At 36.4% G+C, this 144,179-nt stretch overlaps 1 protein-coding gene across 2 annotated transcripts; it reads right to left on the minus strand.

Moving 5' to 3' along the window:
• Nucleotides 1-17,067: 17,067 nt before the first annotated feature.
• Nucleotides 17,068-94,796, minus strand: LOC116738251 (teneurin-2-like). 2 transcript variants are annotated; one of them, XM_032594239.1, is made up of 3 exons: nt 94,497-94,796; nt 20,848-20,922; nt 17,068-17,406 (listed from the first exon to the last, which is right to left on the minus strand). In XM_032594239.1, the coding sequence occupies exons 1-3, from the start codon at nt 94,720-94,722 to the stop codon at nt 17,114-17,116; spliced, it is 594 nt and encodes a 197-aa protein (XP_032450130.1). In that variant the 5' UTR covers nt 94,723-94,796; the 3' UTR covers nt 17,068-17,113. The 2 variants fall into 2 exon arrangements, with proteins under 2 accessions (XP_032450130.1, XP_032450131.1); XM_032594240.1 differs by lacking the exon at nt 20,848-20,922.
• Nucleotides 94,797-144,179: the final 49,383 nt, after the last annotated feature.

The following is a 144,179-nucleotide window of genomic DNA, read 5'->3' on the forward strand; positions in this document are numbered from 1 at the left end:
TCTGTAATCACCACTGCCTATCTTCCTAGCTCAGGGGTATGAGAGACATGCCCTAACCCCATTAGTCTTTTGAGGCCAACGAGCACCTTCAATCAATTTATTTTATGACCTACTTATTCTATCATTTTTCCTCTAATCTTTAGCTTAACTTGGTGAATTGTAATCATTCTAATTACTCCTTTTACTCACTTCCCCTCTATTGCTTTATGATATTTGGTATTGGCTTGGTAAAAACTACAGCCTTAGTCAAATCATACTCTACCTACTTTGTGTCTGCACTTAATAAAGCGTTGAACAAAATACACACACACACACAGACACTGACCATGAAGAGTAGTGAAGAATAGTATCCTCACCCTGTTAGTAACTTCTTCACACTTCTCTCTTTAACACCTCCCCCTCTATCCTCTGTCTCAGCTGATGACCATCACTGAAAAGACAGAAGCAACTACTGGAGAAATTCCACAGAATCCATCATGTATATACCCATCTACCATAATCTGCCCTCTCCCTTTACAACAGATGAACTTCCCATGCTCTTGCATTTATGAAAAAAAGATCTTATCCTTTCATCTTTTATGAACAGATCTTTCATTCCCTAGTGGATCATTCTCACCACCACACCAATATATAGTTATCTCTTACTTAAGAAAAAATAAACAAAAGAACTCTTCTGACTCCTTCCAGCAGTTGCAGCAAAACATACGGAAATTGTTGTCTTTATTTGTATCTTTAGTTCTTGTCATCCTATTCTCTATTAATGCCACCACATTCAGTCTTTCACCATTTTCCACTGCAAAATTTGTTTCACGTCAGTTTCAGTTAATAGAACTTACCATTTCAGTTGGCAGAAAATCCATACCTCCAGTTGCTCAGGCCAAAGCCTTAGGCATCATCTTCTATTTTTTTTTTTATTTGTTTGTTTATGGTAGTAAGAGCAGAAAGCTTGAGCTCTGCCTTCTTAACAAATTCTTAAGTGTACAGAACAGTATCATTAACTATAAAAACAATGAACTTATTTGTCTTGCATAACTGAAACTTAATACCCATGGAACAACAAATCCTCCCCTCCCCTTTTTTTCCTCCTCTCATCCCCTGGCAAGCACCATTCTATTTTCTGATTCTATACCTGATTAGATACCTCATATAAATGAAATCATGCAGTGTTTGTCCTGTGATTGGCTTATTTCACATATCATGTTTGTCATCCACGTTGTCACGTATGTCAGGATTTCCTTATTTTTTATGGCTGAATAATATTTCACTGTATGTATATGCCACTTTTTCTTTATTCATTCATTCATCAGTGGACATTTAGATTGTTTCTACATGTTGACTGCAGTGACTAACATGCCATAAATATGGGATACACATATCTCCTTAGGATCCTGATTTTCATTCTTTTGGGCAATAGCCAAAAGTATGATTGCCAGATCATATGGCAACACTATTTTTAATTATTTGAGGAAATGTCATACTGTTTTCTACAGAGGTTACAGCATTTTCTATTCCTACCAATAGTGTATAACAGTTCAAATTTCTTCACATTCTTGCCAACACTTTTTTTTTTTTTTTTTTTTGCTAATGGCCTTTCTAACAAGTGTGAGATGATATCCCATGGTGACTTTTATCTCTATTTCCTTGATCATTAGTAAAGTTGACCATATTTTCATATACTTTTTGTCTTGTATATCTTCTTTGGCAAAACTGAAATCTTTCTTCTAAGAACAGAAATAAGGCAAGAATACCCACTCTTAACACTTCTATTTAACATAGTACTGGAAATCTTAGCCAGAGCAATTAGGCATGAAAAAGAAATTAAAGGCACCCAAATTGGTAAGGAAGAAATTAAATTATCTATTTGCAGATGACATATTCTTATATGCAGAAAACTCTAAAGACTTTACAAAAATCCTGCATCAAACAAATGAATGTGGCAACGCTGAAGGACACAAAATCAACATGGAATAATCAGTTGTGTTTCTACACACTAACAATAAACTAACTGAAAGGGAAATTATGAAAATAATTACATTTATAATAGCATCAAAAATAATAAAATACTTAGGAATTAACCTAATCAATTAGGTAAAAGATGTATATGCTGAAAACTACAAAATTTTGATAAAAGAAATTAAAGAAGACAGAAATAAATGGCAAGACACCCCTTATTCATGGACTGAAAACAATATTGTAAAATTGTCCTTACTACCCAAAACAGTCTACAGATTCAATGCAATTCCTCTCAAAATCCCAATGATAATTTTACAGTAATAGAAAAAAATCCTAAAATTCATATGAACCACAAAGAACACCAAAATAGCCAAAGCAATCTTGAGAACAAAGCTGGGGCCATCACATTTCCTGATACCAAAATATAAACTACAGTAATTAAAACATTACAGTATTGGTGTAAAGACAGACATATAGACAAATGAGGCAGAACAGAAATAAACCCACACAAAAATGGTTAACTGATTTTTAGCAAGGATGCCAAGAATATACAATGGGGAGAGGCCAGTTTCTGTAAGAAACAGTGTTGGGTAAACTGGATATCCATATACAAAAGAATGAAACTGAAAACTTATGCTACACACAAAATCAACTAAAATGGATTAAAGATTTAAAAATAAGATCTGAAACTGTAAAACGCCTAGAAGAAAAGAACAAAAAAAATCATGGCATTAGTCTTGGCAATATTTCTTGAATATGATACAAAAATCACAGGCAACAAAAGCAAAACTAGACAAACTGGTGGAGAGGGGGCACATGTAGTGGCTCAGGAGGTTGAGCATCTGAATTCAGTTCAGGTCATGATCATGTGGTTCATTAGGTTGAGCCCCACATTGGGTTTGCTGCTGTCAGTGCAGAGTCTTCTTCGGATAATCTGTCCTCCTTTCTCTGCCCCTCATCTACTTGTGTGCTCTCTCTCTCTCAAAAATAGATAAACATTAAAATAATAATAAAAAAAACCTAGACAAATGGGACTATATCAAGCTAAAAAGCTTCTACATAGCAAAGGAAATATCAACAGAATGAAAAGGCAGTCTATGTAGTGGGAGGAAATATCTGCAAGTCATATATTTGATAAGGGATAATATTAAAAAAAGAAACAAGTCCTACAACTCAGTAGGAAAACAATAACAACTAAAAACCAATAAACCAACGAACCAACCAACCAACCAATAAAAAAAACCAGATAATTACAAAACAAGCAGAGGATTTGGGAGTCATTTTTTTACTTCTCTTTTTCACACACTTCCCAGCTAATATATCTGAAAAAACTACCACCTCAACCTTCAAAATATATTGAGAATCAATTTATCATCACATCCATTGGTCCTAGATACTGTCATCTCTTGTCTTGGTTACCACAATAGCCCCTTAACTGGTCTCACCCTTGCCCCTTTCGCTCCATTCTAAACATAATAGCCAGCGTGATATTTAATAGGATATTTAAATAGGAAATCAGATCATGTCACTCTTATGCTCAAAACTCTGCGTGGATATCCATTTTCCTCAGAATAAAACCACAAATGAACATTATCTATGATGCTTTACATGACCTAGCTCTGCCTCTGTCCTCACGTCCTACTATTCTTCCCAGTTTGCTTTCTGATGCAATCCCTTCGATTTCCTTAAATGCACCACGAATATTCCTGAATTAAACTTTTTGAATTAGCTCTTCCATTTGCCTGGGATGCCACATCCCCAGAAATCTGCATAGTCTTTCACAACTTAATTCTTTGACTCCTTTAAGTTTTGGTTTGTTCAAATGTCGCCTTTTCAAAGAAGCCTTCTCCGACATTCCCCAGTCTATTTAATACTGCAAAAGTACAACCACATACTCCTATTTTAATTCTTATAGCATTTATCAGTTTTTAGTATAGTGTTTTATTTACTTCTTTCTTTCCCCTTCCTTCTTTGTCTCCTCTCTCCCTCCTTTTCCTTTCCTCCCTTGCTTTCTTTCTCTCTCTCTCTCTCCATTTTTATGGTCTATATCTCCAAGTAAAATTTAAGTTTCAAGAGGATCATAATCTTTCTAGTTTGTTACTGATACATCCCAAGCACAATACATAATAGGTACACAATAAATATTTTGAATGTAGCAAATGTTTATACTTGTTGTTAATCATTACTTAATATATTTAAATTGCCCTAGAGATCAGTTTACCAGTCATATGGGGAAGCCATTCTCATTTATGTTCCTGACCTACTCTCTGTTTTTAAATTAATTTATTTCTCCCTGAAATGGATAAGTTCTTCCCGTTTTTCCCCCTTTAATTAAAACAGCAGTAATGGAGAGGGAAAAAAAAAAGATTTTGGATTGAGAGAATATGCAGACACACCAAAATTAGAAACCATTAGGAACCCCTAATGAAAATTATATAAGCAAAAATGGATACAGAACTACCAGATGCAAACCAGTATGCCTTCAGTCTCTTTTCTTTGTCTTCTATCCAACTATTAAGAGCTATTCAGAGGTTGCTCCTGGCCGTCTACTCTTATTTCTCTGTCTTTCTCCTTATAAGCTCAAATTCCAGAGATAATCTATAAACCACTATTCTGATGTTCATTCTCAAAGTGATGTCTCCAGTTCAGAGCTCTCCTCTAGGTCCCATTCTTAACAATTACATAATTATTGACATTACCTTTCTACTTGAATGTATTGTGTTACATAGCAACATCCAAAATGGAACCCTTGGTCAGCCCCTCAATTCTATCCTTTCCAAGGATTCCCATTTTCGTACATAAGTATCCATCCATTTGCTAAAGACAAAAATCCTTGATATCTCTTGTTCATCATTTCCTACATTCAAACCATCATCAAGTTCTGTATATTTTATCTTTCAAATGAATTTCAAATCATTTGCTTCTCTACCTTGGTAAAGACTATACCATTTGCCCAAAGGCTACACAATTTCTCCCAAGTTCCAAAAGAAATGGATAAATGAAATGCTACAGAATTCAGAGGTGTGGGAATTCACATATAGTTAAAGAGACTAGAAGGGTCTTGATTCCAAGTCTAAGAGGACTTGGCATCTTAGATAATTCTTTGATGATAATGGGAATATTATTGATGTGTAGATTTGGGATAGCAGTCAAAGCAAAAGCAACAGTACAAAGACTCAGAGGAGGAAAGAGTATGCTCTAGAAAAAATACACAGCCCAGTTGGACTAGATCCGAAAATATATTTAGAGGAGAAGTGGGAGCAAGGGCTAAAAACATAAAATTGGACTATTTTGTGGAGGGCGTGAAATACCACAGAGGGACAGATTAAGTTGATTTGTATACTTCCTGCCTTCCCAATGTGCCTTTTTGTTCATAGCCATAAATGTGTATCAGTGGAAGTGGAAGACAGCTTGTATTCTCTTAATTATTCTACATTTCACTAGGGTCTTTTCCATTCTGCATGTACAAAGGGATGCTCCAGAATATAGAACTTTTTCTACTCTTTTATTTCTATAACATCAATTATTAAGCAACACTCTATATTAGTAGAGCCATATGCTTATTATAATAGTAATTGTTTCCACATGATTATTTTCAGAGATTTTTCTTAATGTACTGAGATATTTATCTTTCATGCAAAACTACCTATTTTGTAAAAATACCAATAGCTGGGATACCACTGTGTTTATGATTACTATCCTCATTGAATCAAAGGCACCATATAGATGGAGAAAGTTTTAAGAATATTTAATACATCATTTACTCGATTCTATCTCCTCAAGGTGCCTTGCAGATTGTCTTAGCAGATGTGAATTTCCTTTTATCATGTGGAATGCAATTCTGTCCTTGGCTTGTTATAAATTAACAATCTGAAATAAAGTTCCACATTCTGAACAACAGCTAAAATATTTAATATGTCTTATCCTACAAAGAGCTAGTTGTTTTTTCCCCCCTTTGGTCGATGCAACCATTTTAAATAGTTTTCTAGCTTTAGACTGACGAATTAAATGGATTTCTGAGATCTCCAGGTCAAACCTATGTATGTATATATGTATGTGTATGTGTGTACGTGTGTATACACATATATGATGTTCCACCCTATAGGAAATAAGTTGCATAATTTTGAGAATGTAACCCAGTGATTTTCACACCTGTAAATGAACATTTTCAACTATATTATCAAGAACAAAGTACAATAGGACTTATTCTGGGATTACTGTAGGCATCATAAAAAAAACTAAAAAAAAAAAAAAGTGAGCATAATCCAACATCTTCTCATCTGGAGAAGAAATACAAAACATAAAATAAGACATATAAACATTCAATAAACACATGGAAAGTCACTCAGCCTCACTCATATTCAAGTAAATGAAAAACAGAATAAATATATTTTCATCAAGAAATAGAAAAAATATTGGGAGAGTTTCCAGTGACTCCTGACCAATACTGTGTGTGCCCACATGATGCTAACACAGTGCCGGAGCAAGGGGCAACTTTCCTGTTGGGAAACTAGTGGAAGAGAATTACAATTTTGGATAACCATGTATGTCTAAGTTTTTCATGAATATATTATAGGATGATAATTAGGAATGTGCACTGGAACTTAGCTATAAGGATTTTATTCATCACATTGTTCTTTACAGCTTCCAAAAATAAATAAATAAATAAGTGAAAGAAATTTGAAAAAAGGTATTATGCTAAAGGAGCACTATGTACCCCTTAATTATTATGGAAAATACTGAATGCAATGGGAAAATGATTATATTTACTAAAAAAATTAAGGCTACATAGGGCATGCAAGTTGTGATGCCAACTCTGTAAAAATATTAATATCATACATATATTTTCATATATTTTACAAGCTTATGTTATATGTTTTACACATATGTATATTCCTATATCTATGTATTATATATTAATATGTATTAATATGTATTAATATTAATATATGTAACCATATAATATATATACTTACTATAGACATCATAAATATTAACAATAAAAATTTGGCCTTCAATAATTGTTAGTACTAAAATGAAAGGTTGGTAATGTTGGGATTTATTTCAAGAGTCCAGATTGCTAGGACTCTTTAGAGAGCAAGGAAAAGGACATTACTTTGTATCACATCCTATGGGACTTGGCTAATCTATTTATTCTTATTAAATAAGGAAGACTGAAAGTACCAAAACTTAGTACTTATCTTAAAACGTTAGACAAAAATGAGGCACCATCTGAGCATCCATTTGTTCATTTTGACTCAGGTCATGATCACAGGATTGTGGGATGGAGCCCTGAAGAGGGCTCTGCATTGAACATGAGCCTGCTAAGATTCTCTCTCTCTCTCTCTCCCACTGCCCCTTCTTTTCAGCTCACACACTCTCAAAGTTAGATAAAGTTAACAAAATATACTCTAAATTTTAAACATGAGAGAATTAAAATTAAAGGATGAACTTGATGAAAAAGAAAGCGTGAGAGTAATACAGACAGGTAGAAAGCTTGAAAGAAAAATAAATATATTCACATCAAATCTGGTTTTTAAAAGATCTGAGAGATAAAAATACAAGTATAGGGATGAGAAGAGAGACCCAAATGAAGTTACAGAGATTATAATAAAGTATATGAATACAGGACTCCAGAAGCAATAAGGATACAGAAACAGAAAGAATCTTTAAGAAACTGTTAATCAACTACAACACACTGAATGTTCCTATAAAAATAATGTTATGACCTATCTTCCTTGTACATAGCACTATTTGATGCTATTATTTAATCATTTGATTAAGTAGTATAAATGCTGGGTTATGGCTGTTGTAACACGGTATTGTATGCATAAGCATAACAGATAAATGTCAAGAATATTTCCTATACTCCAAGAGCTTCAAATTAGATGCTTTTCAAATTTTAGTATTTTAATTATATCCAACATTCATATGCTAGTTAGGGGTTAATTTCTCCACTTGAAATACCAAGAAGCAGGAATCAAAATCTCTGTAATCCAGGGATTGATTTTTTAAGACCTTCTACCTGGATTACTGTTTCCTTCTCTGATATCGCCACTTCTAATTTTGTTACCTTTCTGTCCAAACACCTGTGTGTGTGTGTGTGTGTGTGTGTGTGTGTGTGTGTGTGAGTGTATGTGTGTGTATGTGTGTGTATGTGTGTGTGCTTTAATTAGATACTTTCTAAAACAGAAAAGTCTCTGCTGAAAGAAACTTTCAGTAATTTTCTCATGACTTCTTGGTCAGACCTTATTTCCTTAGGGTGAAAGTCAGCATTCTTGATCATCTGATCCCTACATATCTACTGATATATTTCTACTGCTGTCTAATAAAAGTCACTATGTTCCCATTAGTCTGACTAGAGTCGGAATTTTATGGAAAAAATATTCCTGAAAAATCATCATCATTTTTACATATCTTCCCTTATTCTCCAGCTAACATACCAATTGTTTTTAATTCATTTGGAATATCCATCATCTCATTTCCACTCGTATAAACTCTCTCATTTATAACCTAATTAAAACTCCACTCTTCAAAGCTGCCCCTATTATAACAGTCTGCTGACACAAGCAATATTTATTTTCTTATTTCCCTACCGAGAGTAGATGGAAATTTCTCTATAAATGTACAGAGGTGCTTGCTTTCTTCAATAAACAGTAAAGTACATATTTTTATCTATCCATATAAGAAGTGAAAGTTGACACAAGGAATTGAGAGAAGAAAATAGAAATTAAAAAAAATAATAAGGTATGATCAGTACAGATAGCTATGAACAACAAGAAAGACAATCTAACAGGTTGCCACAAGATAATGGATTATCTACATATTCCAAGGGGAGTCTGGCTCCTTAGACTTCATCTCCTGGGAAATAAAATGTCTAAAACAATATTCACTTAACATTTTGTCACAAGCCCATATCAATATAAAACTTTTGGCTACAAATCCAATGTATATAGTTTTGCATTTATATAATCTATCATATATGTGTGTTTGTATATATACTAATATATGCATGATAAAACATACTCAAAAATAGAAATTTTAAAGGAGAAATGAACAGAAAAGCAAATACAAACAGAACTTTTCATATCTTTCTGTACCCCAATGAGCCTTGATGCTCAAATCAGATTTTGAAAACCTAATCCCACTAATTTTAACAAGAGGGCAGAATGAAATAATAAAGAAATGAGCTCACTGATGCTGTGACTGATCCTAAAGTCCTGAGGGCAGAGGTCAGGGCTGGGAATGGAAGAAGGACATAGAAGAATATATTTTATGTTTTGCAAATAAATCAGCCTTCCCACCAAATCAAACACCATATCTCTGACAGACCCAGGAGAACTGGGTCTGAGAACTCCCAGGAGGCAAGAATTCTTATGAGGGAACAGAGAGAAAGTGGGTACTTTTAGGTGCATTCTGACTTGAGTGGATAGGAAAGCATAACTGGAACAGTGGCCTTGAGTCTTTAAGGGGAAGGCACATTGGTCCTAGAGGGCCAACAGAGGTCAAGTCAAAAGAGGGTCAGCGTAGGCCTCCCTTCTCTCTCACCTCTAAAACTGTACACTACCAAAAGTTGACAGTACTCAATTGGGCATTTTCGTATGGCCTTATGTTGCCATCTCCCTGGACTCTGATCAATTTGTATTTCTTGATGTCTGTCCTTCTCAATAATAACCCTCATCCCAACTGAACTCCTCCCGCCATGAACTTAAGCAGACACAGACATACAAAGACACACGCTATGGTCTTGTGTAATGCTGACTATCTAGCAGCCCTTCCTTAAATCTTTTCAGAAATAAAATAGGAATTCTCCAAATTAAAGTGTCTTCTCATCTGAGATTACTTAGCTACTTTTCATCAATTCTAAATAAAAACAAGAACATAGTTTTATCAGCATCATGTATGTGTGTATTTTAAAATATACATATTTCACCAATATGCATAACTTTCTAAATACCAATTTTCTTTCTTTTTAAAATTCATTTCAAAGATCTTTTAGGATCAGTGAATGTGTGGTAGCATATTTCATGCATAGAATAAAGAAATACATTCCAATCCTCTTCCTGTGTCTAGATGCTCTATGTAAGTCCATGACCCTCTTTTTTATGTTTAAGCCAAGGAGAGATATCGCTGTGGTGTCAGTCTTTTCCTATTCCCCTCAGGCCAGGGTAGATGTCCATGAATGGAATTCTCAAAGAACGTCAACTTGGATATTTCAGCCCCTTCCATTAGTAAACATGCTTGAATTTCAATTACTTTTTCTCCTTCACAAATACCCTTGGGATGCTAAGAGAACTGGCAGTATACTACATTGTGTGTGAGCAAAAGCCACCTCTGAATAACACTCAGGAATCCTGCTGATACACTTGTAGAAGAGCATTTCTTAGTTTGTGGAGCACTGTTCCCAGTTCTTGTTCCCAACTCAGCATTATCCAACATCGCTCCAAGTCCTTCTCTTTTGAGGCACTGGAGGTCTTTGTATATCACTGCATTTTTCTCTTCTAGCCTTTGCTTTATTGTCTTTCACTTCATTGTAACAGACTCCATAAACCATTTGCCTGATCAAAACTGAGCATAATTAGAACAAAGTCATTTTCCTCCTCTTTAAATGGCTTCCTCCTATAAAGCCCTGGGGTTTTCCTCAATCAGCTGAAATAGCTAAAGTTTTTAAAGTAGGTTCTCCCTCCATCTATTTCCTAAAAGTCCACCCAGATACTTTTACATTAAAATAGCTTTCAGTATATGTGTTGAAATCAAAAGTTCTGACTTTAATTTTTTTAGCACTGCAGAAGATAGGGATGGCGAATCATCCACTCCCCCTCCCTTCCCACATGCATATAATTATTTTCTTAATTTTGAAATGAAATTTATTTTCAGTTGTATAATCTCATCAGAATACCTTAAAATTACTTCAGAAATACGGTAAAGCAAAATTAAGCCCATTTTACAGGTGAGTCAAACTTATAAAAAAAACAAGCAACATCAATATTTTAAACACATGTTAAATTAAGCTAACGTTGTTTCTAGCTTTCTTTCTACCATTTTCATCACCTCTGGCTGCCCGGAATTTTGTATAGAAGTCAAGGTTGGTAACTTGAGTGCTCCAAAGGCTAAGCATACTTTAAATAAGTGGAGTACATTAAAGGGAGCTCAGGTAAATCAGATGACATGGGCCCATCTAGAGCCACTATGGTTAGTATTTCTAACCCAATTCATCCTGAAGGAAAGCTGGACAAGCATTACTGGACCTTGTACATTTCAAGAGAAGCCAACAATAAAAACTTCTACTTAAAATTGTTGGTTAGTAATGTCAAATTTTTTAAACATTGGAATGACCAAATAAAACAACTCATGAACTACAGTTCATAACCTCTAGGTTAATGACTGTTCTGTGAATCTCTTCCCTCGACCTTTGATGCCTTTAACATTCCTCAAACTGAGTTTAGGGAAACTGGGAAGGACAATCTTCAAGGTAGTTCTTTTGGCTAGTGCTGAATAATACTAAACATTAAATCACAAGTAACATTTTTAGCTTCAGGTATAAGCATTTGTACATAATACCTACATATCTGCAATTTCTATCCTGCTTACAAATCTATTACTTGAAATTTTCTCCTTCCCCTCACTGTGTCCTAGTTTCAGAATGGGTAAATGAAATGTCTCCTTACTTGGCATACACCTTTGCGAATGCTTTTTGCTTCACATTTTATTTTGCACAGGTTCATCCGGATACAGTTGTCTGTAGAAAATTTATACTATCAACTTCCTTGGCTTTAACCCATTTTATTTACAGCTTTAATACGTGATTGCATCTCTCTCCCAAATTTAAATTTAATTTGAACCTTGACAAACAACAACTAAACTAAAAAGTGACTGAACAATAAGCAAAAAAAGTGAAGAGTTTTCTGAGTGAAGAGGCTTCTGGGGGTGAAGTGACAAGAACAGTTTGCCTCTCACCCAGTGACTGCCTTTGCTGCATAACTGAAGTGAAAGTACAGATATCAGGAACTCAGCAGCTTAAAACCAAATGATTATCCACCAAGCCCAATATCTCCCCGAAGGCCTAGAGATTACACGTGTAATAATCAGGCTGCCCTTGCCAAAAGTAAGGCTTAGTGCTTCATTTTATTTATTGTATTTATTGAATGGAGCCATTCCTTGATAGCCCCCGGGAGCATTAACAAACATGAAAGCAACCACCAAAGGAAAGAAAGAAATATATAAATAACTAAAAACCATGCCACTAAAGTTTATAATCTGGAACATGCAGTATTGACACTCTTTCAAGTCCTCTGTTCTACTTTCAAGTAACGTAAGCATTGCTTCCATTTGCCAAAAACCTAAATCTTTAAAGTCTTGGACAGGTCCCTCTGCAAAACTTATCAGTCCCTCTTTTTAACGTACCAAGCGATGTGACAACGTGATATTCCTAAATTCTGCATCTGGTTCTACATTATTATCAGTTGTATTTTAGCATTGTGATAACCATATATTTAAGACTCTCATTAACAAACTTTTTGCAAAATAAGGTGCCTCTAATATCTGAACTTTTAGGGAATTGAGCAGTTATTAAAATCATAGCATCCTTTCATATAGGAGTAGACCGAGAATCTTTTGACAGGTGATATTTTTTTCTCCTGTCTTTTATTTTTCAATTCATGGACGATTCATTTCACATTCCTTACAAATATTACTCTTTCAAATTTGCAAGCATAAAAAAAGAAAGCTTAAAAACACAATTTGGAATAATTGTCATCAAAATGGATTTAAAGTTTGTTTTGTTTTCTTCCATGTTTTTTGTTTTCCTTTGTTTTGTTTCTAAGGAATCGAGACAGTATTTTTTTCCATGGAAGGTTTTTTCTATAAAGTTTGGCTGGAAAAGAAATCATCCCTGTATCAACATCGAAAGCACAGTCAAGTATTACTATATTTCTGTAGCTCATTTACTATTCTTATTCCCAACTTTAAGAGCAAAATATGAGCCTTTGGCTATAATTATCTGGTGCTTATAGTAAGTTTTTACATCTGTTCCAAGCATTCTCTGTAAATTTTATATGTGCAATGATAAGGAAGAAGAAAGGAGTACAGTGGATTATAAAACACAAAATAAATTCAAGAGTATGCAAGCATAATAGAGTGGGGCAGAAAGAGAAACCTGGTAGCAGGTCTTACATGTGCATACATATAGGCTACTCTAACGAATTTATCTAGGGGCTGCTTTGTGAAGAGAAAAGAAGACTTGAGAAACTCACCTCACATGATGAATGAACGCACTGCGGTTGGTGGCAATAACCTATAGATACTCTTCCTGGTTTTAAGGAAAAATCCTTCCTCCCCTCAGAGTTCTGTCTTCCAGACTCAATTAACATGCAGAGAGTACCTGGGTGTGTTCAAGCCCTCAGGAAGAGACAGGAACACTGCAGACCTCTGCCAACAGGACTCACAATCTAATACAACCTATGTTCCCCAAACACACTTTACACAAATCCATTATGTGCCAAGAGCCAGCTTGTTTTATAAATGCATTTTGCAAAATACAATGAAATTAACCCAACATTTGTATTTTCAACCTCAAAGTACATTATGAGAATTATAAATTTCCCAATTGACAAGAAATGAAAATGAACATTGTCTTTATTTACTTTGGGTGGAAACAGAGAAGGTAAAGGGAAGGCTAATTTTCTTCTTTATCCAAGGCCAGATTTAGTTTTCTCTAATTTCTGGCTCTCTGTTCCACAGACAAGCTTCTTTCCTTTGAGTTTTCTTTTTCTTTATGGATTTCTAATAAAATAACTAAAACTAGAATTATGTTGGAAAAAAAACCCACTCAAGGATATTTTTAAGTCCCCAAGGTGAAGATATTGCCTAAGGGAGTCAAGAGTACACAGACCGAATTTTTTACAGTGTGTGCTATTCTGCATTTTTAAAAAGGCAATTAGTTATTCTTGTGTATTAGTGACTGCCCCATTTTCTCCATAACTCAGGTGATACAAAGGGCCTAAGAGAGGACATACTTTAAATGGGACATTTATTACCCCAAAAAAGGGATGATTCTAATTTAAAGTCACTGAGAAAGCTATTTCTATAGATGCAGTCAAATTACACAGCAGCAAAAACTTGGCCTTGCTGTTCTGAACTCTCACTGCCATTTCTAACTATGCCATCTTTAACTTAAAGACAGAGTCAAAGAACCTGATAAAACCACATGGGCCTGAGAGCTGTATTTATTTAAAGCAAGTAAAGCCAACACAATGTTAACTTGGTGGCCAAACTGAGTATAAGATGCAAGGCTGTGAAGAAAAAGGAAAAAAAAAGGAAAAAAAAAAGAATAAATTTATCATGTGTTCAGCGTGATGGGACTTTCAAGTTACCAGGTTACTAGATCATTTTTGTCACAGTAGCATGCAGGAAGAACTCTTGGCAGGAAAGGCTTTTATTACACGAGTCTGAAGGTTATTTACCTGTGTCACACTACAGAAAGAGAATTTGGTTTTAGAGATCTGCTTTTGCATTCTAACTCTGCTTAGCAAAACCACAATTGGAATTTTTAAGTGCAATGTTTAAATAAGCACTGTGAACATCGAGTTACCCCCAAGATCCCACCTTGAAAATGAAATGAAAATATATGGGATACAAAGAAAAAATTCATTTTGTGAGCACCTATCTTTAAAATCTAAAATTGAATCCGAGAGCTTCTTTCTCAAAGTATAGATTCTTTAACTTCCTCTTCAGGAGAGGCATACCTAAAAGGTTATTGATTTGGTTCTGAAGGACAGCGTGTTTATTATGGAGGAAGCCATTGCAGGGTACAAGTGTGAGAAATTAATGATGGCTTTGTAAGTGTCCACGCTGTGGTGTGGAACCAGTGGGGCAACTGTCAATCTATATGATAATACATTCCCAAACTTCATAAAATCAGTCATGTGAAAATGCATTGATTTCTTTGTGAGCTAAACAGAATTTGTCAAAGAGAAAGAACGAGAAGTTTACTGAAGTTAACACCTCAGCCTGCAGAGTGGCTCACAACTCACTTTTTATTTGCTTAATGAGTTTATGATGGGACGTGCAAAATCTCTTATTTTTATTTTTGGCCCCAAATGAGAACAGAACATGCATTATGTACATCTTGGGAATATGTGGAATGCTGAAAATTTTTAAAAAAGAGAGAAAAGGACATATATTTTATCTGTACATTTTTAAAATAACCCTCTAACGCCTAAGCTTGAACTCTGGCTTCCTTACCTCTTTTGTGCTCTGCCAGATGCAGGCACAAAAGAGTCTCTCAGTACTTTCAAGTACAGATTTCTTTATGCAATTCTGACTGCGTTATAACTAGCATTACAGGAAAATCTCGAGACACTAGACTCAAGGGTTTATTTTTCACCCAAATATAGGGATTTATATAGACTCCCGAAAGGTGGAAATTGTTCATATATGATGCCTTAAAGAATACTGGAAAAAAGAGACTACTTTTGGTCTACCAAATACATTATTAATTATAAAGTTCTCCTACCCATAACAGTTCTAGGTAAATTCAAGGCAAGCGTTTTTTGCTCTCTTTGTTTCACTAGAAAACTCTCTTTATTAAGTTTTTAACATGTATATAGATTTTAAAAGAGAGGGTGCAGATTCTACCAACATGTTTAAATTTTGTAGAGATGGTTCCCACGAGACCAGTGAGAATACCACCGTGGAAGATTTGCCAAAAGACCTTGTTAAAATGTGCCATATATGCTTGGATAACAAGTGATTTTATTTATTAAGCAATCAAACTACTTCCATTTAAATAGTATTGGACACACACAGACTTGAAAAAGTACATCAGTAAATGGATTCAATGTATGCCTTTATGAAAACTTCCAAAAGTTAATTTCCTATCAGATAAGTGCCTTAGAGTGTTGAATGTGCCAAGTGTCAAAAATTTTGTTAAAATTCAAAATGAGTCAAGTACAGATTTTTCCTTGAGTGTGCACCTTGATTAGCTACACGAACGGAGGCATAAGTAAGACACATCTCCTTGTCCCCACTATAGAATAAATTATTTCCGAATTAAACACAAATTAAAATGCAACAGAGTGACATCTTTTTGGATATATGAGACTTACCCAGGAAATGATGTATTTTCAACACAGTTTTGAGATTAAACGATATTTAGCCATGCTTTTGCATTCACAACAAGCTGTCCGCCTGTGAATTTCTTTTTCTTCTTTTAAATGCAAGAAAATACTTAAAGCTGCTCTAGTAGAAGTTTGTAATATTTTACATAAACATTCTTAACTGATCTGTTTGTAAACAGTTTAATGGTAATTCTTTCCGCAAACACACAATATATTCATAACAAATCGCATAGCATTTGATGTTTTCTTCATAAATCAACTGTACCTAATGCAATTTATCTTTTAAGAGATGTTTTTGACTAAACACAGTTCTGAGTCACTAAGAAATCCAGAAATAAGCACCTTATCTCTTTAATGACTTGCCGAGGCTTCCCTATATTTACTGCTTAATGATCGGAAGCATTTAATTTTCAAAGTTTCATTAAAACCCATCTACAAAGCTGATGGATAAGCAATAGTGATTTGTGACAGAAGATGTGGGAAGCCATTAACCTACATAGGTACCAAGGAGGAAAGTGAACACAGAAGAGAATACTTTTTTGAAGACAAGTCTCTTCCTATTTGTCATTATTAAACTCCAGAGCATCTGTTCCAGGTTTGATCTTCAATACGGATATGAGGCATTGCCGCCTGGAAATGAAAGTCTAAGATAAGGTAGGATTCTTAAGATCTTCATGAAAAAAAATAACCCGGGTTGCCATTTACTGGGAAGGGGAAATCAATACGAAGACCTAGAAACTTGTGGCAAGAGGACATTTTCTAGGTATAGGTCATAGTTTATCAAGTTGCCTCTTTTGCAATGTAATTTACTTGCTAATAAGACCAACTGACTATAGCTGAATACTGTGTTATCATCGAAATGTGATTTTAAAATTCTCTCCTCATTTCTTGTGTGCTTGAGGTTTGCCGGTTTATTTTTCCCGAGCTCAGAGTGGGTAGACAAGGTCGATTTCAAAGAAAATGAATGGTTTTGTACTCCTCTTTATTAAAACACAGACATCCCAAACGCCACATTGCGCCATACCCAGAACATTAAAAGGTATTTAAGAAGCAGGCCTACCGTTCTCATCATCTGACTTATTTTCGTTGTCAGAATCGGTCAAAGTAAGGGCTGAGTTCTCACGACTGGACAGGCCGGAACTGCGTCTGGATTTTATCCCTCTCCCCCACAGTCTGATGGCGTGTTCTGGAGACATCCCTCCCTCTGTGTCGGAGTCGGCGTCAGACCCTGTGCTCAGAGAGTAGCCCTGATGAAGGATCCCCATGTCAGAACAGTAGCCACTTCGGTGTGGGGAGGGCTCACACATTCCCAATTCCGCAAGGGTGAAGTTAGTTCCTAAGGTGACAGCAACAGAGAGACCGATTATAAATTGTGAAATGCTTTACAAAGTTAAAATGTATTCTTACAAAAAACAGATGGATGCTTTTCCCATCCAAAAAACATATCAGATTCCCATGTTATACAGGAATATATGAGCATGAGTATTTAGGATATTGGGATACATTTGAGAACAAAAAAGTCAACATCTAAGATTAACTTTAATCCTAGGCCAGAATGCTCAGCTTTTGCTTCAAAAATGTTACAGCATTTACTGTTGTCTAGGTAGCACATGTAGCTGGAAAAACTACTGGATTTAGAATAATAGCTAATATATACCAAGTGCTTTCTTAGCTCTGGGCATCTTTTGGTTTGCAACTTTTATTTTACATTTTTATAGGTGACAATAACTTAATGAAGAAGATAATATTATGTAATCATTTTGTAAGGAAACTGAGGAACAGAGGAACAGAGAATTTAAGTGACTTACCCAAGGTCACACATCTAGATTGTAGCAAAACATGGATCTGATCCTTGAGCAGTCTGTCTTCGTGTCAAAGAACCTTAATCCTCCAATAAATGTGAGTGGTGGCCAGGAGACCTGGGTACCAGTCCCAGCTTCCCACTGGTAAGTCTCATTGTGGCAAGTCTCTTACTCCTTGAGCCCCAGTTTTCTCATCTGTAAAATCTGGGTATTAATCTCTTAAATTCCTCTCAGGATCACTGTGTATCTTCTATGTGATAATACCCACCGAACTCTTTTTTTTTTTTTTTTTAAATAAACTATGTAATGTATTATTTAATTCAGCGTCTGAGGGATGAAAAGTCAGTCCTCATGTTTTTAAATGATATTAAACAATGTCTGTTTGCTCACACAACTTAGAACCACAAGTAGGTTTCAACTATGGAGCATGAATGTGTGCACAAATGGGAAGCAGAAGCAAAGAGGCATTTATTGAACGTTTATATGTTACCAGTGTTGGGCATGTGGCCAGGCAGTTGATAGGCTTTCAATCTCATTTAAATCTCATAATAGCCCAACAGTTTAGGTGTTGAGCATTTTACAGAGAGGTTAAATACTGTGTCCAAGGTCATGCTTAGGCAAGTGGCTGATCCAAGATACAGCGCTAATCTGCCAATTCCTAGCCTTTGCTCATTCTACAAGGTGAAATGATCTCAATCAAAAACCAGCCTGTAACATTCTGGCACAGTGAATGCTCTATCTATGTGTGTGCTTAGTATTACAGCTTCTTAAAAGACATTTTAAGGTTTCAATGAAAATTAGATGGAGTCATGCGGTACATTCTATTTACTGACATATGAAGCTGATTTTTTTTTTTTTTGTCTTTACTCAAGCTATGGACAATGGGGGAAAATGCACTGAAGAAATGCACTTCAATGCTATAAGTGAAGAAAACCTTATAAATAACACCAAAGCCATGGTTTATGTTATGTACATTGATTATATTAGGGCCAGTCCCTATCAATCATATCCCCAAACTTATGATATAACTTAACTCCTCTATGATACTCCAAATACATGATGTTATTTCTTAGCTTTCATTTTTAAAAAGCCTTAAACAGCTGTTTGTATTAACCTAGTGTGACTTTACTTTGTAATAGACATATATTTTTATTCTGAGGTTTTACTTTCCATTCTTTACTATATGTTGATGTTCCACAGCCTTCTTTAGCTGTGTAAATGGGACCAAACCCAATTTTATACATAAATGTCTCTGAAGAGTGAAACCTATTCATTGGAGAGCTAACCCAAGCAAAATTTCCTGTGGGAATGGGGTAACTTCCTGCTACCTGGGTAGGAAAGAGGGACATCCTTACTGCCACCAGCATGGTCCCAAATGCTGTTCTGCCCAGTGTACTCTGTTCCAGTTTACATCTCGGTAATTAGGTATTGTCTCATAATTGTACAGTAAACTGTATATTTCCATTTTGGTAGTCTATAAAACAAAAGTTAAGTTCATGTATGTCTGATATTAAGATACTTTTCTATTTTTATCATCTCATTCTTAAGTAAACTAAATATTAACATTCTCCCATCTTGTTTTTAGAGCTCATGTTGGCTCTGGACAGGCATGAAATATAAGGCTTCCTTTACCTTCAATAAAAGAAAACACGTCAAACTAAAACATACATGTTTTTATTCCACATGTGGGAATTTTAAGCTATATGATTCCATTTGAAATGGAGTGTGTATGCATTAAGGCAACTTTCCTGATGGTTTTCCCACACCTCATTATCTGGAACAAGCTTCAAAGACCTCCTCAGGAAAAGAGAAACATCTGTGAGAGGAAAAGAAGCCTCAGTTTTCAGAGCATCCCATGTGCTTTTCAATCTTGAAGTAATAGGCAATAAGCCTAGGGCATGGAAATACATGGAATAAATATAGTCTCCCTTCTTTGGTTATCAAATTTACTTGATGATAAGAAATTAAAATATTATTTTTCTGTTAAAACAAACTTGAGATCATCATAAATTAGTTAAAATTTGCATAATTTTTTAAAGTAATCACAAATGTTAGAAAAAAGTAGAGTTCAAGAGTTTCAGCTTTAAGCATACAGCCCCAAAGCCACAAACAAACAACACTGTAAAGAAAATTGGAGGTATTGTACTCAATTCACCAGGAAAAAGTAACCAAGTTCACACTGGCTTACAGGAAGCCAGATTTTCCTCTAAATTCAGAAAAATTTTCCTCTAGACTCCTCAAAAATATTACCTTCTAAACGCCTCATCTTCATCTTCCAGTAGGACAACAGTCCGCCAATGTTACCCATTTCTCACAATTCCTAGTTAGGTGCCTTTTGTCCTCAACTAACTCAAAGAATAGGAATCCTATTCTAAGTATCTGGGACAGATTCTGGACCAAGCCTTTCCCAAGTGTGCTGGCTTAACATATGAAGCCGGTGAGCCACATACACATTGGAAAGGAAAAGCTGATCTATCATTTATTAAATCATTCAGCAAATATTTATCGTTCCTGGTGCTGTGATAGGCATTGGGGATATAACAGGGAGCCTTATAAAAATGGAGCCCATGACATTTACAGTATAATCGGGAAAGAGACATTAATCAAAGAATCACATAAACAATGTACAATTTATAGAGTGATAAATACTATATAGGAAAAGGACAAGGAGCCATGAAAGGTCATCCTGTGGTCCAACTGTTCATTCTTTCACAGCTTGCCCAACAAATGTTCAGCTAGTGGTGGACTCACTAGTTGGAGGGACCATGAATTTGCTCCATGAAGTTATCAGGCCCCCTTCAGTTTGCTCTTACCATACCATTCCCAAACATTCCTCTATATACATTGATTTCAGACAAACATTTGTCATGTAGTTCGTCTTACAGTACAAAACCTTCGTGTCATACCCTTCAGCTCAGAATGTAAATAGTATAGGGGAATTTTAACACCATGCCAACTTATTGTTTTGCACTTACTTTGCTCATTGATGGAAGGTTGATTTTGCTTTAATTCATCTTGTATAATTATGTCTTTATTAAGCTCCATGGCAGCTTTGAATGGAAGAGAGAAACTAGTCATTGTGTGATTCTCCAAGCTAAGATTTCTAGTGGAAAACAGTCAACATTTCTTTCCTTCTTTACTTTCTTGCAGAAAGATAGAAAGAGTCATAATATTTCAGTATTCATGAAATACCTTCCATCTGCCTCTAATCTCTCTGGTATCACATTAAAGTGGGAATGTAGATAATGTTTCAAACTCATTTCATTTCAGGTATATGTTTTATGGTTGCTACTAATAAACTTCCCAGTGTGGCCTCATACTACATTGTCAAGGCCAAAGTCACTATTTCTATAGATGAATGATTGCACAAAATCTGTATTTACATAATGGAATTTTAGTATAATTTAAGGTGTTGGGAGAGAACCCCAATGTCTAAAAAATTGTTAGGTGGATCAAGAGAGCAGAACACAAGTGTTTAAAAATAACTTTCTTGAGAAGTCTCTTCTACTTTAAGTTGTCTTTTTCTTGATCATAGTCTCAATGTGTAACCCAGATCCTCTCCAAAACTTTTTTAGAGATAAATTTGGCAATAGATATCAAGAGTCATCCATTGACCAACTAGTTGTTGTTGGGGACACAATTCAAAGGAAAGATATGCCAGCACATTGTGATCATGGCTTTATTTTCTAAGTTTTTACCAACTTCTCACACTTTGAAATAACCTTTAACTAGGAGAAGCACATATGTCGCTAAGTCAGAATTATCATGTCATGGTAATACCAGGGAATACAAATAGCACTGGAAATGTCAGCATTTGAACAGATTTTCTACTATGAGGGCAGGAAGATAAAAGTTAACTGTAGTAATAGAGGAGTACAATATAGAAAACTTTTATTATCTAAATATTCACTATGCAATATGCAAATATTCACTATTCACATCCCCTGAATTTAAGAGATGAAATTCTACACACAGAAGAGTTACTATGAAAACATGAAAGCAGTCACTAATGATCACTTATAAAATTAATCCCCCCCATCCCCATCCACTTACTGCTAGCATCTCTTCTCATATCAACCACCATATCAACGTCTATGTCATCAGGTAGTTAGTGATAACAGAAAGTAATATGGTGCCAATGTGAGATTAAGTTGTAAAGCTTGTGAAGATGCAGATTTCCATGAAGTCAATAAAAGTGATGCTAAAAAACACTAGGATCATAAGCAAGGCCACATAATTACCATTATCTAACAGAATTAACCTGTTAACAAGAAAAACTAGAAACACATGTTGGCATGGTGGATTCTTCAAAAGACGACTTGACATACTTCCAGTTCTGGATCAAGGTAAAATTCCTCACTTCTCTCTACTTCTCCCACTAGGTGCAGCTAAAAACCTCTGAACAGTACATATAAAAAACACATAAAAAGAGTTTAAAAAGGGTTGAGAAGAAGATAGACCTATTAGGATCCTGAGACCTGAGGAAGGATATGGTTGTGAGTTCCCTGGAGTTTCTTTTTGCCTTATATATCCCAGACCTGGTGTTGGAGAAATCTGCAGATTAAAAACACCAGTGCAAGCAGACAAAGCCCAGAGTAAAGCCTACTGTACTTAAGGGTCCTTCCTTACCTCCACAAACATCTCAGGATGGAATTGAGTGGTAAGCCAGAATTTCATCCTTAACCAGTAGGAATAAACCTTCCCAGACACCCCACACAAAGGTGTTATTGGTGGCTATAAGGGGATCCTGGACTTCTATCTCCACCCAGTGGGGTGGTCATGAAGCACCCCTTCCTCTCCCTGCTGGTGTCAGAGAAGAATTAATGTTAAATTTCCTTTCACCACCACTGAAGGATTTGTGGGGGAACTGTAGTAAAGAGTTGCCCTTCTCCCTCTAAGCCAAGTTGGTAACTTCAGAATCGTAGTGAAAAGTCTGAAAACCCCACTCAGCTCAGGGGCAAGAGAGCATCACTTCTCAATCCATACCCCCTGCCTTGTCAAAGTAGGCCAAGTGAGGGACTTGGACCTTCCCCTCCACCTGGCAGGCAAGCCTCAGTGTCTCATTTTTCCCACTGGCTTGGTAGCAGAAGAGGCCTGCTGAAACAGAAGATTTAAATGAGATCCAGAGTTTCAAAACATAATAGCCAGGATACAATAAAAAAATCACTCATCATACCAAGAATCAGGAAAATCTCAACTTGAATGAGGAATGCTAATTATTTAAGTAAAAGGTTAATGAGCAGTCCTTAGGAAAATTAATGAATTCATCAATTTTTTTTTTGCAAAATTCAACTCTGTGATTATGATGCAAAATTCAGTGTAAAGTGAAAGATGTATAATATAGTCATGCAATTTTGCCATAAAATGTGTATATTATGCCTCCCACAAAAATTGTTATTCTATATCCTTTTGAATAATTATAGCATAGTTCGAATAATAAATTGTATTAAACATAAAATCAAATATACTTTTGATAATCAATTTTATTTTCTGAAGACAAAGTTACAATAAATTATCTTTACTATTTAATATGAAATATTGATTCTTTTTAAAAATTGAATCCATTTTTAAGTGGCCTTTTTCTAGCATCATTTATCCTAAGACAAAGAAAATCTCTTGTAAATAAACATGGGTCACTTTTCCTGAGCAAATGTTAGAGTCTACATTTTCAAGTCAGAAATGAGTATAAACTCCAAATTTTCTAACAAGTGTTTAAGAAAAGGATATAAATTGCAATGTTGTAGTTCTTTTTTATCACAGGAAATGAAGTAATTTTATCTGATGCCTTAAGCTTTTTCAGCAAAAAGTTATCAAATAAAATATAGCAATTATAAGTGATAAAACATAACTTTTAATTTTGATCAATCAAAATGTATCAGCAGATTACTACCTTATATGTAATATCGATACCTTACATTGAAATTTGAGCAATGATTGATATGCACAAGCTAAAAAGAATAATCACTTACCAAAAATTTGCCAATACTATCTAAAATATTATTTTCAAAGTCTAAAATCTACATATCTGTATATGCATTGATAAAAATTTTGAAAACTAGTGAAGAAACTACTTATGAATTTTAATGTTTTATACCTGTGTATACTAAAATTCTTCACATAAACTCCTTCTTAATGCCCTTCTAAAGTTCATCTGATTTTACATATTCAGATATTTTCCCAAATGTTGACAAAACTATTCATGAAAAGTCCTGTGGCTTAAAATTACAGAGTAGGTATACATGCATTATTATTCATAAAAAAAATTAAGTCAACTATTTAGATTTCAAAAATGCACTTTAAGAATAATTTTTTTTTTACATATAGCACTAAAATGTTAATATTTTGAGATTTCTAAACTTTCAGATGAATTATGGGCTAGATGGGTGATGGGTACTAAAGAGAGTACTTGTGATGCACACTAGGTATTGTATGTAATGAATCATTGTATTCTACCTCGGAAGCCAATACTGCACTGTATGTTAACAAACTAAAATTTAAATAAATAAAAAAAGGGGAAAAAATCTCCATCTAAATGCATGATGTGTCACAACTTTCACAATTTTTAACTAGAATCATCCCCATGTCAATAAACTCATTCTAAATCAAGGAAACATCAAAATGGTTAGTGACGACAGGAGAGTTTCCAATATCCTCCATTTGTCTGTAAGCTTTGTGACTTCAAAGTGAAAGGTGAATGTGGCATTCTCCTCTGGTATGGTGGCATTTTCAGTGTTCCAAACTGAACAAAGCCCAAATTGGAAAACCCAAAGCAGCTACAACAAAAGGTTCTGCAGAGCAACTGCCAGTTCATAAATAGAAATGAAATACCCAGTAACCTAGCTAGTTGGAGACTCCTTTCTGCTGATGAAAATTTCAACAAAACAAAACAGAAAACCCAATTCCGGTATTAAAAACTATGCAAATCAATTGTCTTACGTAACAGCATTACAAAGGTGTATAGTCATCTGACCTCATGAGACTCTGCCTCTTCAAACAAATTGCTTTTAGAGAGAGAAAATAAATAAATAAATAAATAAATAAATAAATAAATAAATAAATAAATAAATAAATACAAGTCAATAGTGAGTGAGCAGTAACGGTCTGGCTGTCCTATGTTTGAGAACAACTACTAGATTAGCTTACATTTACTGAGGACCTCATGGTGTGGCAGGCACTGTTCTAAATGCGTTCACAAGCAATTTTCAAATTTATTAGGACAGCAGCCCTATAAAATTGACACTAAGGTAGGCTAGGGTTAAAGTGGAAATTCCTGAATTTGTTTAAAAAAAAGTGCTTGTTGAACATAAATTCTTAGAATTATTTCTTCAGATGAGTCCCCATTTTATGCATTTATAAAATAAACATAAAAATAGCACCCATCTTCATAGGGTTGTTGTGAGCACTGAATTAGACAACGCAGTTATAAAAATACTTCTTAAAACATTGCCTGCCACAGAGTAACCTTACAACAAATATAGCTATCATGATGATCATCAGCTTACAGAAGCAGAAACTTTATTTTTTTTAAGGGTTAACATTTTCTATTTTCTGAGTTGATTTTACAAGTTTTGGAACAATCAATATTTCTAGGAATCTGCTCATTTCATCTATATTTTCAAATGGATTGATACAAAGTTATCAAGTATTTTTGAATCCTTTTAAATTTCTGTTATACTTGTAGAATATTGTCTTTATTTTCATTTTTGACATTACTTATTTGTGCTTTCTTTTTTTAAAAATAAAAAATGAGTATAGTTGCCACATTAATTTCAAATGTATAGTATAGTGATTCAACATGTCTAGTGTTATGCTCTGCATACCAAAAATGTAGCTACCATCTTTCACCATACACTATAATTATATCATTGACACTATTCCCTTTTTGTACCATTTATTCCCATGATTTATTCGTTCCATAATGGGAAGGCTGTATCTCCCTATCCCCTTTCCTCATTTTGATCATCCCCTCTACCCCTTACCCTATAGGAATTATAAGTTTATTCTCTGTATTTATAGGTCTGATTCTGCTTTTTGTTTGCTTATCTTTTATGGGGGGCTTTTAATTCACACGAGTGATATCATATGTCATTTGTTTATCTCAGTCTGATTTATTCATGTCTTCTAGACTGATATATGTTGTCACAAATGGCCAAAAAAAAACCCCAACTCATCCTTTTTAATGGCTGTATAATATTCCTGTGTGTGTGTGTGTGTGTGTGTGTGTGTGTGTGTGTGTGTGTGTACACACCACATGTTCCTTAGTAGAAATACCATATGATCCAATAATTCTACTACTGGGAATTTACCCAAAGAAAATGTAATCATGAATTTTAAAAAATATATGCACCCCTATGTTTATTGCAGCAGTATTTATAGTAGCCACGACATGGAAACTACCTAAATATCCACCAATAGATTGGTGTATTTTCTTTATTTTAACTGGATTTTCACCAATGACTGCTTTTGTCTTTCAAAAAACACATTTTTGCTTTTCTGATTCTATATGTTTTTTAGTTTATTACCTTCTACCCTTATATATACAAATTATTCTTTTCTCCTCCTTTGAGTTTATTCAATGATTCTTTTCCATATCTTTAAAATTTGAATCTTTACATCATCAGTATTCAGCCATGCTACTTTTTTATTATGAATATTTCACACTATAAATTTTTTTAACCACCACTTTTACTATATTTGTCAACTTTTGATTCATAGCATTTTCACTGTTGTTTAGATATAAACATTTTACATATCTATTGCACCTATTTATTAAGTTTCCAAATGTGATATGTCGTATATATTTCTGTTTTTGACTTCTAATTTAATTCTGTTTGCCTAGAGAGCAAAATTTTTATGTTACTAAACCTTTGAATAATTTTGAAACTTGTTCTATAAGCTGATAAACTTTTTACAAGTATTTTCTATGTATCTAAGAAGAACACATGTTCTCTAATTACTGAGTGCAAGGTTCTATATCTGTCAATTCAACTAAATTATTAATCATGTGTTCAATTCTTCTATACGGTAGTAATTCTTCTCTATGATTTGCTGTTTGCTTGTCTTATCAATAAATGAAAGATGTATGATAAAATTTCATACAATAATTGGTGTTTCTTCCCATAGTTGTATCACTATCTGCTATTTGTCTATTTAAGGCTCCATTATGCTAAGTGTATATAGGTTTAGAATTATTACAGATTTCTGATAGATTGAATATTTTATCATTAATATACAGTGACTATCTCTAATAAACATTCTTGAAATAATATCTGATTTTAATATCAATTATATTTTAAAATGAATTTGTCCATTTCATCCAAATTACTATAGTTTATGACAATACCTATGAATATGTGTAGGATCCATAACAATATCCCTTATTTAATTCTTGATTTGGAGTATTTGTGTATTTTCTCTTTTATCTTGATCATTCTTGCTAGGGATTTATCAATTTTATCAGTTTTTCAAAGGACCAGCTTTTGTATTCAGTATTTTCTTTTATTGTTTATTTTCTGTTTCTTTGATTTTTGCCCTTGATTATTTTTCTTTACTTAAGTTCAGGTTTTATTTGCCCATTCTTTTCTAGATTCTTGAGGTAGAAAGATAGATCACTGACTTAAAAACAATATTTCTTAAATAAACAAGCAAGCCTATATACTTTCCCTATTCACCTGTATCTCACAAATTTGAATATGTTGTACATTATCATTAAATTCCAAATATTTTTTAGTTTCTCTTGTACGTCTTTGACACATGGGTTACTTAGAAGTGTGTAATTTTATTTCCACATATCTGGATTTGTCGAGATTTCTTTTATTGATTTCTCACTTAAGTACTTGATGGACAGAGAACAGATTCTCCAAAATTTCCTCTTGAAAGTCATTGAAACTTACTTCGTAGCTCAGAATATAGTATATGTTGCTGAATGTTTCACTGTAAGATAAAGTATATTTACAGTTTTATGTAGTGTTCTATAAACGTCTATTTGGTTGAGAGGAATAACAGTGTTGTTCTATAGACCTTTACTAATAATTTTGGTATAGTTCTTCAATTAGTTACTGAGGAAAAGATTGAATCTGTAAGGAAGTATGTTTTTTTCTTTCTCTTTATACTTCTGTCAATTTTCCCTCCATTGCTTCCTCCCCCTCCTGTACCTCTCCCTCTTGTCTTTTTGAAACTGTTATTAGACACACATATTTTTACCTCTCCAGGGTGAATTAACACTTTTATCAATTTCAAATATCCATCTTTTTCTTTTGTAATACTTCTTGTATTAAAGCCTATTTTCCTGATATAAAATAGTCAAGCCAGCTTTCTTAAGTTTACTGTATGCAGTAAACATATCATACATCTATTTCTGTTCCTTTACTTTCAACTTCTCTGTGTCTGTATTTAAAGATATGTTTTTGTGGACAGCATGTATTTGGGACTTGGTATTTATCTGAGAATCTTTTCCTTTTAATTGGTGGTACAGCCCATTTATATTCATGTAATTATTGATATGGCTGGATGTAGTTTCATCATTCTGCTGTGTTTTTCCTATCTGTCCCTTTTTTGGTCATTCCTTTCTACTTTCTGTCATTTTCTTTCCTAGCTTCACTTGAGTTAATATTTTTTTGAAAAATTCATTTTAGTTTTTCTATTGATTTTTAAGCTATCTCCTCACATTATTATTTAGTGGTTACTTTAGGGATTACAATATGTATGCTAGGCCAGTCTATTCTGAATTCTGATCTTATATGCTGTTCCTTCAATTTCTGTGAATTCATAATTCCTTTATTCTAAAAATTTCTCAGCCATGGCCTCTTAAATATTTACTCACTTGTATACTCTTCATTCTCTTCACTAATTAAACTAAGTATTATCCTCCTTCTCTCTACATGTCTCTATTATATTTTTTAATCTCTCTTCTTTCTGTGCTGTTTGTTGCTAATTTCTTCTCGCTATTTTTTCCAGTTGACTAATTCTCTCTTTAATTGTGCCTGATCTCATATTTGCTGTATGAACTCAACTATTATTTCAAAAATTATGTATTTCATTTATAAAACTTATATAGCTTTTTAAGTATTTCTGTTCAGTTTTTCTATTATCTTCTTACTTGCTAATTTGCATATTATACATAGTTAAAAGTATGGATCTAACAAATCATGTTTTAGAACTTCAAAGATCAAAACTGGTTGTTAATTGATTTGCTTGCTCTTAATTATGAAGGTCTGTTTTCATATGAAATTAAGTATATTTATTTTAACTGACATTGGTTTAATTTTCAGAACTCATAAGGGCCTCAAATGAAGATTTTTTCCTTCCTGAAAAATTTGCATTTGCTTCTCTCTAAGACATGTGGTACTATTGTCACATATCTCTTTCAGGATTTGGTTAATGCAGGAATCTTAGTTTCATGTCCTCCTTCTTGTTCTAAGTCCAAGGTCCAATCTCCTAAATGCAGGTCTGATATCAGTGCTTGCTCTCAGTGAAGACCCACCATGAGCATGCAGTTCAATCTTCAGATTTCTGGTTTTAGCTCATTTTTGATTTTTATTTTGTTTTCATTTAGCTGCTTAGAGATTTATCTTATTTACTGTGAGGACTATATTATTGTTGTTTGGATCAGGCTACTTAATATTCTTATGTTTCAATTATCTCCGTTATAAAATGGAGGAAATTATAGCACTGCTTGCCTCATATGGTCATTGTGTCAACGACACAATGGAATATTTAGAATATTCCAGAATAAAATCAAAAGTCAATAAATATTACCTATTATTATTATTACTATTATTACATTACTAGTAAGTATAAAAATATGAAATGATGGGCATGATTCCTTTTAAAAATTTTTTCTACCTCTATACAAACAGAATACTCTCCCAGCAAACGGCATATATTTATATATTTAATGTTTATTCCATTAAGTAATATAACATTCTGCTTTCGTAAAGGAAAACAGAGAATACTTGCTATGTCAGTAGAGAAGCTACCAACATTAATTGAAATTTTGACAAAGACATGACATTTGCATTCTCAGCACTCATGAAGGTCCCTGTCTCCATCATGCACTTTGTTTTGAAAACATTTTGACTTTCCTATCACTGAAGGATTATTCTAGATCTCAAGAGTTAATTAACTCATCTACAGTCTGACATCTAATGAGATAGATAGATTGCAGACTACCATCAGGTGAATATATGTATAGCAGACATTTTGCTTCAGTAACTAATCAGAGTCTACTCTGTAACCACAAATATTGGGGAGAAATGTTAATGATATACTCTTGTTTGTAAATCAATTCCTTTAAATCAACTGCTTCATTACCAATTACGATTTCGATACTTGTCTAAAACCATGTTAAGCATCCCACCACAGAGCTTGTAGAGAATGGCAAGACCATAGTTTCCTAGTGCCTGTTAGCATCATTAAACAGGGAGAGGATAATTGAAACTGAATCAAGAGTATTCTTTTTCTTCCTTTCCCACCTTGCTTCCTGTGTTCCAAACACATGTTGTAGGTTACAAGTACATGTAAAGCCTTAATTACATTTAGCATCTGGCAGCTGTTGACTTACAGAGAGTTGTTGAGTCACATAAACTCAAAGTCAAAAGGAAATTCAGGAATAGAAGGCAGAAGCTTCCTCAGTGGAGTAAAAAAAATCTTATGTTCTCACAGCTGAAATACTCTAACCATCAGCACTATTATGTTCATGGTGTGAGTGGGTGACGCTGTAACTAATCAGTTTCAGCAATACCAGAGACTAACTTGCCACTAAAATACATCATTCCCAATGTAGTTAGAGCCATCAACCAAAGGACCTTATAAGCATTGCTTTTAATACGAGATGGATTCACGCAATGGAGACAACAGCTTTACAAGGATTTCAGCATATCTAGAGGCATCAACTGATGACTTTCTTTAAAAAAAAGATCTTCCAACCACTCAAAAGTGTCACCAAAGTTAGATGTGCCAAGTAATTTCGTTCATATACTGTTTATTTTGGGAAGAAATAAGTCTCTTGAGAACTAGCAATAAGAGATAGAAACCTTTAATACTGGACACCATTTGCCACACATTGGCAATTGTATGAGTAGAGAATTATCAGAAATAACAGGTGTGGTCTTAAGAGAGATAGTCCTCAAAATGTAAATGTCAAGTAACAAAAGCATAATAAGAAAAATATAATGAGTGCTATATATTGTTTTTAGACACATATATACTAACAAGATAAATTTGGACTAAAAAAACATACACCAAATTCTTCATAGCAATTATTTCAGAGAAGAATGCAATGGGGGGGGGGTGAATAGAGGGATGAAGAGGATTTGAAACAAATTTCACAAAATATTAACACTTGTTAATTGTAAGGGATGAGTGTTTATTGTCTGTACTTTTCTGTGATTTAAAGGCTTTTCTCCCCCCTAAAAATTAAAAGAATCTAAACATATAAGTCTTGGACCAGTCTACTTATATCCCATTATTAAACATATTTACAAATCATATTTTTTTCTATTAAGTCATGTCATTCAAAATTTTCATGGTTACATTTTGAAATAAACTACAAAGAAAAGCCTCTACTTGCATGCCAGGAATAAAGTTATGAAGCAAAAGTAAATGCAACCAATGGATAAGTAAACTGTGGTACATCCATACAATGGAACGGTGATAAAGATGTATCATTGTAGGTTCATCAATTGCAACAGATGTTTATTACTCTAGTGGGGAATGTTAATAATGGAGGATGCTATGCGTGCTGGGGGGGTGGAGGGAGAAGGTATATGGTAAGTCTGTTCCTTCCAGTCAATTTTGCTGTAAACCTAGAATTGCTCTAACAAAATAGTCTTAATTTTTTTTAAAGAAGTAAATGCAACCAAATCATTATATGACAGATATATAAACTCATGTACTTTTCTCCCTAGGAGAAAGACTCCAGATCTGTGTGTTTTAAAAATACGTCAGAAACACATAATCTAGAACTTGAATCCCTATTCCACCTACTTATGGTTTAATGATGTCCAAGTTAATTCCCTGATCCCTGATCTTCAGTCTCCACATCTATAAAATAGGTTTAATAATATCTATATTCATAAGGCTATGGAGACAGCTAACTACGTGGGAGCAAACACAGGAATACATGAGAGGGGACATAAACATAAAAGAAGAAAATCTAGCAAGTAGAACAAAGATAAAGAGCCTCATTCATTCATTCATTCATTCATTCATTCGATCACTATATATAAAGTGCTTACTAGCTGCTAAATCTTGTTCTAAAGCCTTGGGATATATCGGCAAACAGAAGAGATATGTATCTCTGTCCTTATGAAGCTTATATTTTAGCTGGGACAAATAGAAAATAAACAGTTGACATTATGAATAAGTTAAGTGGGGGCCCCTGGGTGGCTCAGTTGGTTAAGCAACCGACTTGGGCTCAGGTCATGCTCTCGCTACCTGTGGGTTTGAGCCCCGCATCGGGCTCTGTGCTGACAGCTCAGAGCCTGGAGCCTGCTTCAGATTCTGTGTCACCCTCTCTCTCTCTCTCTGCCACTCCCCCACTCATGCTTTAAAGATAAAACATTAAAAAAAAAAAAGAATATGTCAAGTGTGTAGTGTCTTCAAAGGTGTTAAGTGCTATGAAAAGAAAACACAGAAAGTAGAGTGGTGAAAGTCTTTTGTATTTTGAATAATTTGATCTGGTAAGGCCTCATTGAGAAGACGACATTTACACAAAGACTTGAAGAACTTGAGAGAGTCAGTCTTTCCAATACCTGGGGCAAAAAGGAAACCATCAGTGTAAAGGGCCCAGGCAGGAATGTGCTGGTAAGTCCCAGGAGTAGCAAGAGGAACTCTGTGGCTGGAAGGCAGTGAGCAAAGGCGCCATCTTATAAGAAGGGGTCAGAGGGTTAAGGACAGCTGAGCCCCAAAGGGTTTGGGAAGTGATATTAAGGACATTTATTTTTACTAAGGACATTTATCATTTGGGGGGAGAGAGGTGATTTGTCCAATTTTCATTGTTAAAGAATTGCTCTACTAGGTTAGAATCCTTAAGGAGGGGAACAAGAACAGAATCAAAGGGACCACCAGAATGCATTTGTGAGAGACGATCACAGCTCATTCCAGGTTCAAGAAGCAGAACGGTGGGCAGGGCGGGATTTCCTAATGGACTGCATGTAGGATATGGTAGAGAGAAGTTGAAAGTGACAATATTTTTGAACGGAAAATCAGAAGGATGGAGTTGCCATTAATTGTGATGAGGAAGACACACACAGAGAACAAGTTTTAATCCTGAGTATCTGAGTTTGAAATGTGTATAGTGCATACAAATTGAGATGCTGGGTAGGTAGCTGAATATGTAAAATATATAGATATTTGAATGATACAGATTTGGGAGTCATTGGCTTCTAGATGCTGTTTAGTGCCATGGAGCTGGACAATAATATCACAGTGTGAAATAACTATACTTGGAAATAAAAAAGAATAAAGGACTGAACACTGAGTCAGTTTTACATTCAGAGTCTGGAGCAAAGAGGGGGAAGCAATAAAGGATTATGAAAATGAACAACCAGTGCTGTAGGAGGAAAGCCACAAGCATATGCCAGAATAGAATCTAAGTAATGAAAGCGTATCAAAGAGGAAGAGGTAATTAACTGTTTCAAGCACTACTGATAGATCGTTATGAGAACTGAGAATGTGGCATGATGATAGAGAAACATGGTAATCATTGGTGACATTGTCAAAATAAAAGCAAAAAAACAACAAAAAAACAACCAAACAAAAACAACCAAAAAAAAAAAAAAAAGAAAAAGAAAAAAAAAACACAAATAAAACCAAAACCAAAAAAGAAAAAAAAAAGTTATGTGGAGGGGTACATGTGATAATCTTATTGGATTGTGTTTATAAGAAAATAGGGGAGAAGAATCAGTGGCAATAAGATAGACACATCTTCTGAGATGTGCTACAATAAGGAGTGAAGGAATATGGTAGTAGCTGCTGGGAAAAGTGGGTGAATAGAAGCTGGGGAAAGTCTCAGCATGTTTGTGTGCTGGTGGGAGTGGAAGGATAGTTCATTTAGGAAAGAGAGGTGGGAGAATTCTTGAAGCAACATTCTTGAGTAGACCAGTGGGAATCCGATCTTCCACAGAAGTGGGGGTTTCACCTGGGATAAGAGTAGAGATTGTTCATTTATAGTGACAGGCAGAAAGCCAGAGCATGTGCACACAGATGGTGGGAGTGGGTGGATGGTTGATATGGATTTGACAGTTTTCCTTTGAGGATGGGGAGGAGGTGCTCGGGGTTAAGGAGAGAGGAGAGGAGATGAAGCTGCCATCTAAGAAGCAAGAGACAAGGCACAGATCAGACAGTATGTACAACTGCAGAGCAGAATTAAGGTACCACTTGAAATTTAATAAACTTCAAAAACTTCGGGAGCAAATTTATTACAGTGCACATGTAACAATGAACTCATCATTCACTAGGGCTGCTTTGATTCATATAAAAAATTAAATTATGGTGACTATATTCAGTCCTTAAAAATGAGAAAATATTAAATGCAATGTAAAAACACTGTTCTTAAAATGAATGGTTCTTACGTGAGGGGGAAAAGTAAAGCAATTAGGGTGATGTGTTATATGCGGCCCATATTATCCCTTAAAGGGTAAGTGGTAACTATAAATTCTGAATCCACAGAAATTAATTCATATTATATTGCAAACTTCTACTTTTCATCAGATGGTTGTACCTTTTTTTCTGACAAGAAATCTTTCTCTCAAAACATTGAAATTCACTTTTTTAGATCCATGAATGAATATAACAAAAAGGCATGTTAATTTCAAACGACCCAGGGCCAGCTTATACAGTAGGCACAGTAGACACAGTCACTAGAGGCCATAATACCTTTAGGGGCCCACAAAAATTGTTTAATTTCTTTCAAAATCAGGAAAAAACAACCTTTAGCTTGCAGAAAATGTTCTTGTCTTTAACAGTAATATGTTGGTCTTTATATTACGTAGTTGTAAACTACAATATTAAATATTTTTCAGGGAGGAAGAGGCCAACAAAGGCAGAAATACACAAGGCCCAAGAAAGCCATGGTGCAGCCCTGCCCCCTCCATGAAATCCTTACACACAGGGAAGGCCAATATCACAATGAACCAAAACACCAACCTCCTCAAAGGATTTTAAAAAGAAATGTGGATTGTGCTCTAATAGCGTTATCATCCTGAAACTCACAAAGAACATCTTCCCGTGCACAGACATCAAATGCTCTGGCCACTTGGCTGTTTTAGAGGCACAGAAAAAGTGCCTGGTCTTCATTTTCAGGTGTTCTGGCAAAGATACACCCAGAGTTAATATCATCCTGCCTCTTGTAATTAGTGGAACAACTGTTTAGCCATTACTGACAATTTCCTTGGCGATCCTCATTTTCCCAAGATGTGTCCCAGAATCCAGTGACTATACCACGTCTCTCTTCTATTTGGTATTCAGAGAGCACGTTTATTGAAGATTTTCAAAGCTAACTGCCTTAGGATTGCACATCATCCGTGGTAAGTTTGCAAGAATTACCTCCCCTGAGCAGCAGAAAAGCAGGGAGGTTCCTGAGCTTTCCAGAAATCACAAAGTGTGTCTCTGACAGAGCCGAAAACTGAGATGCATCTGTCTTGCCTCTCCCTGCCTTTTTGTTTTTTGTTTTTTAAATCAGGGGTCACTCTTGGTAGACTGCTTCCTTTTTAGAAAGTCAACTTTTCCCAGCAAAACTGCTACTTCTCTGGAATGATGGGCAATGAAATCCAAAGGGACACTTAATTGTCCTCTATTGAGATGTTTCTCTTTGCTGAGGTTTTTCCAGGTGCTTTATGAAAAACATTTGCGCTACCTGGCACTTTGTGAGCCTTCATCTGAAAAAGAACCTTTCCCTTATTAAGACAGCTTCACTTTCAAAGGGGACATCCGTTTTGTTTGCTTGCTCACAGGCCGTGAACAGGCCACCAGGGAAACTGCCGCTTCTCTGGTGGAAGTCCCACATGCCTATGTCACAAGGGGTTAGGAGCCTCATTAATTCCTGGGCTCTCATTTCAGGTTGTTTAGGGATCAGCAGCAGATTATTATTTCAAACACTTATTTCTTGCTTCAATTTCCTCTCTCTTAGAATTGGCTCCAAATCATTTTCTCTTGTGTACAGTGTGCTCAATCTCCATTCGGATAAGAAAATCAAAATAGTCCTTTCAGAAAACCTATCCATCAGCATTATCAGGAACACACCCCGCAAAGGCTTTGGTTGACGTGCCTGCATATCTGGCAGGTTTTATGCTTCTTGGTACTTCAGTCTCCCTCAGAATCATTGTCATTATGTGGCTCACACAGACCCAAGGGCACCCAGCGTTTGTGTTTCAAACTGATTAGTTCAATTCAGTTCCACAAAGAGACAAAAGGGTATGCTAGGGACCAACCAAGGATAGAGAGACAGAAAAGCTGTGTCCCTGCTTTTGGGGGATCTCTAATAGGCTAACAAGTAAGACACACACACAATCACAGTATCCTGTTGTGTTCCTGGTAAATTTATTTTTTACTCTACCTACATTGGTGGGTGTGGGAAGGCAGATGCAGCGGGGGAAGTAACTATTACTTTTTTCTTCAGAAAACCTGATTCTGAGTGGCAAACATATAATCTTGGGTAAGCCCCTTAATCCCTTGACTCCTCAGGTTTTCTTTGAAAATAAAAGGATGGGATCAGAAGGGTTGGCATCCTTCATTCAGTCACTCAACAAACATTTAAGGCTTAATATTTACCAAGTGTGTAGTTGGTATTAAGACTGGTTATAAACACATTACATATAAAATCTCATATAATCCTCAGAACAAAGCTAGGAGGAAGGCATTAGGCTCAAAAGAAAGAAATAACATTTCTAACTAAGGCCATGTGGTGATGAGGTAGAAAAGCCCTGATTTATGCATTTCTATTTTTGGCTCCAAAGCCTGGGTGCTCTCTCACATGCCATGCTTTCTAGTTGAATCTAAAGACTTTCAGCCTTAAATTTCTTTGACGAGGGGCACCTGGGTGGCTCAGTCGGTTGAGCATCTGACTTCAGCTCAGTTCATGATCTCATGGTTCATGTTCCTGAGCTCACTGCTGTCAGTGTGGAGCCTGCTTCATATCCTCTGCACCTCTCTCTCTCTCTGCCTCTACCCTGCTCACTCTCTCTCTCAAAAATAAATAAGCCTTTAAAGAATTTCTTTGATTATGTAGTATTTCTAGTGAAAGTCTAGTCATCAGTCAGTTTTCCAAATTAGGATACTAAGAGGTGGGGAGTGGGAGATGGGGCTCTTGGAAGAATCTGTAGAAAAAAGGCAAAACAGGAAAGTAATTATTTTATAAGAGAATGACTTATGAATTCCTATAGTTTATGTTCACCCAAATGTTCAGATCAATGAAATACTATATAGATTATAAAAGTGAATTATTTCTTTTAACACCCATTTTGTTGGAAATACATGAGACAGAAGCACAGACATAAGGGATCCAGTGTAAGGAAGTAGAGAATTGAGCATCCCTTGGTCATAGTGAGTGACTGATATGTGACAATAACATTGGCTTGTTGACTTGTCAGCCTCGCTCAACACACCAGATCCTCCTCAGCAACATTGGCTGATGCTTACTACCACAAAGCCAGGATGTAGTGTATTAGCTGCTCAGCGAACATTTGTTGAGTTAATGAATTAAATGAAGTTAGAGAGATAAAAGAGAAAATGTACCAGTGTCATTCATTAAGAATGTATATTTTATCTGCAAAAAGTGAAAGCTTGACCTCATCTTTGCCAATTTTGATGCCTTTGATTTCCTTTTTTGTCTGATTGCTGATGCTGGAACTTCCAACACCATGATGAACAACAGTGGTGAGAGTGGACATCCCTGTCATGTTCCTGATCTCTGGGGGAAAGCTCTCAGTTTTTCCCCACTGAGGATGATATTAGCTGTGGGATTTTTATAAATGGCTTTTATGATGTTTAAGTATGTTCCTTCTATCCCGACTTTCTTGAGGGTTTTTATTAAGAAAGGATGCTGAATTTTGTCAAATACTTTTTCTGCATCAATTGATAGGATCATATGGTTCTTTTCTTTTCTTTCATTAATGTGATGTATCACATTGATTGGTTTGTAAATGTTGAACCAGCCCTGCAGCCCAGGAATGAATCCCACTTGATCATGGTGATCTTGTACCCCAATGTTTATAGCAGCACTTTCAACAATAGCCAAATTATGGAAAGAGCCTAAATGTCCATCAACTGATGAAAAGATAAAGAAATTGTGGTTTATATACACAATGGAATACTACATGGCAATGAGAAAGAATGAAATATGGCCTTTTGTAGCAACGTGGATGGAACTGGAGAGTGTTAGCTAAGTGAAATAAGTCATACAGAGAAAGACAGATACCATGTGTTTTCACTTACGTGGATCCTGAGAATCTTAACAGAAGACCATGGGGGAGGGGAAGGAAAAAAAAAAGATAGGGAGGGAGCAAAACCATAAGAAACTCTTAAAAACTGAGAATAAACTGAGGGTTGATGGGGGGTGGGAAGGAGAGGAGGGTGGGTGATGGTCACTGAGGAGGGCATCTGTTAGTATGAGAACTGGGTGTTGTATAGAAACCAATTTGACAATAAATTTCATATTTAAAAAAATGTATATTTTATCTTATTCTCTGCACCCCTTTCTTCACTGTCCCTGACATTTCTACCTATTTTATAAATCTTAAAATACATATGGAGCACTAACACAGATAAAATATGTAAAACAGCTTTCTGTTTAGTGCTTTCAACATCTTGGCAGTGCTATGTTTATAATCGTTCTGAGAATTATATCTTTATATATATATATATAATTATATCTTTATATAAATAAATATATATATACATATATATATATTTACATATATAAACAAAACAACCTAGTCACTGCCATCATGTGGTCACTTAGCCCCAAAGCCTTAGACCTTCTGAGACGTCTATGTAAATATTTGTGTATTTTTATTTCTCTGCATTCTACCAGGTTTTATTTCAAGCAAGAAATTACCCACCCCTCCCTTCTTTTTGCACATCACAGAGCCAAGTTTCCTGTGTTACACCGATTTCAAAATGTTCAGCACCATTTATCCCTTTTTTATAGTTCATATAAAGACATGGCTCCAAGACCTCAAATAACAAAAAGTTTATTTATGTATTTATTTTTGCATGGCATGCGCTGATGAGCTAGTCTGCTCAGCAAGCATTTCACAGATTAGACGCATGAGTATGGTTTCAGGCAAGGCTCCCTCATGTTTCTGCGCATTGGCTGATAAACACTTCAAAGTAAACCGCTCATAAATATGAAATGAAAAGCCGAGGAGTCGTTATGCACAGCTTTGAGATACAAATCTCTTTATTCCCTTCTGAAGTGGGGTTTGATTGACATAATGAGTCATAGATCCTGTCCAGGGACACACTGCCTTTTCCCCTTTTCTCTGGAGACAGGGAGACTTTAAAGAAATCCACTTTAGAACTTGGTGATAGACAGCTTACTTGAAAAAATAATAAAGTTGAATCCTATATTAAATAACTTATTATTTTGTGTTAATGCTGACTTTGACAACCATGACATATGTCAAAGTTTCACTACACATCAGAAAGACATTATTAGCTACAACTCTTAAGATTGCCAAATTTGAAAAAAAAAAAAAAAAAGAAGGAGTGCCATTATGTCTTTTGTCATATATATTGTTGCTATACAGACTCTTTCTCTGGTAAGAGAAAATCACTACTTAAATTAATTCAGAGAAGAAATCTAAAATCCTGTAAGCCGAAAGGCTATGGGGAGTAATGAAGGGGGATAATTATTGTGGAAAATTCATTTTATAAATAAATATCTTCCAAAAAGGAAAGGATCACACAGTGTAACTTGCTATGAAAAATAGGCTGAAGAACAATTGGAAGTGGAGATTCAATTTAATCTTGCCCACAAGTTCTTAATAATTATCTGTTTGCCTGAAAAAGATAAAAATTTCAACAAGGTCATACAATTTTCAACTAGATCGTATTTTGTAAATTCAAATGACTTACAGAAGCTAGGTAGTTAACATAAAGGAGCTAAGTCAGCTTATTGGTAAAGGCCAATAAGGAGCAGTGGGGGCCTGCAGAAAAAGAAAGAGGGTTTTGATAAGGTAGCTGTTACTCAGCTCCAGTAGATATCTGCCATTCAAAAAGATAGAATTAATGTTGCCCAATTTTGCATTGTTTTTAGAAAAGCCTGAAATCTAGATTCTATATGTTTTTTATTTTATTTATTTATTTATTTATTTATTTTTTATTTTTTTATTTATAAATAATGGCCAAAACATGTAATTAAAAAAAAAAAAGGACAATTCAAATAAAGTAGGTCTTTGGGCTGCTAGACTTTAGTTTCTGCTCTAGACTTTCTATACTGATTAAAGAAGATTTTATTAAGAAATAAAAGAGGAGGGAAAGAGAATAAAAACCTTAAATCAGAGAATGTTGACACAGGAAGGGATTCTGAACTAATCTACACCAGTGGTTTTCATCTACCTGTCTAGGATCCCTAGGGATTCTGTTGAGAGCCTGCAGTGAGTGAGAAGGACCTGTTTAGAGCTGTCCCTTCCCCCAAACCCCTTTGAACAGAGCAGTTGAGCTTTTTTATTTAAACCATGATGTGGGCCAGAAAATTTTTGAAAACAGCTAATGGGACCATGCCCTCATTTGAGAGTTACCAAGTTACCTACTATCATTCCCCTACCAACACCTAATTGGCCCAGGGTTCAAGATTCCATTAAGTTTCAGGGTCAGATCTCCTTTAATTATTTGCCTAGAGATTTAGTTTGAGAGTCACAGATTTAGTTTGAGAGTCTACTAAAATTAGGAGACAGTTTTCTTTTTATGGTATAGAACCAGATTCTAGAAGGCGGTCGTCCAGCCAGGAACTATCACTGGGCTCCAATGGCATCTAGGTCAGACCATATCTAGTTCTTGTCAACCAAGTGAAGCAGAAGTGATGTGTGTCATTTAAACCCTGGAGTTTAAAAAGCAAATGATCCTCCTCCATGTCTTCTTTCCCATATGATGCAGAAGATCTAGCAATTATAGATTCAAGATGGTAGTGTCACTGGTGAAAGACACCTTGTCCCCACAGTCATCACCTGGAGGAGATGAGCCCAGTCATCAGCATTACTGATTTCTGGCTTCACAGGAATGAAAAATAAATTTTGATTGTGGCTAATCCTTTATATACATTTGAATTTCCTTGTCCAAAAATCTATAGCTTTAACCAAAATAATGCAGTCAATATTGAATTGTTTGATGTTGTGTTTTATGGGAAACATCCACAACTATGAGATCCAAAAGATAAAATAGCCACTTTCTCATGGGAACTTGTTAATGACAATAAACTACTATTTAGTCAGACCTATTTTGTAGGAGCAGGAAAATGATATGACCTGCTAAAGGACATGGATTTGGGCAGTAGAAAAGCAGGAACTCAGATTCAGATTTTGGCAGTTCACAAAGCTCTCACAGCCCTACCTATGGTAATTTCTGTTGCAATGTCATGAGTTGGTGACTAAGATTTTATTAAAATCCTTACCAGTCCAACATAATAAAATTTAGCATCATTCTTACATGTCAGATGTTAAATCTCTAATTATCTGTATTATAAATTTAAAAATAAAACAACTTTGACTAATGTACCTCCAAGTAAACATTTGGACATAAAGAAATACCTCATCAATATGTAACATTATACTGTATTTCAATACCAGCAATTTATCTTTCAATAACAGCAAAATGTTTTATGAGATGTTTTCATACATACGAGAAAAGGGATAATAGCATAACTTTTTAATAGAAAGAAAACAACAATTACATAAGTTAGCATCTTAAAACTGTCAGATATTCAACCCTAATATAAGCCAAAATAAAAAAGGAGATATGCTATACCTATATGTGTACAGGTACATATACAGTATATATAGTCATACAAATAATAAGGCAGTTGAGAAATTGGAAACGTTAATATACACATCCACAAGAATAACAAGAATCCTCTTTGATTCATCTCCAACTTCTATTAAGACCCACAACCAGCTCATTCTCAAACTAAGAGTGATCATGCAACACAGTGCAAAGGGGCTTTGGAGTCCGACTAAATGAAGTTCAAATCCTCCAGCTTTGTAGCTCTGGGACCCTGGGTCAATTTCCTGGCTTCCCTAAATCTATATTTCCTCATTCATAAAATGAGGATGATAATATCTATCTGTCTTCAAAAATACAGACTAATGCCCACATCTAAGGAAACTAAACCTAGACCTTCAGATGATGAACATAAACCATTATAAAGTTAGATGAAAACTAAACCATTGCTTCCTGGGACTGGAGTGGAGAACAAAAATCCTTTGGAGTTGACAGAAATATTCTAAAGTTGTATTGTGGTGATGGGAGTACAACTCTGTTAATTTACTGAAATTCATGCAACTGTACACTTGAAATGGGAGCATTTGTGATTTGTAAGTTATACCTCAATAAAGCTGTTAAAAAATTAAACAAGTTGCATGCAAGTATTTCTATGTGTGTAGCTGAAGGTTGCACCTGTCAGACCCAGAAAATAACAATAGAGTCAACACTTGAGATTTACAGAATGTGGAAAGAACTATTTGAAGCTAATCTACTACTCTCATGTGAATTGAAAGGAGGTAGGATCTCTGGCTATGCAAAGAAAGCAAAATTATTGTAATAGGGTGACTTCTATTTTGATTCCATCACAAATTTTAGTGGCTAAAATATTCCTAGAATAATAGTTTACTCATTAACTTTGCTTTGAAAATCATGAAGGCACAGGTCTCCTGAGAGTCAAACACTATGCTAACCGTGAGGGGAAAAAGAATAGCCTTCCCAAGAATAAATCTATACCAGAATACTTTTCCATCTTGAGGTGTTTTAATCCTCTAGACTGAAAATAGTTTGATTAAAACAGGCTGCACTGGGATCATGCATTCTGTCTCAGTCCAGGAAGAAACAGCTGTCAGTCACATCTCTGTCCTCCTCCTCTAGTCCCTGGAGGACAACGTAAGCAAGCTGTCTCCAGGATAAGCGCTCCTCTGAGAATTGCCAGCTCCTCATGGCCTGCAGCTGAAAAGCAGCCATTCTGCTCATTCGTTCTATTAGCCCTTTGACTTCCTTCCTTCATGCACAAATATAAATATAATGCTTAAGTGAATGATTACTACTGTCCCCAAAGAAATTTCAATTAAACACTTGGAATCCCTAGGAATGGTACCTAGGGAGATTCCCCAAAAGAGCTGCAATTTGTTATGTATTATTAAGTCTGGCTTCGGATTATAAATCTTCTATTTTTTCTTTTCATGTTAGCTGGGGCTTCCAAAGAACCACCTCCCATATGATTTGAACAATTTTCCCCAAACTCTAAGCAGGACAAGCATAATGGAGTTATCCCTGAATAATAAACTCCTGGTCTGTTAAAAAGTTTAAAAGGTGGATGGGAGGATTTCTTTGTCTGCTACCAGAGTGTGGGATGAGATAATCTTTCTTCTCTTCTCAAAAGGAGTGGAGGACATTAGGAAATGTGTGGTGAATATTGGGGTGGACTCTTTCATGGAGTGTTCAGTGTTTCAACCCACTACAATCCTACAGTATTGTATGCATGGGAGCTGATTACTAGAATTTAAGCTCCATGAAGGGAGTATTTTGTCTAAATGACTTTGGTGTTCTCAGTACCTACAACAGTGCTGGCTATATAGACAGGTTTTCTATACATAAATCTAAGCGGAAGGAAGGGAGGAGTGGAGGAGGGGAGGAAGGGCAGACTTGAATAGAAGTCCTTTGATAACTAGGACAGATGTTTCTGTTCCACGTCTGGCAAAATTTCATAAAACATTCCCTTGGGCCACATTTACTATTGTATTATTTTGGAAGAAATTACCTAAGAACCAGATACTTGATAAAACTTATGTTATGCTATCCTTTTTCTGATTGTTTGTTGTGTTTTATTTACTGTGTTTTGTTCAGCTGAATTAAATGATCAGAGCTAATTAGACTATACTCAGAAGAAAAAATTCGTTTTCCAAAAACAAAAAACAAAAACAAAAACAAACAAAACAAAACTCAACAGAGTCAGTGGATTGTCAAATAACATTCTCTCCTATGATGACATTCTATGATTCATCTTCTTTTGGTGTGTCCAAATATAGTTTCTAAAGAAATCAAGAATATTAGTTCCTTTCCAGTACTGTAGCTTATATCAATTTTTTAAAGTATTATTAAAAAAAATTGAGAGGCCACTGAAAAACCTTATTTCTACCAAAGGCAATGTCTGTATTAATATCTCTCTTCAAGTATTCATTCTCCTACTAAAGAAGCAGTTTCAAATCTTCAGCAAATAATGATTAAAAAAAAACTTTAATTGAGACACAATGTAAATAAATTTTCTCATTTTAATTCCAATTTTCTGTTATCTGCAATTGTTCCTGGTCTCCAAACTCAACATAATGAATACATAAATGATAAATGATTGAAGGTGAGCTTTTTGACATTGTGACTACACTTTTGTCCCCTAACAATGAAAGCTATGTGCTCCCAGCACTTGGTCATGGGCTAACTGATATGTGCAGCCACCAAAGCTGGAAGGGAGGGAGGGTCTGTGAACATTGGTTTCTCACCTAGTAGTGATATCAACACTTGCTACCCTGCAAGCGGACTCTTTGCTCAACTCATGGAACCCTTAGTGATGCCTGCTTTTGAACAACTGACTCTAAAGCTAAGAGAAACATCTCTTAGGAATCAAGTCTCTGTGTCCTCTGTAAAATACTCATCAGTAATGTAGCAAGAAAATGCTTAAGATAGCTGAAATTCTCTTTTTACCATCAAAGGAGGCAGCATTTCTAGCCGTTCTGTCTCATGGCCTGGGACACCAGGAGGACAAAGGAGACGTGTGACAGGCTGATTTTAGTTCAAAATGGGCATTGTTTACCTACCTCGCACCCTGATATAAAGGCTGCAATGTTCCTTTTTTTTCTTCTAGCTCAGGATTGAGGATTATTACTCCAAGAAATTAGAAAGCAGACATGACATCTTAATCCCCTCCAAGTTTCTGCTGTGCCCTACCTTCCAGGATGTTTTTCCTTGTCACCAATCCCAAAAATCAGCAAGAGGGAAGAGGAAGGAATGAGACACTGAGTTATGAGAGCCAAAGTTCCTGGGCAATTGCCAGGAAGGTTAAGGCAACACAATCATATTAATGACTTTCTTTGGGAAACCTATATTTTCATTTTTAGTATCACTTGAATGGATATATTCTTGGTGATTCATCCAAAGCTGTGGATTTTATTTTCCTCTAAATAAAGGAATAATCAATCAATAATAATTTCCCTTTGTACACTTGAGTTCCAAGCAGAGACGAATTTCTTTTCAAAATTTCTTGATTCTACCCAGTGAGTCTTAGATTAAAAATAGCAAATGTGGGGCGCCTGGTTGGCTCAGTCAGTTGAGCGACCGACTTGGGGTCAGGTCACGATCTCACAGTCCATGAGTTCGAGCCCCGTGTCAGGCTCTGTGCTGACAGCTCAGAGCCTGGAACCTCCTTCAGATTCTGTCTCTCTCTCTCTCTCTGCCCATTCCCTGCTCATGCTCTGTCTCTCTGTCTGTCTCAAAAATAAATAATAAAACATTATTTTTTTTTAAATAGCAAATGTAATTTGGATGGCTATGCCCTCAGCCACCAAAATGCTTTACTAAATCAAAGTTTCTTCTCTCTGCAGTTGTATATATACATACATGTATGGTGCATATATTCTTGAAGTAGTTGAATTCTGGTTCTAGTTTTGCAGCTACATAAATAAATAAGGTCAGATAAGTCACTTTACTCAATATTAAGATGATGAACTTAAATAATAGTTTTTAAGATTCCTTTCAGGCCTAAAATTAATATATTTTATGATGAATGTAATTATTACAATAAATATTTGCCTCAGTGATACTGCCATCCCATGCACTCTGCAATATGACATTTCTTACAAAGATCTGCCAAAAGGCAGATCACTGTGACACAAAGTTTAAGAAAAATGAAACCAAAATACAATTATCTCAGACAATTTAATTAATAATGATCTTATTAAGGAACAAATTCCTTTATTAATTCATTTTCTAATTCAACAAATGCATTTAGTTATCAATTCTAGTTTGATTTCTATTTTCCTTACACCCGAGTAAACTGAAAAAGAAAGATACCTTCTCCTGAACTACAACAGAAGCGCAGATTTGTCATAGTTAAATAACTCCAATTCTAGAGGTCCTAGTAGGTAAAGCCAAACATCTGGAAGCAACATATAAAATTCATATAGTTAATAAATGAGAATGAAACAAAGTATGGCATTTCCATATTGTGTGGAAGAAACATCAAGTTCTCAATGGCCACCCAATTCTGTAGCTAAATTACAACACAGAATGGAGGACATCAAATCATATCTAGATTTTGCTTTCTAATACTGTTCTCAAACAAACAAAACTAACAATTCCCTTTGCAGAAATGGCTGATTCCAAGGCTGGAGCAGAAAATATACAAAAGCCTGGAGTATCCTGTAATATCAGAAAGTGAGAAAATGCTGAAAACAAAATAAAAACCCACAATGGTGGGTGTATGTCCCAGGGACTCAAGAGCCAACTAAGAACTCTCAGGGGCCAAACTGGAACACTATGGTCGACAGAGTAAATCAAGTAGTACTGACTTATAACCTAAAGTATAAAGTAAGTACCCAGGAGTCTGTATTGACATAAATGAAAAATGAATAAATACATAAATATAGAGGGAAACAACTCTCTCAAAACAGAAGGATTCCAAGTCATTTATGTGGACACTCTGCACTCAATGAAGTGGAATAGAACTTCTCACTCCCTAAGTGTAAGGTACTTTCTTTGAAACACTTCAAAAGAAATTCGTGTGTAGTACCCTTCTTTTAAAATGTACATTATAGAAAGGAAGACAAAAACAATAATTTTATAGTGAAGTACTTTTAAAAACACTAACTCGGTCAAATAATGATCAGGGTTAATACTAACAGCGATAAGTCATGTTGAAAGAATATGCTCTTGGGGCACCTTGGTGGCTCAGTCTGTTGAGTGTCTGACTTTGGCTCAGCCCATGATCTCACGGTCCATGGGTTCAAGGCCCGCTTCAGTGCTGACAGCCCAGAGCCTGCTTTAGATTCTGTGCCTCCCTCTCTCTCTGCTCCTCCCCTGCTCGTGCTCTCTCTTTCTCTCTCTCAAAAATAAATAAACATGAAAAAAAAGAAAGAATGTGCTTTTGAAATGAGATGATGAGAAAGGCACTTTTACCTCTATATCCCTCCTACTAAAATACATTACCACACTCTAATGAGGAGAAAAATATCGGACAAATCTCAACCAGGGCTGTTCTATAAAATACCTGACCAAAACTCCTTAGAACTGCCAAGGTCATCAAGCATAAGGAAAGTCTGGAAACTGTCACAACCAAAAGAAGCTAAAGAAGATAGGACTACTAAATATGATGTGGCATTTTGCATAGGATCCTGGACCAGAAAAAGGACATTAGGGGAGAATGGAGAAAATCTGAATTAAGTATGAACTTTAGTTAAAAATAATGTATCAGTATTGGTCCGTTAATTGTAACATTGTGCCATACTACTGCAAGATTTTAATAATAGGAAAAATTAAGTGTGGGGTATACAGGAACTCTCTGTACTATCTTTGCAATAATTCTATAAAATAAAACATTTTAAAAGTTTAAATCCTTTCAAAATAGAAAAGTTTATTTAAACATTTTGGTCCAAACGTGTTCTACTATGTCATCCTATCCAGAAAAAAAAAAAAGAGAGAGAGAGAGAGAGAGAGACAAATAAAAGTGATAGAAAAGTGGGAAATTATCAGTATTTAGGGAGATGAAGTGGAGATACTATTTGGTTAAACATAAATTTTACTTTGTTTCTTTCTTTCATTCTTTCTTTCTTTTTTTAAACCACAGGTAAATTAGCCAAATAATGTCTCAACTGTAACTTAGCCCCCAATCACAGGTGCCACTCTTTGGTTAAGAATAAGAGATCTATAGGTTATCTTAAACAATTACATGATTACTCCTTCATGAAATTTAGGACAGAAGGTTCCTTCAATCATCTGAAATGTGAAATACTTCATAAAAGTTCATATACTACCTTCATATGAATCATTTAACAGGGTAGTAGTAACCAGATGACTGAAATGTTCACAGAAAATTCAAGAAACAACAAAAAAAGCAGTTAAATTTATTCTTTGCTGAAAGAGGTACATGGTTCAGTTTAAAAATATCAAATAAATAAATCTAGTGATATCCTGACATTTTGGGGGAAAAAAAGAAAAAAATACTTCAGCAGGAGCAAGAAAGGAAATATAATTTACTCTTCGGACAAACCAACAGACTAATTGTTTGACCAATAGATACTGAGCTAAAATGAAATAAAATCCTATTTCTAATTTTAAAACATAAAAATGGAAGGAAAAAAAAACAAACCATGCAATTAAATTAGAACAACTCAAGGAGGAGCTTGCCATGACCTGTTCAAGAAGAAATGGCACACACCTATCACTTATCTAAAGTTAGACCCAAACAAGAATAGCAGAGACCCGGGAAGCTCACTGACAATATCTTCAGGGATGGCCTCATACTGAATAAGAATCTGTAGTGTGTCAGCAGAACTGCCTCCATTTTGCAAACGGAGAGGGAACAGAGGAAAGATGAGGAGTGACAGATGAGCAGGTTCCCATTTCTACATCCTTCTTACTTGCTTTTTTTAGAACCTTGTTGAAATAATCTTTTTTTTTTCTTAAAAAAGCCTATTCAGGAATATTTTAGGTTATAAATCTTGACAGTATTTACTAACAATTTTTAGAGCACATAAATTTAATAATTTGCCAATATAATTAATATGGCTTATGCCACTGTAGCACCAATCCACCAACATGCACTACATTATTTCGACAGTGTCATTCTCAAAGTCTATATTCAGTCAAACTTTATCAAAAATATACTATGTGCTATGGACTGAATTGTGTCCTCCCTCTCAAATTCATATGTTTAAACCTGGATCCTCCATGGGCTTAAATTAGACACAGGGCATTGAAAGGGATGGTTAAGTTAACATGAGGTCATAAAGGTATGGTCCTGATGCAATAGAACTGGTACCCTTAGAATAAGATGAGACACCAGTGGTCTCTGTCTGCTATGTAAGTACACAGCAAGAAGGTAGCTATCAGAAAGCTGGAAAAAAAAGCTCTGAACCAGAACCCGACTCTGCTGGAACCCTTATCTTAGCTTCTGGCCTCCAAAGTCCAAGAAAATAAATAAGTTCCTGCTGTTTAAGCTACCCAATCTATGGCATTTTGTTATGACCATTTAAGGTAACTAATATTATATAGGCAACTTAGAGTGGTCTCTATTCAATTGGGGTTTTCTTCCTTCTTTTCTGGGGGGAGGTGGGTTCTCTTCCTTCAAGGTATATGGTAAAATTATACTTCCTAAACCTCTCTTACAAATAGGAAAAAACACCTGGTATATTTCAACCAGTGAAATGTCATCATGAGTGACATTTGTTAATTTCAGTGAGCATCTTTAGTAAGAAATCAAGCATGATTCTCCATGTTTTTTTTTTTTTTTTTTGCCTCTGCAAATGCAGTGTTCCAGATGTTCAAGTCTTTATCAGCTATATGTCTGAGTGAGGACCATGAGAAGCAAAGTCCCTAGTCAACCCACAATGGACACAGTGTGATTTAGAAATAAACTTGTGGGTTTGTTTTTACGTTTATTTATTTTGAGAGAGTGACAGAGAGTGTGCAAGTGGGGGAGAGGCATGAAGAGGGAGAGAGACAGGGAGAGGGCGAGGGAGAGGGAGAGGAAATCCCAAGAGGCTCTGCACTGTCAGTACAGAGCCTGATGTGGGGCTTGAACTCACTAACCATGAGCTCATGACCTGAGCCAAAATCAAGAGTCAGATGCTTAACTGACTGAGCCACCCAGACGCCCTTAAACATGTGTTGTTTTAAGTCACTGACACGTTCCATTACTAACTGAGAGCAAACTTAGTTCTGCAGGGGAAAAAAAGTAAAGCAAACAAGCAAGCAAACAAAAAAACTTAGCCCTATAGGAGGGAAAAAAGAAAAGCAAACAAGAAGGAACTTTGTAATGCTCTCTTGTAGCTCGCAGAATAACCACTGCAAGCATATATATTACAGATACAATACTAAATACAAATGATTAACCTTTCTAACAACCTAAAGTGTTTCTAACTATCAACTGATATGATAACCTACTGGGAAAGCACAAAATGTTATTTTTGCATTAACATTTTATTAAAAATATCTATCCAGACCCAAGATAATTTTGGAATAGCATTTCAATTTCATCTCATCTTGTTGAACATTATTTGCAAAGTCTTTATTATTTATAAAGGTAAACAGAAGATTAATCTTACTTGATTTATGATAAAACATCCTGACACGTATTGAGATTGACATTCAAACTGGTCATATTTGGGGGCGCCTGGGTGGTTCAGTTGGGTTAAGCATCCAACTCTTGGTTTGGGCTCAAGTCATGATCTCACGGTTTGTGGGTCTGAGCCCTTCATCAAATTTTGCACTGACAGTGGGGAACCTGCTTGGGATTCTATCTCCCTCTCTCTTTATGCCCCTCTCCTGCTTGCACTCTTTCTCTCTCTCTCTCTCAAAATAAATAAATAAACTTACAAGAAAAATAAATTGGTCGTATTTTGGTGTGAACCTTTTATATTCCCAAGGCTAACTTAGTCTCCTTCCTCATTGCCACTTTCTGACATCACCTCACCATTGTGAACAACCTACGTCGCCCTCAGTGGCCACATTATTTTGTGACATCAATTCTTTACACAATGAGCTTCCTCTGCCTTGAAGTTTTTGTATCCCCCCATTCACAACTGGATGATGACTATTCATTCTATAAGATTCACCCTGCATGTCAACTGCTCTGAAAAATCTTGATCAAAATCTCCAGCAAAAATTAGCTCCTTCTTTAGATTCCCAAATCACTTTGTGGCTACCTTTATTATAGCACGTATTCCCCTTAATTATAATTTACCTGTTAATGTGTCTGTTCATTTTATTTTTAAATTCTAAGTGAGCTGAAAACATCTCTCACTTACTGAATTAATGTAGCTACAATATACTTGTGGAATGATTGGGTGAAAGTGTAAAATTAGAAATTGTTTCTGCCTGAAAATGTTGGATACTGAATAAAGTATACTCATGTTCATAATGTTTAGTTTAGTTTTTTTTTTTTTTTTTCCTTAATCGTCAAAGGGAAACAGGTTGCAAGCTCACCTGCTTTTATTTTTCTTGTTTCTGTTCTGTTATACATGCTTTTATAACACAGGAAGTTTAGGTATACTAGCATTTTAATTTGCTGGACTATGCTTTGTAATCACTGATTAGAAAGAATACAAGGAGCCTTAGAAGTCTCTACGGTTCTGTCCAAATTCCCCTTTGCAAACTTCTGATATGATTTATATTCCTCAGGTAATAAAGGAGCTTTCCTCAACTTTCTTCACAGCCAGCCTACTGAACCTCTTCATTCTCCATCTCTATCACTCCTGTGGGCAAGAACAAAAGAAGAAAAAAAAAAAAGCTAGGGAACAGAGATGCCTTTTCATGCTCTTAATCAAAGGTCTGTAGCTGCCTGAACTTGGCCTACACTCCAAGCAGCTCTCCCAAGTAGGGACAGTCCAGATCAGCTGGCTACAGTGGCCAGCAAAAACAGAGGAACTACAAATTACTGCACCCACTCTATATCCTAGTTCTCCACTCTGACAAAACAACAAAACAACAACAACAACAACAAAACAACAACAACAAACAAAAACACACACAGAAATCAAAAAGACTGACATCAGATGACAGGGTGGAGAGATTATTGTGGGTGCAAGTACAAGTTTACATCTGTTGCAGTTTGGGAGTGGGGAGAAATGTATTGAAAACTCTTTAGGGGGCAGCACTGCACAGGTGTTGGCATTGATAAGATGGGGGTTAAAATTAAACTCCATCACTTGTGAATGTCAAGAAGTTACTTCACCTGATAAGCCTTCATTTCTTCATTTCTGAAGGTGAAGGGATCGTGATAGCTCCCCAGTTATGCTTGAGTTGACTCAGAGAGGTGTTGAACACAGCATGTGGCATACGGATCACACCTCACTCCCATTGAGGCGTATATGTGTTATTTGGCCCCTTAGATGAATATACAGGATCAGAGCCTTTGTTATTAATAACCATTGGCATTAAACTAGCAACTAATAATAGTTTTATTGGTTTGATTTGTAGGGATAATATAGGAAAATAGCTGGGATAGAATTTGGAAGAGGAGAATTTGAGGCATGGCTTAACCTCTAAGTAGCTGTATTATGATTCACAAGTCTGTCTTCTAGTTTCAATTTCCTCATCTTTACACCAAAGGGGTTAAAGCAATTGGTCTCACGTATAGCACTAATGTTTGACTCTCTTGGATAAGCCAGATTCTCTTACGTTGCATGCAAAATGAAATAGTGAGAATAATGGAGGTGGAAGGGAGAGGGCATGTTCACAAACAGGTGTCACACAGCAGAAGGTTGCTGGTCAACCAAGTTAAAATAGGCAAGCAGTGTTCACAATAATTTGAGAGGCTCTAATTTGGCAACACACAAGTTGAATTTCTATTCAACAATGGATTTTGTCACCTTTCTCTTCTGTTACATTTTTAACCTCTAAGCCCTCCACAAATTCTGATTTCAAAAGACAAAGAGGGCTTTGGTGACAACTGCAAAACGCTTGCAAATCAGAGCCTCAATTCAGTGCCTTTTTTAAGATATCAGCAGAGATTGCCACTACAAATAACATGCCCATGTATCATAAGAGGAGCCATTACTATGAAAATGAAATGTACCGACAGCATGTTAACACAGAGTTACAGGGCTAAAAGAGATTATAAGCACAACGGAAGAAAGGAATCAAAAAAAAAAAAAAAAAAAAAAAAAGGGAAGGGAAGAGGAAAAGGAAAGAAAAAGGAGAGAAGGAAAAGAAAGGAGAGGACAAGCCATTACTGAATGGGAATTCCTAGAACAGTAAATGAATTGTCTGTTTGGCCAAGTCTAAAAAGTGTCACTTAACTCCAACTTTCAGAGAGAGATGGGGCTCATGCATATGCTACTTATTAATTTTATACCATGAAATGTATGTGAAAATAAATTGATTTTATTTTCAAAAGACAAACTTTTAATATTAACATTGAAGGCATATTTTAAAGTTCCTCAAGTACCTTTAAGGAATTTTAAGAAAGTTTCACTGTTCTTAAATAATTCAAATGGTGGCTATTGGTATGTTTAAGGTTAGTTGATGTTTTTAAGTTTGGTTAAGATCATGGGGCCAGAATTTAACTTCTTGGGCTATAATGCAACTCCATTATTTTGTTTGTTTAATTCCAGTAAAGTTAAAATATAGTGCTATATTAGTTTCAGGTGTACAATAAAGTGAGTCAACAATTCCATACAACACGCAGTGCTCATCACTTAAAATGTTCTTAATCCCCTTCACCCATCTCTCCTATTCCCCTACTTGCCTCTTCTCTGATAACCACCAGTTTGCTCTCTATAATTAATAGTCTGTTTTATTGGTCTCTTTTATTTTTTCATTTGTTTGTTAAATTTGACACGAGTAGAATCATATGGTATTTGTCTTTCTCTGACTTATTTCATTTAGCATTTTACCCTCTAGATTCAACCATGCTGTTACAAATGGCAAGATTTAATTCTTTTTTATTATTGAGTAATATTCCAAGGTGTGTATGCGTGTCTGTGTGTACACACACACAGACACACACACACACACACACACACACACACACACACACTACATGTTTTTATCCACTCATCTGTCGATGGACACTTGGGTTACTTCCATATTTTGGCTATTGTAAATAAAGCTGCAATATACATAGGGGTCCATGTATCTTTTCAAGTTAGTGTTTTCATATTCTTTGGGTAAATACCCAGTAGTGGAATTACCGGACCATATGGTAATTCTATTTTTAATTTTTGAGAAAAATCTATACTGTTTTCCATAGCCAACTCTGCTCTTTTCTGACTGTGTGAACTTCAGCAAGCTTCATCTTAGCTTTCTCATTGTCAAATGGAGATAATCAAAGTATTCCATTCACAGGTTTTGGTGAAGTAATAAATAAAACAATTCATAAAAGCACTGGACATAGTAGGCACATAGTACGTAGTCAATAAATATAAGCTGTAATTATTACTAGAGCTCAAAACACTTTAAAATGCTATATATTTTGTGATAAAATATGTATGCACATCAACTCATAATCAGATACAGAAAAGATAAAGTATATCGCTGACTTAATAACTTTATTATAACTCCATTGAAACTATTTACTCCAACACAGCCATCATATAGAGTGAAGCCAAAGTAACCATTGGATTACTAAGTCTAGAAGGTGAACTGTTACACAGATTTTCTAAAGCTCCTTGATTTTTGAAGGGACCAAGCTTATTCCAGCCTTGCTCTTCTGAGTCTTACCTTTTTAAAAAAGTTTATTTATCTGAGTGATACAGTGAGCATGCCCATGTGTGAGCTGGTAGGGGCAGAAGAGGGAAAAAGAGAATCCCAAGCAGGCTCAGCACTATCAGCACAGAGCCTGATATGGGGCTCCAACTCACAAACCTTGAGATCATGACCTGAGCCAAAATCAAGAGTCAGACACTTAACCAAGTGACATCCCCAGGTGCCCCTAGAGTCTAACTTTTAAAGACATTATCTTCCCCACCATGCAAGTGTATGTACATCCCCCACCTTGGAGCAAAGGGGCAATAATATCAAATATATCCACACAACCACAAACTAGAAACTAACAGTCTCCCATCTCTCTCCAACCCCCCTGGAAGTAGTCTATCCAGTGCTAGCACCACGAAGCAGCCCTGAAAGAATGTGCCTTATATTACCTGGTCCAAGGACACAGAAAATAGTGATAACTCCCAAACTCTTTGCAGTTATTTTTTAGTTAAAAAATCAAAGAGGTTGGGAGAAAGGATCTCTGGTAAAAATGTCTAAAATATTTATTTTTCTAATAAAAATAATGATCTTTATATTAATAATAACAACAACAGCTACCACTTAATATATATACTAGGTATGGGGTGCTTGGGTGGCTCAGTCCATTAAGCTTCTGACTTGGCTCAGGTCATGATCTCACCACTCGTGAGTTTGAGCCTCACGTTGGGCTCTGTGCTGATAGCTTAGAGCCTAGAACCTGCTTCAGATTCTGTGTCTTCCTCTGTCTCTGCCCCCAGCTTGCTGTCTCTCTGTCTCTCAAAAATAAATCAACATTAAAAAAAATTTGGGGAGGCGCCTGGGTGGCTCAGTTGGTTAAGCGACTGACTTAGGCTCAGGTCACGATCTCATGGTTCGTGAGTTCGAGCCCCACGTCAGGCTCTGTGCTGACAGCTCAGAACCTGGAGCCTGCTTTGATTCTGTGTCTCCTCTCTCTGCCCCTCTGCCTCTGGAGCTCTGTCTCTGTCTGTCTGTCTGTCTGTCTCTCTCTCAAAAATAAACATTAAAAAATTTTTTTCAAGTTAAAAAAAAAACTAGGTGTTTCTTTAACAAATTTATCTAAAGGTTACATCATTAAACAACCTTACAGTGCTTGTAGGGGTCCCACAGCTAGAAATTGATGATACCATAGCCCTGAAGCCACTAGGATGTTCCCTGTCCCATTTTCTTTTATTTGCCCTAATAATCCATTAGTAATTCAGCCTAGTTTTCTTGTTCCTCAGTAAAGCCTTTATCCAATTACTTTTCATCTCCTCGTCCATTTTACTTACTGCCTCTATCACTGATACAAGAACTGCCTCTATCACTGATACAAGATTTCTTTTATCTTTGTTAATGACCTATTGCTTCATTTTGGAGTTTCTATTGCATGCACAATTATTTCTGGAGTTTAAATTCACATCCATTTCTTCCAGAGTGTCACACTACCTTAAAAAAAATCCTCACCTGTTTTTACACTTGTATTTGCACATAATTCAGAAGATGAGTTTGTCTCTTCAATTTGGGACTCAGCCATGCCTATATGCAGTACCTTCTATTCCTGGCTTCCTTGATAAGTGTGTCTCTATAGAATATTATTATTTTACTGCAATGTGTAGGACATGAAATATACAAGATAACTAACTGAATCAACAACGCTGAAAGACTATTCATAACTACTCAGATGTTCAGTGCTTCCATTTTCACTGTTGAGCTAATTAGTTTTTTTTTTTTTTTTTGTGATTAGTGTTTATGAACTCAACCCAGTACAAGCAAATAAAATACTGCACAGGATATTTCTGAAGTGATAGGTCACATTAAGAATCCTATGGAATGAATGCAAGCTACTCATGGGGATGGAACTGGGGCAAAGCCAAACGTCCCGTGCCAGATAAAATGAATTCTCCTCTCCCGACCATCTCCCCTGCAATACTGAAGCCTCTGGTTCAGTTGTCACAAAGCTGTTCTCCAGGGAACAAAGCCTGTTTCTGTTGAGGTGGGTGCAGCTACCAGCAACGGAGCCCTCACCATGATTCAAGTGCAGTTTAGACGTGCTAGAGGCAAAGGAAGCAATTTTCACAAAGAATAGCAGGAGCTATCTATACAAATGTAGAACAACATAAAAAAGCATAAAAGGTATTGATAATTAATTTAAAATACCATAAGGAAACCATAGCTAGAGTGAGGGGAAAAATAGAGCCTGAACAAAGACAAACAGAACTGCTGAAGCCATGAAAGAAAGTGCCCCAACACTCTGGACTGCAATTGCAACGCCCAAATTTTTTCCTGTAATTATGGTTCTACTTATCCCATCTTAGATTCATAGAAAAACTTGAGTGGATAGGGAATTATGTCATGCTGGGAATATAGAAATAAGTTTGAACAAATGGCCCATTTGTGATTATTTAAATAAAACATCATAATTGGAATATGTTGGTCGATAAAGGCAATTTTTTTCCTTCTTTCTCTTTTGTATAAGAACAATACACTAAATGCTATCTTGATTTTTTTTAACTGCATTTCTGTAAATACAGTATTTAATGCCAGGTGCCCCCTCAATTTTACATTGTGATAGGCTACATAAAAGGAGGAGTAAATGCACTCCAAGTTGTTTTCCACACCACTTGGGCTCTGACAAGTCATTAAGAACATTCTCTACTTGGGTATTGTCTTCCATGACAATTATATGCAGCTTGACTCAGTGGTACTCACATATAATGGGTCTCACTTTTACCACTTTTATTTCAACTGTGGTTCACTTGTTACTTATGTTTATATTCGTTGCTTTCACAGACTCTTTAAAAATATATCTCCCAAATGGAAGAGGTTCCCCTTCTCTTTTACCCCAAAACAAATTATACTCCCTTTTGCTCCCAACAAAGAAAAGATAGTTTTTGGTTATCGAATAATGATAGAACTTTCTGTACTGAGTTTTTCTCAGATGTGGCTAAAGAGGTGTAGATGCCCTGCATCATCACTTCTGCAGGCACACACATGCATCCAGGAAGGTTAAAAGGGCTTGGTCTTATATCCTTAGGCACCATCTGTCTTTCAATCCTGAAAAAGTCCCTAGTTGACAGGATTTTGCAGCTTTTAGATAGATATTTTTGAAATAATTTCTTATTTCAACTAGCATTTGGTAGAATCAAATGAGTTATTTTCTTTTCATAATATGCTTCAACAGATAATAAATGGAAAGTATGATGTAAATGCCCACTGTGAGCAAAGTTTGGGTCTACACACTGGAGGAGACCTGAAGAAGAATGCAGTTGAAACCCTGCTGTCAAAATTAAGGTGAAGACATAAATAAAAACATATGAATGTTAAAAGTGCCAGAAAGATGCTGTGGAGCCTAAATGTTATAGGAACGGTGAGAAAGCAGAAATGATTGTGGGTAGGGGAAACACACACCACGGCTGACCCTTTGTTCTCAGATTTAGACAGGAGCATGAAGGAATTAAACCACCTAAGCCAGTTACTATTTTAGGTCTTAGATCTTGTTGGCTAATGCTTGGTGAGTGGAAGCAATAGATGTCCATAGATGCCCAGCTTCTGCTTGAATCTCTCTTGTGACAGGGAGATCACTCTGTCACAAACTCTACTTCTCTGCATTTTGAAAGCTATTTCCTATGTGGAATTGGAACTATGTGAATATTCTACTTCTACCCCAGAGGTTACACAGTTTATACCTATGTGGCCAAGAGCATGAGATCTGCAGTAAGAGATAATGGGTTCAAATGCAGACCTTGAAGACAACTCTCTGGTGTCCTCTTTCCATGATGTTCTTGTATACCATAAGGTAATAATAATGTTTAGAGAAGTGACATGCTCAAGATCTCATATCTCATTAATGACAGAAATACAGTAAGAACTGAGATATCTGAAAAATCCAGTGACTTTGTCATTATGAAACAATTCAGGAAAATTCCAAGCTTTTAGCAAGGAAAATAACATGTGTTGTTCCCCCCTCCGCCATAACAAGTAGTACCACAGGATTTAAGGTAGATTTTAATATTCCTAATGATTAACTGACTCAAATTCTTGGTGAGAAATTAGGGATATGAAAAACTAAACAAATTGTCTTAATGAGAAAGCAGCTCATTCAAACCAACAGTGATCACTACTCCAAGTAAGAACCCATGATTTCCATTCTCCATATTTCTTTTTCTTCTTTCCATTTCCATTTTCAAAACTGAAGTTTGGCCATTGGATATACACCTTCTAGATGGTTTAATTCAGTAATTTCCTGATAGATTCTTCCTAATTCCAAAGTCTACTCACTTCTACTTCCTCCTTCACACCATTCATCAAACCGCTAACATAAAACACAGAATAGAGTATGATACCTCCCTTCTCATGAACCTCAATTATCTATAGGACCATGTCTAAACCTGTTGGCAAGCTACTCAAGATTTTTTCGAGTAGGCCCAGATCTGCTTACCCAAATCCTGCCTCACCTCACACTGAGAGGGGCTATTGTTGCACAAAGTCAATGAACACTTACTCCTTATATTCCAAATGGTCAATAAAGTTTAGCTATCATAACATTTATCCTGGAAGGCAAAAGTTCTTCCACAACAATTGTCATTTATTTATTTAGTCAACCAATGTGCATTGATCATTATTATAGACACTAGGGATATGCTAACAAAAAATAAAAATAAAAACAGACCTAGTTCTCAATGAATTTCTCTTTCAATGGGGAAACAAACAAATAATAAATAAATAAATAAATAAATAAATAAATAAATAAATAAAATATATACTTTGTTAGTTACTGAGAGATACTAAGAAGAAAAATAAAGCAGAAAGAGAAGATACAGTATACTGGAAAGGAGGGTTTGAATATTTAGGTTGACAACTTATCGGATAATCAACCAGGGAAGATTTCAGTGTGAAGGTGATATATGAGCCAAAAGCCAAGGAAGGTGAAAGACTGCTTCAATTGTTTTTCGAGGGAATTCCAGGGATAGGAAGGGATAGCAAAGGCAAATGCATTGCTGTGTTTTGTATTGTGGAAAGCCAGTATAACTAGTTCAGATTAAGAGGGGAAGACACTAGTAAGAAAATGAGTCCCAGATTCACATCTCTGTGAAGAGCATTTAGGGGTTTGTAGATCAAATTGAGGATTTTATGCTTTTCATTGAATGATGTGGAGGACTATTGGGAGGTTTTGAGCAGAAGAATATGTCTGATTTATTAAAAAAAACAGGGTTATACTTGATACTGAGACAAGAACAACTCCGTTTTTACTTTGAACCTTGGCAGAAAGAAAATATTTCATCCCACTACATCTAGAGACTGTATCTGGAAAACCTTCAGATGCATCCATTTTTATCTATCTACACCCTCACTAGCTTAGCCTAAGCCACCATCATTTTTTATCTAATTTCAAACAGTATCATCATAAATGGTTTTCCATCATTAGCTCTTGTCCCCACTTAATCAATTCATTTTGCAGAAATTAAGATGATCAGTTTAATATATGAGACCCTGCAATGGCTTACCTATTGATTTAGAATATAACTTAATTCCTCATGGCCTGAAATGGCATATTGAATTGCTCTATTTCACCATGTTCTCCCTCTCTAATATCATCTCTGTGGCATTCTGAGGTATTCTAGAATTCTTTCCCATCTCTAGACCTTCACACAGTTGTCCCTCAACCTAGAGACTCCCCTTCCCCCCAGTCTTTTGAAATGATAATGCCTTCACTTTGTCCTAATGAAGTTGAAATGATAGTGTGTCAGGGAGGCTTTTTCTGAACATGCTATCTAAACTATGTCACTCTGAGGATGCCTGGGTGGCTTAGTCAGTTAAACGTCTGACTCGTGATTTCAGCTCAGGTCATGATCTCAGTGTTCTTGGGATCGAACCCCATGGTGAGCTGTGTGCTGACAGCATGGAGCCTGCTTGGGATTCTTTCTCTCCCCCTCTCTTCGTCTCTCCTTTCTCAAATAAACTTAAAAAAAATTAAAGTATGTCACTCCCTACGGTTCTGTTATAAACCATTCATTCATTCATTCATTCATTCGATATTTATTAAGTGCCTATGTACCAAATACTATCTTATGTACCATTCTTTTCTCTTCATTGCTTTATTCTAATCTGTGACTATATTTCATATTCAATTCCTGCCTTCCCAACTGGACCCCAAACTCCATAAATGTAGGAGCCATGTGTGTTTTGTTCACCATGGCATTTTTTTATGATATGTGACAAGTAATCAAAAATATTTGTAGAATACATGAATAATGTTATTCAGAATTTGTTGGTTTCTCCTTTAGGCTTCCACAGTAGAAATTAATTCATTAAAATTTCATATCTCAAGTAATTATCAATAGCTCTTTCTTCAGTAGGATGTAGCTAATCTGAGATATAAACGATTTCTTTATCATTACTGTTTCTTTCAAAAAGCCTAGCTTAGTAGTTTCATAAGTATAAACACTTCTTGAATTGAAATGATGACTGAGTAGAGCTTTGAGGTTTTCCCCAGTATCTCAACTGAATGTGTCTTGGGAGACTTGACTTTATTCTGTTTTAAAAGGGTATGTATAAAATTACTAAGATTATTGGTCAGTTCCAGAAGTATAACAACAAAGCAGATGCACTTTCCATGCTTCAAGTCTAAGGGCTTCCCATTATAATTTCAAAAAGTACTGAACTATGGCCTCCAAAAGCCTATAAAATATATCCTGCTTTCTTCACCAAATTCATCTCGTGGGATAATTTTCCTCCCTCATTCACAAAGGTCCAGCCACATTGGTCTTTCTCTAATTATGAACTACGCTGAACACCTTCCCTCCTCAGGCTGGTCCACTGACCATTCCTCTACCCAGAATGCTCTTCACCCCGATCTCCACTGCACAGGCTTCTGCTTCTCCTCCAAGTTTCAGTTCAAATGTTACCTTTTCAGACAGGTCTTTGCAGAAAGCTCAGTCCTTTACTTACTCCTCACCATAGTGCTGTTTAAGTTCTCTATTATTTTTTTTCCTTAATACCACTGAGATTATCTTATTTATTTATAAATTCATGGTTGAGGTCTCCACCATAGAATATAATGTTCAATGCAGCACAAATCTTGGTTTGTTCACTGTTACTTACCATCCTCTCTGTCTAGAACAATGACTGGCACATAGTTGAATGTACACAACAAGTATTTGTGGAATGAATGAATTCGTGCATGCATAATGAGCATATTCCATTAGCATATATTATAAATAGTTGGCCAATGTATAGCTCTTGAACTGTGTGTAAGCCAAAATCCACAAGACATAATTAAGAACAGGGGTAGAACAATTCTCAACTCTAATCTGGAAGTCATATAAGTGTCCCTGGATGAGATGTTACTTAAGGAAGAGGAAGAGTGGAGATTTCCTGAAGTAAAGGATGATGGACTCTAATCTGGGCAATTAGTTACTAGATTTGAAGAATTGGGCTTTTCTCCTAAGTCTCTAGGAACTAGCACACTTCCTGGCTCAAAGAAAATCTACAATAGATGCTTGTTGAATTGATCTGAAATTAGAACAAAAACCTGCACTAGGACATTTGCTGCTATAAACTCCGGCATCACTCAAACTATATTTAAACCATGTTTACTTATTTATAAGTATCATTTAAATAGATGAATATAAATTCTTGTCAGCTAATTTCCAGTGATTTACTGAAATGCTCTATTTCAAAATGTCAAGTGGCCATTAGCAGTAAACCTCCAAGAATTTATCTGCCATAATATTCCTACTTAAACATTGTCATTGCGTTACTTCATTTTATCGGTTTATTTTTAAAAATCTTTCTGAAATCATTGAAAGTTTCTAACAGTAATTCATTTTCAATTTAAGGTGATTAAAATACATAGAGCAGAAATGGAAGGGAAACCCTCTACAGGGATACTAAACATCATTATACCTAATTGCCAGTAGGGGCTGCTAAAGCCAGGCATGTACTTGAATTCATAAGAGTGAAAGGCACAATTTTTGAAATTTGATATCTTATACCAAATTAGGTAAATTCAGCCCATCTCAACCCTTCTGGAGAGTTAGAGAGAAGTTATTTGGCACCTCACTAAATTCATCTTGTTTCCTTTACTCAGTAACTTATTTCAATCATCTTCCTTAAGATATATTTACCTTGTCATTCCAATATGATTAATATCTCAAGGCATTACATATAAAACTAAAAACACAGTCATATTTATTATCTTTCTCTTTTATGTTTATTCATATAATTTTCTTTGGTTCTATCCAAACACAGCGTGAGCCAAATAACTGTTAATTCTCCTATTTAGGTCTTTCTAAATGAGCAGATAAAGAAGGATGGAATCCTATACACTCCCATATCTGCAGTTCACACTTTTATGATTAAATTAGAGTTCTTCTGGGAGAATCTCATGTCCGTGATTATGAGCTCAAAATGTATAGGTTAGAGTATTGACAGAAAATACCTATCCTTCTTTAAGTAGAGACTTAATTGGCAAGAAGAATCACTGCTTCTGAGGAGTACAGATTGTGAGATAGAAAGTAATCACATATGTGTGTCTGTACTGCTATTTGTAAATTTTAAACCTTAACAACAGTGTGCTTCTCTCCTAGAATGCATACAGCTCTATCACTCAAAACTAAGTTGTACAATTGAAAGGTGAATGAAAGCTACAAAGGACTCATACAATGGCTAACATTGACTGAGTTCCTACCATGGACCAATCACTGTTTTCAGTACTTTCCATAATCTATGTCTAATCTCCACAACAACACTTCAAGGTAAATATTATCTTCACTTCACCATGAAAACCTGGACTTACAGTTGGGTGACCAACTTACTCAAGGTCACAATCTAATAGTATCACAGCTAAGAAGAATTCAAACTTAAATCTCTCAGACCATTATACAAAATGTTCTCTAACTTGATCTTGCATCAGAATAGTCAAGTGGGCCTGTTAAGACCCAAAACACTGGATCTCATCTCCATAGTTTCTGATCAGTTGGCCTTGGGTGGGGCCTGATGATGTGTACTTCTTTCAAGTTCAAAGGTAATGATGTTGCTGATCCCAGACCACATTTGGGGAATTATTGTCCCACATCATGCTCTTGGTTAGAATGTCAAGTCCTGGTAGTAAGATTAACTGAATACTGGTCTTATTCCAGAGTTTTGTATATATTTAATATGAAATTTAAAATATATCAACATAACATTTATCAAAATATTTATAGATGTTATTTCTGGAATTTCAGTGAGTTTTAGCTTTCATTATACTCTTGTAAATTATTTGACTTTTAAAAATTGAGCACATATAATTTTCATTATTGGCAAATAGAAATCTGATTGCATTTTGGAAAAAAAAATAAAACAAACAAAACCCTCAAAAGTGTGACAGTTACAGAGGTGGCAGGATCTCAGCACCTTTCCTAGGGAGAATATACATACACACAGACACACATAATATATACATACACACAATACATACACAAGTAGGAGCGTGCACATGCGCGCGCGCACGCACACACACACACACCCTAATCTACAAAAAAAAAAAAAAAGATAAAAACTTCAGTTTCCAGCCCAACCTGCTTAGTTGTCCCCAATAAATTCACTGTTTCAAATCTTACTTTCCTTATCTGTAGATTCAGAAGATTGGGCTAGAATCATAGTTAAAGGACTTTTAAAAGACTGGATAGTCTCAAAAGTTTAGTCCAGCTCTATATGCTATACTAATGTAAATCCTCCTTTCAGAATGTGAAGGAGAAAAAGGCCAAATATAAGTCACTTTTCTATGTGAGGGTCATTTAGATGAGACCAGAACAAACTGAAGGGTGTTGGACAAGGTGCTTAAAGTTGTGGGGCCACTTGGTCAAAATGCCTCCGCTACAGTTTTACATTTTTAAATGATATCATATTACATAATGATAGCACATGGCCATTTCTATTCTGCAAATTATGCCAGCTAAAGGAAATACCCTGGTATTTATGAGATGCTTAGTGCATCTGTCACCATGACCTTATGGCCCAAATCAAAGTGATCGGAGCTATTAAAATGATTTCCCTATTTGGCTGAATTTTAAAGACTATAGTTTTGAAGTCAGTGGCAGATGACCTACTAATGGTATTTAATGGTTCTCTCAACAAATTGTGAAGTACCTTGAATGACCCACTAGTTAAGTACATAAAAGGAAAATTCCAGCTTGAAACATCAAATCTTTCATTCCCTCCTGTTTTTCTTTTGGACAACAGCATTTTATTTTCCACCTTCAAGGAGGAATGGGGAGAGTAACAAAGGGAGTAAAAAGGGAATTAAAATTTCTTGAGCACTGATCTAAACATGTGATATGAACCATGGTATCTGATCTTCACAAAACCACAAAAGAAGAAAATTTTATCTTCATTTTGCAAATGAGGAAAAGGTGAAGAGAATTTGCATAACTGAGGTCACATAGCCAGAGAGTACTGCTGTGAAATTTGAATGGCATCTATCTGAATCTAGAGTCCAAGTGTTTTCATGATGCTTCCCAGAAAGAGAAAAATGCTGACATTATGCCTCCTTGATGTAGGTGGGTAAAAGGGACAAGATGGGACCCGGAATCTGCTAAAGCTGGGATGTAACACGTGGTGAGCCCTTTAGACATGCTCTTCGGGTTTCATGTCTGTGTTAGTTTATTTGTTTTTTACAAATGTTTTTCAGCACTTAAATAAATGAGCTCATGAACAAGTAAATCAAAGAGAATCGAGAAGTTATAAAAGCCAAGGCAAGAGATTCAATGTCCAGGCAGACTTTAAGGGGAAATAAACAAATAAAGGGTTAAACAGGAAATGCCACCTTGAGCTGAAATACAAGAAAACCATAACACAAAGAAGGCACAGATAACAGAATAAATTGCCCAAACTAGCCTTAGCTGCCTTTATTTCCTCTACCTTAGCAAACAACCTAATCATGGGCCTGGAAACAAGGAACAAGCAGTTGTCTGAGGAACCAAAGTCAAGGAAAGTTAGAGCACACAAATTCCTGCCAAATAATTTTGTCACCCTGGGAGTTGTGATAAGTCCTACAAGGCTCATGTCTGCAGGAGGGGAAAAAAATGTCCCCATTCTACATAATATTAACTTCAATATAACTTCTGGGTGATCCCTGCCTATCAGCCTCCACATAGAAAACAGGAAAAAGGCAAGAGAGAGAGAGACAGAGAGAGACAGAGACAGAGAGACAGAGAAGCTTGAAGAATAACTCCCATTTCTTTTCCCATCCTGGTGTGAATGTCCCTAAAATGCCCTATTATTTTTTTTCTTTTCCTGTTTTGATACATTGACCAAATAAATGAGCTTCCATTTTATTGTTGGATTAAATATTTTTCATTTTGTGAATATGGATCACAGCTAGAACTGTAATATAATTTCTGGTGAAGAGCATCAATTTTTTAAAATACAAGTCTTTTTGACTTACATAGCAATTTTCTAGTCTCTTCTCACTTGCAACAAAGTTCCTTTGAAAATGGAGAATTTATTTCAGGGGACCTAAATAATCAGGAAGTAGGAACTGTTTATCCTAAGGAGGAGAGTTTAAAGAACAAAACAGGGAATCAGCATTGCAGATGGGTTTCAGATGTGTTTTTGTCATTATAGGAAGAGGTCCCTCTGAATATAAAAGGGATACTTGAAAATGAAGGTCTGAACAAACCCCAAAAGAAGTTCTTCTATAGCGCTACACCCTGAGTGATCTGCCTCTGAGTCCACCCAAAGACAAGGCAAGAACTGGGATGTGTTTTAAGACAGGATTCATCTTCATATTTAAGAATCTGTTGATCCAGGTTTTTTTCCTGAATGAAGTCCGTTTCCTTTTTTGAGTCCTAACTATATTTTGATGTTTTGGTTTTTGTACTGCCTAGAGCAGTTTTAATGCATCAATTTTTTCATACATATTTTAGTTCCATTTGACTATAAGCCTATCCATTCAACAAATACTTTATTGAGTATCACCTATGTGCCAGAAGACAAACATTATTAAGATAGACTGAAGACTTGTATCTTACTTGATTTTGATTTTTCTTCATATGATTTATCTTCACATGATAAAAAGAAAATAACTTCTATTTCCTAGAGCTGCTGTTCGAATCAAATTAGATAATACAAGCTTATGGCCTGAAATATAGTAGTGTACAACACATTTTAACTATCATTTTTGCTAGCGGAGAGCCTGCCTATAATTCTAAATTATTTTCATAGTAAGATTCTGTAAGGCCTTTAAAACATGCAGATGGGTAAGTTGAGTCTGCTTTCGGTTTTCCCTCCATGGCTTTCCTAGGCTGTATGGGTAAATGTAAATAACATAATTACATTTATGTAATGATCAATAATGATCATTGCTAACATGGCCTGAGGACTCCTAAATGCCAGGCAACAAGTGCCTCTGCATGTGGTTTTTTCATTTGACACTAACAACAGGCCAATGTAAAGTACAGATGGTCCCTGACTTACAAGGGCTTGACTTAATAATTTTTCCACTTTCTGATGGTGAGAAAGCATTCAGTAGAAACCATACTTGAAATTTTGAATTTGGATCTTCTCCAGAGACAGTGACCACGAGGGGTAAACTGCCAACACACTTATAACCATTCTGTACCCACACAACCACTCTGGTTTTCACTTTCAGTACAGCATTTGAAAAACTGAATGAGAAAGTCAACATTTTATTATACAATGGGCTTTGTGCTAGATGATAGTGCCCCAAACTTTGGGCTAATGTAAGTATTCTGAGCATGTTTAAGGTAGGTTAGGTTAGGCAACGATGGTCAGTGTATTAAGTACATTAAATGTATTTTCAACTTAGTGATATTTTCAACCTAATACGGGTTTATCAGGATGCACCCCCATGGCATCTCCATCCCGTGAGGGAGATCTGTATTATTAACATCTCCATAAAAACAAAAATAAACTGTAACTTATGGAAATTTTCTAACTTGCCTATAGTCTTACAGCTAAAAAGCAAAACTAGGAGACGTGACCTCATGGTAAATACACTTAACTACATCATCTTTTACAACAGTGAAACAAAATTCTGCCTGTCCCACAGAAATACTCTTGGTCTAAATCTCCTTTCACTGATTGCTCCTTAATGAAGTGAAGTCACCACTCTAAATTCACCAACTGTATACAAATTGATAAATACCTATTTTTAAATGTCTAAACGTGTATGGGTTGGCTAGTATGCATGAGTGCACATATGTGTTCCCCACAGGGAGCTGCAGTGTGGGAACTGACATGGATGTGGGAACTGACCTTAATGGACAAGATGACTTTACAAGGCATAGCTAATCATTCTCCTGAGAAAATACTTTTTCATTCATTCTCCAGTTGCTCTTTTCTGTTTCAACTTCATGGGAGACAACTGTAAGTAGTCTCAAAAATGCAATTTACAATTTAAAAAAAAAACTCACTTTCTAAATAAGTCTCACATGTACAGGTCTCACTTGTTAGATTTCAGTCACTTGTTAGAAAGCAGTTGATAAGTTGAGGACACACAGAAGAACACGGGATATCACAAATAGCCAAGGACCTAATTTTCTCAACTGGCGAGTGAGGCTGTGTGGGGAGAGAAGGCGAATGTTCCTTGAAATGAGAAGCCTGTAAACATGATTTCTAAATAGAAATTATTCTTTTAGGTTCAGCTGCCATTGGAAAAATAGTTAGGCCCTATTCTAACAATACATCCGCAGAGGCCTTAAAGTTAATTACAGCCTTATATTTACTCTGGCTCTATTATACAGATGAAAAGAAGATGGTTTAATCACTGAGGAGGTTTTAATGTGCATTTATCTCATTTTCTTCATGCTGTGGGGAAAAAACATACATTTGTATTTTATAAAAATAATGAACTATTTCATCTACTCTTCAATTATATGACATACATTGAATGAATCCAAGTTATTACAGTCACCTAATATATGCAGTAAAGCAGTTTTTTGTTTCTCTAATGTGTAACATATCTAAGACTTCTCCATTCTGAAATGGTTAATTTCAAAGTTTCCCAAGGTACTCTCCTCTGAGCCCCATTACCAACATATGATTGTCACTGCAACATGGCTTTACTGACACATTGGTGTTAAAAGGCAGTGACAGAGCCAACAGGAGAGAACCGAAGCCATTTATATATACTGTAGAACTACTCTGACAATCCAAAGGAACACGCCATCTGCATTCTGTGTTGCTGCAACCTACCGAACTGTGGGTTTGCAATTTCAGAATTCAGAATGTCATGCCTGGCTCCACTTTAGGGAGCTCCCACAGCTGCTACTTTTGCTTCCCTGCCTTCAGAATTCTGATGCTGAAGTTAATATGTGAGGACATCCTTGTGTAGTGATGGAGACATGGCAGTAGGGCATGCTAGAGTACCATATATTTTTATGTATTTATTTATTCAAGCTGTGTGGCCTTTTCATCCCCCCTTTCCCTTTGCAACTTATCAACCTGAGCCCTCAGACACTCACACCCACACAATGATCTCAGCAGGCAAGAAGCAAAAGCAAAAGCAAATGCACTTTAGGAAAGAACAGGAAACCGACACTGAAATGGCCATTACTGGGCATTTCAATTTTACCTGTGGTTTCAGCTTCTGCTCAAAGTGCATGCAATGAATGTGGCCTGATTACCTTAATTCAGTGATATCGGCAATAATCACAATGACAGGCAGTGCCTAAGAGATTGCCCTTGACAGCAGAGTCACAGAAATGGAGATATGGAAAATTTCCGTTGAGCACAACACACAAAAGGAATAATGGAGAGATGCTCAGGGATCCATTTCCTGGTAGAAGGGTAGATGGTGACAGAGCTGAATTCACTTTGTGATTAACAGTAGGGTTGATGAGTGGATCTTTCACTGGTATCTTCTAGCATTTTCACTCTCAATTCTATGGGAGGATAAAGGAAGAGCTGAGATATAAAACGACCACAGAGACAGTTTACTGCTGATTTGGCTTAGCATGGGAAAAAGAAACTTCTAAAAAATGAGTAAGAATCAAATACGAAAATAAAATCAACTGATTTTAAAGGCAAAATACCAAGGACTGTTCCTGGAATAAGAATCATGAGCCAAGGGAAAGGATCCTTTCAGGTTACATTGTTGACCACTAAGAGGAAGTAGATTTTCTGCCCTTGATGACCATGCCATTTTAAATTAGGGAAGCCTAGGGATGACTGGGTGCCTCAGTCGGTTAAACCTCTGACTTCCACTCAGGTCATGATTTCAAGGTTTGTGGGTTCGAGGCCCACATCAGGCTCTGTGCTGACAATTCAGAGCCTGGAGCCTGCTTTGGATTCTGTGTCCCCATCTCTCTCTGCTCCTCCCCCACTTGCACTCTCTCTCTCTTTCTCTCTCAAAAATAATAAACACTATTTTTTTAATTAGGGAAATCTACTGAGCTAAGGGGTTTATAGATGAGATAAAAGTCAAGGGTTAAGGATATCCCAAGTCACTGATGTAATGGGAAGAATAGCCTAAAAAAATCACCAATGGATGATGAGAAGACAGATATAAGAAGACATTGATAGTAAGGAGTGTGAAGAAGAAAGAGGGTGGGGGGATGCATCACCAGATGGCACTCTTTGTTTTAAATGATTAATTTACTGTGGCATTCTCAGAAAGGCATCATTTGCCACAATAAAGCACAACAATTTATAGGCTGCTTTACCTCTGGCCTACACAGGTATGACACATCAGAATTCAGAGTGCGATTAGCACATCAGAATTCAGAGTGGATGAAATCCATTTGTTCCAGGCTTTGCTTCATTGCAATATCTCAAAAAATTCTTAAAAAAACTTTTAAAAGATAGGAAACTATTAGCTGAGATTAACTAACTCCACTTAACCTGATACCCCTACAGAATTGACTAGAGTTAACTTAAATAATACACGCAGGAGTGTACATGTGTGTGAGTAGGTGTAAATGTGGAGATACACTTGTAGCTATGTGTATTCATAGACATATACATAAATATATGTGAAGGTGTGTGTATATCCATCCCTAACAGAAAATAATACACAGTGAGAGGTTCTCCAATGTACCTCTGATCCCTTCACAGAAAGAAATGAAGAGACACCTAGTTGTGACTCAGGATCCAATCTTATCTTCTGTTTCATTGGTTGCCTTTAGTCTGCATCATTTGCTGCAGGGTCTTGGTCCTAATACTGCAACTCCTTGTCTGTGACTCCCTACTGGAATGGCCATTTATTTGTATCAGATTTGATATGTCAACTAGAGTTTGGGCAATTCCTCCATCTGTGATTTTCCACAATTCATTCATTCATTCATTCATTCATTCACTCAGCAAGTATTTATGAAGCATGCAATAGATGACAGGCACTGTTCTATCAGGCCCTATGGGTGGAGTAGTGATTAAGAGATAAAAACAAAAACAAAAACAAAATACAACCCCCCAACAAAACAAACAAACAAAAAAAACAAAACAGAACTGTGCCCTTATGGAGTTTATATTCCTGTGGTATTTTTACAAGTAAAAAGTATGAAGCCTGATAAAGGGGTACAGGGGGTGAGTGGCAAGGGGATCACATGCAGCTTTTCAGTTTTACGGAGTAGGCAGGTCTGTACCCAGGGATGGTCTGTTCACTTCCGCTGTGCCCTCTATTTGTTAGGCTATTTGTCTTTCTCTGTTTTTCCCTCCTCTTTGCTTGGGAACAGGAGGTATCGTATAGCTTGTGCAATACTAATAGGAAGGGTCCATTTTTAAGTTTATTAGTACTTGAAAAAACATCATCCCCACTCTGCCGGTTACTGACTTTGTAACAGTTCTCTAAACACGTTCTGCATTACTCTTAAATGTTCCTTTCAATAGCATATTCATCCCGTGAGGACCTTCATCTGAGCTAAACTTAATCTCAATTCTGTGAAGATCTCAAAAATCTGCTAACAGAAAATTACAGCATCATATGCTGGTCACCTTACACGTTACCACTTGTCAAAGAATGAGACATAGAAAGCCAAATTAATGGAGAAAAATGGTCATGTTCTTTAATTACCTATGAAATTATTGGGGCAGACTGGTTAAAAATAAGTTAACAACCATATGGTACCATCTTACCTATTAATTTTGCAAAAATTATAAAATCGTGATGCAATCTGATGTGGCATAGCTTGTAGTTGAATTACAACGGTACCTAAATTATGGGTGGTAGTGTAAAATCATAAAAGCCATTTGATCATTCTCTTTCACACATTAATCCATTTCTGGAAACTCATTCTAAATACATATGCAGTTGTTTATTGAATATTATCTATTTTAGTACAAAATGACAATGGTCTAATTACTTACTATGCAATGAATGGTTAAGTAAAATTTCATACATCAATCCAGTGAGTGGCATTTGGTGATTAAAAAGGAAATCGTTGAGGGTATATAAGTCTGATGGATAATTAGAAAAAAGGATGCAAAAGTATAACTATTCTATGTAAAGATGTACCCACATGGATGAGACCTAAAATAAAAATGGAAAAATAAAAATTTGATTTGTCAAGATGGGTAATATACAAATGTATATGTTATTAATGTATATTAATATTATACATATAATGTACATAATAATAATTTATGTACCAAAATAATTTCAGGTAATAAAATATTATTATTGCTTTAATATTATCACTACTATTAAAAATATAATTTTAGTGCTTGATGCAAGAAAATTATTGACCAAGCCTATGAAATTGTATTAGATGGCAAATGTCCCACTTTTTGCTAAGTGTGTCATATCATCTTTAAGATGACATCTATCTCATCTTATGTAAAGATTCCAGGGCTTCTAACTATATTAAATCACATATTAAACATATTTTCTCATTTCTCCAAATTCAAGATTTTAATTCTCTTTAATGCCCTATTTTAATTGGAATGTTGCTAAATCCGTTGACAGTCTTACCAACCATTTTAACAGCCTTTTAATTTGTCGTCTAGAAAATTATAACTCTTCATTAACTTTGGGAGACACAGCATTGCAGTTGTGATATATCATTCCTCATTTTATTAACAATCTACTTAATGAAATTCAGGCTTCGAGCAGATGATGGTGATAATGTAAGCACTTGCCCTGGATTTTTTTTTTTTGCCTTTAACAAAATTAAGAATTTACTGATAAGCATAATAGGAGAACAAACATTCAATTCCTCAGGAGTGCAAGAAGTAAAATCCTAAAGACAGAGATTTTTGAGTCCTCATATGTATAATTAATATCCACAAATTGTTTTCTAAAATGTTCAATGTCTTTACAACGCCCTTTGCCACTGTAAGGTAATACTGAAAGGTTATGTCAGTCCCTCAATATTTATAAACATAAGTCACTTGGCTCAAAAATGGGGGATGACATAATCTGGTAGAGGATCTTAGTGAGCATGAAAATGACAATGAGGGCAGAAAGAAAGTGGAGAAGAAAGGACATTCCTTTGAGGATAAGTCTGGAGGTCTTTACTCTGAATAGCATTCACCTGATTTAAATATAGTTGTAGTTCTCACTCAACAGATTTCACAGACTGTGGTATTAGTAATGTGAAATTAAAGACTAGATGTATTCAAAGATCTAACAAGTCAAGTGAAGACCTGGGACTGAGTCCAGTCAGAAGCAGAGATAGACAGGGAGAGTGATCTGAGAGGGATCTTATCTTAACGATCAATGGTCCCTTCCTTGGCCTCATTTTAGGAGAAAACGGAGGCTTACACAGGGTAAGTGGCATGTCAAGGTGACAAAGTAAATTAGTGTCAGAGTCCAAGTTAGGGTCAAGGCTTCATGAGGACAGTGTTGGCCTCTCACCAGGGTCCTGTCCGGTAGCATATATGCTCATGGCTTAGCTGCTGAACCCTCCACAAATGTCATGCTTTATCCTGCATCACCTTGGCAGCGTCATCCAAAAACTAGAAATGGTTATGAAAGATAGTTTCAGAGGGAAAAAGCATCTCTCACGAGTTTTTTTTTTTTCCTTTTGTTCAGGTTTATGTAGCAAACATTGTAACACACTGAGATTAATTTTCACATAAGACCTATTTTTCCCATGGGAATCAGACATCATTTCATTTTTTGTTCCTTTCTCATATCATGACACTGCCCTCCCTAGGGATGATTTGTTGTATAGGTGGAAAGCTGCCCACAGACACATTCAAAATGAGACAGAAAAATCGAGCAAGTCTTGCCTTTGTCTCTTGACTCCATCTTTTCTGTTCTGGGCATTTGTGTATTTTGGACCGAAATTCAGGAGCTCCTTTTGAAATAAGTCTAAACAATACCTTACAGTTAAGGTAAATGGAGACTAATAGTACAGCAGATTACTAGATGGCCTACGGTATTTATTGTTCATTGTTCTAATAGTCATTTGATTAAAATACACCACAACCAGTCCCAACCAAATCACTTAACTCTATGCACAAACTATTTAAATAATTTAATGCACATTTAGCATATGTGATTTTTGTATATGTTCATGAACATAAATATATAAACTTATTTATGTATTTACAAATTTATAAACATATAATTTTTAATATTTTAATATATGCACTTTGTTCTGTGATTTCTATAACATACATATTTAATATGTGTATATTTATGCACATATGCATATGTATATAACTATATACATGTGTATGGTCAAGTGAAAAAATTAAGAGTATATTCATGCTACCATTTCAATTATTGTAGGATTTAGTAATTATGATGCCATTGCAAAAAACGTGAAGTCTAAGGGGTAGTAATTTGACCTTTTAATCCCCTTTAATTGGACTTTAGAGAAATGAGACATAGGATCCCTACAATCATAACATTTAAAATTGGTTTAACAAAACATCATCGTAACAATACGGTACACTATATAGCATATGATGTTGGGATAAGATTTGTAAGGGGAATTTTATTTTAAGAAGTATTTTTGATTTCTGATGCATGCCTAAAACATTTAAAATTGTATTAAATTACAGTTTGTTATTTTTTCTCTTGACATTAGCATAATTTACAAGACTCACAAACTTATTCTGGGGAAATTAGTGTCATGCACAAAAATTTATGTAGAATGATGGCTAGTGAAGCACCATAATAACCAAAAATACACAAAAACTAAAATTCTACTGGAAAAAAAACGATTCAGAGGAAAGGATAGTGTGGATATATCCCCGTGACAATGACATACAGTTAATGAAATCTTATTCCAGAAGAATATTTCAAGAAAAAAAGAAAACATTCGTGATGTGATAAGTAAAAAAAACAGAGTACTAAAAGTACACATAATTCCAATTTTGAAAACACATTACATATATGCACAAGGAGCTGAAAGGCCAGAAAATAAACACACTAAAATGATAATAACAACTGCTGTCGAGACATAAGATGATACGTTGTTATAATTTTCTTCTTTATATATTTGTCATTCTCAAATTCTTTACAAAAGAAATGAATTGTTTTTATAATAAAAAAGAATGCAATCCAAGTAATTTAAAAAGGCTCTTAAAGGTTGACTCCCAAATTATCCAAAAGCCCATGTAGCAGCCTGAGCCCTATTCCCCTTCTGAATGAAGCTTGATTATATCACTGTATTCAAAAGTCCAGGATCCCCCAAAGGCTGGGCCAAACCAGGCACTAATGAATTTGCTATTTTCTAAAAATATAGTGAAATGAAGACAGACTCTAGTAGTGAGCATTATATGTTAAATACTCTAATCATTAATAATACAATTAATTCAATTAAAAGGATACTTAATAAAATAAGAATAAATGGGGTTTAAACTAAGTCCCTCTCTAAGGTTCATTCAGGTCTCAGCATAACAATTATTTACATTTAGTTTAAACTAATTTACTGTTATTATCATTTTTATTAATGTCATCAATTTCTCTGATTCACTTTCACACATTCAAGGGGAATCAACAACACTAATTTTCCAGCCTATAATTTGTAAGTAACAACCAAGCCTGGTGTACATCTCTCATATGAATTTAATTTTTTTCTCTTTTTAGTTGTTTTGAGTTCAGTCTTGATCAAATGAAATTCAGAATGCTATTTATTTTTTTCCTAAAACACAAAACCTCCTACTCAAGGGTCACTGCAACTGTATCAAAGGAGAAACTAATTAATGTGTTTATTAAGTTTACTCGGAAATAAACACATATATGCAAGAGTGAAAATGCTTCTTTCTCTTTTTCTTTTTTTCAAACAAGTGCCAGGTGATAGCAACTATATACACAAACACTGCATACTCTAAGGAGGACTTTCTACAAATATTTTTAAAGGCTCCTTTTGGCTCTGAATAAAGTAATATACTGGGACTGCCACAGGAGCATGAGTCGGGCTGTGAGAAGCCATAATCCGAGTATGCTAAGAAAATGTAAGCAAAAAATTGCAAATAAAACTGCTTATATTCATGTAACTTGTTTGGCGACAGCCATATAGCATAAGGAAAGCTGCTATAACTCATAACAGCATCTTGTAATAAAACAGCTCTATGCATCCCTCTCAAACTGTTCAGTGCTCAGAACTCATCAGATGGCTGAGTAAGCATTACACTTTGGGACAGTAAATCTGTTTCCAATATGGTGTACATTCACAGATAGGCGCTTTAGTATTCATCCTAAGACACTTCCAGCTAAGTACTCATAAAGAAAGGGTAATCATATATTTAAATATCGGGATGCTATTTTCTCTGTCTATTTTAGTAATCTAGTTCACACTAGAGCAAACCTAAATGGATCTTAGGAAACCTTTAGCAAACTCAACCCTGACTCACAGCATAGAATCTCTACCTATAATGGTCTCCAGGAAACCTTCCCTTCTGCTCCCATAATATTCTGTGCTTCTGTGTGCCATGGTAGTTTCTGTGTGCTACTAGCATTATATGGCTGTTTTATCTCTATGGATTTCCTGAGTGCATGAACTGTACCTTTTCCATGTCTGTATTTCTAGCTCCTAAACAAAACCAGAGACAAAGCCAGACATAGGTAAGGGTTTGATGATTGACTCAGTGATTCCCCATGGTTTAAAGTGACTAGTCTGGTTTGAGGTCCTGAATCCTTTCCACAGTCCTAAGGTTTGCACAGGGGTCACAATAAAGCAAACAGCACATGAGGTTTTCAAGCTGTTCACAGGTGTTCATTTTTCTGAGGGATACATCCTGGTTTGAGCTTTGGAAGAGACTGCTTCTCTTCTGCTATCAGAGATAGGGAGAGTGGCTGTCTTACGTGCCTCAGGTAAGAGACACAAAATGGGAAACTTATTAGGGGAGACAGGAACATTCGCTCAGAAAACTGATTTTTTAATTTAAACCTCCTCCCATACAGATAAAGATTGAAGGCCTACACAGTTAGATCCTTTAGAACTCCAGGCAATTCTAAAGGTAAATTTATTGAGTGGTTAGGTCGATGTCAGATGAGCGTGAGTTCTGTTTAAGCAGGAACCTACACACCTCCCTGCCCCCACTCTCACCTCCATGGTGGTTTCCCTTGATTTTACTTTTGCATTTCTGCTCCCAGGTTGGGAACTGAAAACACTGTGATCTCAACGTTAAGTCTACTCCATGGAAGATTTCTGTCTTAGAAAAGGAACACTGCAGGCAGAGCCTGATGGCATATTTACATGCGGGACTCTGGGAGATGTGGGCCACAGAAAATGCTGCTTTACCATCCAGTGGTAACTGGAATTCAAAGGGGAAGGCATTAACCTTGGATGCACAGAGAATGGCTCCGGTGAAGTGTGAGGACAGAGGAGACTGGGTGTGCCCTGGTACCTGGAAGATCTCATGGCTTGGAAACTCCTGGGCTCAGTCTCCTGGGCTGGACCATCCCCCAGGAGCTCCCTGTTAACAAATGAATGTGTTTGAGCACATGGGATTGTGAAAGAGAGTTGTGGAGTTTACAAAGTAATTTGTCATAGGTATTTCAGCCACCATGACAGTTTGGTGGTAACAAATACTGGTTACAAAAATTTTCCTCATTAATAAACTTCACCCCACAAATCAAACTTTGGAGTAGGTACTAGAATGTGGACTGTACCCAACAGTATACTTCACCCCAGGGGGTCTTGTCTAAGACCTGCCCAGAATCACATGGCTCACCAATGTCCAGCAAAGGCTTGAAGCTGTATCTCCCTGCTTCAAGTTCTGTCCTGAATTGCTGAACAGTTGGAAAATCTGAGTTGCTGAGAATCTGTGGGAGGGAACAAGGGAAGTAGGAGGCAGGAGGTGAAGAGATGGGTACTTGGCTTTCTCCAGAGGCAGGGAATCTGACTTACTCTGATTCACCCTATCTATTTACACAGGAAACAGCAGGAGAGAAACACAAGGATGAAGAACTTGAGGTAAGGATGGGTGAGGACTTATCAAGGAGGCTGCAGCAGTCAGAGAATGGTCCCGCCCATCACTTAACAGGGGTGAAGAGGTGAGAGCTATCTCCTCTGGGTTCAAAAAAAGGAAAGAAAATAGTAAAAGAGAAAAAAATGTGAGGAAGTGAGGAGAGCTAAAACCACGGTTTTGGTGTTTAAATAATACTTGCATGAATACTGCAAAGCAAAGGACAGACTTTCCACCTCATGTCTCCTACTTTACCCTTGGTAAATATAAACAGACGCTTTGCTCAGTGTAAACTCAACTTCGTGACTTTAGGGGAAAGAACAATGAACTTGACCAGCAGCTGATTTACTGGATGTATTCTGAACCAGAATCCTAACTCTAAACCTAGAAGCTTATGTGACCTTGGTGACCTCAGAGGCTCTCTAAGCCTGAGTTTCTTTATCTGTTAAATGAGTGGTTTGAAACAGATGGTCCCTACAGGTCTGTCTGGTTCTGATATTCTATGTTCACAGCACTTTTGAGAGAGTTACCATACCCTCATCATCTATGGTTTCCAGAGAAATAGCATCTGTCACATCAATGACACAGCATTTGTATCCCTCCCTTTATTTTTCTTCTGCTAAGGTGTTTTAATCCTGACAGTATAATAGAATAAATCACAGCCATCAGAGATGGGAGTGACACTGGCCACACACATTTGAGATAAACAGTCAAAAATCACTCACCCATGTCTTCCCCTTTGCCCACAGCCTCTGCTGTCTGACAACACTAAGGTTGAACTATGATTTCCATCTGGCTGCTCACATCTGAACACCGAAATAACCCTCTGCATTGTCTTAATAGCTGTAATGATACTTTGCTTTCCAGCAGCCTGTCCAGACCATCTCAATATTTGGATTTGATTTCTTCCCTCCAGCAAGTGTTGAAGGAAGTATGGTTGTTATAGAGTCAATCAACAAACATCACTTAGCACCTACAAATAGCAGCACTAAAGGTAGACTGCTTAGGTTTGATTTTCTTTCCACCACTTATGTACAAGCTGCCTGCCCGTGGGAAGGGTAACTAACCCTTCAAAACCTTGACTGTCCTTAAGCATAGTGATGACTTTTATTTATGAACCTCATAGGTATGAGGCACATAGTAATCGTTCAGTAACTTTAGCGATTAACATTACTGTTACAAGTCCTTTGTCTCTATCTTAGACAAGACAAGGACATTATTACAGTGGTACAGAACTGCAGAAACAGATGAAGGTGATAAAGAGCTTCAAAAAGACAGAGTTCTCAGAATAATTGGCCTGGGGGCTAATAAGTCACATCAATGGATGATTTTCAAAATGAACTCTTACCCCGTCTTTGCTTTGTTTTCACAATACTTAACTTTGGCTGGCATTCCTGCTTCTATCTGGGAAAGCTATCTGTGAATGAGAAGCTATGATATTCCATACAACCAGCAATACGTATGTTTGTGTAAGACAGAGGGTATTTTGGTCTTGAAAAAAAAATATTTTTCCCTCTTAAGAAAAAAGGACTGTGACACACCTGAATTAAACCACCTTTAAAAAGCCAAGGAATCACTGTCCATTAAGGATGACTGAAGAGCAAGAAGTCAATAATACTCACTGTGCCTTCCAAGGGAAGTGGCATGGGGTAGGAAGCTAGTGGAGGGTACATGGTCTAAGATAATGCAGAAAAGGATTGGACCCACTGTTCTGATCGGAAAAGCAAGACTTACGGATAAGGGCCATGATCTGACAGAAACGTGCTTTCTTTGTGCTCCGCAAGACATCCATTGCTCATATCTGTAACTCTCAGCAAATTCAGTTCAAGGAGTGAGCTTATTGCCTTCAGTGTATAAATGAACTCAGAGACTCCGAGTTTCTGTCAGACACACTTGAACCACCTCTAGGAAGTGGAAGGCTGTTTCCCCTTAAAGTATTCCTGGAGGGCTTTTACCTGTTCTTCCTGCTTACACTCTTCCTTAGGATTTGTTTCTGAGAAGTCAGGGACTTCTTTGTACCTTAATAACATTCTATTGCTCTCCAGCTGAAAAATCCTCAAATGAATTCCCACTGTCCTCTTAGCTCTGATTATCATGATCTCTGTATTTCAGTCTTTCCATTTTTAAAATGGGGTGATAGTGAATTGATACATCTAAGGTCACTGAAGAATACCCAGTGTTTCAAAAGTATGCAATGAGGGGTGCTTGGGTGGCTCAGTTGGTTAAGTGTCTACTTTTGGCTCAGGTCATGATATCACAGTTTGTGGGTTCACACCCCACATCGGGTTCTGTGCTGATGGCTTGGAGCCTGGAGCCTGCTTCAGATTTTGTATCTTCCACTCTCTCTCCCTCTGCCCCTCCCCTACTCATGCTAGCTCAGTGTCTCTCTCTCTCTCTCTCTCTCTCTCTCTCAAAAATAAACATTAAAAAAGTATGCAATGAGAAGTATTATCATTTAAAAAAAAAACAACAAAACTCTATGAAAGAAGATTCCTTCTGTTCATTTCATCTCTGACCCAGCCCTTTATAAAATGTGCTGAATCCCTGCCTTAGCATGCTGAATCCTTCTAATTCTGTTAAAGACTGAAAGCAAGTAGCTTACAGTATTAAGCTACTACATAATTAAACATTCTATGACAAATCATTTTCTTAAGATGTAAACTGAGGTTGAACAAAAGCAAGTTGTTCACACGGATATTAATTCTAGTTCTTACAGCTTTGAGATCAAGCCATTTGAGTTTCCTGGAAAGGGTTAATAAAAGACTTTATAAAGGTCTCTGAAATCTGAAGCTGAAATTACAGCATGTGCTATTATTACTGTTTTTGTTAGTCACCCAGAAAACAAGTAAGATGTGTGCTTAGAGGATATAAAAAAGAAACAAAATGCATGTTGGCTTTCACTCAGAGTTTGGCTAAAAATACATTCTGACATGCAGTGCACAGGCATGTCCTAGAAAGCTCTCATGGTACCGGGGGCGGCCAAGAGGCAGCTCTGGCTTTGTTTGGCAACAAAGATCACTTGATCATGCAGAGAGAGTAGGGGGTCTGGCAAAGTCAGCTTTGAGCATAAAAACTTGCCTTCCAGTGCTCCTTCCCAATCTACTGTGGCCAAACTGAAATAACACAGATGCCCTATGAGGAGGTGGAAAGGGGGTAGGAAAGGGTGTGGGAGAAATTTTGGACCAGATATGATCCCTCCAGATTCTAGTGTATGATGGGAACCTCTGATCAACAAATATTTATTAAATGTCTCTGTGAATGGCACTGTAGCTAGTACAAAAGGGGAAGGAAAGATGAATGAGGCACTGTGTTCATCCTCGAGGAACTTAAAGGGCATATTTACAGCTTGCTATCCTGCACAGAGATCTAATGTGATGGCTTCCAAGGGGGAGAAACCAATATCATGTTTCCTAGGCATGTAGTGAGAAATTGCACATGAACTAAAAGCAACAACAACAAAAACAACCAACCATGGAACTCTATATTTTTGCAACTTTCATAGAAATCTAAAAGTATTCTAAAATTAAAAGTTTGTTAATTAAAAAAAAAACTAACCAAACAGAAATCATAATGTTTCTTATGTAAAACAAAATAAAAAGCAAATCACAAACATTCTAAAATTTAGTAAATTTAGTAAATCTGTAATGCAAGCTCAGCAACTTCTTGTTAAATCAACCATTTCCCAGTGAAGATGTCCTATGCTGGCAGTTTTGGGAGCTACATCTCCCAGATAGACAGTCTTGATTTGGCCTACATAGTGTATCTCAAAATGATTTAGCTGCCAAAGGTCTTAACACACTTTGCCCTGAGAGCAAAGGCTGAGAAGAATTATTGTGAATACGTACTGTATTTGGGAAGTGATTCAAAGGAGAAGTAAGGGACGGGGTGAAAACAGGACAGGCAGGAGGGGGAGCCAATATAAGGAAGAGTGATAGACTTGTCCACTGCTGTGGGTACCTGGTATTGGTGGTGCTGGAACCTTCCAAGGAGCCTTCGGCTGTGTTTCTCAGGATGAAGGAGAGAAGCATATATCATCAGGTTCCTATCCACTGACTTCTGAACCCACTGATCAAGGTGGCTCCATGGGTGCTAATTCTGGGATTGCTTATACTTGACTGTCTTCATCCTCAAGGGCATTCAGCAACTTATTGTCAGAAAATTCCAGGGTGGGGAAAAAAAGCCAGCATGCTGTGTAGAGCTTACTTAACATGCTCCAAGAGTACATTACAACAACATTTAACACCTGAGGATTTTATGGAGAAAAAGATCCAGATGTCTCATTTTCTTGAAAAGTTGTGATATCTAGACTTGAATTCTCCAAAGGCACCAAACTTCCAGAGCTGAAAGGCACTGCCTGAACACACACAATCCAAACTGGGACAGTATCCCCCATGATACACAGTTGAAAACACAGCTTGCTTCATTCCTTAATCTTCTTACTGGTGTTCTCTTATGAATGTTGGACTTTTCACACTTACTTGAACTATTCCTAGACTTAACAAATATTCACAGTGAAAAGCAAGTAGGGACCCACCATTAACATGATTTTTCCTCACTGGCTTCATCTTTCAAAATAAACATACTTTGATGGTGTTTCTTCCAATAGTAGGCTTCAAATCACCATTACTGCTTTGATGCTGAAGATGTTAGATCCATTGATATAATTAATTGATTACGTGCTACATGCCAAGACAGATGCTCGAATTAAATCCTCACTTTTAATGTTTAACCAAATGTCAGATAAGAAGTAGGAAGGCTAGGGGCACCTGGGTGGCTCAGCTGGTTAAGTGTCCGACTTCGGCTCATGTCATGATCTCAATGTTTGTGAGTTTGAGCCCCACATCAGGCTCTGTGCTGACAGCTCAGAACCTGGAGTCTGCTTTGGATTCTGTGTCTCCCTCTCTCTCTGCCTCTTCCCCACTCATGTTCTCTCTCTGTCTCTCAAAAATAAATAAATGTTAAAAAAAATTTAAAAAAAAAGAAGTAGGAAGGCTAAAAGAATTGGTTCACTTGCTTCTTCTGACTCAGAACAAAGAGGTGGATGCTGGCAACCGAGGATGTGCAATACTTGGGACACAGTGAGCAGATGCCTGCTCATTCCTGGTTTGGAAATCCTGTGTAATGAGCTCCTCATTACATGGCATTTACTAAGCAAAACCCTCTAAGAATTAGGAAGCTTGACTAAAACTAGAATTATGGGCTTTTGAGTAAAAAGTGAGATTCCAAGTCACTATGCTAAGCATGAGTCCCTGTATGTTTGAAATGCTATCAATTACCAAGGAAATGGTTATACTCTATATAGAGTTTGTCCAGTTACACTCAACCCCTTGAGATGTTTATATAAAAATATTGATACCCGAGTACAACCCCCCAGTGATTCATATTTAATTAGTCCTGGGAAGGGCTTGAGCATGGGAACTTTTCAGAACTCCCCAGAAGCATCTAATGAGGTTCCCCTGATTCAGAGACAGAAATGGCAGGGTTCTATGGCCACATTCACTGTCCCCTCACTGCTCAGCTAAGACAACTCAGCACTTTGCTGTAGGCTCCCTGCTGTTTAGTCTCTGGGTTTGTGAAGCAGAAAGTGTTAAGTGGGTCATCTCCAGGCAGGGCTTTTGCATCACATACAAATGGGGGTCAGAGTATAAGCATTCACCTAATTGTCACTGTAAACTAAGAAGAACTTGAACCCAAGGCTGTCAGGTGAACAGAGGTATTTTTAAAGTTGGTAGTGTCACCTGAATTTGCAGTCATTTTGAGAAGACTTTGTTTTGGCTATGGATATTCATCCTGAAGTTGACTGGATTTTTTTTTTTTTTGAGGACATTAGAAGTAGTATTTCTCCTTTCTATCAATGTTCCAGCAAACAGATCCATAGAAATATATTTAATCCACTGGAATTACTCTCTAAATAAATTCAACATTTTAGTTCAAAGTGCTACCAGTAAATTCTGTGCTTTAATTCCCATACGTGAAATGGACTTTAACTGTACAAGGACGAACTGAGAAACATGTATTATACAGTCAAGGTGGCTGTAGACGTGGAGGGATTTAAAAGGAAGTGTTTCAAACTATTTTTAAAATAAAATGCATCCCACTGGGATAGCAACTGCCCAATGCCTACTATTCATAAATCAGGGTGAACAAAGAGAAGCTTCACATTTTGTGGCTCTGGCCAAAGAAAAAGACCTAAAAAGGAAGGAGGATAACAGGTTCAGCTGGGAATACAACAGAGCCCATCTGATTTGTTCTCTTTTTTTTTTTTTTCTTATTCCCAAAAAGATCATTCTATCTTGGAAAAAAATGCATTAAAGATAATGCTCATTGTAACTTTGGGAAAATACTCCAAATATTATAAAAGACTGTTGGACATTATTAAATAAGTCTGTGTTGCACTTATTTTTAATATCTATGTGCACACTCAGTATTTGTTCTGATGGCTCCCAGCAGAGATTTATTACTAAAGTAGATCTGACTTGAGGTTGAGTGGAAAGGAAAGCAGTCAGTGCAGGAGGAATATTGAGTATCTTGGTACAAGGGAGTTTGGCTGCAGCAGAGAGAGAGAAAGAGGGCTTGTGAGATATGCATGCCAATTAAGGTGCTCAAGAAATGAACACGAATTCATTTTGGGTACACACCAGCCTCCCCCTCTTCATACGTCCCTGCGGATGCTTCTAGAATTGCCAGAGCTGAAAATTAAATTATAAACCTAAAACATGACACTGAAAATGTAATGTCTCCTTTGATAATATCAGTGGGATGATTCATCAGTGGGTGGGGCAGCACCACTTCCAGACCCAGACTGTAAGGCATGGTGAGTCCGACTTTGGCAATTGCTCCATTTCTCCCAGCAGTTTCTCTAAAGCTTCCAGTTGGAATTACATCCTGTCACAGATCACACTGCACCAAAGGCCTCCTACACATATGACACAGTAGGTCTCCACAGAGGCATAAACGCAGTATGTGGCACCAGTGTGGAAAAGCTGATAGTATTACCGTGATACTCACAAAAGCAAATGTTCATGCAATTCAATATGTGAGCGTCAGAGTGCATTGCAGAAAACTCTTGCAAGCTGGCATTTCACAATGTGGGATTGGATACTGTCATGATGGACAGACACACAACCCACATGTTTAAGTTCCTTTTCTGAACTGTGCTTTAAATTCTTTTTCTTGGAACAGGAAACAAGCCACTAATAAGAATAAATTCTCTTGTAGTTTCATCCATGAGTCACTGCACAAAACTGCAGAGCACTTTGTTTATCTCTCTATTCACAGGAGTCAGAAATCCATGGGCTGGGTATGCTGAGTCACCCATACAGAGGATAGTAGTAATAATAAGAGCTTGTGAAGGGCCACCAGAGATCAGATGGCAGAGGTTTCACCAAAGAAGTGGTCTATACATTAAGCCTTGTGTGAAGAAAATATTTGGAATGGGCAGATATGTATTCTACAAAGAAGAAATGGACATAGGAAGTACACACTATATTTGCTATCATTAGAGCCTTTGGGGGTTGGGTATGTAAAGTCAATGACTAAAGGGGAGAACTGGTATAAGACAAAAGGCAAGAGATGTGGCCTGTGGCAAAAAGGAATGTGAATAGACTGGCTACAGGCACTGGATTCAAAATTTTTAAGGCAATCTATAAGCCCAGCTAAATATATCTAGGGGCTAAGTATGCCTGTGTGCATTAACTTTGTGATCTCTGATTTAGGGGTTCAAAAGGAGGCCAACTCTGAGTAGGGGAGTGGGAAATAAAACTAGTACTGTTTTATTTATTTATGCCTGGAAGAGTCGGTCAAGTTCAGACTGAGTAGAGGATGCAAGTATAAGTTCCTCCCTCCCCACTCTGTTTGGATGATCTTCTTTTTCCTGTCCATTGATCAGCTGTGCTCCTATTCGAGCTTCTTATTTCTTTCCTTGCACATTTTTCCTGGATGATCACACTGAGTCCCATGAACATTATTAGCTGTCAACTCCTGAATCTCTATCCAGCACAAATCTCTCAGCAGAATTTAGAAGCTGTACATTTCAACTGCCTATTAAGCATCTACATGTGCATGGCCTAAGGGCACCCTCCAACTCAAAGGTCCACAGTTGCACATACTAACTTCACCTACACACCAGCTCATCCCCTGTTTCAAAACCCCAGTGATTAGTACTAACATTTGGACAGTGGCCATAACCAGAAACTTCAGTCCTTGAATCTTCTCTCCCTCACCTTGCTTGTCCCATCAGTTGCCAGAAAGTTTTGATCCCACATTCTAAACATCCTCAGCTTGGCTAGTCAAGTTATCAATTGGCAGAAATAAAATACGCACTCACTTGTACACACACACACACATGCCCTCACACACATGCTATGAGCTTTTTTTATTTATTTAGCCAAAGATAGAGAACAAACAAGGTATTGTGATCATGTGGAAAAGAGGTGGGTAGAGCATGATGCTTTTTTTTTCCTGTATTTTACTTGCCCTGTATCCATAGGAGGTGGTCTGCTGCTGATGCTACTCTTTGCATAAGCAGGCACCTAAAAAATGTTGAGGGGAAAAAAAAATCCAAATTTTGTAACAATGTTACATTTTTATGCTTAGGCTTATGTAACCATTCCAGGAAAATTTGAACTAACAATCTATGCACTTACATCTAAGGGCTTATTTACAGGCTTATGTAACCATTCCAGGAGAATTTGAACTAACAATCTATGCACTTACATTTAAGGGCTTATTTACAAACACTGACCTTTCCTGTATCTTTAAGTAAACTCAACATCAAAAAGGTAATATTCTCTTTGCAGGAGAAGAAAGCAGTCAATGCCCAAGAGTCCCAAAACAATATAGCTGCCTCTAATTTTACAGTGTCCTAAAAAGTCAACAATCTTCGTAGCACAACATTTTTCAAACCATCTCCATTATTCCAGTTCAGACTATTAAACTCTCTTGCCTCAATGAAATACACTCTCCTAATCTACTTCACTGAGCGTCTTGTCTCTCTGTAATATATTCTGGAAACAGAAGCAAGAATTATCTCCTCAAAAAGCCTTCATGACCTGGTTTTACACTACCACTCTAGCTCATTTGTCCCCCACTCCACATTCAGCTAACCTGAACTTTTAGATTCTTGGAATGACAAGTTCTGCCATTTTGGACCTTTGCATATGCCTTATCTTTTGCCTGAAAACTCCTTCTTGCCACTCTGAGCATCCAACTCCCTATCCTTCAAGTGTATGAAAGGATGTCACAATTTCTGACATTCCTGATGCACAATTCTGAGTTAGATGCCACTTCAGAACCAGACGCTATTTTCTTTTGTGGTGTTTATCAGAAGTACCTAGGTACATGTCTATTATATCTTTCTTCTCCAAGATTGCCAAGCTTTGTGTGCTTACAGACCATGTTTGCATTATTCATTACTATACTCTATAACCTAACACAGTTGCCTCATGGGTACAACAAAATATATTTAATTAGGGTAAAGGGGCAAAAACAGGGTGATGTTTTAGAAATGCAATACTATCTATGATACAAAAAAAAAAAAAGGTGTCAGGGAAAGGACTAAGGGAAGGAGGCAATTTAAATGTTGAAGTAGTTTTCCAGTCTTGAAATGCTGGACACTTAACATGGAATGAGGAAGTTAGACAAAAAGATAAGAAAGAATAACCATCATAATCTGGTGAATATCAATATAAAGAAAAAAAAAAAGAGTCTTCTTGGAAGACCAAAATGTAAGAGTTGTGAAACTAGTTACCAAAAGCTAGGATATAAAAATGGAAACAGATTTTGAGGAAAAGACAATTAAGTTTCTTACTGGACTATTTCAAAAGACATACTCCAGGAGCAGTTAGAAAAGTCGAAATGGACCTTGGAAAGACCAGTTATCTTAGACTTGAGCATTAGCAGGGTAGGGAGCATTTGTTATGAGGCCAGTTAGTATTCCTTACCCACTCCTGATATCAGAACCAGACTTTCCTATTTGGAATTCATTCCACCAGCTTTAGGAGGCACTTACCACAGCTATCTCCAAGCACAAAGTAGGCTTAAGTCTAAAACATGGCCAGGTAAAATCCGAGTGACACATGCCCCATTTCTCTGAATCTGACTCTTTCCAGTGACGTTACAGAGGGCAGAGAATATGGGAGTGGGGTTATCATCAGACATCTTCAAATACATATCTCCAAGGAATAAAGAAAATTATAGAGAATGAGAAATAAGAGATGGTATGTGTAAGCATTGTTAGATTCTCCAGTGATATAAGACAAAGCATCGTATTTTTTGCATAAGCTCATTTCAGCAGGAATATTGTCTTACATTCACTTGTAACTGAAAAAGCCTTGCAGAGTGGAAACAGTGAATGTTGAAGTTATATGAACTAGAGTGTTATAGAGAAAGTGCCATGGAAAAGAAAAAGCGGAGGGATAAGGGTGAAAGTGGAGAATTACCACAGAAAAAGAGCAAAAAAAGAAATACAATTCAAAAAAAGTTAGATCTAAAGTTGAACGCAGAGTTGACAATAGAGAACTGTTTAAAGGACAATAATTGGGCAAACATAAAGAGTATAGTTTGAAAAATATATATTTAATCCTAGAAGAGCAATAACTACAATAAAGAAAATCCAGAGGAGACGGAATCACTAGGTGACAAGGACAAAGAGTGATGACAATGGATTACTTTTCTCTAGAGTTTATATGGATAAAGTCTTCTCTTAATTAAACCCAGCCCTAAAATTCACGTTTATATGCCATAAAATGAACATCATTAAAAAAAAGCTTGTATCCAATGACACTGCCTTAGAGCATCTTTCTTTCTTTCTTTCACTTGTAAAATTGTCTGACTAGCAACTCTCTTACAGTGTGTTGGCATCAGCTGACAGTTGTTAGATGGTATCTTTCCTTCCTTTCTAAAAATAAGAAAATAATGTATGAGTTATGTTCATCTTTGGTAGCAAAAGTTATGGCACATAGGGAGTCAAACACGCTCTATCAATGACGAAGAAAACTTCTGGATTTGAAGATGTCAGAGTTTTCACAAGTCATGAGAAACAAATCTGAGGCAAAAAATATTTCTCTTGTATGAAATATTATGAGAGGCGGAGACCAGATGATGGCCACTTTTGTTGGCAACAGACTTAAATGACAATCATGATAACCACCAGCATTTATTCAGTGCCTATTAAAATACCGGCAGCATCCATAGAATGATGAATGCATAATCATAATGATCCCAATAACTATAATGGTGGGAACTTTCACGGAGGGGGAAAATAGGATTTAGAGAGTCCATGTTCTAGAATTGGATCAAGCTCACACTAATGGAACCCATCAGTACTGGAATACAGTTTAGCTGTGGGTCTGCATTCTTAACTGCTCTCCCCTATGCCTCTCAAAGGAAGCTAAAAGGATTCAAGTTAGTCAGCAAGGAGACAATGGATCATATTACACTGAATGGTTATAGATTCTCTTTTCCTAAAAAGAAAAAAAAAAAAAAAAAACTCAACAACACAGCCAAAAAATAAGAAGCAGCATTTTATTCTCAGCTGAGTTTATGAAAAGAAGTTCTGCCTAGAGGTGGGAGAATAAATGAATAAATTAAAAGCAATCTTTTCAAGGTACTTTTTAGCCTTCCAAATACTCACCTGACAAACTTTTGAACTTCACTAAAACTTAAAACGTGTTCTTTGTAGGTAAAGGTCTAGGGTTTTCAAAACAGAATCTTTCTAACTGTTGCTTTGGGTGCAGTGGAAAAATAACTACTTTAAGACAATGATACAGGCAGAAATGCCCACAGGTTTCCCGAGTATTTCAACAACTCTTCTATACACTGATTGAATGAATTCAGGTAACACTTTAGCTTACTAGTGAGTTTTTAACTCATTAACACAGGTTAAATTTATGCTATGCCAAATTACACAGAGTAAAACATATTGCCCGAATTATTTTAAAGACCACAAGAAAGAAAATTGGCTTATAAACTACCAAAATCAAACTTAGCCTAAAATGTATGTGTTTATGTCTTTATGGATTTTTTCAGTGCATCAAAGGGTAGGTGAAAGTGATTTCTGTGCTAGAACCGATTGAGAGAACTGATGGAAGCATATTTTCAAAAATCCAATCTTCCCCCAATTCTTTCTTCAACCTTGACCCAAAGAGACAGCCCGAGATGCAGAGAAAGAATTCAATCTTGGCCCCCTCTCAAGAGACTTGAGAGCTACTAACTGGAAAGAAAGGCTTTTTGAGCCATGAGAAGCCTGGCTGAACTCTCTGGCCCACTGGGCCTTGCCTAGCATAGAAACCAGTCAGTTCTGCTTACCTGAGCAATATCATTTAGATAGCAACACCTTTCTTGGGTAGTGTTCCAGGTTGAGAGGTTGTGCAAAGAGGTGATGACTATGGGGGGGGGGCAAGAATCGGTGCAGACAGCCTAGCACACATTCTGACAGCAGGAACTTTTTCCTACAGCAGTGGTGGAGAGCTAGTATAAGTGGGCACACTCGCAGGGAGTCTGGGACAGCCATGGAAATGGAGGCAAATGGGTGAGAATAGGAATATACATCATCAGAGCTGGTGGTCTTGTTCATTGTACATTCAATCAACGTTAGCAGCTGTAGTTCCTATAGTCAGAAATGTTTAAAGGTGTCGATATTTAAAAGTTTTATAAACTGAACACCATAGCTTTTGACTTAGGCTTTAATGTCTTATTTTTGTTTATTTATTTACTTATTTGGGAGGTGATCAAACACAGTGGCTCAAGTTCCAAACATAGCTCTTGAATCCAACTTCCTGGATTTAAACACTGTCTTCATCAATTCCTACATTTATGACCTCGGGATGATTTATTTAACCTCTCCATGCCTCAGCTTCCTTATCCATGAAAAAGGGGATACTAATAGAATCCACTTCACAATATTGTTTTGAACATTATCTGAATCAATATAAGCAAAGTTCTCAGACTGACATCTAACATATAAAAAGTGCTCAGTGAACATCAGCCATTATTGTTTTGTTGTTCTTGTTAATCATGTTTAATACACCTGAAAATGGTGAGACATAGAGTGTGGACCAGAGTCACAGGCACATAAATATGCAAAGCAGAGCTCAGGTCTAACTTTAGGCTCCCAAGCCACGGGGAAATGTCTTGTGTGTCGTGCTGCTCTACACCCTAACGTCAGGGTCCCAAAGAACAAGCTCAGACAATCTGCCTGGGCACTTGGCTGACCTTCATTATTTAAAGTGCCATCTATTTCACAGGTTATCCTGGGGCTAGGTCTAACCAGAGATCAGACCACTGGTCAGTTTTGTCAGGTGCATTAACTCTCAGACTACTAGGGTGCTATTCAGTGCAGAATTAGTCATTTACTAATTACTAATTACTCCAATGGCCATAGACCTAAGGTCAGCATTTTTCACCCTTCACACCAGGAGGATTCAGAATAATAGAGGCCAGACAGGTAATTTGCATTGTCTCTCCTTAGCAGCAGAGGCTGATTCTGTGCTGAAAGCAAGCAAAGAAGATATAATTTGATGAGAGCTTCCATAAGCTTCTCATGGGAACATCTAGCCTATCTCTCCTGCTGGGATCTGGCAGCTTCTTGCCTTTGATACTTGCAGATACTTGCAGGGGAACTGGACAGGGTCTGACCCTGGCCCCACATCACTTTTACTAGCTGGCAATTCTTTTCCACTCTGAGCAACGGAAGAGTCATCCAACTGTGTTTGCCAAACTTGCTTGAATGTGAGAAGCATGTTTGTTTTATGATCAGTGTCTTGGGTTTTAAATAAGAATACCACAGGAGATGATCCCGCCATGATCCTTGCTAATGTATCTCTAGGCTAATAAGTTCTGAAATGATCCTGCTCTTTGATTTCATGAATAAGAAAATAAAATGAGAAATGCATGACATTTAAAAATTATTGTTATTGCTGAGAGTAAAATTTATTTTAACCCTCTCTGTAGTAGCTAAGTTTCACGTTGAATGTGATGCTCACCAGATTGTATCTCCTGTTCTTCCTCTCTTTAAATATGTGCTTATTTACTTCCTGAGTTCAATTTTAGAACCCATCAAAGTAGATCCACTCAGACTCTGACTACACTTTCATGCATAAATTCATAGATGTCTTCAGAAGGAATTGCACTTGCATATGCAAATACTTTCCAATGCCTTTTCATTTCTACTTTTGGCCTGCACAGTTTTTAATTCATGCAAACACATTACACAAACAAATATGGGCTCAATAACAACACACGGCATGTGTGAATTGTTAATTGCAAAGCTATGAGTTTGATATGGCCAAGCAACTTCCATTATTATCAATGGAGAGGAACAAGATTAAACAGGAAGAATAAAGGTATATTTGAACATAAAATCCCAAGCATTTGATTTCATTTTATGTAAATATTAATAAGGGAAAAGGTGACAGGACAATCCACAATTCAACAATAATCTAGGATCTACAGCTCACTGCACAATGACCCAGAAACCAGGATGCACCTTTAATGAGACTAAGGAAAAAGGGTCTACATTTCAGCACAGAATCATAAGAAACAAGAGTGCATGCAGTAACACTATAAATAAAACCAAAAATACAGCAGAAAATGAAAGGCTTTCAACCATGCTGAATGTGCATCACCTTTCAGAATATTTGTGTTTTGTATTAGAGATGCTCTTGGAAATAACAAATAAGGGTCCTATTATTCTATACTGGAAATTTGAACGCTCCCTTAATTAATTAAGCTGTGATTTTTCATATTTTCCCCCAATTCCCACTCATGCACTTTGGGGTCAAGAGACAACTCAGTGAAATAAAACATTTGTTGAAGTTACTCACAGATCAAAGACATGTGATACAGAGCAATTTTCAAGTAACCCACCCCTTGTTTGAAGTGTGCTTTATTTACATGAAGATAACTCAGAAAATGAGAGTGTAGATTAAATAAAAATTGTATCCTGCAAAGTCTACAATTGCAGTGAAAACACAATTTTAACTGTTTCTATGCTGAATTTTTAAATATTCTGTTAAATATAAAAACTGGAGGTAGGCTATGGGAGCATAGGAGAACATGTGTTTTAGAATAACCACTGGGTTACGTGTGTGTGTGCGCACGCATGCATGTGTGTATGGTATGTGTATTTGTGTGATGGTATGTGTGTAACAGAGAGAAAATACACATGCATGGTGTTTTCTACCAGGAATAGAATTTCAAAGCTGCTATGACTGAATGTTTGTGACACACACCCCTTCCAAATTCTTATATTGAAACCTAATCCCCAGTGGTATTTGGAGGTGGGGTTTTGGGGAGGTGATTGAGTCATGAAGATAGAACCTTTATGAATGGGTTTAGTGCCCTTATAAAAGATGACCCAGAAAACTCCCCCTGCCCTCTTCAGCTATGTGAAGACACAGGAAAAGACAGCTGTCAATGAACAAGGAAGCTAGCTCTCACCAGACAATTAAATATGCTAGCACATTGGACTTCCTATCCTCCATATACAAAATAAATTTCTATTGTTTACAATCTACCAGTTTATGATCTTTTGTTACAGCAGTCCTAAAGAACTAAGACACAAGTTGAAGTATCTCATGAGGAGTTAAATTAGCTGTAACAGTCACTAACAGAACATGAAACAAGAAATAAAGAATCAATGTGATAAACAATGATGCTATAATCTAGCAGGCAGGGCCTCCACCCTTGGTATTGGTCAAGTGAACCTTCCCAGCTCATTCACTGTGTTTTTGTGTATTCACTTGTGATTTTGCTAAGCTGTTAATGTAAATCACACACGACAAGGCTGGTACACAAAGCAGAAGACATGGAGCTAGTGAGTCAACGTAGCCATACTGCCTCTCAGCACTGTTTATGCTTTAGTCTATATATCCATACATTTACAGCAACCCCTGACAAGTGATGACAAACTTCCTCATGGATATTGGATATGAAGAGAATGCCAACTGTTAGCACTTGAGAAAAATATTCTCCTCCCTTAAGAAATCAAATACTGTAGACAAATAAGATTTGGTGTAAGTAGCAGGGAGAATTATATATGTGGAATTGGTTAAATAACATACATCAGTTCACCTATGCTCTGAAACACCGAAAGACAAATGCATAACTCAAGATCAACACCACATATGAGGTGGAAAGAAATTATATATTACACAGGATAGGGGAGGTTCAAATATGTTATAATCAATTTACCATTTGTTCAAACAGAATCTGAGAAGCTCAACGTGTAAAACAGTAGAAATTTGGACTCTGGGAAGTTTGTATGGGGGCGGGTTCAAGGGAAAGGAAAAAAAAAAAAAACAGTTTAAAAACCACAGCTAATTTTCTGTTCCTGAGGACAGGGATTCAGAATGGACTCAGGACTACTCCTTATGGAGCCCAGACTTTGCTGTACCTTATTTCATCTATCAAAACCTGCTACTGTGGGGCTCCAAAGTAACCACCAAATTGTCAAGTGATACAGTGTCCAGGACAAAAAAGGCACTTCTATAATTCCCACAGGATTCTGATACAGGTCGATGAAAGAATTGTTCTCTTACACTAAACTCTAATGGGGAGATGATGCCAGCAGGCTGTGCTTCGGTTTTTACCAACCTCAGTGATCGACGCACAACTGTACAAGTCAAAAATGTAAGGCAGCTCAGAGCAACTCAGTGAGGTCAGCTCTACATACCTTGTCTTGGAAACTCATCTGACTCCCGGTGAACGAGGTCTGTGACTCGGTTTCCATAGTGCATCCTGCTGTCGTGGTCATAGGCCTTCAGAGTCTCACTGGAGCTATAGGACTTTTGCGTGGGCACACGGCAGTCTTCGCTGTCCAGGGAGGAACTTGTGTAGCGGCACTCTTTGCCACACCGTCCCCTGGTCAGAGAGCGATGTCGCCTGTCCTTTACGTCCATTATCCCGGATCTGACAGAGAGCCGATGCTTTCAGAAAAGGGAGGCCAAAGTTTTGGTACTTTTCACTTGGCCACCTAAAAACATAAAAGGAAAACAACAAGACTGTGATTATAAGAAATGCTGCCTTCAGTTTTGACTCATGCTCTGACTCAGATAAAAACATAAAAAGGAAATGTGGTCAGACCACACAATCTCTTTTTGCAAATGCTTAATATATATTGAAATAATCAGCCTAAATAGAATGACTTGATACAGTAAGTTAATTATTTTGCTGTTTAATACATTTTGAGAAAAAAGAGTAGTGAAATAATTCATGTTTTGATTTCCCTATGTGAATACAGATGACATGATAAGTCTGTCACTACTGCAAGATTTTACTATGAAGCAGTTCAAAGCAAAACTGATTTTACCCATCTTTAATTACATTCTCTTTTTGCTAGAGAGGGTTTGGGGTAAAGCAAATATCAACATTAAATAAATAAAAGTAAAAGAAAGGTGTATAAGGCATAAATACATGCTACTGAAGCTTTGTGATGGTACCAAGTCATATTTGACTAATATGAAATTACCTAGTTGGGTCTGAAAAAAAGTAACATAAGCCATTCTTCACAGGCAAACAATACTCTTCTGATTTCTTTAATGAACCTTCAGCAAATTCTAATCAGTTTTTTTTTCTTTGCAGAACTGTGGCTTAAACACACCCGGTCCCTCCCTTCCTTAGTCACCTACCAACAGAGATCATGCTCACAAGAAGTCTAACTGGTACCACCACCTGATCATCAACCTACACCTGCACATGCTGTTCTCTTCATTGCTGGGATATCTGCTGCTAAGAAAAATGGGGAAGAGCACTGAATGCAATAGATAAGCTGATGAGAAGGAACCTCTTTAACATATGAACTGGTAACCAGAGAGCCCTTCAGTCTATCACTTGACACCCTTAGCCGGAAAGTGTATGCCAAACATCCTCATAAAACACTAGCCTTCTGCCTAGCAAATATGACAAAATAGCTTAGATGCCTCCAAGTTTCAAATGATAGGCTCTTACTGATTTCATTTGGCCATGCAAAGAGCATGGGACCATAGGGCGAGGGCCTGGACAGAATGGACATACACACAATTTAATTAAAATGGGAAATACAACCCAGACCCAGCATAATGATTTTTCTCCAGGCTACTGTTGCTCACTGCCTCTTCAATACATTAGAAAATATTAGGTGAACAGATCTGTAGCTTAGAACCCTCTGCTCTTCTTTGGCTATTCACCACATTGTAATGGGATGCCTATTTATACCAAAGAAATAGCCTGTATGCATAGTAATGTGCATGGAATTTGTCCCAGGACAGCAGAAGCCAAGTTATCCTTCTCTTGTCTTTATACAGTAAGAATCCCTTCTGGATCTCATAAACGCTCCTACTTTATATTATTTATATACTTTAGCAAATACTGCCTGTTATCATGGACAATTTTGTTTGAAAATCGGCAATTAAAAGAGAGTACACCTGCTCTGAACACCAAGCACAGTGGTGTTGCTGCCACAATCACTCATAGGAGAGTGAATCCTTAGTTTCCTGGAGCCTATAGTTCTTGACCCAGGAAGCTGAGAAGCATCTTTGAGAGTTACCTATCAAGACCCCAGGACCTGCTTGAAGGACACAAATACTCAATGTGGCATGGAAGTTTTGCTGCTATGTAGCCAATCCAAGTATCTTAACATTAATGCAATTTCTAGATGCCAAAAATCACCTTCCCTAGTTTAAAACATGTGATCTCAACACTTTGGAATTCATATTACAGACTGGTTAAGAGCATGAACACTGAAGTCTTGATTGGATGAAAATCTTATCATGGTGACTGATTAGCCAGAGCTTTTATAAATTATCATAAACTTTTAAGTTCAATTTCTCAACCAGTTATATGGAAAATAACAGAATCTGTTTCCTAAAGTTGCCATAAAAATTAAAATAAAAACTGTAGTAAACCTCCTAATATACTAACACATTGGTAGGGGCTCTATAAGAAGTTAGTTATTTTTTTCCCCTCTGAATAATTATTTTTTTCTTAGCTAAGTAGTTATAGACTTGCATAAGACAGAGGGTGGCAATAATAATATGAATTCTTAAATTCAAAGTTCTCATTATAAATATCAATACTTGAACTGCACACAGATTAAAGAAGACCCTCAGCACCTATTAAAAGTATTACAAGACTGTGCCTACCAACACTGGTGGAGCCAGTGTTTCTTGGGAAATTGGCTGTTTTGAGTAAATTTTATAATTTCTCTTCTGCTTCACTGTAATTTTTTTTTTTTTTTTTTTTACTTTTTAATATTTTTGGTGTTCCTGACTCAGGAAATCCTATCTCCTCTAATTTGTATTGTGTTTTGGAAAGTGGGCTGACTTTCTGTATGTGGTTATGTGATTTTATTTTATATATTAAAAAAAATCATGTTCTAAGTGGAAGCCTAAATGCTTATTATCTATTCATAATGTACAAGAACTTCAGTGGATGGACATTTTGACATTCGGTTGTCCAGTGATCTTTTCCTGATAAATTCCTCTTTCTTGGCTATTCCCTTGATAGTTAAGTTTGTGAGCAATGCCATCTCTGGACAAATGAAAGAAATTTACATATGAGGTAAAAAATGGCAAATCTTAGTGAGAGAAAGTTAATTTCTTAATGAACTGAGCAGAATACACAGACTGTTGGCCAACAGACATTTTGCACTCAGCCTGCCTGTTATTTAAATTTTTAAAAAAAATCTTTGTTTATTTTTGAGACAGAGACAGAGACAGAGACAGAGTGTGAGCAGAAAGAGGCAGAGAGAAAGGGAGACACAGAATCTGAAGTAGATCCCAGGCTCTGATCTCTCAGCACAGAGTCTTATGTGGGGCTTGAACCCATGAGCTATGAGATCATGACCTGAAGTCATACATTTAACCAAATGAGCCATCCATGTGCCCTGAGCCTACCTGTTATTTAAAAGTTAGTTTTCAAGATTTAAAAAGACAAAACAGGAGAATTTATACTAAACTTGGATCTCCTGCTTATCATGAAAATTTGGGCAGTCTAGAAATTTCTGCTTCCAGAAGTTGTAATAAACATATTTATCTATTCTTCCCTCTAGGTACATTGAAAACCCCTGGATATAATATATAAAACAAATATAAGAAGAATATGAGAGGAAAAAGAGAAGGCAGACCAACTAGGGCCTTCAGAACTCATGAATACTGTGGCAAGTTCCTGAAATTTCTTTTTGCCCTGTATATCCCAGACTTGGAGCTAAAGATACTGGCAACCCAGAAACATCAATAGGCACAGACAACAAAACCTCCAACAAAAGCAGGTTGCCTCTCACCAAAGGATTAACAAATAAAAGTCAAACAAGAAAGAAAATGTTGAGATAGTAACCACTTGCCTCTAGCCAAACAACATGGCAAACACAGTGGTCTGAATCCCACTTTCACCAGCAAAAGCCAGAGGAAGAGCCTAGATTTCCACAATGCTGAGGTGACGAAGCATCCTAATCTCAAACAGTGCTTTCAGAGAGACAGCTAAGAAGGCAGCCAGGATTTTCATGTCTTCCAAAAAATAATGAGGCCATCCTCTCCTCCTAGGGAGCTTGGCCTTCCATCCCCACTGAGAGTAGTAAGATGCCACTCTCCTCTGCTGGAGTGGCATAGGAGGAGGCCTAGTGGAGAGTTAGGACTTTCACTTTCTCTAGCAGTAATGAGTCCTTCTGCCTCTTGTTGGTAGTTGTTAGTGTCACTTGATATTGGTAACAGTGGGAATAATAAGGAATAATGAGGCACTCCTATCCCTAACACCAAGGGTAGTATCAGTGGGAGCCAGAACTCCTCCACTGCCTCCCCACCCAACAGCTTCTAATAAGGAGCTCCCTGCCCTTGGGTATTGGCAGAGACTGAGTGAGGAACCTGGACTTTTATTCCAATCTAGCAGTAATGAGGTGGGATCTCTCTTCTGACAGAACAGTGTCAGGAAACCAACAAAAACAGAAAACTTAAGTGAGACATAGAATCTCATAACATGATAACAACAAATGTGTAGGTTTCAACAAAAAGAAGAAAAAAAAATTATACCAAGAACTAAAACGATCTTAAGCTGAAGGAAAAAGCAATCAATAGATGCCAACACTGAGATGACAAGACATCGGACTTATTGGACATAGATTTTAAAATAGCCATCATAAAACTCTTCAGTGAGCAATTACAGACACACTTAAATGAAATATATAGAGACTCATAAAAAAGACAAGAAGTCTCAGGAAATGAATAGAAGATATAAAGAAGACTCTAAAAGAAATTTTTAGAACTAAACAATTCTAAATTGCTTAGAATTATTATTAATTATTATTATTATTAAATTATCTAAATATATACAGTAGATGGGTTCAAGAGCAGAATGGAGGGATAAAAGAAAGAATGAGGAAATTTGAAAATTGGACAATGGAAATTACTCAAACTATACCACAGATTAAAAAATAGCCTAGGGAAAAAATGCAAAGAGCCTCAGGGAGCTGTAGACCTAATATTTATGTCAGAGTCTCATTATGAAAGGAGAAAGAGAGAGGGCTGAGAAAGTGCTGAAATAGCAGATAAATACACACAAATTTGCAAAAGACATAAAGCTACACATTCAAGAGGCTGAACAAACACCAAAGAGAATAAATCCAAATGCATCCGTATCAAGACATATCATGGTTAAACTTCAGAAAAGTTAAGACAAAGATAATTTTGAAAGCAGTGAAAGAAAAATTACATTAACTTACAGAGCATAGCAATTTGAATGAAAATGGTTTTCTCATGAGAAACCATGAAAACCAGAAAGAAATAGAACAATGTTTTTCAAATGCTGAAAAAATTGGAAGTTTCAATCCAGAATCTTATAACCAGTAAAGATATCCTTCCAGAATGAAGGATAAAACATGGCATCACAAATAAAGAAAAAACTAAGATAATTTATCAATATCAAAAATAGACACACAGATCAATAGAAAATAATAGAAAACCCAGACATAAACTCATAATTACATGGTAAATTAAACTTTGACAAATAAAGCAGGAATATGCATGAGAAAAAGACAGTTTCTTTCTTAACAAACAGTGTTGAGAAAACTAGACAGCTACACACTGGACCACTTTCTTACCCCATATACAAAAATAAACTCAAAATGGATTAAGGAGCTAAACATGAGACGTGAAGCCATAAATATCCTAGAAGAGAGCATAGGCAGTAATTTCTCTGACATTGGCCCCCAAAACATCTTTCTAGATATGTCTCCTAAAACAAGGAAAACAAAAGCAAAAATAAAATATTGGACTGCATCAAGATAAAAAGCTTCCATACAGCAAAGGAAACAATCAACAAAACTAAAAGACAACCTACAGAATTAAAGAAGATATTTACAACTGACATATTTGACAAATGGTTAGTATCCAAAGTATATAAAAACAGAGACAACTCAACACCAAAAAAGCAAACAATCCAATTAAACATGGGAAGAAGACATTAACAGACATTTCTCCAAAGAAGACATATAGATAGCCAACACAAATGAAAAATGCTCAACATCACTCATCATCAGGGAAATGCAAATCAAAACCACAATGAGATATCATCTCACACCAACCAGAATGGCTAAAATCAAAAACATAAGAAACAAGTGTGGCAAGAATGTGGAGAAAAAGGAATACTCATGCGCTGTTGGTGAGAATGCAAACTGGTGCAGCCACTGTAGAAAGCAGCATAAAAGTTCTTCAAAAAATTAAAAATAGAACTACCCCAGTAATCGCACTACTGTATATTTACCCAAAGAACACAAAAACACTAATTCAAAGTGATACATGCACCCCATGTTTATTTCAGCATTATCTACAGTAGCCAAATTATGGAAGCAACCTAAGCACCTAATGATAGATTAATGTATAAAGAATATGTGGTATATAGGTATGTATGTATACATATATATATATATACACACACATATATATATATATATATATATATATATATATATATAAAATGGAATATTATTCAGCCACAACAAGAATGAAATCTTTCCATTCGCAACTATGTGGATGGAACTAGAGGGTATTATACTAAGCGAAATTAGTCAGAGAAAGACAAATATCACAGCATTTCACTTACATGTGGAATTTTAGAAACAAAACAATGATCAAAGGAGACAGAGAGAGAGAGAGAGAGAGAGAGAGAGAGAGAGAGAGAGAGAGAGAAACTGAAAAACAGATTCCTAACTATAGAGAAAAAACAGATGGTTACCAGAGGGTAAGTGGTAGGATTGGGTGAAATAGGTCAAAGGGATTAAGAGTACCCTTATCTTGAAGAGTACTGAGTAATATATGTAATTGTTGAATCACTATCTTGCATACCTGAAAGGAATTTAACACTATATGTTAACTACACTGGAATTCAAATGAATGAATGGATTTTTTTTTTTTTTTAAATTAAATGCCTGGGGAGAAAGACAGATACCATATGTTTTCACTCATGTGGATCCTGAGAAACTTAACAGAAGACCATGGGGGAGGGGAAGTGGGGAAAAAAAAAAGTTACAGAGAATGAGCGAGGCAAACCATAAGAGACTCTTAAATACTAAGAACAATCTGAGGGTTGATGGGGGTATGGGAAAGGGAAAGTGGGTAATGGGCATTGAGAAAGGCACCTGTTGATATGACCAATGGGTATTGTATGGAAACCAATTTAACAATATATTTAATAAAAATAAATGCCTGGAAACATTAAAAAAATTAAGATAATTTACCACCAGCAGACTTAATTCTAAAAGAATAAACAGTCCTCTAAAACAGAAAGGAAACAATGAAAAGAGAAATTTTAGAAATAATGAAAGGAGAAATCAGAAAGGAAAAAAAGACATGGTAAGCAAAATTATGAGTAAACCCTATACATTTTCTACTTTGGAGTGTTCCAAATTATTTTCGAAGGTTAAAGTAAAAATTATAACACTGTATGATGAGGTTCTAAGTGCATACAGAGAACATATTTATGAAATTATATGATAAATGGGGACGGTAAAGTGACATAAAGGGAGGAAGGGTTTCCACAATTCACTCAAACTGGTAAAATGATGAAGGTCATTAACTGTGATAAAATATGTAAGTATAATGTAACAACTAAAAAAGTTATACAAAGAGATGTACTCAAAAACACTTTAGGTAAGTCAATATGGAGTTTTAAAAACATTCAATACTCACAGGAAAGTAGGAAGAAGAGAGAAGTAAAAAATAAAACAAAAGAATAAATAGAAAACAAAACATAAAATGGCACACTTATTCATGAAATAGCAATAATTATATTAAATGGTAAGTAGTCTAAATATACAAATTAAGAGACAGAGATCTGCAGACTAAATTAAAAAAATACGACCTAACTCTATGCTGTCAACAAGGTCACTTTAAATATAATGGTGTAGGCATGTTGAAAGAAAAACTACAGCAAAGATACACAATACAAAAATTAAAGGAAACAAGAGGGTTTATATTAATATTATTTAAAGCAGACTTTACAGAAAGGAAAATTAGCGGAGACAGAAAACAAAATTATGTAATGATGAAAGGATAAATCCTCCAGGAAGAAACAGCAACTCTAAATAGGTATGTACCAAAAACCGAATTGTAAAATATGTGAAGTAAAACATGATAGAACTGAAAAAAAAAAATAAATGAATACACAATTACAGTTGGAGATTTCAACATTGGAGTCCCACTGATGGATAAAGCAACTAGACAGAAAATCAAGAAGGAGACAGAAGAATTCCCCATGGCACAAAAAAAGACACTCAGATAAATGGAACAGAATGGAGAACCCAGAAATGGACCCACAAACGTATGGCCAACTAATCTTTGACAAAGCAGGAAAGAATATCCAAAGGAATAAAGACAGTCTCTTCAGCAAGTGGTGCTGGGAAAACTGGACAGCAACATGCAGAAAAATGAACTTGGATCACTTTCTTACATCATACACAAAAATAAACTCAAAATGGATGGGTGAAACACATAAATGTAAGACAGCAAGCCATCAGAATCCTTGAGGAGAAAGCAGGCAAAAATCTCTTTGATCTTGGCCGCAGCAACTTCTTACTCAACACGTCTCCAGAGGCAAGGGAAACAAAAGCAAAAATGAACTACTGGGACCACATGGAAATAAAAAGCTTCTGCACAGCGAAGGATACAATCAGCAAAACTAAAAGGCAACCAATGGAATGGAAGAAGATATTTGAAAACGACATATCAGATAAAGGGTAGGTATCCAAAATCTATAAAGAACTTATCAAACTCAACACCCAAAAAACAAATAATCCAGTGAAGAAATGGGCAAAAGACATAAATAGACACCTCTCCAAAGAAGACATCCAGATGGCCAACTGACACATGAAAAAATGTTCAACATCACTCATTATCAGGGAAATACAAATCAAAACCACAATGAGATACCACCTTACACCTGTCAGAATGGCTACCATTAACAACTCGGGCAACGAAAGATGTTGGCAAGGATGTAGAGAAAGAGGATCTCTTTTGCACTGCTGGTGGGAATGCAAACTGGTGCAGCCACTCTGGAAAACAGTATGGAGGTTCCTGAAAAAATTAAAAACAGAACTACCCTACGACCCAGCAATTGCACTACTAGGTATTTATCCAAGGGATAGAGGTATGCTGTTTCAAAGGGGCACATGCACCCCAATGTTTATAGCAGCACTATTAATAATACCAAAGTATGGAAAGAGCCCAAATGTCCATCGATGGATGAATGGATAAAGAAGATGTGGTATAAACACAATGGAGTATTACTCGGCAACCAAAAAGAATGAAATCTTGTCAGTTGCAACTATGTGGATGGAACTAGAGGGTATTATCCTAAGCGAAATTAGTCAGAGAAAGACAAATATTATATGACCTCACTCATATGAAGACTTTAAGACACAGCACAGATCAGCACAAGGGGAGGGAAGCAAAAATAATATAAAAACAGGGAGGGGAACAAAACATAAGAGACTCTTAAATAGGGAGAACAAGCAGAGGGTTATTAGAGGGATTGTGGGAGGGGGGATGGGCATAAAAGAATCTACTCCTAAAGTCATTGTTACACTATATGCTAACTAACTTGGATGTAAATTAAAAAAATAAAATAAAATTAAAAAAAAGAAAAATCCCCCAAAACATTATCAATCAACAGGGTCTACTCAACATTTATGGAATATTCCTCTCAATAACAGCAGAGTATATATCCTTTTAAGTGTCTCTGGAATATGTATCAAGAGAGAACACAGCCTGGGCCATAAACAAAAATTAAAAATTTTAAAAGAATTGAAATCATACAGAGTATGTTCTCTTAGCATAATGCAATCGAACCTGAATCAATAATAAAAAGAAGAAAATCTCCAAACACTTGAAAGCTAAAAAACACTTTCCTAAATAATTCATGGGTGAAAGAAGGATCTCAAGTGAGATCAAAACATACATTAAAGTGGAGGAAAATGAAAATATAACATATCAAAACTTGTGAGAAACTGCACAAGCAGCGCTGAGAGGGAAATTACAGAACTAAACACATCCATTGGAAAACAAGGAAATCCTCAAATCAATAATCTAAGCTTCCATGTCGAGAATCTAAAGAAGAAAAAAATAGACCCAAAATAAGGAGATAATAAAAAGCCACATTCAATGGAATTGAAAACACAAAAACAATACAGAAAAGCAATGAAACAGGTTTGATCATTGAAGAAATCAATAAAATTGGCAAACTTCTTGCAAGACTGACAAAGAAGACACAAATTACCAATATCAGGAATGAAACGGGAGATCACTGGAGACCCTGATGACATGAACAAGATTCTTAAAGAATACCACAAAGAAATCTACAAAAATTAATTAATTAATTTCACAACTAAGATGAAATGGACCAACTCCTCAAATAACTAAGTATCCCAACTCACCCAATATGAAATACATCATTTGAATAACCTTATAACTAGTAAAGATATTTAATTGTATGTATATTATGTGTGTGTATATATATATATATATGTATATGGTATAATATATACACCATAAAAAAACAGGGTTTATTCTGGGGATGCAAGGATGGCTCAGTATTTTAAAAACAATAAATGCAATCCACCGTATAAACGTATTTCATAAAATATGAAATACATCATTTGAATAACCTTGTAACTAGTAAAGATATTTAATTATATGGTATATTATGTGTGTGTACATATATATATATGGTATATATGGTGTGTATATATATATATATGGTATATATATATATGGTATATATATATATGGTATATATGGTATATATAGATATATGTGTGTGTGTATATATATAATATATATATATACCATAACAAAACAGGGTTTATTCTGGGGATGCAAGGATGGCTCAGTATTTTCAAACAATAAATGCAATCCACCATATAAACAGGCTAAAGAAGAAAAATCACACAATAATATCAGTTAACGTAGAAAAAGCATAGGGCAAAAATCCATATCTACTAATGATAAAACTCTCAGAAAAACAGGAATAGAAAAACTTCTTCAAGTTGACAGAGTTAACAACAAAAAACCTACAGATAATGTTACACTTAATGGTGAAAAACTAAAGTCTTTCCCCTAGGAATGAGAACAAGGAAAGAATGTCTGCTCTTATCACGTATTCAAAATAGTGCTGGAACTTCTAGCCAGTGCAATAACATAGGAAAGAGAAATAAAAGGCATATAGAGCAGACAGAAGGTATATAACTGTCCCTGTTTATAGATGGCACGGTTGCCTATGCAGAAAATCCTAAGAAAACTCCTAAAATAAATTAATTCAGTGAGATAATGAGATATAAGATAAACATACAAAAAAATCAATTGCATTTCAGTTTACTAGCAATGAACACACGGGTACCAGAATGTAAAATATGATACTATTTACCATCTTTTTTTAAAAAAGAGAGAAATCCTTAGATGTAAGTCTAACAACACATATATAGAAATTAAAGGGTGAAAACAGCACAACAGTGATGAAAGAAATTAAAGATCTAAATAAATGGACAAACGTATTATGTTTATGGATTGGAAGAATAAACATAGTAAAAAAAAAAAACAAAAATAAACAAAAAAAACAATTTTCCCCAAATTGACATACAAACTGAATGTAATTCCTATCAACTCCCAGAAAAAATTTTTGTAGATAGAGACAAGATTATTCTAAAGTTTATATAGAAAGGAAGAAGAACTAGAATGACTAAAAGTTTTGTTTTTTGTTTTTTTGTTTTTTTAATAAGAAGAAAGAAGGAGGAATCAGTCTACCCAATTTTAAAACTTCCATAGCTACAGTAATCAATCCTGTGCGACACTGGCAGAGGGACAAGCACATAAATTAAAGAGAACACCATAGAGAACCTTGATACAGACCCACCAATAATACACTCAATTGATTCTTTTTTTTAAATGCAAAAGCAATTCAACAGACATAAGATAACGTTTTCAATAAATGGTGCTGAAATAGTCGGACATCAATAAGCAAACCCAAAAACAAACAAACAAAAGAGACTTGACTTATTTTCCTACTTTCAACAAAGATTAACTCAAAGGGGCACCTGGGTGGCTCACTCTGTTAAGTGTCTGACTCAGGTCATGATCCACTCAGGTCATGATCCAGCCCCATGTCAAGCTGCATGCTGGGCGTGGAGCCTGCTTGAAATTCTCTCACTCCCTCTCCCTCTGCCCCTCCCTCACTTGCTCTCTAAAAATAAATAAATTAATTAATCAATTAATAAAAACTCAAAATGGATCTAGTTACTTAGATATAAAGCATAAAACTCTTAGGAAAGGCTTAGAAAAAAAACTATAAAACTTTGGAAGTAGAAAGGAGGAAATCTTTAGACTTGACACCAAATGCATTATCTATGAAATGAAAAATTAATAAATTGAACTTTATCAAAATGAAACACTTGCTCTGAAAAAGATCCTGTTAAGAGTATTAAAAGACAATCTACAGACTAAGAGAACCTACATACAAATCATAAAACTGGTAAGAGGTTAAGTATTGAGAATACGTATGTATTTCTCAAAACTGAACTGTAAAAAATCCAGACAATCCAATTAGAAAATAGGCAAAAGACAAGAAGGAACATTTCACCAAATAGGACAAATGATAAATAAACACATAAAAGGTGTTCATCATCATTAGACATTAGAGAAATGCAAGTTAAAGCCACAATGAGATATTACTACAGCCTTGTCAGAATGGCTAAACATTTCTTTCAAATATAAAGTAAATAAAAATAGTGACAACACAAAGTACTGACAAGGATATAGAAAAACTGGATCTTCATGCACTGCTGCCCTAATGTAAAATGGCACAGCCACTTTGGAAAACAATTTAGCTATTTGTTTATTCTCCTATGTGTGTGCACACCACATCTTCATCCATTCACCTACTGATGGACATTTAGTTTGCTTCCTTATCTTGGCTACTGTATATAATGCTGTGATAAGCAAGGGGGTGCTTAGGTCTTTTGGAATTAATGTTTTCATTTTGGTGAAGAGATAAACAATTAGAAATGGAATTGATGGATTGTGTGATAGTTCTATTTTTAACTTTTGAGGAACCTCCATATTGCTTTTTGTAGTGGACACACCAATACAATGGTGAATAGGGTTCCCTTTTCCCCACATCCTTGCCAACACTTGTTACTTCTTGTCTTTTTGATAACAGTCATTCTGACCAGTGTGAGATGACATGTGATCATGGTTTTGATTTTTCTCTGATCGTTAGTGATGATGAGTATTTTTTCATGTGGCTACATGTCTTATTTGGAAAAGTACAGTTTTTAAGAAATACTGAATGTGCAATTGCTATAAAACCCAGCAATTGTCCTGCTGGGCATTTATCACAGAGAAACAAAAATTTGTGTTCACATAAAAACTTGTCCACAAATTTTTATGGAATAATGTTTATTCTTGATAGTCCCAAACTAGAAGCAACCCAGATGCCTTTCAATGGGAGACTGGTTAAACAAACTCTGGTATATCCATGATATGAAATCTTTCTCTGCAATAAAAAGGAATGAACTCTTGATATACATAAAAATGAGGGTGAATCTCCAGAGAGTAATGCTGAGTAAAAAAGCCAATCCCAAAGGTTATATACTATATGCTCCATTTATATAACATCCTTGAAATGACAACATTATAGAAATGAGAAGAGGGGCGCCTGGGTGGCTCCATTGGTTGGACGACCAACTTCAGCTCAGGTCATGATCTCATGGTTCGTGAGTTCGAGCGCCGCGTCAGGCTCTGTGCTGACAGCTCGGAACCTGCAGCCTGCGTCAGATTCTGTGTCTCCCTCTCTCTCTACCCCTCCCCTGCTCGCTCTGCGTCTCTCTGTCTCTCAATAATGAATAAACATTTAAAAAAATAAAAAAAAAGAAATGAGAAGAGATCAATGGTCTTCAGGGTTAAAGAGGGTGCAAGGGTGTGAGAGAAGTGGGTGTGGCTATAAACAGATAATAGGAGGAATCCTCTGGTGATGGAAATGTTCTGCGTCTTGGCCTGCCTTAACGGAGTCAATATCCTGGTTGTGATATGGTACTACAATTTGGCAAGATGTTGCTAGTGTTGGAAATTGACTAAAAGGTACAATTTCTTAAATTTTAAACAGGCAATCAGGAAAACTTGGGCTCACACTCCATATCATGGAAACAAGTACCTAATCTGTGAGATTACTCATTATTAGTATTATTAGTACTATTAGTATTATCATTTTACCACTCCTTTTGATTTTATCACCATTGTGCTTCACTTATTTGAAACCCCCCCCCCCCCTGGAAAATACAGGTTGTTATGTTTACGACTTTTAGTATAAAGAAACACTGTTGTAGCCACTAGGAAGGACCACAAAGAGCCAGTTACACTGTGAGACGAAGCATTTGCTGACATATATTTCTTCTTAACACAATTCTAAAGTAATAGAATATCGGTTTTAATCCAAATATGGCTATATATCCATCCTTTATCTAATAAAATGCATGTATTTCCTACTGTGGACAAGCACTCTGTGCATAGCTGTCCTTGAAAGTGAAGGTCAACAATTCATGTGGGGGAATGCAAGTTTAGAGACTGATTTTAAAAAGTAATTAAAATTGCCTTGAAGCAGTAGGAAAGATGGTAACCAAAATTATAAATCTTTTCCCCAAGCCTCTGCTTTTTCCGGCACTGACAAATGGCAATCATTGGATGGCAATGCCTTTGCCAGCTCGTTACTGCTATGCTGAGGTTTTATTCCGTTACATTCTACATTTCCTCCCTTGAAGAGTGTTCACACTGCTTTTTTCATCAGTTGCCTAAGTGGGTTCCATCACTTTCGCAAAACGGACTACAGAGATCTTGCCTGCAAGCCTTTGTCTAATTAACTAATCCTATGAGCTGTAACACAGTTCACTATTAACTTTTCAGATTATCTTACTACTTAAAGAGGTTGACTTGTTAATCACTGACAGACCATTTGAGATGTGTGAGTGTGGATGTTATTGTATTTGTGTGTGTACCTGTGTATGTATGTATGTATATGTGTGCATGAATGATGGATGCATAGGTGAATTTTAAGTATGTCCAATGGAGAGCTACTGTGTCCCTGTTATAACTAATACTGTAGGCAGTTGATTAAACTTGCCTCACCCTCATCATCATTGGTCTTGGATCACACCCTGGGCATTGTTTCACTGTGCTTAAACATTTGTATCTCATGAAGTGACTGGAGACCTTTGAGAGGTGTGGTACCAGGAAATGTCTACATGATTTGGAACTCTGTCAATTCTGAATACAGATTAATGTGACCACCTTTCTTTCTCATTTCAAGTTATGATATCATCATTGAATAAGTTTGTCTAGGAGGGAGTGGGGGAGTCAGTACATGAACATCAAATAGTCTTGTTTCCTAATTTGAGCTGGTGTCACAGGTATATTAGAAATCCAATAAAAAGTTTCATTATGTGAGCATGTTTGTACTTTAAAAATATATTTTTTAAAAGCCCAATCAGAAAGCTCCTGTAGAATGTCTTTCTTCCTTCCGATAACATGTTAATTGGACTGACTACTTGTTTCTTAAATATTGTAGGAGCCATGTTTCTATGTTTAAAAAGATATAATGGATAATGCATGATCCTTTTATCCTTAACTCCTTTGCCAGTTTTGCCTATTACCCAAAGCAGAAATGCTAAGTCAACGTTAAAACAGTGCATTCACAGATTACTTTCCTGTGTATTAGAACTCCTTTGTGAAAGTGGTTTATTTTAAAATCTTTAAGGCACCAAATGCAATGTAATATAGAACCTCAAAGATAAAAGAGAGAGAGGCTGATACAGGGGAGGGAGTTAGAGACCCGCTCACTAACCCACACCACCACCCCCAAATAGAACTCCCATGGGCAGAATGTAAAAACCAGAGTGTGTACTCAAATATTTACAGTCTCTGCTCCTAGAAACATTTAAAAACAAGTCTGAACATAGGCATACTCCAACAGTTCTAGAGACAGAATATCCCTGTAACCTCTGGGTAGACTACAGAATATCTGGTTTAAAATCTACAAAAGTAGAAGACAGTGCCCTAGTAATTTAATGCACTAGTAAATAAGAGGTCAAAAGCAATTTGCTTTGTGTTCCCCTGTGCTGTTATATTGATATATCTGGGGATAAAAAGCCAACTCTGGTTAATGTCCAGAGCAAGAAAGGATAAGCAAATTCACAATTGTGTTTTGCTCTCTAGCTTCAGAGCTACATGTTGCTGCTTTTAGAGTCTGTTGGGGTGTCTGAAATCATGTGCACAGGAGATGGTAAGAGAAGTACCAAGATTATCTTCTGTCTATGAATTTTATAAATTGTGAAATGCAAAGACATTGTGGGAGCCAGCATACCCCATGAACAAAAACCATAAAAGGGCAAAAACATACCCTTACAAGTCTAGAGATTTGCCATCATAGCACAAGCTCATGTGTTTATATTCTTATTTGAATAGCAATGAAAAGTCAAAAATCTATGTCAGATTGGTATTTAGTCTAATTCCATGCCTTTTCCCCCTCTCCCCTCCAAACTGTTTAACATTCAAGAAAGTCAGCATGGTTATACCTCCTGCTAAAATTTCAATATGAAATGTGCAAGTTTAGTGAAGTCTTTGCCTCCTCAGCTCCACCTTCCCCACATGCAGACCCCTCTGCTCTCTTCCCATTTTCCTATGTGCCTCCTGAGATCAGAAGTCGAACAGATGGCTGTACCTTAGGCACTGGCTAAGTTACCGTAACCGGAAAGACAGTCCCTCCCCTCTACTCCTCCCTACCATGCAGAGCTCAGAAAGGCAGTAGAGCAGACACATGAGCCTGCAGACTCAAAACCTAATGAAGGAAAGAATTGAACACACTCTTCTCATCCCATTGAGTGTGCTCTTCTCATGCGTGAGACTGAAAGCAGCACCAGATAATCAGAGGGTGCAAAGGATGTTGGGCCGCAGGTTTCTAGGCAAAACACTAAAGTAAAAACATTGTCAACTCACGATCTTATTTAATGAATGCCTACAAAGTGTTAGGGATTGAGTTAGCTTCCTTATGTAAGTTAGCAATAATTGCACAATCCTGCCATATAGGTTTCCTTATGTGTGTTTTACAGGAGAAATGGGGACTCAGGAGGTTAAGTGACTTGCTGACTCCATTTATCTAATAAGTGTTCATGCTGAGATGGGGGCTGAGAGCTGTCTGACTCTGAGGCCTACCTTCATTAAAAAAATAATAACTCAGAGAAAAGGGCAGTCTTGGGACATTCTGCCATGTCCCTTTTAGATATTGGATTTGTAGTTGTCTGAGAATGCAATGCAATTGTCTCATGAAAGTCACTAAGCACATCATAGTCCTGATGTAGTCAATAAAGAAAACATCTGATCAACTGACCAGTATGTTCTTCTATACGATGAGCAATGGAAACCAAGGAGAGAGACATTACGGGAAATCTCATGACAAGCTGTAAGGGACAGACCTCAGTTTCCACATCTGGAAAATGAAAATAACATGGCTACTTGGAGGTGTTAATGTGAAAATGTCAAACCAGCACATGTGAATCCCCTAATGAGAGATGCTCAAATTGTGACAGACTTCACCACTGTCACCATCATCCTTATCACTACCCTCGATCAACAATATTATCTAGCCACTAAAAATTATAGTACCTGTTACTTAGTGATCCCCAAAGTACAAATTAAATACTACTATTCCAAACAACATCTGTTAGGGTTAGTATCATAGCACTTTCTGAGGACAGACACATAGATACTAATAATCCCCTTTGGTAAGCAACCTTTGCTGCATGAAATAGTTTCACGAACACTGGAAATGTGAAACTAAGATGGTCTATTACTACCACCCATTCTTTAGCAAATCAATGCACTTTGCCCCATATTTAATTTTAAGTTTAATTTTAATTTTTTAAGGTTTATTTATTTTTGCGAGAGAGAGACAGAGACAGAGACAGAGACAGAGCATGAGTGGGGGAGGGGCAGAGAGAGAGGGAGACAACAGAATATGAAGCAGGCTCCAGGCTCTGTGCTGACAGGGCTTGAACTCAGGAACGGTGAGATCATGACCTGAGGTGAAGTTGGATGCTCAACTGACTGAGCCACCCAGGCGCCCCTGCCCCATATTTTAAATAGACCACATTAAGTTCATCACCAAAATGATAATACATATAAGGGGAAAAGGACACACAAAGGACTAGTTGTTTATAATGAACTCATTAGCTGTCCAGAAAAGTAGATTCTGGTAACTGGGAAATGTTGTCTGCAAGAACTAAATGTTGGACATAGAGATAGAGGCTCTGAGGAATTGGGTAAGTCTAAAGTATTCTGCCTAATAAAGAAAGATCCAGAAAGTTCTTAAGGGAGTACGTAAGTGCAGGAACTGGACGCAGAGAAATCTAGACATCATGTGAGGAAGGATGTAAAAGAGGCATATTCAGAGAGGGAGAGGAGGATGCGGTTCTCCCCTGGGGACTCTCAGAGTAGAATGCTGGGTAACATTAACCCTTTGTGCCCTATACCCGCACCTAAAAAAAAAGATTAGAGGGAGGGCATTCACAGCACAATCTATAATCACCATTTTTGTTATAAATTTGATTGCACATGTGTGTGAGGATGAAGTCAGTACTTTCTATTATTTTACTATTACGAAGAAGCAGATAGCATTCATTGAGGATTTACTTCAATTACATGGTATGAGAAATGAGGTAAGAAATCCAGAAAAGGATTTTAACAAGAACAGTATTTTGGTCTGTATCTGAGATGCTTACTCCTTGAGGGCAAGGACCTTGGCTCCTACCTGTAATCTATCTCCAGGAGCTGGCAGAGAACCACTGTCAAAGAACACTCAAAAAAGCTCTGTTAAAAATAGCTATGCATTTACATAGAGGCATCTGAATAAAAAAAAATAGGATAAGTGTTTAAAAGGGCTTTGGCCATTTTGGTCTTTCTTAGTGTTTAAGTGTCCTTAACATATTTTTCAAGTCTATTGTTAATTTGCATGATTTACATGAGAATTTTCATATGAATTTTGTGACATATTCCCTTCTGCTTCATCAAACAAATACAATGTAAGTGTTCTCTTTCAAGATAGCCTCTACTTCCTTAACTAGGAAACAAAATACAAATACTGCTTTGAAAATTTTAAAATAGTACTCAAAGAATAGGAACTAGCCCTATTATGCAGAGAAGTCAGAATCAATGGCCTACCTTTAAAACATTTTTTCTGATTTGGAAAGTATGTGCAGAGTCCTAGCATGACTCTATGTCAGGAGTCAACAAACATTTTCTGTAAAGATCAAAATAGTAAATTATTTTCCTCATCACAGGGTCTGTCGCAACTAGTCACTACCACCGTAGCACAAAGGCAGCCTGAGAAAATTCTTAAGTGAATAGGCATGTTTGTGTTCCAATAAAACTTTATTTCCAAAAAACCTAGAGAGCCTGATTTGACCTTCAGACCGCAGTATGCCAACCCTTGCTAGGTAAACAGAGAGTAACCGAAAGAAAGAAGTCTGGAATCCTGGCCAATTATCAGCTTGAACCTAACCATGTTCACCAAGGATGTCTCAGATAAGGAAGATTTCCTTACCAGAAGCTTCCCAACAGTGTTGAAATAACAGAACAAGATATTCCTGGTGTGGCAGCAATAGCCACTCCAATATACCTAGAGAAAAGTGATTTTATTTAGGTTGCTGATTTGAAATTGATACAGCATCTTAGGCCACAAGCCAAAGCTGGGCATCTCCTGAGAAGATAGTCTTGTAGTTAACTGCTCTCATGACAAAAGTCTGAAATTTGACCTTTTTGCTTATGTGTTTAGATCTTGCTTGACTACTCTGGCCAATTATTATTTTGCCAATTATTTTCTGGCATTTAGGTTTGTCAGTGAATATGAGACACAGTGAAGATGATATTAAATTATTTCTTATATTACTCTTCCTCTTGTTTTATAGGTCTCTCTTATTCTGCATGTACGAGACAGAAGATGATAATCAATTTACCAAACGGCCAAAAATACTGAATGTTGAAGTTTCAAGATCCCAAAGAATACAAATCCCCAAAAGAAGCTCATGTTCATTCTGGCTGAAAAGAATATTTATTAAGAAGTAAGGAATGAGAATTTGGGTAATAGCTTAAAAGTTCATTTATACAAACCTCAACTGAAAGGACTCTTTGTAGCCTGTGCTTACTATTGTAGTTGGTTTGTAAATCAATAGGTGACTTGATACAGAAGATTAGAAAATGCAGAGCCCAATATAAAATTTTGTGCAAATTTAAAAGTAACTCAGTAACATCAATCTCAAAATTATGTACTTGCATTCCTGCATTTCCTAATGATCCCTCAAGGTATACGATTATATTTTTACAGCCATTAGCACTGCCATTCAACAGAACCATAATGGTGTAATCACTCAGAGGTTCAAGGAAATGAAAGTCTCTCACATTTGCCTACTACCCTCTGTTGTCTAATATAGTATCAAATGTTACAACAGTGTAAACTCTTCCATACATGCAGATAAAAGCCTCTGCGGGAGACAGCCGTGATGAACTGCCTAAAATATTGAGGTAGCTTCTGATTTTTGAGAGGGGAATGTTCCCTCCCAAAGCAATTACCAACATCCCTTGTGCTATAAAATTTTTGTGTTCTAGTACAACTGCCTGGAAAGTGAGTCTAGCTTCTTCCAGGCCTTTCATTATAAAACTGGAGGGTCAATCTTTTGGAGGAAAGAATAAAGGCACAAAAAAGTCATCGAAACCCCTAGAAAGACAGACATACACTCTTTAGATCCTGGTAATGAAAAAGAAACCCATGCTTGGTAAGTTAGTATTGGTCCTCAGTGGAGATTATGAGAAACCCTAAGTAGTCAGGATTGTAGGGAACAGCAGCTAAGGACCCAAAGCACAAAAGGACATGTAAAAAAAAAAAAAAAAAAAAAAAAAAAAAAAAAAAAAAAAAAAAAAAAAAAAAGAAGGGCACACACCAGAACTGAATGCCAACAGATTCTATCAAATGCTTTCCCGGATTCACCAGCAGCATGATAAGCTACTTCCTATGGGAACTCAAATACAACTTTCTAAGACTTTATGGAAACAGGAAGATTTTAAAAAGATTTTGGCCAACAGGACCATTTGATGACAGAGAGCAGAGACAACTCAAAATAGAGTGAAAGAGGAACAAATACAGCACCATGCATCCTACAAAAACTCAACGGAAGTGACTGCAAATGGGATTAGACTATCCCTACTTATAAAAGGTGACACATGTATCAGGGCACATTCACATTTTGTGATTTAACATGAGTTTCGTACCAAATTATCCTTAACCTATGTACCCAGATATCTGAGACCTTTTATTTACAAAAATGAAAATGTCCAAATTACTGCACCATGCTAGGGACTCCATATCCTCTATGTCTTCAAAAACCACAACAACCATTTTATTTAGGTACTCCTATCTTCATTTTATAGATAAGGAATAAAACAAGAACATTAGCTTAAGATTATAGAGCAGAGGCCAGATATGAATCCATTTACCTGGTTTTAAACACAGATTTCACCAACAAATGCCAGATCCTTTTGTTTCTCTTTCATGTATTCCACTATTTTTTTTTTTTTGCACCAGGTTAAATTTCTACAATGTGAAAAATGACCCCAAATTTCAAGAACTTAGAAAGCACTACACTATATACACCTACCTCTCATTCTTATCTAAACTTTGGAAAATTAAATTTTATCTCCAGTAGGAAGACACTTCAAAAATAAATGAATGATTTTCTAACTCTTAATCAAGGTTAAATTCCATGACCTCTCTTTCTATGTTAGCCCCCTTTCCTTTATACCCAAGTGTTTTGTGTGATTTGATAAAAAATTAAATGTGAATTAAAATTCACTCCAGGGGAATTTTGCACCTCTCCTTCAGGTGATTAGTGACAATTTGCAATCTCACAATCATGATAAAGGATCATTATAATAAGGAGAGCTGAAAGGAGAGGGTCAATTGGTTCAAGCAGGAAAAGAGTCAGACATTCGATAACTGGGACTTCATTTAGTCTCTATGCTTTTTCCTTAGCAAGTACTTACCTGCTCCAAAAATGTATGAACCTTACTGAATGTTGTGGATAAAAAACAAGTAAGAGATGGGCTGTTGCAAGGATCTCACCCACTCTTCAGAAGCCAGGCCCAAGCACAAATCATGGATATAAGTTCCTTGCAACATCAGTGCCATAGAAAGATAATATAAGGACCACATTATAAAGGTTATGCAATCCCCATATCTGAAGTTTGACTGGAACAAGAGTCACCATATCGCCCAAGCGAGGCTAATCAGAATAGACTATCTTCTCCAGGAATACAGAAATATTTCGTGATAAAGGAGACACTGATTAAAATGGGATGGCTTCAAGTAGTTGCATCTGCAATGTACATACTTGGAAAATGTGAGATCAGAAACCCCTACTCATAAACAGATAAGCAGTTGCAGAAAAAAAAGTTTGCAGAGTGAGAGAAGAATAAAGACGCTTTACAGAGATGTAGGACGGAGAGTCTGCACAATTTTCCAATTCCTCATTCTAGTATCTTCCAGGCCTGGGTATAATTCTTCACTTGGATTCTCAGAGACATCTGTATACTCTTGGAATAAATCTCCCATTTCAGCTTAAACCAACTTGAATTAGTTTCATTTATTGGGACCCAGAAAATTCAGTTTAAGAAACCAACACCTGGGGGCGGTTGGGTGGCTCAGTTGGTTAAGCATCCAACTTCTGCTCAGTTCATGATCTCAAAGCTCATGGGTTGGTGCCCCATGTAGGGCTCTGTGCTGACAGCTCAGAGACTGGAGCCTGTTTCGGATTTTGTGTCTCCATCTCTCTGCCTCTCCCCCCACTCATGTTCTGTCTTTCTCTCTCTCTCAATAATAAATAAACCTTAATTTTTTTAAAGAAGCCATCACCTGTACTTACATAAAGTAAAATTTTTTGATAATACCTTAACACAACTTTCATCTCCAATATGCTAGCATCCTACTAGCAAAAAACATTTAAAATGGCCATGATGCTCACCCTTCCCTTTGTTTATCCATACTCTGTCTTCATCTTCTTGGGAAAGTTTTCACCATCTTCCATTGTACTTGGCTCACATACGAGTTAGCTGTTTGAGATAATAAAATCTTAAGCTGCAAAAGCTATTTAACCCATTTGCTATCTGACCCTGCACATATCTTGGGCATCCAGATGCCTCAGTACAATTTGATGATGCTAACAAGTCTGTCTGCCAGTTTCACTTGCTAAGCAAATGTCAACAACATTAAATGTTCACACTATGTATACCACTAACGAAATAATATTCAGATGGAAAAAAAATGCATGGCAACACTCTGAATAGGGGAAGACATATAGGAAACATACAGGTAAAAACATCTTGACTTAGTGCTTGTTTGCATCTGTCATAAGGAAGATCCTACAGTGTGGCAATTCCCTATCCAAGACCCCAGTGAGGGCTTGTGTTCCTTTGCAGCTGTTGGGGGAATTGGAGGATGTGACACACAGTCCGTGGGAAAACAGCCCAGAGTTTAGGAAAAAACACACACTACTCAACTGTCACATTTCCTAAATCACTCATGAATATATTTCCATATGCACTAACAGTGAGATTATTTCAAGGATGCCCCATCTTGTCTACCACATCAAGATTTACAAAAAAGAGAAGCTGAGAATGTGGGTGGAGGTGGGAGAGAATGTGTCCCCTGGGCCAGTAGCATGGGTTCACAAGCCTACCATGTTCATGCTAGCCCTAAAGCCAAGGATCAATCTTTCCATTCCTTCTGCAAAAGAAACAACAATATCTAAAATATAAAAACACAGCCTCTTTATTTTCAGACCAATCCTTCAGCAAAATAAGCCTTTGGGAGAACATGAGACCTTCAATTTTGAATCTAAAATAGACATTCAGGCTACGAGGAATTCTGTGTTTGACCTAGTCCCAGCCACCACAGATACAGTACAAACTAAGAAAATAATTTTTATTCTTTACTGCAAAAGGAGAATTCCCTAGAATTTCTGAAGGTTTGATAAATCAGGAGAGCAGATACCAGAATGGTGAAGGCTGACACATAAGAGGGTGTTACAGAAATATTCAAGAATTGGTAATATACGATTTATGGAAAATTTACTATTTTATCATATGGGGAATCACCAGAATATATATTAAAATCTAAGTAGGATGTGTAAAAATTGGTGGGTGGGTAGAATCTACAGAATTCTATTCTGAGGTAGAAACACTGAATTGTTTACTTCAATCTGCTCATTTTCCTCCAGGATAATATGCAAGAGTTGAGACTCTGACTCCATACACATGGATTTGAATTCCAGTTTGAATTTCCTTTGTTATCTGTGACCTCTGAGCAAAATTCTTAGTCTGTCTTAGTCTCTCTTTCCTGTTCTGTGAAGAGAGGATGATAATCCTCACTTGACTAGGTAGTATTATAAGGACTTACAGAGACTGTTCCACAAAATATTATACAGTGCCTAACACAGAGTAAGCACTCATACATTCTAGCAAGTCTACATTAATTTGTTCATGTTCTTAAAATGGAAGAGGGAAGTGAAGTGATTTGCCCAAAGTCACAACAGGACTGTGACAGACATTAGCATAATACTATTCAGGAAATCTATAGCCTTGTATTATACTCAGAAATGTCCCCAGAGTATCTTTCATAGTGTATATATGAGACTAGAAAATATATCTCCTTTAACCCCTTTTTTTCACCAACGTTTGCTAAGCAACTTGTGTCTGCAGCAATTCTGCCCCTTGATCCTCCACCCCTCTTACCTCTCCTATATAGGCTATCCTTTTCTATTCTCACCCACTACCAGGGTATACACATTTTATCACCTAGGAAAAACAATGGAAAGAGTTGGCATTTACACACCATTGCCTCTATGGCCTGCCTTGCTGAGTTGCACCATTTTGGAATCTCACAAACCCATGAACAGCACGCTTCTTGAACTTACTGGGTGCCAAAAGAAAGGGGAAACAATGAAAAAAAAAAAGAAAAAAAGAATCATTATTGAGAGCTTCTTATCTCTCAGACAATGAGATAGGAGCTTCTTTTGGATTACTTCTTTTTTTTATTTTTATTTATTGATGATGATGATGATGATGATGATGATTATTTTGGATTCCTTCTTCCGATAACCTCAACAATCCCATCCAAAGATGCCCTTATTTTGAATTTGGAAATTAAATTAAACATCCCAATAATATTTTCTTAAACTTGATTCCATTTTAAAGTTGGTGAACCTTGGGCCCCTGGTCCAAAGTTAAACAGCTCATGAGTGGTGGAACCTGGTTTTGAATCCAGTCTAACTCCAGAATAGGAGCTGTTCAACTCTCCCAATAGAGAACATTAAAGAAATTGGAGGTCCAGGGGACTTGGTTGTTTATCCCAGGTTGTTTATTCTTGGTTGTTGTTTGTCTTTCAAATTGGAGCAATTACAGGGTAACATTTTAAAAAAGTGAGAATTTATTCAGGGCAGGCTATATCCATACATGTTCCAGGAAAGTATACACGCACACACACACACACACACATACTCCATGGGGAAGATTAATCAGAGAAGGTTTTTGAAGGATATAAATATTGAGGCTTTAATATTTCCATTCATTATTTGTGATCCGCATCTGCCACAAAAGAGAAATCTTCCACCTAGGAAAACTATCTACTCCTTCCTCCTGGACTTAATTCAGGCCATCTCTCTACCTGAATGGGGATGTCAATGATAACAGTGAAGACAGTGACGGCAATCACTGTAACAAAAGCTACCATTTACTGAAAGCTTACTTTGCATCAGAACCTATGCTAAGAGTTTTATGTGTATGATCTCATGTAATGCTCAATAGCAAGGAGGAGTAATAACAACTGTTCTCCCCAGTTTACAGATGACAAATCTGAGATTTAAATAGGATAAGTAACATATTTAAGGCCACACATGCAATAAGGGGCAAAGATAGGACCAACTGCCAGGAATAAAAACCTCTATGTATTGTATGCCACACACTTCACTGTCCTTATCACCCTTTTCACCTAATGCTGGTGTTCTTCAACCTTAGTGAATATCAGAATCACCCAGGCAGCTTGTCAAAAGAGACGGCTGTCCCATTCTCCATTTTTCAGTAAGTTTGGGATAGGGAGAAAACAAGAATCTGTATTTTTAACAAGTTCCCAGGAGATGTTAATACTGCTGGTCCTAGGATAATACTTTAAGAACGACTGACCTAATAAAATCTTTTGTCCTTGTACCTATCAATGGGACAATACCAGTACCAAACTCATAGAGATCCCGGGAGGATTTAAGACTTAGTGTATGGAAGGCTCTTAGAGCTAGTGTCCCAGGCAGAGTAAATGATACACACATTATGATGTTGGTCTTTATTGTTGTTTTTTATTGTTCAAGGCTAAAGACAAATTTTCTAAACAATGTAATCAGAATAATTTTCCTTTCTATATCTTAATATTGCCTTTGTGCCATTGCACATCAGTGATTATATTTTATTGTATGTTGCATGTATAGATATTTAACTTTGATGATATATTGTCAACACTACAAGGCAGCAAATATGCCAATTTAGACTGTTTTCCTGTCCTCCATAGTGCCTAGCATAGTGCTCCACAAGCATACATTAAATTGTTTGTAGCTTAATAATGAAATGATTCAAAAGCAGAGAGTGAATCTAGAAGCGATTTAAATTATACTATTAGAATCAATTTAGCAGAAGATTTAGTAAGATCCCTTAGGTCTCCTGATTCAGAGTCTAATGCCAGCCCTAGTTTGTTGCACAGACCTAGATATAGCTATGGAAGAGGAGATAAACAGCCAATGTAATTACAGTGACATAATGGTTACACTTTTATAGCTGAGGGGAGCAGCAAATAGGATTTTAAAAATCAAATTAAAACTGTCATTCCACAACATTAAGTTTCCAGAATTTTCATTTTTTAATATTAATGATTTTTTTCTTCAAAAAGGAACAAACAATGCTAATTCTACTGCTACAATACTGTTAATGAAGAAATAAAGAATAATTTATCATTGCATAATTAACACAGTACAGTTAAGCATGTTTTAATGATTTTGTATAATGGCCTCTCATAACTAGATGATACTTGTTAGTCATAGTGGGGAAGGAAAACTATCCAAGGAATCATTAATGAAGATGGATAAACTGACCAGGTTTTTATTTTACTCTTTTATATAAAGTGTTTACAAGATTTCTTGGTGTATTTTGGCACTGTTTTATTCCTGAGCCTGTAGGTGACCAGATGGTTAATAAAACATTTTAACTGATTCAAGAAATGAAAGGCTAAGGAATAAAAGGCTAAGAATGCAACCCATGCAAGTCAACAGGCTTTCTTCTTTGCTTCCAAATGGTGCCAACTCTTAACTTTGCAGGTGCATGAGAGTTTGAAGATAGCAGAATACTGTTATCTTTAGCCATCTATAATACCTTAAAATTATCAGAATTAATGACGAAATTTATCGGAATTTTCTGTTTAAACCATTTTGGGAGTCAGGAAGTATGAAGAGAGGAAAAAATCAAAACATGAGTTAAAGGTGATAATACACATGGTCTTATAGCTACTTTCTTTTAATAGTGTTCCCAAAAATAGACTTTTGAGTTATTGATGGTTGTATCTATAGGAAACGCTGCAAAAATTTCAATACCTACAACTAACACCTTTCAACATTCAATCAAAGCAGGTGCATATTCAGGTTTGAGTTATTATGTGGTAGGGGGTAAATACTTGTGGTGGACAGTTACCTTTTGCCCATTGGAGAGGTTTTCAATAAGTGATCTACATGGCCACATCCAGCCTGAAGATACATTTATTTGACTCACATATTACTGAAATCCTATTTTAGTGTTCAACATATGCAATTTGAGAAATTACACTTATAAAATATATATTTCCAGCTGCTCTTTAGAAATCAGTTCATTGAGCAACATTGAACCTATTACATACAATCTACAGAGCAGTGTTGAGGGCTGTCCCCTTTCAGCAGGGACTTGTGTCTCCAGATCTCTAGAATTACATATTTTCTGTTGTATGATACTCGACCCTATTTCATCATTTATATTACCTGCTTGACCCCTATTGACATTTATATTTGTTATCCTGATCTACTGTATCTCTAGCACAGTGGTTCTTATGGTCCCCAAACCAGTGGCATCAGCATCACCTGTGCATTTGTTAGAACTACAAATTCTCAGCTGTATATCAGACCTACTGAATCAGAAACTCTGGAGATAGGGTCTACCACTCTGTGTTTAACAAGCCCTTCAGGTGATTCTGAAGTCCATTTAAGTTTGAGAATCATCTCTTGCATATCCAAGCCTTAAGATGCGTGTTTATTCTTGGCTTGCTTTCATTTCCAGAAACCTGCGAAGGTTCAAAAATAGTGGGGACATTATTTTTGTCTTTATCATTTGTAGCAAAAATTTCATTGCACAAATTGAAAGAGAGGAACAGAGTCATCTCATGAGTAAAGCCATAGCCCTCTAATGCTTAGGTTTTCTGTATTCCAGCTGAAGTGTTTTTTTTTTTTTTATAGTTTATTTACTTTTGAGAGAGAGAGGGAAAGAGGCATTGAGAGAGGGAAACACAGAATCCAAAGCAGGCTCCAGGTTTGAGCTGTCAGCATAGAGTCAGATGCAGGGGCTTGACTTATGAACGGTGAGATCATGACCTCAGCCAAAGTTGGATGCTTACCAGAATAAGCCACTGAAGCATTCCCAGTTGAAGTTTTATAGAGAGTTAGGAATATCAAGTTTCATCCATGTCTATACATATTCCTAAAAATTTTTTTAATGTTTGTTTTTTGAGAGAGAGACAGACTGAGAGCAGGGGAAGGAAAGAGAGAGAGGAAGACACAGAATCTGAAGCAGCTCCACTCTCCGAGCTGTTAGCACAATTGTTAGCCCAATGCGGGGCTCGAACTCACAAACTGCAAGATCATGACCTGAGCCGAAGTCGGCCATTTGGCCATTTGTGCCACCCAGGTGCCCCTATACATATTTCTAAACAGCAAGGTGTTTTTCATGATAGAAAGAAGCTAAGGGAGGAAGGAAGAGCCTGTTTTGATACCATGCAATTCTAAACTGCAAAGTTCAAGACCAAAATATTTTGTAAAACTTTCACCTCACTTCCTCTACCTCCTCAAAGGCTAAGCACAGACCCAAGGACAGAGGATGACAAAAGAGTATGGACAGCAAAAGGGTGGTTTATTTGGTAGACAGTAATGCAACAGACTACCACAGTATCTGACCACATCTCTGAGCAGCTCAACTGACATCAGCAGCCACTTTTCTCTGGACTTTTTGTTTTATTAGAAAATTTAACCTATATTTTTTAAGGGTCTTTCATTTGAATTTTATTTGCAGCTTAACACATTCCTAACTGGTATGGATACCCCATCCACCATACACATAAAAAAAGATAAAGAACATTTCATACAAAAACATATAAAACATACTCTCTTCAAATTATGGTTAGTAGAAGACTATGGAATTTCTGCCTTTTTTTTCTTAAAATTATCAGTATTAAATTTTCAATAGTGTTCTTTGTCTTTTGCTTTATGAAATATGGAAAACAAATGGGTGTGTATCTCCCTTCACCTCAGATTACAATTTCATTAATTTTGACCACATAAGCTCTCAGTTTTCATTTTTCACAATGTGACAGTATAATCTTGGGAATCCATATAAAAACTTATTCTCTGTTAGCCAACTTGACAATAAATTATATTAAAAATAAATTAATTAAAAATTAAAAATTTAAAAGATTAAAATAAAAAAAAAAACTATTCTCATGGATCTTAACTCTTACTCTCTCTGGATCTTTTCTAGCTCCTTTTTATCATTCTTGACAAGTTTTAATTACTACATTACTTTGTACTTCTCTGTATTATATATATTTTCTATTTTAGTTATGACACATTTATATCACACTAGTCCATTTAACTATGGTATAAACTTCAGGAAAGAGGTAATGATTGAGAACCCTTCTTTGACTCATTTTCTAGTGTTTTTATGAGTTTTCTTTGCTTAATTTTCATATTTTTCTATAATGAAACTTTTCACTTATTTTAGTTGTGATTTCTTTGCTTTGTCTCAATTAATTTGGCATTTCACCCCCAGAAAATATTAGATACTTACAATTTGATTCTTTTCTTTCCAAATAATTTATTCCTCACCAATTCTTGTCCTAGCAAAACAAATTAGGATATAACCAAGTCTTAGCTACAGAAATAGGTGTTGCAATACTGTTTATAATAACCAAATGTTTGGAAACAATCTGCTATCCAAAAATGGGAGAATGAATTAATCAACTGTAGTACCTCAAACAATGCAATATTTTGTAACCTTCAAATGGAATGGAATGATATGTATCTGTATATAAATATAGCTAGTGGAAAAAGCAGGGTACAAGGCATTACATAGGGTCTGATTTTATTTTATGGTGAGGTAATAAAGGAAAGTTGTATTATCTTTTTTGCATATTCTATTTTATCTGTATAACCTAATTTATTGATATAGTGCCTTAAGCTCTTCCATCAAAATCTTGATCTATATGTCTGTCAAATAGAAAGATCCCATCTCAGCATGGTGATGTATGAGAAAGAAGCACAATTTTTAACTCCGAGAGTATTGAAGAAAAATGTAGATATCTTTACTGAAATGTTTTCAGAATATATGGAAGGATTAATGGAAAATTGCATGTTACAATATTCAGCAAACTTCCTTATCTTCTCACACAGTAAAACTCCCTAAAAGTTGTTTTACCACTTGATCTCCCCCAATCTCACACCACATGGCAGCTACTCCACTTCTCTCTTCTTTCTCCTAGAGCCCTCCAAAATGTCTCTCCCTATCTCTGTATTAGTTTTTCTTTTCCTAATGCCCCCTTCCCTTCCTAGCTACTTTTTCACTAAGTAAATCAATCTAAAGATAGTATTCTCTTTCTGTTTTGTGTACTACTATCTCTACAAATTTTGGTACAGAAGCAGTCAAACAAAAGACCTCCCTTAACAATGTGGCAGGAAGGGGATTGGAGAACAAAGAATAAATTGAATTGGTTCTTTAACACCTGTATTATACTTTACTAATGGTCCTTATGTTACATTTTACTTTGAGGTTAATACAGTATTTTCAGACCAAATTACAACTTCTATAAGCATCTATTACCTTTATAATCAGTATCAAAAACAAACAAAACAAAAAAGCAAAAGATAAATGCCAAGAGAAATTACCTACCAGTTTCCATTATTCCCCCTGTTCTATTAAGGGAAGTACTCATCGTCTCCACCCTTTGTTTCTTTGCTTTGGGTGAGTCACTCACAACGTAACATGCTTGACCAATAGATTTTATTTCTCAACAACTGGAGACTTGTTTTAACTCTGCAAAGTTTTAACTCACCCATTGTCAAGGGTCACTAACCCTGAATGCCTATTACATTTGTAGCCAGGGACTACGAGAATACCGAAACCATCTAGACAGTATCTTGCTCATTCACTTGCATCGCATGCAGTGCAAGTGGGCCTGCTCCAGAAAACATACCCAAAGGCACGTCATCATATACAAGGTGGGCACCACTTAGTGCAGGATCACATCCAAAAACTGAAAACCAAAGCCAAAGCTAAAGCCAAAAGAATGCATAATGCATGGGAATGAAGAGCATTTAACAAAACAGCAATCACAAGCCTCATCAAGTTTCCCAAGACATTTTAGGAACTGCCATCAAAAACTCATTGTTTCTAAACATGTCTTTAATAATCTTGAGTTCCAAATAATTCTGCAGAGAAACAAAATTGTGATAGCATGTGTCCCAATGGCATCACCATATATCTAATGAAGAACAAACAAAGCACAAAGTAAAAATAAAACTTAAATCACACCAAATTTCAACTTTTGAACACATGTACCTCAGAGCTACTATTTCATTTAAATCAACACGACATATTTGCTAGTAGGAGGTTTTATACCTTAATTGAAAGAACCTATAGTTTCTTGTTCTCTCAAAAAGACATTTACTTCTTGTAAGTGGACAAACATCAAACAAATATAGCTCTAAACATCACAGCACCCAACAATTGAAATCTATTTGAAATAGAAAGAATTTATAAGTGCCAATGGTTTGCATAAAACTCATAGAAAAATATAACAAGAAGAAAAGGGGGGCAGGACTTTATAGTCAGCTTGTCATTCCCAATTAGCACCAATTCCCTTAACCATTTCATTCATTCTTACAAAGATAAGTGCTTTTAAATGGAAAACATGCCCTAAAGAAAGAACATGGCTTTTAGCAATCACCCTTTGGAAATAGGACCTTTATAATGGTGTAATTTTTGATACATTAAATAAAAGTCCTCATTACAATCATCTAGAAATTCTACATTTATTCCAAATGTGGAAAAGATTACAAAGAAATAAAGTTTGCCATTCGAGAGTTTGCAATTTGCAAGTGTCAATAAGTATTATTAAAATTCTCTTAATGATTCTCCATTTCTTCTGCAATTTGACAGACTTAGGAACTACAATTTTGAGTGCAGAGCTCAAGACAGCGGAAAAAGAACTTTCTAAAGCACAGAATATTTAACCACATTGAATGAACACAAATAAATAAATTCTTAGTAGGTGCAAATGATTTCTTATCACACAGGAAAAAATCTAAACTCCCTTGTTCCCATTGCCTGGGAGGAACTACTTCATCTGACATCTGTTCTCACACCATCAGCCGTACTGGCTCCACTCTGGACACAAGAGTCTTCTTTCTATTCCTTGAACCAGCCAAGGGTATCCTCACACATGTGTATTAGCACTTGCTGCTCCCTCTTTCTAAAGGGGTCTGGACTTAGAGCTGTGTATGGCAAACTGTGACTCCTCACCATTCAGGTCTCAGCTCACATGGCCTCTACACAAAAGGACCTTCCTGGGTTGCCTTATCTGAATTCAATACTCATTCATTACTTCCTTTCAAATAGCCTTTTTTTTAAATTATTATTACTTCATCATCAGTAGTCATTACTCTCCCTAATAATCGACCTATTTGTCTTCTATTTATTGTTGAGACCCTCCTTTTCTTTGTAATGTAACTTCCATGAGAGACAGAGACTTACATTTCTTAAGTCCAGTAAATACTTGAAGACTGCATGAGAGAAGGTAGAGAAATTCAAGACAAGGGCTGGTTAAGCAGCTGACCCAGATAGAATCTGTACCCTATCCTGGAAGTAGGATAGCTGGATGAAGGAAAGACTTTGACACAAATGCATAATAGAGAGCTTCCATTTCATCTCCATGTGGAGCACAGCAGGGAGGAGAGCCCTTTCTGTATGCATTCAGCACTAAACATGGTTCTAACACAATTGGCTTTCTTCCTGAGCGTTGTTTGAAGACTTTGAATGAGGCAACTCTTAGGTGGGAAAGATCTGAAGAAGCAGATGTTCCTGAAACTGCCCTTTCTCTCTTGTCACCCTTTCTCTCCCTGCTTCTGCACACTTTTACTGTGATCCTTGGAAGCTCCGAAGTTCATGGTCACCATGCCAGCTGATCTCTAGGAGTGTATACTGTTCTCCGGTTAATCCATACTGAAGTGTAGAGCATGTCTTTTCTGTTCCCTATGCGTCAATCAAGCAACTTGTACTAAACATCTCAGAGAAGGGAAAAGCAGGAGATAAAATAATTTGCCAACTTCATTTTAAATTGATTTGGCAGGCAAGCTTTAAATGTGCCTATCATTTTCCCCTTCCAAGTTCCTTTGCCTTGTATATAATCCCATCTGAGGTAGAAAAAGTACACATCATGGTCAGAGCAGAAGCTTCAAAATTTTAGCTTGTAATAAATTTAGATTGTTCTTAATTCCAGGATATTGATTTGAGGTCAGGCATTCAACAAGCATTTAAAGAGCACCAATTAACTATGCACTGAATGTGGCCCTAGATACTTCATGATTGGCAGAATTGGGGGGGAGGATATAACTGACTATTAATATATTAATCATCATAATGAGTAGATAAGAAACTATTACTGTCTTCATAAATGCTAAAATATCATTTAAGAAAACTCAATCTCTACTCTTGGTTTAAAAATACATATTATTTGAGAAGTAAGTATCAACAGCTATTTCGGCATGAAAAAATTACTAAGATTTTAACTTTATTGCTTCTACATTTAAAAACAATTTAATTCTCTTGACAATTTTAGGAAGGAGGGTTTTCATTTAGGTTTTTTTTTTTTGTCATTAAAATGTCAAATCTAAGCCTCAAAGAGGTTAAGACAGTTACCCAGGCATACAAAATTATGAGCCAAGAATAAGAACCCAAACTCACGTTTATCTAATTCCCAAAGACATGGTTTTTGCATTCATCATGTTGCCTCATGGTCACAGTATGAATAAGATTATGTAATACTATAGAGAACTGAACTTCTTCCCAGAGAGCTATGACATGTGAGGTCAGGTTAAGCATCAAACTGAACATTTGTAAAATGCTTGGTAAAAACTGGAATGTTACAAGTGTTGACTTGGCATGACGTATTGTGTTAACTCTACTCCAGAGTGATCTAAAGGCAACAATGAAATTGTGCTGAGGGTGCACAGAATCTATGCTCGGTTGAATGAATCTAGCAGGGATCACTAGTTGCTGGCCTTGCCCCAAGTTCTCCTCTTCTGCCTCAGTGCACATCTAGATTATCTTTCACAGTCTCCTTTATAATCAGAGGTGACTATATAATTGAGATCTACCAAAGGAAAGGAAGCAGAAGTGATGTTGACCATTTCCAGGCAGAAACCACAAAAATCTCTTAGATGCTCCCTTCCCTATATAGATGGCCTAAATGGAAGTGATCTTGGAAGATACATATTGAAAATGGCAGAGTTTCTATCAGCCTGGGTCCCGTTGTACCCCAAAACAGTGAGAAAGAAAGCCACCCACTGCTATTCACCTGCCTACTACTGTTACTGAGGAATAAATGATTTCTTTGAGCTATTTTACAAGAGTAGTTGACCCATCTTCGTAAAAAGAACTAGATTCCATCATACTTGTTGAACTATACTGAAGGCTAATATTTACCCAAGTTTTGGGCTCAACATTTCCTCCTCCTCAGTACTTTTCTTTACCACCTTTGGCACTTCTACTCTTAAAGCTTTCTTAGTTTCTGCAAAGTTTTCCCTAACCTCAAAGAGGATATTTCATAGCCCTCTAAAATTTCCTCCCTTGTGTTTCAGAAGCAGAGAACAAATTAACCTTGTTAACTCTTACTTGAGCAGGTGCCAGGAGAATTCCATATACCAGGTCCCCAGAAAAGGCCTGACCTTGGCCCTGAATATATTTTTCTGCCTTGTTTAGTTTTCCTGAGCAATCTAAGCATTTTTTCTGTATTTAAAGTGAGTATAATGCTTTATCTCTCATGATAGTAAGCTGATACTTACCTTGGCACACAGTAGGCATTCAAATATTCATCAGATATTATTTATCATTTATGACTTTAAGAAGATTGAGATAAAATTCCAATGTTATAGCTCTGTACATCAAGACAACATCATACTCAAAGTAAAGCTAACAAACAAAATCTCAAAAATCTACACAATGGACAAACTCACTGAACTATGGGCCAAATCAATGTGATTTTCTTAATCAAACTGAAAAATCTCACACTGAGGTCACTGAGGTGTCCTCCACCTTTTACCAAGATGAGATAGGCCCAGACACTTGGCCATGTTTTGGCATCTTTGGGGAATGCAAACCAGATATCATAAATTTGCCCAAATTGGTTAATCTGAAAGCACTGAGACAGCCTTACCTCATGTCCCTTCCTCACTAGGAAAAACTAAACAAAACAACTACTCCTTGGTCCCTCCTAATTCCACATGAATGAAGGACAGAATGAAACCATAAAAACATTATCTAAAAGTACAGCAGACAAACAGCATTAGACATTAGCATGCATTTTAATTGTTTTAACTCCATATTATTACTGTTAGTCTTTAGATTTGTAGATTTCCCTATAGAATAGTGTTATTGCATTGCTTTGTTTTTGTAGCTTTGTGTGCTATCACATTTTGCTAATTTAGTTATTTGTTATTTATTTGAAACCAAAGCGACCCCTCAGCCAAAAGCAATTGCAAATACACAGCCAGTTCTCTTGCTTCTATTTGCTCTATAGGCACACACAGCTGGACCTTGGAATTAACTTTTACAACACATTCCCTTTCCTTCCAGATGCCACAATCCTTCTGAATGTATTCAGAATACAGTTTCTAATCATCAGTACTGCTTCCTATTCAGGGATTTAAACACCTATAAGCTAAAGTTGTATCCCTAGAGAATGGTCCCATACTCTACTTCCATTTCTCATAGTTTATTCTTTCTCCGAAGAGAGAACCAATTTGCCTCAGTATATCACCACTTGGTCAAATCAACTCAAAACTGTCCAATCAACATAACCTCTCAAGCAAACAAACTAGGAATTGGGCTCATGAAAGAAATACAGTTAGCATTTACATCCATCACCACACTACTCAGAAGCTGTTCACTAAATCTATTCACTCAGCAGCATTCTTAGATGCTACAATTTTTGTATTGAGATGCACAATACGACAACCCCAGAACAGGTCAACACAGTAAGCTTTTACAATGCAATAGCTTTTCAGCAAGACAGACGTTTCTCTCTGTATAGGGACTTGCCACAGTTTAGGCAGAAGTGGGATGGAAGGGTCTCCTATTTCAGACTAGAGAGCAAAAGTGTGTAATGCGTGTCAGACTCCCATCACATAATACTTCCATGGAATAGAACCATCTGGATGGTTTACTATGTATCAGTGCTGTGCAAGAGAGTATAATGGTGCACAAATGCAAGTCACACATGTAATGTTACATTTTCTGGTAGCCACGTTCAAAATGTAAAAAAAAAAAAAAAAAGAAACAGGTGAAATTAATTTTAATGATATATTTGAATTTACCCAACATATCAAAAATACAATAATTCCAACATGTAATCAATATTTTAAAATTTATCAATAAGTTATTTTAGAGCACCTGCATGGGTCAGTTGGTTAAGCACCCGACTCTTGGTTTCAGCTCACCGTTCATGGGATTGAGCTCCGCGTTGCGCTCTGTACTATAAGTGCACAGCCTGCTTAGGGTTCTGTCTCTCCTCCCTCTCTGCCCCTCCCCTAGTCACGTGCACTCTCTCTTTCTCTCTCTCTCTCTCTCAACATAAATAGACATTAAAAATAAGTTATTATACATTTTTTATTTATATTGTCTTTAAAACCTGTTGTTTACTTTATAGTTACAGTGTATCTCAACTTGGATGAGCCATATTCCAAATGATAAATAGCCACATGTGGCTACCATATTGGACAGCCAGCTTTATGTTTGGGCACATCATGTGTTGGGCACAATATCATTTCCTGGAACAATCCCCTGTACCACTTAACTCTCCAGTTAGCTAGCCCTATTCACACTCAAAGCTCAGAATTATTCAACACATATTTATTAAGTGTGTACAATATTCCAGGCAGATCTCTAGGGTCAAAGGATAAGGAATGGACAAGACAAAGTCTCTGTCTTTCAAAGCATAGCAAGTACAAACATTCACCCAGAGAAGCTTGGTCTGATTCCTTGATAGAATAGGAGAGGACCTGCCACTCTGTTAAATGCTTTTATAGTACATACTCTTCCTTCAGAGGATGCTTCCTAATTTAAATCATTTGCCAAATAACTACCTTAATAGACTGCAAAGATTCATAAAAGTAAAAATAATATCTCATTCATTGCTGCACCCCAAAGCCTACCCAGAAGTCTGTGCCTGGCACAGAGCAGATGTACAAAATACTAGTTGAACATAAGAAAGGAAGGAGAGAGGAAGGAGAGAGGATGGAGAGAGGAAGGAGAGAGGAAGGAAGAGAATGAGGGAGGAAGGAAGAGAGTGAGGGAGGGAGGAGAAAGGAGGGAGGCAGGGAAGGTGGGAGGAGGAAAAAGAGGGAGGAAGGTGGGTAGAGAGATATGCAAAGATAGAAGTGAGGCAACTCTAAATATCAGTGAGGTTCATTAGCTAAATGGCATAGCTAGCTGCCTTAATTTACCATTCTCTACCTCATTTATACTGAGCCCTTTCTGAACTCTCCCAAGCTTCATACAATCAGCACTTCATACCTTGAATTTCATTTACTATTTTCCTGGATTTACTTCAACAATGTTTCAATTCTGGACATGTCCTAAAAATATGTATGAAGGGGCTATATATTTTATAGCCACTCCAGTACATTTTGAAAACTTTTTATCCAGTTTATATTATATCATATGCATTCAAAAGAAGCTGGCTGGCTTTTATCACTGTCATCTTGCCAAGGATCAAAAGAATAGTTGTAAGCTGCCCACACCTAGCTCTAATTACAGAGATTCGCAGATATTTCCTTGCGATGGCCTATTAACTCTTCACCGACTTAGTCATCACAAGAATTTCTTTTTCAGGCAGTGATTTTTTTTTGTTAAAGCTTTTTAGTTTTTGCTAGAACATATCATATATGCATATTAGACACTTTCAAATTTATGTTTCAGTCAAAACTTCAAAATGTTTTATGACATCTGTTGGGTTTTTTAATCTCTTTACTCTAAATCCATATTTTAATCATTGTCTCATTTATTTCATCTACCTATAGATTCAGCTAAGTTGGTCGACACAGAAACTCTTTGCAGCCCTCCATCCCCACCCTTCCACCAACACACACAGCATCAATTCAGATTATATTAACGCTGATATTCATGAAGATCCATGGAAGCAATAGGCAAAGATTTGGATCCTCCTTCTCTAGGAAGGTAAGTGTGGTCCAAGTACCAGCAGCACAGACATCACCTGGGAACTTGTTAGAAATACATACCTTCACGCATCTCCCAGGCATACCAAATCAGAGAATCTGGGGATGGGACCCAGCAATCTGTTGTATTATGGAGCCCTGTAGGGGAGCCTCGTGTACAATCTGATGCAGAGTTGAAAAACCCTGCTCTCAGTCAACCTCTTGTTCTGTGCTAGGGTGCAACATTGAGACAAGAGTGAATTATCCCACTGTGTACTTGCTTTTGGAAATGAAATGGGGTACCATGATAGAGAAACATATTTAGAGAGCATATTTAAACTTTGAAATGATAAAAAAAATAAAACTATAAACTGAAATTTAGAAAGAATGGCACAAGTATTGGAAAAAAAAAAAACACATACAACCAACTCTTAAATTGAAAATCCATCAAATTTCATTGTAAAGGGGAAAAGAAGTCACTGGGACTATTTTCAAATCTACAACATTTCTGAAGTCAGATTCCAAGTTGTCTTTCAGTTTTTGTTTATAGTATTTTTAGATCTCTCTCTGCATGCTATGTTTTCCTTTAGACACACTGCCAACTTTTTGTATCTGTCATCTGGTTTTGAAAATGAGGTTTCTCATCATTTTTTAAGCATTTCACCATTTCAATTGTCACACTAATGCTTGGTACATCTGGAAGTTCCTATGATAGGATGGATTTAGAATCTACATTTAAAAGCGTGTCAAATAATTACCAATATTTAATTTCATGTTCCTTCAGAAAAAAGAAAAATCCATTAGAGGTTCTACAGTTCTTCTTCCGTGCCATCTCCTAAATTAAACTTCATATTAAAAAAACTAGATTCTAGGATTTCTCAGGCTTCACATTTTCAAATTTAAATTCAAAAAAGCAGAAAGAAATGCTATGGAATGAAGTGATTTATCCTAGGGGTTTGTTCTTTTTAAGTATAAGATAAACCGAGAATCGCAAGGGGAAGAGGAGGGGAGCAATCACATGAGCCGGGCTGGCATCCTCATGTTATTTCTGTATGTGATTACATATTGCTTTGGGGTTTCTATTTCAAGAACTAGTCATTTATTTTTTCCTCCAATACAAATGTATTCTTGATGACTAGGATATCGTTTTAATTATTTTTAATAAAAATCATTTGGCATCCGTGACCTTTTATAGTGTTTCTGCAAAGGGTTCATAGTATTAAACAAAAGTATCCTTCCATCCCCAAACTGTAATATGACTTCAGAAAGTTAATTAATGTCACATCCTGAAAGATTAGGCTATGAATGTTGTTTGGGATGGTAGCAAAGAGTATAAACTTGGGAATCAAATTGCACAGGTATGAATTTAGATTTGCCACTTACTTGCTAGATGACCTTGAGCAATTCCTTAAACTCTGCATTTAAAATTTATCATCTAGGGGCTCCTGGGTGGCTCAGTTAGTGACAGGTCAAACTCCTGATTTCAGGTCAGGTCATGATCTCATGATTCCTGAGATCAAGCCCCGTATCAGGCTCCATGATGAGCGTGGAAACTACTTGGGATTCTCTCTGTCTCTGTCTCTCTCTCTCTCTTTCTCCCCTTCCCCTCTAATGCACTCTCTCTCAAAATAAATAAATAAACATTAAATAAATAAATAAATAAATAAAATTTATCTATAACAAGTGAATGGAAATTTATTTAGCTCTTGAATTGTTGTTAGCAAAGATCAAATAAATCAGCCCATGTAAAGGGTCTATCACAATGTCTAATACATAGTTTCAAATATTTATGGACATATTTTACTGATAAAATTTAATAAGCCTCTCTGAAAGGATGCTTTGATAAGAAGTTCTTTCAGTTAGGGACAAGTTTATTAATACCTTCTGTCCTGGTATTAGCTGATTTTCCATCAATTTGTCAAAATGAATGATGGATAAGTAACTGCACAATTAGTGGGTGTGTCCAAGAAGATCAGATTAAGGGAGCTTTCTTAGGAAATTGGTGATAAGATGTGCCACATTCCCTCTAATCATCCCTTCCTATCCATAGGTGCCATCCACCTGTTCCTCTATTTCATACCCCACATCTCCAACACAAAACTACTGTCCATCATATACACACGAGGAAGCAGAAAGGTTCCCACTGCTCAAGAATCTGTGGGCCACATGCAGTTCTCTCCTGACTACTCTCTCCACCTAATGGACAAACAGTGCCTTGTTATACCACAAAGGTATATATACCTTATCTATATATATAAATATATAGATATTTAGATATATGTATTTAATATCATAATATGAAAACACAATAAAATATAATATAGTATAAAGGAATACTGACAGCCTTCAACTGATGATGGTTCAACTTACACATTTTTTGACTTTACGACAATGAGAAAGCATTATGTAAGTGTACTTTGAAATTAGATTTTTTTTTTCTGGGCTAGCACTATGCAGTAGGATACTTTCTCCACGCGGTGGACAGTAGCAGCAAGCAGCAGCTCCCAATCACACACGCAATCCCTAGGATAAACCACCTATACACGTACAACCATTCACATTTTACTTTCAGTATAGTATTCAATAGCTGACAAGAAATCTTCAACACTTAGTTATAAAATAGGCTTGGCGCTAGATGACTGTGCCCAACTCTATGGTAATGTAGGTGGTCTGAGTAAATGTGAGTGGGTGAGGTTAAACTAGGATGATGGGTAGGTTAGGGGTGTTAAATGCATATATATATATATATATATATATATATATATATATATATATTCCATAAAACAATGAACACTCATTTTAGAAAACACTGCATGAGTATATGGATATTTCCAGCCATTACATATAAATACACACACAAAATTTTGGTAACCCACGGATATATATTTATTACAGTTTATAGAAGTAGCAATAACAATATTCTCTTCTCCTCTTGAGTCCTAAACAAGACAATTAAGCAGCAGTTAAAAGATGCAGAACAGTAAATGTGAAAGCCTCTGTCCCTACTCCTTTCTAGTCATAGAAAAGAAGAAACTTCTATATCCCAGATAGGAAAGGCATCTCACTTCAGGAACCAGTGTCACCCCTTCCCAATCCCTTGGTTCCTTGTCCTTAGGAGAGTAAGAGGAACTCATCTAATTGGTGAAAATGGGAAAAGGAAGTAAACAAGGGATCTCTGTTTCAGTCATGGCTGGGAGGTCTGGCATTGTTCGGGTCTACGTGCAACTGAGTGCCTGGCTTCCATTGGCAGAGGGGAAGTTCGACGGATGACAAAGAGTATTATGAAGCTGCTGTTTTGAGCTCCATCATCTGGCTCTTTCTTTGCTGGTTTCTACCTCAGGGAATAGAATGGAGTTATTCTTCGGTCCTTTATATGTCCTTTGTAAGATCCAAATTACCATTCTACAATATGCCTGTCTCTTAATAAGTTGAGAACATTTTCCCCTGTCATTAAATATTCTTTCTTCTATAACACCATCTTTAATTGCTATTCAGCATTTTTATTCTATGATGCTTTATGTCTTATTGAGCCAGTCTCCTATTATTAGATAATTGAGATTTAAAAAAAAAATTAAGTTGCTGTAATTAAGTTTGTAAATAATACAAACATACAGTATTCTTTCTATACCAGTCTGTTCATTTACTGAGAATAAATTCTTTTTTTTTTTTTTTTTTAAATTTTTTTTTTTTTTTCAACGTTTATTTATTTTTGGGACAGAGAGAGACAGAGCATGAACGGGGGAGGGGCAGAGAGAGAGGCAGACACAGAATCGGAAACAGGCTCCAGGCTCCGAGCCATCAGCCCAGAGCCTGACGCGGGGCTCGAACTCCCGGACCGCGAGATCGTGACCTGGCTGAAGTCGGACGCTTAACCGACTGCGCCACCCAGGCGCCCCATTTACTGAGAATAAATTCTTAAAAGGACATTGGGTAGGTCAACATAGATGACTATTTGAAATATTTTTTAATGTACAGTGCAAAGTTATCCTCTAGAAAGTTTGGGTCATTTTATGTTTCCCCTACAAGTAAATGAGAATACTTATTTCCTTGAATACTTACTAGAGTTAAGGAATGGGATTAAAACAATATGTCAAATTTCACTTCCTGAGATTTCATATGCTTTAGGTAGTGGAAAAAAGCCAGGGTGCATCCTTTGTTTGGAAGGCACTGTTTAACTACAGTTTGCCCAAGTGTGAAATGCCAGATTTCCTTAAATCAAGTTACCTAATCTCTTGACATTAACAAATATTAGCATTTTAAGACCTGTTTTGAAATTAAGACAAAAGCAAACATCATTGCTAATGTACATTTGAGAGAGGAAGGAGAAAGAAACCATGGAAACCAGCAGAGGAATTAAAATGGCAACTAAGAATTAGGCACCAGAATAGAACCAGCAATAGGCCAGATGAGGATTTTAATTAGAACTGATTTGACAAGAATTATAAGGTGTTCCTTTGCAGTTTTCTTTCTTTTTTTTTTTTTTTTTTCTCTTTTGGTCATGCTTTTTAGGAAGCCTTGATAAATCTTACCTCCACTGTACTTTTGCTTCTCATAAAACTCCTTAAAAATACCACAGGCATTTACTACACACAAACACAGCTCAGTTTTTAGGCCACAGGATGGCACTCTGGGTGCATCTAAATGATGAAGTGCCACTCTTCCCCCTGGAAAAAAAGGCTCTCTGTCCCTAGGGAGGTTCTGACAGACATGACTCCTAGTCTTAACTCTAAGTCCAGCACCTATCCATGGGAGGAGTTTATAGTGACTAAGATTTCTCCAGAGAATCCTAAGACTTCTCTCAGGTGTTTGTCTCCATACATCCAACACTGGCAAAGCACTTTCAAGAACACCTAACCTGTTAGCCTTCTCATTTCCTTGAAGGTTACACTTACGGGGAGAGGATTTTCTTCACAGAAAGCAGCTATATCCCCGAGATGAACACCTCAGGAAATGTAACCACTTCAATGCGTATGGATCACATGGTTAAAATGCATTTCCATATGGTTGACAGTTCCAAGCACCAAAAATAGCAGTGTTGTTTTTCTTTAAATATAATTAATATTCCGTTGTGTGGGAGTGAGGTTAACATGTGTTAAATGCAGTTGCAGGTAAAACATACAGAAATTTTTACCCATATTTGGACAAATGAAGTTGTCCTTATTATTATAGTTATCATCCTTATTATTGTTTATCATTAAAATGTGATGTAAAAAGAAAAGTATCCTTAAGCTTTAAATGTTGGCCTCTGATATAGTCATCAGAACATTAAAACACATAAAAGATGACATAAGTCCTTGGAAGACAAAGTGCATTTAACCAAATCTTTAGTAAACTATAAATAACGGTAAAAAATATTTAGATTGAAATTACAATAATGATTTACACTGATGGCACAAAAAAGGAAGGAGTTGCCAGGCAAGCCATGGGACTGGTGAGTGGATGACAAGGAGATACTGTGGGTACAAAGTGAACTCCAGTCAAGGAGTTATCACAAAATAATTCAAAATTTAAAATATGACAAAATGACAAGAAGCCTTGAAAGCCAAGCTAAGGTTTCTTTAAGACATGATTCAGACACAGAATGAAGGCTTTGGGAAGGGAGGGACATTGTGTGATGGAGATACTGTTTTAAGATCAAGCAGGTATCTGTGCAGAAAAAACTGAATTAGGAAAAAAAAGGTAAAGCATAGAGACTGAACGCATGGAGGTGTGTTAGAAGGATCCTGCAGTTGACTAATGTAACAAGAACTCAGGCAACAGTGGGTCAGAGGAAATGGAGAAAAATCTGCAGGTTAGAGAGATACTGGGAGAAATATGGACTGTCCAGACTAGGTGACTAAGCGACACTGGCAATGCAGCCTTCAAAATCGCAACTTCAGATATCCAGCATCTGAATGAACACAACCTCCAATCCTGTCAGCCCAGTACAATAATTATCTGAGCTGATCTCCAAGGACTCATTTTTCTTCTTCTGTAGTCCCCTCCAGGCTTCATTCCTTTTCCTGCTCCACCAGAACAATATCCTCAGAAATATCCTCAGTTCCTTTGCCCCTCAATTTAGCTGGCAAAACCCTGGATGAACCCAGCAGCCATCAGGTTTTTCCCACCCCTACTGCATCCATGCAGATTGATAATAATGGGTCTTTCCCAATGAGACAGGAGGATATAGGTATAAATCCATGAGGCATGGCCTTAAATTATCCAGAAATTTTACTTTGCTATGTTCCACCTCCACCCTCAGCAGCTATGGTAAGCATTTTCACATGCCCCTCCTTACTTTCATCTGATGATGTTGCTTCACTCCCTTTAAGAATCTCTGGAAACTGTGAGATGGGAAATTCATCTCAAATCTAGATACTAACTGGGTCTACACCCATTTTTTTCCTGCCCTTTCATTACGATGGGGAAAATTTTCTTCCTCTCATTAAATGATATAACTACCACATGCGCACAGGATCTGAGTCCTATTCCTTCTGAAAGATTTCTCTTTTGTATTTTTGGTCTCATACTCTATAACTGATAGTTCTCATTCACACATAAACATAATTTAGAATATCACTCATTTAATTGTCAAAGTTTTATGAGTATCTGCTACGTATCAGGTGTTCTATGAGTCAGGAATAGATCAATTAAAAAAAAACAAAACAGACCAAAAGAATCGCATGAAGTTCTAGACTTTGCTAATGCTAATTTGAGTTTCATCTCAAAACAAATAAAACAAAACATAAAAATAAAACAATCTAAGTCCCATTACTACACAGTCTTCTTCAGTGACCAACCATTACTCTGTTCCATTTCTAGAAAAACTTCTTCAGAGCTGTGTACATATAATGTCCCCACTTTTTCACTTTGCAATCACTAGCAAACCACTCCAATCTTGCTCCTGTTCCCATCAGTCCACTAAAACTACTCCAACTGAGGTCTGAAAGATATCGTGTTGTCAAATCCAACCATTGCTTTTCAGACCTCATCTCATTTGACCCCTTGGCAGCATTTGATTGTGCCGTCAATGCTTTGTTCTCGAAGTATGCGTCTTTTGACTTTTGTTATACTGTACTCTTGCTGGGATTCTTCCAGCTCCTTAATTATGACACCGTATATAATTCTCTCTGTGTGAGCAATGATCATCTTTCTCTTAGTCTGCCTATATGCCTCCACTCTTCAGGACTCAGCTTACATATCACTTCTTCCAAGAAGTCTTTTCTATCCAATGGATAATGTGAACTTCAATTTTTATTTCATGTTACCCTATTTTTTCCTTCCAGAATCTTTGTCACAAATTTGTATATGTGCAAATTATTTACTGTTTGTAAGGGACAAAACTGTAAAAAAAAATAGCATTATATGCCAATCTTATATTGCCAATCTAATAATGGCACCGTATACAATTATATACCTAGTGCCTGATATACAGTAAATAGTAGCAGAATAAATGGACTAGGTACTTTGCTCCCTTTGTATTGAACCATGTTTGAAATTGAATGAGACAGAGTCAAAAGTAACTTCTTGTCTTTTAGAGTGGATAATAATGAAAAGTTAGATGAAGTTCATAGTGCAGGAAAATTTCAAAGTGGACTAGTTCTAGGAGGAAATAACGTGATCCACTGGGGGACATGTTTAAGTTATCATTGGAACATCTAAAGGAAAGACATAGCACACTCATGGAGACACATGACTTCTTTATATCCATTCGACCCCTTTCCCATTGTATAGAAGCCATAATACTTAGTGGTTTGACCTCTCCTCAAGCAGTAAGCAACTTATGTTACTTTCATTCTCCCTTATCAGGGATTTGTTTGTGAGTCCAGATCTAAGCCAATTGGTACAATACATTCAGTGACAATAGGGATTGGTTCAGGAATGAACATGAGGCCCAACCAATATAGAAAGACATGAAGAGGTTTCTTACGACATATGGGAACAGTTTTCTTGTTCAGGGAAAGTAAGAAGAGATGTGTCCTTTATCCCATTGAGCATAAAGGAGGAAGTATGTGGCCCTAACTGCTACTATTGATTATTCCATGTACAGCCAAAGGAATGCCATGCTTGGGAAAAAGCCAACGTATGGATAGCAAAGCAAAAGATAGAAAAAAACCGGCTTCCTAATTACACCATGAATGGCTGGGTCAACAAACCCAGAAGCTTCCTAGCTCTGCTATTTCCTATTATGACCCCACAAAAGTATGGATAAATTATATACATAATTCTTTATCTTTTTTGGGAGTGAAAACTTCTTTCCTGATACACATAAAACAAGGGCTGTGGAAAATGAGTAAGAGTCAACCTAAGAAAATGGACAAGTTCACTGAAAGAGCAACATCACTGTAAAAAAAAAAAGAGGGAGGAATGAAGCAACAAATGTATTATTTGTATTATCTATAAAGAAATGATTAATGATTAGAAAAAAATAGTATAAATGGGGACAAATAGGGTAAAAAACAAAAGCCACCTACAAAGTCAATTAGTTATCTATCCTGTTCCTTACAGGAGTATTGTTGGTCATATTGATCATATCAGTACAATAATATGTAAGAGAAGCCCCAGTGTCAGGTTTGTGACATGTATTTTTAGAGAGAAACTTCAATAAAATTCTAAAAGGAATATTACAATGAGTTCATTAATTTACCCCTTAATAAATATGATATAACTTTGCATGCAGTTCTCAACTGTTTTACCAGGATCTTCCTAGTACTGGGTCTAAGCAACACATCTGACCTCACATTACTCACAGACTTCTAGTAGAGGAAACAGACTAACAAAAGGTACACCACAGTCTGGTTAATCCTGTTAAATGGAGGCAGGGTACTGTCACTATGGCAACTACACTACCCAATGTTAATGGAGGTGGGCTAGGTGAGGCAACGTAGGGAAAGAATGCCTGAACTTTTTGTCTAAGGAAGAGTAAGAGTAATCAGGCAAAGGAGAAAGCAAATTCTTGGCAGAAGGAACAAACCTAGAGGATTCAGAAATGCATCATGACATAGCTCTTGAGGATGAAGTGTGACTCTTGCATCCTGACCTGAATTGTACCTCTCTGGTTGAAAACAGTGCTCTTACATAGTGTCCCCTCAGTCTATAAGAGGCCAATCAGCCCATTCCAAATTGGAAAATAAATGGAAGGTGTCTATTAGCCATGATGTTGTAGATTACCATTTACGGTTAGATAAATGAACACAAGATACCCTGAAGATACCAGATCTGTTTGTTTTCATTTTGAAAGGCAATGACTCAGATACCACTTTCTCTGGGATTTATCTCATCTGCTTATAGGAAAACCTATAGACTCAGGCGCATAAGGCCATTGCTCTGTTTATGAACCAAGTATGCAAATACTGCTATCTAATTACATTGTATACACCTCAATACAATGCACAATGGGCCCCCAGAAAGGTTTCTCTCAGAATATCTAATTATAAGTAAATAGCAGTCTCTTATTTTCTAAAATAGAAACTGAGCAACAGAAAAGCAACTTTTATCTGTGATCAAAAACATCTTTTCCTGATCAGTGGAGTGAGAATCCAAACAAGTTGACTATTCTGAATTCTTCACAGGCATCTGATATGTTAAGACAATCTGCTATCCTGATTCTTATTATTTCAGTTGTTCTCTTTCTTGTGCCTAGGGAATCAGGAGGGAAGGCCAGTTTGCCTAGTCGTTTCATGGAAGGAAGTGTCCACTTTACTAAGGTAGCTGTGCTATGCATGTAAACATAAGCAGATCCTGGCCATCAGTGGCACAGGAAAAAAATCTCCCTTGCAAATCACAGAGGCTGAATAATTCACAATCTCCCTCAATAGCTAATTCTTGTCTTCAGAGTATTCCAATTTTGGAGAAACTCTCCTTCAGGTCTAATCCAAGTCTATCTTCATGGAAAATAACTTCCTATAGTATCAGGGAAGCTAAAGAAAATATTCTGTGTGGTGAGATTCAAGGGCGGGTAACTGAGTTCTTGTTCCCAAATATCTCTCCTACTAATAGGACCTCAAATCTATGGATTGTAAGATCTACTATTACTTTGCAAATGACTAATAAAAAATATTGGCAATCAAACTACGGACAAATGCTTATCATTAATTTATTAACTTATTGAAAGAGCTCTTAAGACTTATGTAGACATAGATTTTGATTGTATTATTATTTTGTGGAAAATATAAAACAAATTCCTAACGCTTCTTTATATATGGAATCTCACGCTTCAATTTTTTTTTCTTTTTTTTTCTTTTTTTTTCTTTTTTTTGGTTAGAGTTATAAATATCTGTGTTTATCACATGTAGGTATTCTCTATGCTGGAAAGCTGATGATTCAGCATTTCCTAAACAAAGTTCCACATAGTCTTTGTGATTTTCCTCTAAACTGTTGACAACTATTCTCTAAGTTCTATTGTTGATGCTTTCTTGATCTTAGGTTGAATGGGAGGTATTAGGGCTGCCTGGGTGGCTCAGTTGGTTAAGCATCTGACTCTGGATTTAAGTTCAGGTTATGATCTCACGGGTTTATGAGATAGAGCCCCACATCAGACTGCACTGACAGCACAGAGCCTGCTTGGGATTCTTTCTCTCTGCCCCTCTTTCACTCGTGCTTTCTCTCTTTTTCTCAAAATAAATAAATAAACTTTAAGAAAATGGACTCCATTAAAAATAGATGAAATAAATGGGAGATTATTAAACAACTAAGACAAATCTTTTTTAAAATGTTCACTAATGTCAAGTTGCTGCTTTTAAAATACAGATAGCAATTAACTCAATCTATATTACTGATAATGCACATGACCTGACTGAATTTTGCTCATAATTCAGGTTTATTTAAATTACAGTTAAGAACTTGTAGCATAATATTAGTTTCAGGTGTACAAGACTGATCGAACTTTTTACTATGTGTATGCAATGACATTTCCATTATTATGGTTCTTGCCAAGAGTGATTGAATGCAGTTATCAACTGTTTCAGGATATTAAAATGTAAAAAATATAAACCTCTTAAAATTGATGAAATATGG

The sequence above is a fragment of the Lynx canadensis genome, chromosome A1, assembly GCF_007474595.2.
Source record: "Lynx canadensis isolate LIC74 chromosome A1, mLynCan4.pri.v2, whole genome shotgun sequence".
Lineage (NCBI taxonomy): Eukaryota > Metazoa > Chordata > Mammalia > Carnivora > Felidae > Lynx > Lynx canadensis.

Bases quoted from the DNA above. Each gene is read 5' to 3' on its own strand.
- LOC116738251 (XM_032594239.1), bottom strand. From the start codon at position 94,722: ATGGACGTAAAGGACAGGCGACATCGCTCTCTGACCAGGGGACGGTGT. The intron at 20,923-94,496 runs GTATGTAGAGCT...TTCCATTCAAAG, and splicing joins AGATGAGTTTCCAAGACAAG to CTGCCATGGAGCTTAATAAA. The intron at 17,407-20,847 runs GTAAGTGCAAAA...CTGTCACCTTAG, and splicing joins ACCTTCCATCAATGAGCAAA to GAACTAACTTCACCCTTGCG.